This window comes from Pseudocercospora fijiensis, assembly GCF_000340215.1.
Source record: "Pseudocercospora fijiensis CIRAD86 unplaced genomic scaffold MYCFIscaffold_7, whole genome shotgun sequence".
NCBI lineage: Eukaryota > Fungi > Ascomycota > Dothideomycetes > Mycosphaerellales > Mycosphaerellaceae > Pseudocercospora > Pseudocercospora fijiensis.
Genome location: NW_006921538.1, coordinates 1,863,186 through 1,987,124, shown reverse-complemented (window position 1 = coordinate 1,987,124; position 123,939 = coordinate 1,863,186). Strand labels below are relative to the sequence as shown.

General features: G+C 42.7%; 19 protein-coding genes across 19 annotated transcripts; 11 read left to right on the top strand and 8 right to left on the bottom strand.

The window, feature by feature from the left end:
- Positions 1-19,249: 19,249 nt before the first annotated feature.
- On the bottom strand, positions 19,250-19,543 carry MYCFIDRAFT_31195 (uncharacterized protein; the record flags this gene model as incomplete). The annotated part of the gene is made up of 1 exon (XM_007930579.1): positions 19,250-19,543. A coding segment is annotated over one exon (294 nt), but the record flags the coding sequence as incomplete, so codon positions are not given.
- A 6,388-nt stretch (positions 19,544-25,931) lies between these two features.
- On the top strand, positions 25,932-27,482 carry MYCFIDRAFT_30851 (uncharacterized protein; the record flags this gene model as incomplete). Its single annotated transcript, XM_007930564.1, has 1 exon — positions 25,932-27,482. The coding sequence occupies one exon, from the start codon at positions 25,932-25,934 to the stop codon at positions 27,480-27,482; it is 1,551 nt and encodes a 516-aa protein (XP_007928755.1).
- A 936-nt stretch (positions 27,483-28,418) lies between these two features.
- Positions 28,419-29,251, bottom strand: MYCFIDRAFT_204493 (uncharacterized protein). The gene is made up of 2 exons (XM_007931030.1): positions 28,932-29,251; positions 28,419-28,877 (listed from the first exon to the last, which is right to left on the bottom strand). Exons 1-2 carry the CDS (start codon positions 29,038-29,040, stop codon positions 28,642-28,644), a joined length of 345 nt encoding a protein of 114 aa, XP_007929221.1. The 5' UTR covers positions 29,041-29,251; the 3' UTR covers positions 28,419-28,641.
- Positions 29,252-30,632: 1,381 nt separating this feature from the next.
- Positions 30,633-31,126, bottom strand: MYCFIDRAFT_198487 (uncharacterized protein; the record flags this gene model as incomplete). The annotated part of the gene is made up of 3 exons (XM_007931029.1): positions 30,633-30,790; positions 30,846-30,962; positions 31,021-31,126. 3 exons carry the CDS (start codon positions 31,124-31,126, stop codon positions 30,633-30,635), a joined length of 381 nt encoding a protein of 126 aa, XP_007929220.1.
- Positions 31,127-31,516: 390 nt separating this feature from the next.
- MYCFIDRAFT_77959 (uncharacterized protein) lies at positions 31,517-32,479 on the bottom strand (the record flags this gene model as incomplete). Its single annotated transcript, XM_007930725.1, has 1 exon — positions 31,517-32,479. The coding sequence occupies one exon, from the start codon at positions 32,477-32,479 to the stop codon at positions 31,517-31,519; it is 963 nt and encodes a 320-aa protein (XP_007928916.1).
- A 484-nt stretch (positions 32,480-32,963) lies between these two features.
- On the top strand, positions 32,964-33,402 carry MYCFIDRAFT_77958 (uncharacterized protein; the record flags this gene model as incomplete). The annotated part of the gene is made up of 2 exons (XM_007930724.1): positions 32,964-33,032; positions 33,085-33,402. 2 exons carry the CDS (start codon positions 32,964-32,966, stop codon positions 33,400-33,402), a joined length of 387 nt encoding a protein of 128 aa, XP_007928915.1.
- Positions 33,403-34,299: 897 nt separating this feature from the next.
- Positions 34,300-35,398, top strand: MYCFIDRAFT_198484 (uncharacterized protein; the record flags this gene model as incomplete). Its single annotated transcript, XM_007931028.1, has 2 exons — positions 34,300-34,848; positions 35,231-35,398. The coding sequence occupies 2 exons, from the start codon at positions 34,300-34,302 to the stop codon at positions 35,396-35,398; spliced, it is 717 nt and encodes a 238-aa protein (XP_007929219.1).
- A 1,275-nt stretch (positions 35,399-36,673) lies between these two features.
- On the top strand, positions 36,674-37,679 carry MYCFIDRAFT_22691 (glycoside hydrolase family 18 protein; the record flags this gene model as incomplete). Its single annotated transcript, XM_007930560.1, has 4 exons — positions 36,674-36,927; positions 36,979-37,024; positions 37,081-37,267; positions 37,318-37,679. Coding segments are annotated over 4 exons (849 nt in total), but the record flags the coding sequence as incomplete, so codon positions are not given.
- Positions 37,680-39,093: 1,414 nt separating this feature from the next.
- Positions 39,094-39,777, top strand: MYCFIDRAFT_31273 (uncharacterized protein; the record flags this gene model as incomplete). Its single annotated transcript, XM_007930582.1, has 1 exon — positions 39,094-39,777. The coding sequence occupies one exon, from the start codon at positions 39,094-39,096 to the stop codon at positions 39,775-39,777; it is 684 nt and encodes a 227-aa protein (XP_007928773.1).
- Positions 39,778-40,501: 724 nt separating this feature from the next.
- On the top strand, positions 40,502-41,920 carry MYCFIDRAFT_77954 (glycoside hydrolase family 7 protein; the record flags this gene model as incomplete). The annotated part of the gene is made up of 2 exons (XM_007930723.1): positions 40,502-41,104; positions 41,162-41,920. The coding sequence occupies 2 exons, from the start codon at positions 40,502-40,504 to the stop codon at positions 41,918-41,920; spliced, it is 1,362 nt and encodes a 453-aa protein (XP_007928914.1).
- Positions 41,921-42,505: 585 nt separating this feature from the next.
- MYCFIDRAFT_211990 (uncharacterized protein) lies at positions 42,506-43,812 on the top strand. The gene has a single exon (XM_007931027.1). The coding sequence runs from the start codon at positions 42,530-42,532 to the stop codon at positions 43,211-43,213; it is 684 nt and encodes a 227-aa protein (XP_007929218.1). The 5' UTR covers positions 42,506-42,529; the 3' UTR covers positions 43,214-43,812.
- A 3,044-nt stretch (positions 43,813-46,856) lies between these two features.
- MYCFIDRAFT_7504 (uncharacterized protein) lies at positions 46,857-47,487 on the bottom strand (the record flags this gene model as incomplete). The annotated part of the gene is made up of 2 exons (XM_007930540.1): positions 46,857-47,134; positions 47,190-47,487. Coding segments are annotated over 2 exons (576 nt in total), but the record flags the coding sequence as incomplete, so codon positions are not given.
- Positions 47,488-47,978: 491 nt separating this feature from the next.
- On the top strand, positions 47,979-48,585 carry MYCFIDRAFT_177158 (uncharacterized protein; the record flags this gene model as incomplete). Its single annotated transcript, XM_007931026.1, has 8 exons — positions 47,979-47,985; positions 48,044-48,054; positions 48,086-48,133; positions 48,173-48,217; positions 48,254-48,292; positions 48,320-48,428; positions 48,458-48,491; positions 48,516-48,585. 8 exons carry the CDS (start codon positions 47,979-47,981, stop codon positions 48,583-48,585), a joined length of 363 nt encoding a protein of 120 aa, XP_007929217.1.
- Positions 48,586-52,433: 3,848 nt separating this feature from the next.
- On the bottom strand, positions 52,434-53,660 carry KIN28 (serine/threonine protein kinase, CMGC family, CDC2/CDK subfamily; the record flags this gene model as incomplete). The annotated part of the gene is made up of 1 exon (XM_007930615.1): positions 52,434-53,660. One exon carries the CDS (start codon positions 53,658-53,660, stop codon positions 52,434-52,436), a length of 1,227 nt encoding a protein of 408 aa, XP_007928806.1.
- A 1,786-nt stretch (positions 53,661-55,446) lies between these two features.
- MYCFIDRAFT_101452 (uncharacterized protein) lies at positions 55,447-56,115 on the top strand (the record flags this gene model as incomplete). Its single annotated transcript, XM_007931025.1, has 2 exons — positions 55,447-55,827; positions 55,882-56,115. Coding segments are annotated over 2 exons (615 nt in total), but the record flags the coding sequence as incomplete, so codon positions are not given.
- A 611-nt stretch (positions 56,116-56,726) lies between these two features.
- Positions 56,727-58,028, top strand: MYCFIDRAFT_189819 (uncharacterized protein; the record flags this gene model as incomplete). The annotated part of the gene is made up of 5 exons (XM_007931024.1): positions 56,727-56,913; positions 56,970-57,099; positions 57,149-57,383; positions 57,474-57,904; positions 57,962-58,028. The coding sequence occupies 5 exons, from the start codon at positions 56,727-56,729 to the stop codon at positions 58,026-58,028; spliced, it is 1,050 nt and encodes a 349-aa protein (XP_007929215.1).
- Positions 58,029-65,983: 7,955 nt separating this feature from the next.
- Positions 65,984-66,154, bottom strand: MYCFIDRAFT_31837 (uncharacterized protein; the record flags this gene model as incomplete). The annotated part of the gene is made up of 1 exon (XM_007930605.1): positions 65,984-66,154. A coding segment is annotated over one exon (171 nt), but the record flags the coding sequence as incomplete, so codon positions are not given.
- A 3,456-nt stretch (positions 66,155-69,610) lies between these two features.
- Positions 69,611-77,438, bottom strand: MYCFIDRAFT_177154 (uncharacterized protein; the record flags this gene model as incomplete). Its single annotated transcript, XM_007931023.1, has 4 exons — positions 69,611-69,633; positions 69,684-69,797; positions 69,864-69,903; positions 77,415-77,438. The coding sequence occupies 4 exons, from the start codon at positions 77,436-77,438 to the stop codon at positions 69,611-69,613; spliced, it is 201 nt and encodes a 66-aa protein (XP_007929214.1).
- Positions 77,439-107,776: 30,338 nt separating this feature from the next.
- On the top strand, positions 107,777-109,686 carry MYCFIDRAFT_77948 (uncharacterized protein; the record flags this gene model as incomplete). The annotated part of the gene is made up of 7 exons (XM_007930722.1): positions 107,777-107,796; positions 108,208-108,253; positions 108,764-108,798; positions 108,991-109,087; positions 109,226-109,236; positions 109,362-109,450; positions 109,670-109,686. The coding sequence occupies 7 exons, from the start codon at positions 107,777-107,779 to the stop codon at positions 109,684-109,686; spliced, it is 315 nt and encodes a 104-aa protein (XP_007928913.1).
- Between the last annotated feature and the right edge of the window lie 14,253 nt (positions 109,687-123,939).

Here is a 123,939-nt window from a genome sequence, read left to right as displayed (position 1 = left end):
CCGAGCTCCTATTTATAGTGTTCGGTATAGTATAAGTTAAGTGCGTTAATAAGGTCTTCTACGGTACTAAAGTTCTTAGCCTAGTTCTTAATCTTCTTCTAGGCGTACTTAGTAATATTACCTACTACAGTCTCTACCGCATGTTCCTTACTAGCGTAGTAATGCTTCTCGAACTTGAAATAACGGATTATCTTCTTACGCTACTCCGGGTATGTTATCTTGTCTTCTGCCTTATCGCCTAAATAGCGGTCTCTATAGAACTTATTAGGTATAGTGTATATTACCTTGTTCGACCGGCCGTATTAAGGTTGCACTACTAGTATAGTTATACGTAGAGCCTACTAGGGTTTAGTCGGAGAGAGTTCGATCGCGGACTTATAGCGGCGTAGAGTTTAGGGAGCACGAATTAGGCTATTATCGAAAGCTATAGGCTTATCTTTACCCGCGCCTACTAGTAGAGCTAAAAGCTTATTATTAATAGTATACTTACGGCGTCGCACTAACTTAGCGCGCTACAAGGTCTTCTTAATATTCGGTATCTTGTCTAGGACTTATTACTTCGGTAGGCCCTATCGATTAATCTAATCCTTAAGGATTGCTAACTCGGCTTCTAAAACCTCTTGTTTCTCGAGAGCTTCTCTACTCGCTTCTTCGGCGCGTATAGCACGATCTTCCGTATTTAGCAGCTTGTTTTAGGTCTTAGTTAGAGCCTTCTAGTAGGCTTGCTACTTAGCTACTTCTTCCTTAACGAACTTTACAACTTCCGTACGCTCCTCTTCGTACTATTAAAGCTAGGCACGAAGGCCGTCGGCATCGACCTCGTATTTCGCGGACTGCTTCGTATAGTAAGAGATCTTCTCGTCTATAACGTTAAGTATATTATTCTAAGCGTTAGGGTTGCCCTATACTTTGCTTACTAGCTCTTAACTGTCTCGTATCTTAAAAGCATCGAATTAGTATCGGGGTGCCCTAGAACTATCTAGGCCTACGGTTACGGGTATATGCCTAGCTAAATTAAGCGGACCTCCGTAGGAGGTATATATCTAGGCGGTATACTTCGGAGGACGAGGAGGAGATAGTATATTATTACGCACGTCCTATAGAGGAGCTAAGCTCTTACTACGGCGCCGCGTAGGTATATACACATTTAAGGGCGTATTACCTACCGCTGCTTTGCGGCGCGCCTCGAACAACTTAGATTTCTCCTCTTCCTTATTCTTGTTATCTATCGGCTACTCTTAGCTCTTGTCGAATAACGGTTTATCGTCGGGCTCTATAGAATTAAGAGTAGTATCGAACTAAGACGGCGTAAGCGGCTATTGCGACTAGAACGCATTTCGGAGAGTCTAGGACTGCGAGTCCGCGGGCTCTATAGTGCCCGATATACTAAATCGGAACGGCGGCTTTCGCAATTAGGGAGGTTTAATCTATTAATAAAGCTGTTTCTTAGTCGAGGCGGTTAAGTCGGTATTGTTAATAATTGTAGTCTAAAACTCGTATTTAGAGCGCGTTAGTGTCTTGTTTACAAAGTTATTAACTTCTTCGTTATCTTAGTCCGTAAGAAGCGACCGGAATATAAGAGAACTAATAGTATATCGCCTTACGCGAACACTGCCGACTTACGCGTCTTCTACGCTTCGAGGACTAGGTAACTAGCTATAACTGTTATAATCGCGGGCTACGCGTCGTCTAAGACTAGTTCTAGCTCGAATTGCTCGAGACTGTCGGCGGACTTAGAATTAGACGCTACGGCGGCGCACGATATACTATCGAGGCTAGGGCAGTTATAAAGCAACGTACGATTATAATACGGGGCATAGCCTAATGTGTAGTAACCGATTAATTATTAGATCGTACGTAGAGAGAGAGGTTCTACGAAAGCGTAGCCTCGCTAAAGCCTAAAGGAACGCTAAGCCTTAATACCTTAGGCATTAACTTAGTCCTTTACTAACCGTTACCCTATAACACCTGTTTGCTAAAGGGTAGTCTGCTAAGTAGGTTTATACCTTTATTAAGTTGCTAATAACTATTAGATCTATATATAGATATTAAGAGAAATATCGCATCTTCGGAGCGTTGTATACTAAGCAAACTAGCGGACTAAAGCGTAGCAATAAGGCACTTCTTCTATAAGAAGAACGTAACTTCTTACGTAGATATCTCGAAGACCGTCCGGACGCCTATCTTATAGAAATAATACAAGCTCTTATAGACGAGTTTCTACGGCTTCGACCGATAAAGGACAGCGGTAAGGGCGTTTAGGTAAAGGTGCCTACGCTATCGAAGATCTTAAAGCAGGAGATAGGTCTTACTCGTAAGAGGGTTAAACGCGAAGCGAAGGAGCGCAATCCGTTCTTGCGTACGCTATAGACGATTAGGTACGCTAAATAGCCGGTAGATCGACTCGTATTTATCGATAAGACGGCCTATAATTAGAAGACTAGTTAGCGGAAGTATAGCTAGTTAGTAAGAGGGTTAACTTGCGTTAATATTGCCTATATAAAGCGAGAAGTTAGATAGTTAGTTTTACCTACCTTTACGCTATACGGCTACTTGCCTTATACCTACGTATTCTAGGGCTCTATTAACTCGGACCGCTTTTATCTCTAGTTAACGGAGCAAGTCCTTCCTTGCCTTAAAGATAGACCGCCGATAATCTTTATAATAGATAATGCTAGTATCTACTATAGAGCGAGGGTTAAATAGGCGATACTAGATGCCGGGCATTATCTCGAATTCTTGCCTCCGTATTCGCCGGATTTGAACCCGATCGAGGGCAGCTTTAATCTACTAAAGAAAGTTATTAAAAAATACCGAGATAACCTTCCAAGGTTTATCGGCTTCTAGGACTACTTGCTTTAGTACCTATATAAGTATAGAGGTCGTAGATCGAAGGCGTTGTTTAGATATGCTAGATATAACGTTAATAGTGTCGATATTCCGTACGATCTAGCCGAATTCGAATATACCGCCGGCGCGGCCTAGAACACAATAGCGCCAGACCCGGAAGAGTCTTAATAGATAGAATAGGCTTAGAATACCTTACCGTCGATAATTAACGACTTGTCGGAAGTGTATTATAATAGTAAGGGTATATTTAAGAAAGATAACGAGGAAGATAGCGAACAAGAGGTAGACTTCGAAGATTTCGAGTAATGTAACTAGTCGCTACTAGCGCGCGGAAAGCTCCGAGTTAGAGATTCGAATAAATATATTCGAACGCTAGCTTTGCCTATCGCTCTCTATGTTCTATAACTAACGCGTTTAATTAACTATTCTATATAGGGGCTAAATAAGTATTATTACCGCAAGAATCTCCCGCTTATTATAAGTTTATATGTATTGTAGATATATAAAGATCGATGCCTAAAGAAAGCCCGGATTCTTAGAATTTCTCTCCTTCCTCCGCCGCGGCTGCTTCCGCCGCTATAATCTTATCCTGTTTCTTCTTTATAAACTCGACGATAGCTTTCTTTAATCTTAACCTCATACTATCCACTTTGCTAAGTGCCGCCGGCTAGTCGTCCTTTAATAAATTGCAGATAGTCTCTAGCGTCTAGCCTATGCCGACGAAATAGGCGATATAAGGCCCTAAATAGTCGTAATCCTAGAATTCGCGCTATAAGGCAACCTAGTCAAAGAATTCTACCGTTAGCTTCTCGTACTGTACGATATTCCGCGGTAGTATAACATTACGCAGACTAGTCTTTATAAGAGCCCGAGCAGGTGTCTTGCTTAGCGTGCTAGGTATAATACTACTACCGCGTAATTTACCATCTAGAATACGACCGAAGTCCTTACCGAAGTTGTTGTAAATAATGGGCTAACTTCCAGCAGCAGGAATAGCTTAACGTAGCGAGTCGGACTTACTGCTTCGGCGGCCTCGCATTCTTCGAGCCTTACCCTTCTAAAACTCTAACTAGATCTTCCTCTTAATTACTATTATCTTTAGACGTACCGGCATCCTATTCTCGAGCTTATTAGTTACTAGATCTCGTTTCTACTCGCTAGAAGCGATAGCCTTATAGCCCTCAATTATAGTAGCGTTAAAGAACAGAAAGTGGTTCTTACTATAGTCCTTTAGTGCTTTGTTACGCTAGCAAGCATGCTTACTAGCCTTATAATAATTTAGACAGTCTTTACAGCTACAAAGAAGGTCTCTTAGAATATAATAGTCTTACCGGTTCTGTACCTCTAATTTAGCTATTATAACGCCGGCGTTAGCAAGCTAAATTAAGGTTGGATTAGAAGCCGGTTTACCTAACTTCTTAATACCTAAAGGTCTAGCTACTACTAGTTTAGGCTTCGTTAAGAAGTCGATATTAATAAAGACATTCTTCCGCGAGGCAAGCGCTAATCCTTTACTACAATCTAGAGTATCGCTATAGACTTTATCGCTATTAATATTATCTCTAGCTTAATACTAATCGCTAGTAAAAGCCGACTTCTAACCGTCCGCTCTAGTACGAATAACGACTCGATTGAATGCCGCTAAGCCGTTTAACTTCGCTATCTTCGCTGCCTACGAATGTCCGTTCTAAGCCTCTTATTTGTTCGCCGATAAGAACTTCATACCCTTCGTTGCTATCGTCCGCGCCGCACCCTTCTTCGTTGTATTAAACACCGTCTACTATCCTTTATAATAGAAGGTCTCGTCCGAGAAAGAGCTAGGTTAAGTAATAGGAACGTTGCCTATAGCGAGAGCGGCTTAGCTGCTAGTAGTAGTAGCCGCCTCCTACGCGGTATTAAAAGAGGAGGAAACAGAGGTCGTAGCGGAGGAAGAAACAGCCGATTTTAGTAGTTCTATACCGCTAGTCTCCTCTACCGGCGCCGCTACGGTCTCCTTGTTCGGTAGACCCGAGGGATTAACGATTAGGTCGGTAGTCGCTTTACTCTTCTTACCGCCGGAAGACCTACTCTTCGAGCTACCCTTTGCTTGCTAAGCCGTATTAGCATTATTCCTTCTTATTAGCGGCGGACTAATAGTCTTCTCGAGAGTACAGATTACCTTCTTCTTTAGCGCAGAGTTATTTACCTCGTCGTCTAATCGTACTAGCGGCTTACTAGCATTCGCACGTGTCTCTCTTAGTAGCATTATTGCAGTAATAGCACTTAGAAACGGTTAGAATACGCGTACGGGGCTCGAATATACGATTATCCTCTATTCGACGACGACAATTAGGAAGAAACACGATAAAAACTACGTAAAAGTGCCCCTATTGCCTACCCCTATACGGCTTAAGAGAGGAGGCGGCTCTACGGACCGTACTAACAGGTTTTAGGCAAAAGATAGTACGTTCCTACAATAACGTAGAGAACTGCTACCTCTATTTAGGCGCTTTGTAGTTAAATTCGTATATGTGTGCTGCTCGTAACTTCCATTTCTATACTATACCACATTAGGTTTAGCGCTATTCGAGATCTCATTCTAGCGAAGCGCCTAAAGCCAAACCGTTGCTAGCGGGTGCAGGTTGCGTTACTACTACTATATTTCATATCGAATAGGCTATATAGCTTAATAACTATTAGTCGTAGTATAGCACTTTATAGAGACGGGACCTAGATAATTTAGCGATTAAGAATATCCGCTATTTTAATAAGCTAGTCGCTTTAGAAATGCTAAAGTTATTATCGATAAACGTAAATTGCTACTCTCGACTAACTCGTTTACCTACCCCTATATACTTTATAAGTAAACAAACGACGCTCTTCTACGTTAATAAAGTATAGGGGGACTACCTTTCTAGTACCCTCTATAACCTCTACGTATCTATTTACTATATAATTTAGTCGTATACTTGCCTCGACTTAGTAGGGCAAACTAACCCTTTAGCCTCTAATATCTTTAACTTATATCTTAATCTTAATAAACCTAATATATAGTTATAAACTTTAAGTATTCTACAAGCTCCGCCGCCTATTAAAGTACGCTAAATCGATAGTCTAGTTTAGACCTTACCGCCGCCGGAGAAAGCTATCTAAACTATTCGAGGCCGCTAATTAACAAGTTCGACTCGAGGTCTATCTAGTATCTAGCATCTAGTATCTAGTATCTAGTATCTAGTATCTAGTATCTAGCATCTAGCATCTAGTATCTAGTATCTAGTATAGCTAGCGATAAAGCCCGCTATAAGTAGCGCCTAGCCGAGAAGGCCGCGCGCTAGAAGAAGTAGCAACTCGAGCGTTAAGAACTGTGTTAAGTACTACTACTAGGTCGCTCCGCTATTATACGCGTACGTTTAGACTTTAGTATCCCTCCGATAAAGCTACCTTAACTAAAGTCGGAATAGGCGTAGTACTTTAAGCGGCGTATCGAGAAGATTATAGATCTAGAGACATCCCTCGCGCGTATTTAAGAGTTAGTATAGCAAGTAGGCTAATTTAAGGAGACTATTTAGTACTAGGCGGAAATTATCGAGAAGGGCTTAACGAAACTCCTCGACTTTAAGTACCCTAGTTTAGTATTCGTTCCTATACTAGCGTAGAAGATAGTAATATACGTACTTATCTATAGCTAGAATAATGTCCTATTTATTGCTCGTATAGGCGAGGGAAAGAGTCTGCTATTCTAGGGCTTTATAATGCTAACTAGTATAATTACTATCTAAGTAGTGCTATTAAACCGCTTAGGCGCCGAACAAGTAGTAGTAATTAAGCGTATAGCTAGCAATACTAGTAGTCTAGTCTACTTAGTATATATCTTTACTAAAACTAAGAAGATCGACCTAGGTATATTTAAGAACATCCTTAATAGCAAGCTCTAGTATATTCTACTTAGCCTAGAATAGGTAGCATTACCGCAATTTCTCTCGCTACTAAACGACGGGCGTATACGAGAGAAGGTCGGCCTAGTTGTTATCGATAAGGTATATCTAATCTATAACTAGGGTAAACCTTCTAGCTTCCGCGATAAATACTCGTAGGTCGGTTAATTGCGCGATCGCTTACGTATCGACACTAGTACTCTGTTAAATTCGGCTACTATAGATAAAGAGTATACTAAGTATGCGATAAAGTATGCCGGTATACGTAAGGAAGGCCCTAACCCGTATAAGACTAAGATTATCCGTAGTAGCATCGATCGCCTAGAAATTATATATATTATTAAGTTTATCCCGAGGGAGTATCTAACCGACTACGATATATTATATATAGTAATCGACAATGCCGTATCCCATCTACTAATTCCTAATAGAGAAGAGAAGGAGATTACGAAGGGATTAGCAATACTATAGAATATACGCAAGTCCTTAGTGTTTATTAATAGCTATAAGTATATCGCTAACTTTGTCGATATCGCCCGTAGCTAGTTGCTATATCTAACTAAGGATAATCCGGATCTAACTAAGAGGTACTGATATAGCCCAGCAGGTCTAGGCGTTAATACTACCCGTACTATCTCCTTCTATACTACGAGGGTACTAAAGCTAGACTAGGACGACCGATACGACGAGTATTGCAAATTAGACTCCGCTATTCGTTATATAGCAGCGACTACTACAGCAAGTATTAGGTTAGACGTACCTAATATCGCTAATATATACTAATAGAAGTTTAATATTACTCGCAATCCTAGAGACCTTTAGTAGCGACTTAGTCGTATTGCTCGGCGACTAGCTCTATTAAATATAGAGGGATTCTTCGATAAGCCGTACTTCTATCGACCTTGTATATTCTTCTTTATACTATACTATACCGGGGACTATATTAAGCGTATACCGGAAGGTACTAGCATGCTTTCTATCCTTCTACTATTATAGTCGTAGTCGTAGTCGTAGTCGTAGTCGCGCGGTCGTAGTCGTAGTCGTAGTCGTAGTAGAGGTAGTCGCGGTAGAGGTACTCGTAGCAGAGGCAGAGGCGTATATACTGCCGGACCTAGCAAGTTGCGACAAGAGCTTCCTAGTGAGGATGTTAGTAGTACGAGCGACTAAGACGATATATATAGTAACGCTAATACCGATACTAGAGATAGTGCTTCTAGAGGCCGTAAGGGTAAATCTAAGGAGAGTAATATATAGAATAAATCTAAGCTTAAGAGCCGGAAGAACATTCTGAAGGTCTTCTTAGGTACGCTAAACGATTACCTGAAGATACTAGGCCGCTGCTTTCGAGTAGTAATAAATAAGCACTATAGCGAACACTTAACCTAGTTTCCGTACCTACTAGGCTAAGTAGATAGAAGAGATTGCTACAACTTCTATAATACCGATCTAATAGCTAATCTACCTAAACTACTAGCTAAGCGCGTTAAGCTGGTTAACCTGCTAGGCAAAGGCATAAGACCGAGCTTTAGGCTTAAGTATATTAAGGACTAGTACTTAAAGAAGATTAATACCCTATACCCGCGTAAGAACCGCCTATTTCGTATACTAGCCAGTATATACACAAAGGATAGACTAATATAGTCCATATCGGAGGTCTTCCTTCTCGCTCGGTTAATAGATATATAGGAGGATGTAAATCTTAGCAAAGATCGGTTGCTGTAGGTCGTACTAGAATTAAATAGATAGCAGTATAAGGATACGGATCTCGACGAGTTGCTTGCTATTATTATTAGCATTGCTAAAGCTATATACGCTAACTAGGATGCCTATAAGGCAGAATAGAAGGCAAAGCAGGATGCTATAGCGAAGGCTATCGTAGATACTACTAAATAGGTAGGAGAAGAATAGGGTCCTAAAGGTAGTTTAGCCGATCTACGTCTAGTAACCTATAGGACTCTATAGTAGATAGAGGCAGAGTAGCGCAACCTAAACTAGTTATTAAGGCGATCTGCCTTTGCGAATACTATACGCTAGTCCGGTATATAGGGCAGCCTAGCTTAGTAGGCTTAACAGACTTAGCAGGCTTAATAGACTTAGTAGGCTTAACAGACTTAGTAGGCTTAATAGACTTAGTAGACACCTGCTACGGCGGCGGTACCTTCTAACCCTCCTTCTAATAGTACTAATCCTGCTAGGCCTTCTACCGACGTACTACTAGCTAGGAAGCGCTATCGCCGTAGTGCTTAGCTATTAGGCGCCCGTCGATCTGCCTCTGCCTCTACTTCTACCCTTACCGAAGAAGAAGAAGAAGAAGAAGAAGAAGAGATAACTATCGATAAAGCAACCGAGTGGTTAATATAAGCCTATATTAGTCGTCGTAGTAGTCGTAATATTCGCATTCCTACGGCTACTAAGGGTCTATATAGCGAGGGCGCTCGTACGAGAAGCCTAAGTATAGTAAGCAGTTGTAGCAGTAGAGTTAACGATAACATCCTATCCTAGTATCTGCCGAGTAGGTAGTAGATAGTTAAGTAGCTTCTACGAGTATAGGCCTAGTTAGGTTGCTTCTACGAGAGCTAGCGTATAATACCTAGTTAAGTTACTTCTACGAGTATAGGCCTAGTTAAGTTGCTTCTACGAGAGAGCTAGTTAAGTTGCTTCTATAAGAGCTAGTTAAGTTGCTTCTACGAGAGAGCTAGTTAAGTTGCTTCTACGAGAGAGCTAGTTAAGTTGCTTCTACGAGAGCTAGTTAAGTTGCTTCTACGAGAGCTAGTTAAGTTGCTTCTACGAGTATAGGCCTAGTACTAGTACTAGTGCTAGAAGCTAGAATTAGCATTTAATAAGGTCCTTCCTCGCTACCCTTCTATTATATCCTTATAAGCTAGCTAAGCAGGCTCTTCTATCGTGTCCTCGTAAGCTCGCTAAGCAGGCTCTTCTATCGTATCCTTATAGGCTTACTAAGCAGGCTCTTCTATCGTATCCTTATAGGCTTGCCCTCGTAGTTAAGTATATTAAATTAGCTGTTAACGCGCTTGCTAAGAAGGGCTTATAAATAGTTGTAAGTATCGTAGTCGTAGGTATCGTAAAAATCGTATATAAGAGCTAGTCGAGAAGCGTAAATTCGAGGAAGCGATAAGGATACCGAGTCCCGCTAAGACCCCGGATTTAGTATAGCAGAGCGCTTAATTAGTAGGATTAAACGTTATAGCTACTTCCTTCCGCGTATTTATAATACGACTTTTACGACTTTTACGACTTTTACGACTTTTACGACTTTTATAATAGTATATTACTAATATAGCGAGATACGTCGATTAAGCGCATTTCTAGCAAATAGCGCTAACAAAAGTGTCTAACACGATAACGACGGCCGCCTTAGGTACTAAGAACCGCCTCCGAAACCCGAGAAGTTACCGATACTAGCGATACTAGCGACACTAGCGATACTAGCACTATACTTATTATACCGCAGCTATTAGCACTATAATATATATAGCAAGGATAGATACGTAGGGCGATAATATATATCGAGCGTAAGCACTCTTCGAGAAGCTACGATAGCCCTCTTACGTTAACGCCCTCTATTGCTTAGACTCTCCCTAGAACGATTATTCCGATAACTAGTTACTATACAAGGCAGAGAAAACGAATAGTAGCGTCCGGGGATCTAATTAACTAGCGGCACTAAGCGGCTATAGAAGCATACACTCCGAAGCATACTAGAATTATATATAGCCTATATACTACGCGTAATGCGCAATAATTAACGTATTCTATTACTAACTATAGCACGAGGTATATAGGACGGGACTTATTAAGCGAAATAATAACAGCTTATTCGCTAAAGCGACACTTATTAGTACCTAGACAATAATAGAGTGTAACCGCGCCCTAAGTATTAGAGACACTACGAAAAAAAAGGTTATCGAGCGCGTTATAGTCGTATAGCAATATTAATACGCTTACTAGAAGAGGAGGCGTACTATAGTCGAATAATAGTCTTAAGGCGCAAAGGGCTATAGTCGTACAGCAGTGCTACAGTCGTATAGTAGTAAAGACTAAGACTAAGACTAGGCGCCTTCGGGCTTAAATATACTAGAGGCCCTTACGCAACGACTAAGGTTATTATAACTAATAGTTCTAACGAAGGCGTTACGTCGACTTAACTAGATACGCGTATGTTATCCTATAAAGAATCCGAACGTAGGAAGCCTGTAGCCGCTACTTATAAGAAGGGTATATTAGTAGGTAGATAGGGTAGTAGTAGGTACAAGTAGTATTCGATAGAGAACTAGGAGGAGAAGGAGGAAGGCAGGCTAGTTAGCCTAACGCTAAGCGCTAAGCCCTGCCTAAGGTACTAAGACCCTAGCTTTACTCGGCCTAATTATATGCTAATTACGTGTAGCCTCTTTAGTCCTAATACACGCTTCCCTTCTAAAGGCCGCGCCCTCGTAGCCTGTCTATATTCCAATCTCGACCTCTATTACTACTAACTTAGCAAGTCTAATAAGCCGCTTAGCCGTACTAAATTAAACACTTAACTACCTAATTATATAACTATGTTAAACCTTACCTCTAAACAATACAATATATAACTCTAACTGCGCTATCTCTATATATAATAAACTATAAAGTAATATATATCTATAAGAATTGAGGGCCTTCGACTAATTATAATACGAGCGCGTCTTCCCTACTATAATAGGTAGACGTACGAGGTATTATAGCACTGCCTCCGTTCTAAGTAATGTCGTATCGAGTTCTTTACGTCTACTCTTAAAAGACTTAGCAATGTCCGCTTCCGAGGGTTGTCCGCTTCCGAGGGTTGTCCGCTTCCGAGGGTTTGTTCTTATTATTACGAGGACTATTATTGTTCGTAGTTTCGCTAGCCCTAATTAGTTAGGTTTGGCAGCCTTCAAGTGTTAATCTTGTCTTATTTTTTTTAAAAAAACACAGCTCGTCTAGTTTCTATAGGTAAAGGCTATTATAAGTGTAGTAGTAGAGGTTCGCCTCGCTTAAAGGATCGGAAAGATCGAGGAGTAACCTATTATCCGCAAGATCGACCCCGGCTAGCTTAGCTCTATAGTTTTACCCTTAGTTAGTTAGTCTATTAAGCTACTTAATCCTTTTAAGCCTTAATATTTTGACTTAGCCTTAAAGTTTTGATTAACCCCTTAGCACCTTAGGCTCGTAGTATAGGTAAGGTTGTCTTCGTAGGCATAGTAACAATAGCAGGTAACGTTAATAATAGCGGTACTAGCCGTCTTAGCGCTAACTTTACCTTGCTTCTAATCTTCTTCTTTAACTAATAACAAACTAGCAACACTATTACTAATATAGTCGCGTATTTCCTTCTTCGAATAGCAATATACTCCGTAATACCGTTACTAATATAGGCGCGCGCGCTATCTTCTAATATACCGTTATTCGTACGCGCGCGCGCGTATCCTCGTCGATTGCCTAGGCCTCGAGGCCTCGATAGAATAAAGGAACAAGAGGTAGAGTCTTTGAAAGAGCAGTAACTAATTAATTGACGCGTCGTAGCACGCCTAGTATAGTCTTATTGTCCTAGTTTGCCGGCCTCTAATTAGTTAGCTAATAGCACCCCGGGGGTAGCATTGTTCCTAGGTCTCTTTTAGTAATATTAGCGGCATTATAAGTTCTTGGCCTTCTTCTTGTTCTTTACGCTAGTCCAATATTCGTCTAACAACTTAGTTATGTCTTTAAAGGAACCTTTAGCTTCCTACGAGTTCTATTTAGGTAAATAGCCTTGCTATCTTAATAGGTACTCCTTCTTACCTTTCCTAGTCTAGTACTATAGGATACGTTCTACAGACTATAGCTCTTCGCTATTAGCTAAGACTTCTTCTAACTTAGTAGGCGCTTCATCGCCTTCGCGCTAGTAGTATAGTTTAAGGAGGGAGATATAGAAGGTATTATAGATAGTATAATAAGGTAGAAGCTACAACTAGTAGGCCTAGCTATTGCCCTTCGGTTCTCGGATGCGGAATAGGCTAATATATCTTAGTGCGAGCTTAGGCCTTGTTTTGCTATTAGGGGATAGGTATTTGCGGATACGGAGGTTCTTAGTACTTAGTATAACTATATCGCCTTGTTTAAAGGTTATTAGCATATAGCGCTTATCGTAGTAGGTCTTTTAGTACTCTTAAGCCTTTGTTAGCTTCTTAACTATCTTAGTATAGATCTCCCGTATCTTCTAGACACGTTCTATTGCCGCTAGTGTCTCTAGTACTTAACGCGCTTCCCTTTCCCTACGCTCGGCCTCGAGCGAGGTAAATGGATCTTATAGTAACGCGGCGTTTTAACCTATTATAGCTATATATAGCGAAACCTTAGTTAATAAATGTACGCTATTGTTATATACAAACTCGGCCGGTTATAGGAGGTCGACCTATCTATTAGGGTCCTTATTAATGTAGCTTCGTAAGTATTGCTATAGCGTAGCATTCTGTCTCTCTGTTTAACCGTTAGTCTATAGGTAGAAGGCTATTAATAGCCGATGCTTTAGTCTTAGCTATAGGTATATTTCGCTCTAATAGTGCGATATAAATATCGAGCCCCGGTCGGAGACTATCCCCTTAGGGGTCCCCTAATAGCTACAGAAGATGTTGTTCTATAGTGCTTTAGCTATATTAATAGCCGTCTAGTCCTTCCGAGTAGGAATATAGCGAGCACCCTTAGTGAATCGGTCTATAACGACTAGTATAGCATTAAAGACGTCTCTACTTCCTCTTCGTTTAGTAGGGGAAAGACCTATAATAAAATCTATTATAAGCTCTACGAATAGCTTATTAGGGACTAGTAATAAGGACAACTCGCTAAAAGGCTAATGCTTCGGTGCCTTAATACGCTAGTATACGGTATACGTATCGATATATTCCTTTATATCCCGCTTACTATTTAGCTAGTAGTATATATGCGATAGTAGCTCGTACGACCTCTCTATACTATAGTAACTAGCAAGCTCACTATTATAGTGTCGCTTAAGAAGCTCTTGTCGGATCGAATGCTCGGTAGGGATATAGAGCCTACCCTTATAGCGCAAATAGCTATTAGTATTAATCGACTAATTCTTGCTAGATCTAGTCTTGCGGCTACTTCTAAGCTAATCTATACGAGCCGTAGCAAAGGCGTCCCTTTGCTAAGCACGTAACAGCTTATCTATAAACGCTCGGCTATCCCCGTCTATAAGTTCGCTTAATAGCACCCTCGCTGTCTTACGTAGTACGTACTATATATATCTAGTAGTACTAGCAGCCGGATTAACTGTATTAGTGCTTTAATCGCTATTACTATATATAGCGATATCGACTAGGGAGTTATTATAACTTCTCCTATCTATGTCCTTAGCCCTTACCTTAATACGCACTATTAATATAGCAAGAGCATTAATATGCTTTAAGCCGTCGCGGAGTCCGGTAAGCCGCTTATCCTACGCTTGCTTATTAATAATATAGGCTATAGCAATCTTATACTATAGGGTTAGAAACAATAAATTAATAGATTGCTAAGTCCCGCTATCGTAATTAGGTCGCCTCGATAGGCTATTAGTAGGGTTGCTTACGCCTAGCCGATATAATATATCAAAATCAAACCTAGCGAGGTAGACGGCCTACCTAGCCTATCGACCTATAACCCTAGTAACCTTCGTAATTCTACGGAGGTTGTTATAGTCTGTATAGACCTAAATAGTATGCTATGCACTATCGAGATAGTAGCGCTAGTGCTTAAAGGCTTCTACGATTGCTAAGAGCTCTTATTCGTAGGTTTCGTAGCGACGCTTAGTATCGATTATCTTCCTCGAGAAGAAGGCAATCGGGTACTAGTAATAGTTATTATCTAATTGCTATAATATAATAGCCGATATAGCGAACTGTAAAGCGTTAGTCTTAATACGGATTAGTTTGCTTAGTACGAAGTAGTATAATAAGGGGACTTTAGTAAAGCGCTTCTTTAAGCTATTAAAAGCGGCTTGTACTCTATTAGTCTATTTAAACTCTCTAGATAGATTAGCCTTAGTTTTAGTAAGCTTAGTTAGTAGTATTACGTACCGCGAGTAACTTTCGATAAATCGACGGTAGAAGTTAGTAAAACCTAGGAATAATTAAAGCTCTTTAATACTAGTAGGTATTAGCTATTTAGTAATAGTCTTAATTCGATTAGGATTAGCCTTAATACCCTCGGTTGATACGAGGAAGCTAAGGAAGGACACCTCTTTAGTAGCAAAGGTGCATTTAGAAGGCTTGTAATATAGGCTATAGGCCCGTAGGCGGTCGAGCACCTTGCGTACTACGGCCTAGTGCTCTGCGATATTAGGCGAATAGGTGTAAACTAGGATATCGTCTAGGTAAACTATATAGAGGTAGTCTAATAGGGCTAATAGGGCCCGATTAATATAGGACTAGAATGTTGTAGGGGCGTTAGCTAGCCTAAATAGTATAACTAAGTACTTAAAATAGCTATAGCGAGTGCGGAAGGCCGTCTTCTATTTATTACCCTTACGAATGCGAATACGGTAATAGGCGTCTTTAATATCTAATATAGTATAGAAGTAGGTACTAGAAAGGCGATCGAGGGTCTTATTAATAAGCGGAAGTAGGTAGCGGTCTTTGATAGTAATAGCATTAAGCCTACGATAATCGATATATAGGCGCAGGCTACTATCCTTCTTTAGAACAAACAGGATAGGCGTACTAGCAGGGCTGTTGCTATATCGAATTCGACTATTAGCTAGGTTTTCCTCTAGATACTTACGCAATATAGTAAGCTCTCGTTTACTAAGGTTATAGAGGGGACTAAAAGGGACCTCTTTGCCCTCTATAATATTAATCTTATAATCCGTCTCTTTAAACATAGGCAACGTCGATACTAGGTAGTGTTTAAACACATTAATATAGGTCTCTCGAATAGGCTCTAGTATACGCTCGAGCTGATTAGGGTCTATACTATTAGGGGACATAGGTTTATCGTTATTACTGCCGAGTAGGTCGGTAGTCGGATTAGCTAAGGCAGGTATTAGGTTGCTAATAAACAGGACCCTAATATCGTTAGGGCACTCGCTAATATTAATGTATTTAATATCCTCTTTCCTAGCAATTCCGAATCGCTACTTCTAGAGGCCTAGGTCTATAGCTATAGCATAGTACTTAAGAATAGGGTTGCTAATAATAATATCGGATAGGAGGCTATCTATATCTACTACGTAGGTAGTAAAGTTTAGCAGGCGCTTATTGCCGAGGTCGTCTCTTAGGGCTATATAGATATAGTAAGCTCTATAGGTTAAGTGCCGAGCGTTATTAAACTAAGTAAGGGTTAGTAGGTTAGTCCTAGGCAATTATCGAAGGTCTAATTGCTTAGCTAGGCGATAGTTAATAAGGGCGCTAACTGAATTTCCTAGGTCTAGAGTAACCTTAGTTTTATAATTGTTGCTATATATATCCCCTACGAGACAGGTACGTATAATAGCTAGCATAATGTCGATAGTCTTACGCCGCACAAGGCTAACAGTTAGTACGGCGCTTATTCTTTTTTCGAAGGTTAGCCTATAGGGGTAGCGTTAGCTGCTAAAAGGTGCTTTCGGTACTTAGCGGCAGTACGGTCGATTCGGGCCTAGTCCTTAGGTTTATCGCATTAGCCTAGTAGATAGCTAGTGCTATTGCAATTAAAGCACTTTAGTCCGGTTAGGGGGTTGCTATAGCTGTTACTATTATTGTTAGTCGAGCGGTTAGTATTATAGGGATACGAGCCCCTTCTACGGCCCCTATCGCGGCCTCCTCTATATAGCCGCCGGCTACGGCCTCTTCTACGGTCGTTGTTACTATTCCTATTATTAGCACTATTGTTTTAGTAGGAACCTTAGTTTCCTCCGCGGGCACTACGGTTGCCGCGGTTAGTACTAGCTAGTCGGATCCTCGATTCTAGTCGTTATTAGAGCTAAATAGCTCGTTCGGCTGTTTCTACTTCGACTATGAATTAAATGCGTATTAGGTTAGCCTGTTCGAATACACGGCGGCGGTCTAATTTAAGGACTAATTCCTATCGCAATTTAGGTCGTATCTTAGATATCTAGATAGAGTCGGTCTTAGGTAGTAAATCGTCCTCGAGGGTCTGCAAATAGGCCTTAAATAAGCGAGCTAATTAATTAGTCTTTTGCTTAGCTCGAAGGTACTAGTCCTAAGCGTGTTGTTGCCTTAGTATAGGGTTTCTAAGGGTGTCTAGTATAATAGTTTTATAGGTCTGCTACTAAATAGCGGTCTAATCGTTAAGGGATTTAAAATAGTTATCCTAGGTACGTTTTAGGTCTCTATTAATGTATTGTATAGCGTAGACGACTAATAAATAGTTATCTAGCAACGCTCTTAGTGCATTGCGCTAGTTAAGCTTATAGTTACGAATGTAGTCGTTGTACTACTTTCGACTCGAGCTATCGAATATAGTATAGTCCTTAAGCTTAGTATCCTTCTTTTGTACGGAAGGTCCTGCTACTAGTTCTAGTCTAGCAGTAGTTATTAGGGCTTCCTATAGGCGGCGAATCTCGAGGAGATTATCCTTTAGCTATTGTTCTTAACGTAGGGCAGTAAGCCTGTTTTAAGTAGCTTCTTAAAGTCTCCCTACTAGTTGAGGGCTAAAGGCTAGCTAGCTATATCGTCGATTAACAATGTTGCTAAGAATGTCGTTAATAGGCAATTCTAGATTATTACCTAGAATTATAGGTTCTTCTTTAGCAGGCCCTCTAGTAGGCTCTTTAGTAGGAGGCACTTTAGTAGGTGCTTTAGTAGGCACTTTAGTAGGCACTTCGGTAGGCACTATGCTACTAGTATTATTATTGCTAGCGCTGCTAGCGGCGCCGCGGTTGTTGTTTCGTAATAAACCGGCTATTATAAGAGGCGACACTAATAATGTATTATTAGCCCCTAAGATGCGGATATAGCGGAATTAGTGGATATCGGCCTAGTATGCTTAACTTAGTATAATAGGCCGTATAGAAGGCCTTGCTTAATAATTAGTACGGTTGTTTCGATAGAATAGTACGTATAGGTCCCGTTCTTCGGGCGCAATATAGTTAGATTAGTCTTGTTCGTAGCTATACCGCTAAAAGCTTGAAATAAGGACTATCTAGCTACTGCCCTTAAAGGGTAGATCGAATACTATATAAGAAGGGTATGTTAGTAGGTAGATAGGGTAGTAGTAGGTACAAGTAGTATTCGATAGAGAACTAGGAGGAGAAGGAGGAAGGCAGGCTAGTTAGCCTAACGCTAAGCGCCAAGCCCTACCTAAGGCACTAAGACCCTAGCTTTACTTAGCCTAATCACATACTAATTACGTGTAGCCTCTTTAGTCCTAACACTACTTAAGGTATACCTTACTAAAGAGTTTTTACCGAATTAGGCCTAGCCGCTACTTAAGGTATAGCTTACTAAAGAGTTTTTACCAAATTAGGCCTAGCCGCTACTTAAGGTATACCTTACTAAAGAGTTTTTACCGAGTTAGACCTATAGCAATACTACGAACCTATTAACCTACTTAGTAGGAGAGTCGCTATCGAGCCGCTACTTAAGGTATACCTTACTAAAGAGTTTTTACCGAGTTAGACCGTTAGCCGCATTATAGGTATACCTTACTAAAGAGTTTTTACCTCCGCTAATCTACCTAAGACCCGCAGTTTATTATACTAAGACAAGACTGCGATCTAACAATAACTATACTCTTTCGGTTAAATGCGTAGTCGACGCCCGCTAAAGCTATAGTATATCTACTCGCTAGGAGAGTCGCCTCGTAATGTCTTGCTTAGCAAAGCCTATCGGAGACCTTAAGAGAAGGACTAAACAAACTCTACCTATCGAGGAACCTTAACTATTAGACAAGCGGCTCTATCGGTAGCAAGCCGTAGAACTAGTAAGGAATAGTATTAATCGCTATAGAGCTACCTATATACGACAAAGAGGTATCGACACTATTGCTATTAGAAGCCGATAGCTAGTATATTGCTAGGGGTGTTAGTATGTTAGTGTATTAGTATATATAGAAGAAGAAGAAGTTAAACTAGGAAGCGTAGGTCTATATTAGCGCATCGTAGGTAAGGTTTGCCTCTACTAATAGGATTGCGCTATTTACGCTATAATAGTAAGGCAACAATAACGGCTATATATTATCGCACTTTTAACGCTATAGCCGCCGACTACTGCTAGTTAAATGCCTAAGGCTAGAATTGCTAGTAGTTATCGAAATTACCGGAGGCCTCCTTTAGTATTAGGCGCTCTAAATTCATATAGGAACTAAGTCTAAAGCGAAGCTAATAGTAGAGACCTCTACTCTAACTAAGACTCCGACTGCCGCTAGTTAGAGTAACGCTAGTTATTAAGCTATTATCGTACGCCTAGCCTAGCTAGCTATTAAACTATTATCGTACGCCTAGCTAAACCCTTCGACTTTATAAACACTCCCGACGAGGTACGTACCCTAGTCTACCGCGGCACGTACTCTAGTCTACCGCTAGGCACGTACTCTAGTCTACCGCTAGGTATACACTCTAGTCTACCGCTAGGCACGCACTCTAGTCTACCGCTAGGCACGCACTCTAGTCTACCGCTAGGTACGCACTCTAGTCTACCGCTAGGCACGCACTCTAGTCTACCGCTAGGTACGTACTCTAGTCTACCGCTAGGCACGCACTCTAGTCTACCGCTAGGCACGCACTCTAGTCTACCGCTAGGTACGCACTCTAGTCTACCGCTAGGTACGTACTCTAGTCTACCGCTATTACTTCGCCGCTAGGCGCGTACAATCTAGAGCTACTATAGGATAACGACGACATTATAGGCGTTAGTTTAGTGCTAGCGTTAGTTTAGTGCTTAGACAAGAATAGTCCTACCTTAATATATTAAATATTATACTCTATGCTCTATACTCTATACTCTATGCTCTATGCTCTATACTCTATACTCTATTCCTTTAGAAGTTACTACTACCCTTACTACTAAGGCTACCTATACGTGCGAGGAGACCTATATTAGCTCCTTCTACTCTACCGTTGCTAGCGCTAGCGCTAGTGCCTATACTAGTTAGGTCCTAGGTTTCTATACCCTCGAATAGCTAAGTAGTACTATCTACAAGCTAAACCTATATATTATCTCGCTCTAGATTAAGTACTGCATCTTTAATTAGACCGTAATTAATACTATCTAGGCGCTCTATAGCATTAGAACCCTCTAAGGCATTAGATTCTAGCACCGTAGTACGGCCTCGAATAAAGTTCTAGTTAGTAGCGTTAAAGTTCTTAACGACTAATAGTATCTAATCTGCACCGATATTCTAGATATCGTCCGAGAGCGTAAAATCTCCGTGCTACTACTTCGCGAACCTATTAATACGGATCTTATTAGCTCGATTAAATACGCCCGCGCTAATATCCTTATTAGTATAGTAACTAGTCCAACAGATACTAGAATTCTCCTTAAACATATCGCGGATAAGGCGAGATAACTCTCGGTTTATCGATACTCGCTTAAAGGTAGTAGCAAGTCTATAAGTCGAATTAGCAAGGCGATTATAGTCCTCGGATAGGGTATAGTTAATAAGCTTAATTATCTTATTACTACCGATAGTATAGCCCTTCTTTCTAGACCAATTAACTATTATAGTAGCAAGGACCGCCTTCTATAGGTTCTTAGTACTACCCTTATTAAGGAGGAAATAGAAATAGGTTATTAGACGACTATAGTTGCTCTATCTAGCTCTAAGGAACATAGGGATCGTATAGTCTACGTATCGACGAAGGTAACCGATATCCTATATACAGATAGTATAGCGGACGCGTAGAAACAAAGAGATCTCCTTTATTAGTCTATATATAGATATAAAGGCCCTATCTAGCCTAGCTAGTATAGCGCTATTGTCGGTAGAGGTAGGTCGATTAGGCATTCCCTCCTATGCTTCTAGTAATAGGAGTAGCTTATACATCTCCTTTAGGATATCTATATACTTAGTAGCGGACATCTTCTCGATAATAGCCTACTTAACGACCTTAGGCCGGGTCTAGTTACCTTCGCTAACAAGATCCTTAGAGATATAGCTACGGTTAACTATAATCTATAGGAATACGGCGACGGTGCGGGCCTTAAAGTAACGCTTTAGCAGTCTCTATATACGGAAGAATTTTAGTAACTTTAGATTAACCTCTTTTATACCCTAGAAATCGACATCCGATAATAGAGAGAAGTCTATACGATCGCCGGCCTTGTTCTTGTTCTAATAGGTACGGAATAGTATAAAGTATAGGTTTATAAAGATATAGAACTAAGCGGGCACTAGAAGGATATACTGCTTCCTATCGTATATAGCCTTGTTCTCGACACTACTAAAGATTATAGCTAATATACGCTCGATAGTTAGCTAATTACTAACGTTAATAATTAATCTATTATCGAAAATCGGATCCTCTAGCTTTAGACCTAGATTGCCCTAGTAGATGTCGTCGTATACTAAGGCGGTGCCCTTATTCGAGATCTTATTATTCTACGATAGAGGTATAGCTAGTAGCTAAGTCTTACTACGGAAGCTATAGTTAATCTCCGAATATGCTAGTTTTTCGACTAGGTTGCCGGTATCCTTCGCTACCTTAAAGATCGTCTTAATCGCGTTACTAAATATATATATATATAAGCTTCGTAGAGCTAGTGCATTTCGACTACTATAATAGTATTATTATTGTCGATGTTTTAGATAATATTCTTAGTTAGGACTAGCTTCGAGCGGTCTAGTATATCCTATATTAAACTACCCTCTAGTATATCCTCGTAGAGGGCGATATACGAGTTAGTAATGTTAACCTATTTATTATTGTCGGCAATGCCTTAGTCCTTCCGCTTTGCCTAGCGATTAAAGTTGTCGTAGCAGATCTACTAGATATATAACTTAGCCTACTCTAAGAACCTTAGCCGCTAAGTGTTAGCATTCTTCTTAATTAAGGCCTAGATAGTCTTATACGCTAGAAGTAGACCTATACTATAAAGAGTATCGATAAGAGGGGCCGGCATATTGCTAATATAGACAAGTAGAAGACTAAGCGACTTTAGCATCTAAGACGCCCTCTTTATCGCTATAGAATACACTACTATATATATAATCGTATATATACGCTTCTATATTATATTTCGCTTGTCTTCGAAGGATATTGCTCGCTATACGGTATCCTTTCGAGTATTAGGTAGTATAAAGTCCTCGAGAAGGCGGTACTAATTTAGAGCGATATTATAGATTACGTCGTATATCTCGGAAAGGCGACGTAGTATAGCAAGGCTGTCTTCTAGCTTATACGCATTAAAGAACTTCTTGCTAATTAAGTTCTTAACTTTAGCGCGTAGCTAAATAGCACTAATAAGATGCTTATTCGGCAATATATCTTAAATAGTCTATATACGCTTGCGGTAGGTCTTTGTACCCTCCTTACCGAACTATATAAATATTATCTTCTCTATTAGCAATCTAAGCTAGGCGAGGTGCTTTATAGTAAGGCTATACTTCTACTTTAGCGTACGACGTAGACTACGGAGGCTAGTAGGGTCGAGTTCGCCCTCTTCCTTATTGTCTATCTTATCGAGGCCGCGCTCGCTAGAACGCTATATAGGTTAGTTATCGTCGTTATTTTTAGAGGCATTACTAGTACGACTCTCGATCTCTAATTCGCCCTCGCTTAGTAACTCTTTATCTATATCGGCGTCCTCGTCTTCGGTTATACTATTATCTTTAACTAGTTAAGTATAGTCGACGTTACGATTAGTATTTCGTAGGTAGCGAGGAGTAATACGCTTATTAGGTTAGCGTCTAGGCTAGCGTCGAGTAGCTAGGCGGTCCTTATTACCTAGTATATTCTCGGAGTTATAATAGTCGCTATAATACTAGCGCTAGTAGTAGCGATCTTAATCGACTATATAGACTAGTAAGTCGGACGTCTATCTTAGTAGATCTAGATCCTCTAGTATAACTATGTCCTCGTTTTTATCTTTATTATATTCTAGTCGAGTCGGTAAGGCGGTATTATTTTCGCTACGCCGATCGAGTTTAGATATAGCTAGAATATTAGAGAGATAAGAAGAAGAAGTATATTAAGCGCCTCTACTCTAAGTACCTCTACCTAGACGACGATCGAGCTCCGAAGTATCGGGTTAATTAGTTAAGTTAGAGTCGCTTATATTAGCGATACTATATAGGTCGTATAGGTCGTATAGGTATTAGTTAGTAGTAGTTAGTATTATTTAGTATTTAGAGTACCGACTCGAATTACTAGCTCGAGTCGCGTCTACTACTTAACTATATCTTAGTAACGATAGTCCGTAGAGATATACTAGTTATAGTAAAGTTATTTAGAAATACTAGGTATACGAGCTTATATAGGTCTTAGGTAGGTTAGTAATAAATCTATTTAGAACCTTCTAAGTCGCTAGTAACTAGCGTCGGCAAAGTAATAAGAACTTAGTACTACTATACCGGGCGCAGTTATATCTAGTAAGGAAGTCGATTAGAAGTACCTTCCGAAGGGCCTCGAGTTAGTTTAGTTAAAAATAAAGGAGGGTATTACTACCGCTATTTCTAATATAGACGAGAACTCGATAGTAAGAAGTCGCGCATAGGTACGTATTATTACGATATAATACTATTATATATACGATAGTAGGCAGCGGTTACTACCGACCGCTGCGGTCGCTATTGCTACTAATAGTAGGACTATTATATAGATAGCTTGCCTCGCGGCACCTTAGAGAATATATTAACTTTTATACCGTATAACCGTTATAATACCTTCGTACTATAACCGTATACCTAGTACGTATAGCTAAGAAGTTAGTCGGATAGCACTAATTAAGGGGCTCTAAGTATTAGATATACTAGACTTAGGGGTTAGTATTTTAGTATATATTAGTAGCCGGATAGCTATATTAAGTCGCGTCGCGAGATTTATTATAACTTAACGTATATACGTCGTATATATAGGATTTTTAGATCGTTAGACTCGCAATTAGTAGGGCTACAACCTCCTCGTATTAGATTTGCTAGTTGTCGTTAGTATAGCGAGATCGTATTTTAATAGCGGAATCTACGATAAAAATTAGCGGTTTAGCTTTAGGCCTTTAGGCAAAGGATTAGATAGAGTGGTATATAATTGGTGGATCGGAAGTCGGCAAAAGAACCCTAAATTTGACTGTATCACGTATGCTAATCTATTCCGCCACTACCACCACCGCGGAACGTAATCCTTAATGCACAAAGGCCTGAACGGAGGTAGGAGAACTGCTCTGTCGTAGGGGCACAAGCCGCCGCTGTACCGTGTTCTTCGGCCTTCTACCTGCAGCCTGTTCAAGTGTCGATCCAGGTGCCACAGAATATCTATGAAGACTCGCGACAAAAGCTCTGGCTGGCGTACGGCCTGGCCATTGGCATCTCGACGCTGGTGCTACAGTACTTGTGTTCCGACCCATGCTGAGATCTACATCATGACACCAATTACGCGCGTATTTCGACCGCTTAGTTCTAGCGCCGCGCTAGTGAGTCAGCAATTCTCGAGCTCTCGCCCTTTCTGTTCCGCTCGTCAATTCCTCTTCTTCTGTTTCTTCCTTTTTTTTCTCCACTTACCTTGTCGAATCGTGCCCGCTCATGAATGGGCTTCGGTCTAGACGAGAATCTGCATTGCACACTGCGGTATTCGAGTCAGTGCATCTCCTGCGGGGGCGGCATCGGCGCAATTTGTGAGTGCATCTTCACCTCCCGAGACTTGGACGTGGCTGACTTTGAGAACACAGTTGCTGGCTTCCGTGCTTCATCTTTTTTTTTCATCAGTTGGGTGGTCTTTGACTGCGGGCTGGAGAAGAAGAAGACGATGTTGACAGTGACAGCGGCGCGGGCGCGTGCGACAGACATTTCTCGTCACCTTCACCTTCACCATGGCGACACATTGACACCACCGCTGCCAGGCGACGTAGCCGCGCCGCGAAAGAGTTGGCTGTCTGAAGCTGCTACGGGAGGAATGAGAATACGCGAGCATCAGCGTGATACCGTACAAGAGTATCACTTCAACAACTCGACCGGTGGTGACGGTGACCTCCTCTGCCATTGAGCCCGTTCTTGTACCATCTGTGGCTCCTTGCAGACAGAAGTAGCTCTACAGCCGCAGTCCATGTTCGTGCCTGTGCCTGTGCCTGTGCCTGTGGGATATCTCTTGCTTCCACCTATCCACTGATTCCACCGGCTCGCCTCGCGTGAGGAAATCACGTCTGCTTTGTGGAGCGGCAGCATACCGTAGAAACTGTACTATCTCCACTCAGACCAGTAACAAAGGGTGTTGTATGGTATATCTGTACTTAGCCACTACAAGCTACTATAGAAATAAACTCCCGCACAGACCACACAATACCCTTTATTACTGGTCTAATCCGCTTCTGTCGGGTTTTAGTACGCGTATATAGATAAAGCGACCCGAATTTTTTTTCGAAGAAAGAATACGCAATACCTAGACCGAAATTCGAAAATCCGCTATAGTAGCGACCTAGATAAATACTTTATATATACTAATTACTATTTTTTATTCTATATACGATAGCCCCGGTTTAGGAAAATCGAATGTAATCTAAAAACCGAATACGCTCGGCTATATAGAAGGCTACTCTATACTACGACGACCGCGACGATAAGAATACGTACAATTAAGACCGTAATTCGAAAAAGTACTACTAGGCGGGCCTAGATAATTATATTATCTAGGGCCTCTACTATATATTATATATTAATTTGTGTTCCTCGACGAGTGCTTCCTTAAGAGGGGAAAATCTATATAAATAGCTAAATTGCGACCGAAACGGCCTAGACTAGAGATAGGATCTCTATTATCTAAACGCTAATTAGCTATACGCTATACCTTAGCTACATACTATGCCACTATACTACATACACACACACATACCAAAATACTAAACCCTCAAATAATCCTATCTCTAGTCTGGTCTCGAGATAGGAAACTGTATACGAATACGATACCTGAACCTGCATCGGGCTTAAAGCTTAAATCCGCTTAGTCAGTTCGAAAAAGTTGAAAGAGACTCGTCCTCTGCGAACGTTACACCCTCTGCATTACCAGCCGCAAAGTGGTACTTCAGAATGGCTACCGTCCTGCCGCCGCTTTCGAAACGCCAAAAGACAGAGGCCGCCGCTCTCGCTCGCGAACAAATCACAATCGAAACCCCGGAAATCCCAGACGGCACTCAGCGAATTCAATTTCGCGATGCAGACACAGGCGCACCTCAAGGTCCAGTGGTCTCCGTATCGCTGAAGGACCTCACCCCGAAAAACCTCTCTCTACTACTCAACAGCCTTCTCGGCAAGACCGAACCGGCAGATCGACTCCCGTACCGCTTCTACAACCCCTTCGAGGATGGATCCGGCGAGTTCAGCCAGCAAGATGTGATTAGACGGCATTTGGAGGGCACACACAATACAGAGTTGTCTTTAGACATCCCATGCAGAGCAGAGGCCGTCTTCAAGGTCAAGCCTGTGACGAGATGCTCAGCAAGCATATCGGGACATGGCGCAAGCATACTCTGTGCTTCATTCTCGCCAGCGAGCTCTGCAAGTCTGGCCACAGGAGCGGGGGACTCCACAGCGCGACTATGGGACTGCGAGACTGGCACTCCGAGACATATTCTGAAAGGCCACACAGGATGGGTGTTGGTGGTAGCGTGGTCGCCTGATGGTGGACTGCTCGCGACAGGCAGCGGCAACAAGGACAACACTGTCAGAATATGGGATCCCAAGAAAGGCACTCCTTTGGGAGCACCTTTGAAAGGACACACAAAATCAATCATGAGCATATCGTGGGAGCCCTATCATGTACGGGAGCAGGGACGACCACGACTCGCATCAGCATCACAAGACATGACCATTCGAATATGGGATGCCGTGAGTGGCCACACAGACATGGCACTGACCGGTCACAAAGGCGACGTGACTTGTGTGAAGTGGGGTGGATCTGGTTTGATTTACTCTTCATCTCGCGATCGTACCGTCAAGATCTGGGATGCAGCCAAGGGTACCCTTGTCCACAACTTGACTTCACATGCTCACTGGGTCAATCACATTGCCCTTTCCACCGACTTTGTTCTCCGGACTGGCTACTTTGACCACACAGGAACGAAAGGCACTCCTGACTCTGTCGAAGGGAAGCGTAAGAAAGCAAAGCAAAGGTACGACAGCGCGTTGACGACGTCCGGGGGCACCGAACGCTTGGTGACGGTTAGCGATGATTGCACCATGTTTCTATGGGAGCCGGCCAAGTCTACAAAGCCTTTACAACGTATGGTCGGACATCAGAAGACTATCAACCACGTCGCATTCTCTGCTGATGGCGTATACATCGCGTCGACAGGCTTTGATAACCATGTCAAACTCTGGCAAGCCAAGGATGGAAAGTTTCTTTACACCTTGCGAGGCCATGTCGGCAAAGTCTTCCAATGCGCCTTCTCAGCCGACTCCCGACTTCTGGTGAGCGGTAGTGAGGACTCCACACTCAAGGTGTGGGATGTGAGGACTGGAAAGCTGCAGGAGAATCTTCCAGGCCATCAGGCTAGGGTCTTCGCCGTTGATTGGTCGCCTGATGGAGAGCGTGTTGGAAGTGGAGGTGAAGATAAGGCTGTGCGCATATGGCGACACTGAATACCGACAGAAGTCTTCTTTGCAATTCTACTCCCTTGGATCTTGTTTAGCGTTCAGCACGGCGTCACGGGCAGAGAGAGCTCTCTAAGTAAGCATGACCAGGCTATGCATTGCTTCGCGTCACAATCTTTGCCACAGCGATCCCTTGGCATCGTCCACTATGAGACTCACACAGCTTATGGATATTTTCACCTTCGTTTTGAAGGGGTTCAGAAGCCCGATGCCTGGCGGTGTGCGGTGTTCGATGACCTCAATAGAGGCATATCCCGCTGTCGAACCCATCTGCTCGTCACTGCTGGTTCAAGCTCTGCGACATCAGCTCCGAACAGTATGGGAATTTGGGCGGAAGAAAATTGGAGCTGCTTTCTGCCGCTACCTAGCTTTTCAGAGTTAAATGCTCCCACTGAAAATTCCCCCCAAAATTTCACGAGAAGTATCTGTGCAAAACTTTGAACTCACAACCTCTACACTCCACCGCGGCTTATATATGACGGACGTCTCTGGGAAGGAGCAAGTCGGTACTCCATTCTGGAAGGCGGCTTGCGACGATCTGGTCCTTTGTCACAGGAGTGAAGTCCGAAGAGTGCTCCGTAGCCTGGTCTCCCTGAGCTCGAGGAGGAGCGACGGCTCATGGATCTCAGTCGAGAAGTTCGCAGTGACGGCTGGATGCGACAAAGTAGCGTGGATTCGAGGAGCATCAGACACAGCAGAATGTGCCGGAGACACCAAACGATGGCTTTCAGGCGGAAGATATCGTCCAGATGCAGATAAGTGTGGTCATCGCCCAAACACCTCTCGGGCTCCGATCGCGATCGCCACTCGATATTCATGACACTGGGTAGGGCGCATCGGTACAGCCTCTGTAGAGGTTGCTGTATGAGCTTTCGATGCATGCGAAGTACTGTGCTCAAAACATAGAAAAGCAGAAAGATGTTTGCATGGTCGCGCTTTCCATTCTCCCTTCACTTTGCGGGGGTTGAGAATACGCTATACTGAATTTGAGCTAGCGTATGACTCCAGGAGGCTCCCACCTCCGGATTCCTCATTCCATGTGCCGTCGACATCGACACGGAACATTCCCACACATGTTCTGCTTGTGAAAGACACTTATTACAATGGCTCAGGCCTGACCTGAACGGCGATATGGATGAATGACACCCTACGAAAGCACACCTCCGAGCGACTCCGGTGTAAGACTACCACGGTCAAGCTCCTCGATATCTTTTGCTACGATCTCTGCCATCTGCGATTTTGGCGCTTTGTTCGAGACCCTCGCACCAGCTCTGGCGGCGGCAGTCGAAGTGTGACCATGTCTGTGTGATGCACGGAGACTGGCCATTATACGGCGAATGCGGAACTTTACACCGTTCGCGGTAGGCGTGTCTTCCGTTCTCCCTGTCTGGTCATGAGCACGTTGCACTACCAAACAGCACGTGGAGATCTTCGTACCGAACAATTCAACCCACTTGCCAACGATGATTGCGGGACTCTTGGACTGCGCCTCGAAAATGGCTATCATGAGACGTTGATCCATCGATTGAGTCCATGCGTGGGGCATATCTGATTATCTATCGCGCAGTTTTGACTGCACTGGTCTTCCGCGAGCAAGAGTTGGAATAATAGAAGCTCGAGATGATGATCTGAATATTGGCACTGTGGCACCAGTCCGCTGTAGCACTTCACAGCTTTTCGAGAATTGCAACGAGACACAAAACCGCGGAAGGCGTAGTATGTCTTCGACTTCTCCGCCTGCTCCTCGATCTAGAGCTTGCTGCTACACGAAGAAGCTGCGATTCGGGCATGCTATATATCAGCTTGACAACCCACTCTTAGATCAAAAGTCATCTCCGGTCGGCTGCAACGGCAATCGAGCGACCGCGATCGCTCCAGGATTCTTTCAGCTCCATCACATCGCTTGCGTCTCCTGCGACAGTGAGCTTGCTGCGTGTGAACACAGCTGTGAAGCAACCGCGATACGAAGCCTTACTTGCAAGGTTCTTTTTGCTTGACAGCCTTGACTTTGTGACAAAGTCTAATGAGACAGGGGTTCGGATCAAGTGGCTAACATCCGGCAGGCCCTCTCTACGATGCACCTCTGCGCAGTGTGAAAGCTACCTGGCAAGCAGAACCGGTTTGGCAGCGAGATACTCCAGGTATCGACAACCTAGGCTCGAAAAGGCACGCAAGTATTTGTCACTTTCGCTGCTTCAAGCTCAAGCGATCGGACGGAGAATCATTGGCATTCTGATGTGGTAATGATATTTGACAGGATCGAGCACTACTTCAGGATCTTGTTCTGAATCAGATCATGGCAACATGTCGCTATCGAAGTCTGCATGCTCCTTGACAATGCCTGGACCATCATCGACCATTGTCACGTCGGTCTCTTGCTTGGCCTTCGGCTTTGAAGCTTTAGCGAATGAGTGGGTGCCCACTTTGTGATATGGTTGGTGAGCTGTAACCTACTTCTCGACTTCGCCTGCTTGCGCTTTCGCTGACCATTTGGCTTTCTGCCAGCTCCTCCCATGAGGGAGCGGATGTGATGTCGTACCGCATCAATGTCCGCGCCGGTCACTTGATGCTCTCTTCCTGGTTGCTCATCAGAAATGTCCTTCAAATCTACGCATTACGCCACGCCGACTTGCCATAGAATTGCTGTGCGATGTCGCTGAACTTCTTGGTCTTGGCTTCATAGAGTGCTATGATGAGGCGTTGATCGGCGGCTTGATTCCAAAGGATACCCATCGCGAGATTGTCAAGTAGTTGGGCGAGTGGGAAGATAGGATCAGCTGAGATTGAGCTCTCTTTTAAGCTAAGACTTCCTGCTGCGACCCATGCCATACGACCGAAGCCATCGAGCAGGCCTGATTTTGTCCCGAACTAGCCTACCAGGATCGACGGACTCTCTGCTCTTCTCACCTCAAATCCTCCAACGCCTCGCAGATACTCCCCACTGATACAAGATACATGTGGTGCTGAGCTTCACCGCGAAGGCTAGGTGCTCGTGCGATAGCAGAAGATCGTCTGACTACACGAAAAATGCTGATTTTTTAACAAGACATCATTAAAGATACTACAACTAGCTACCTGAACTTTGACTCTTCACTACGTAACGCAATAGAGAAAATCTACGACGCGAAGCCAGACTCATTACAAAGGTCCCTGTTCATCCTCTGACCCATCGAATTCGTACTTCACCATAGACGCCCGACACGCCCTCTTCGCTCGAGTGAAAGATTCATCGGGCGATGGAGTAGGCGGCGTTTGGACACCATTCTCCTCACTCTCTGACTTTAGAGACTCCCTCTCTGCATTCATTAGCAGCGACATTAATAGCATTCATCACAAGATAAGGTATCTCACTTTTCGTCTTTTGTTTCCGTACACGGAAACCTTTCATAGAGGCATCTCCGCCCGTCAATTTCTGAATCCGCCGTTTGACAACTTTGATTTCTGCTTCGGTGCATTTTTGTTCTTTCTCTGTAACAATATATATCAGTACACACTCCACATATATTCTCGTTGTCCGGTAACTAACCATAGAACGCCTGAGCAATCACTGTATACTTCGAGTTGAGGAGTTTGCATAAAGCTCGAATAAGGCGTTGATCACCGCCGTGTTCCCAATCGATGACTTTGTGCATTGTAGAGTTGGAGATATTTAGGATTGGATGGAGAAGTGATTAGAGACTTGGAGGCTGGAGGGAGTCTAGGCAGATCTTTATAAGGCTCGCTACGATCGTTTGTGCCAAATAGCAATCTATAGACCCTAGTCGGTAAGCTAAAGCTAATGAGAGAGTGTACCATCTACGTGCTACCACCCGCGAGTACTCGCCTCAACTTAACTACGCTCATCCCGCGCCTCTACAAGGATCTTCGGTCTCTATACACGGGACGGGATCTCATTGCGCTCCAATCTTCCCCTCCACTGTAGGTCGGTTGCGAGATGTCTTCATTCTAACGCTTCAAATAAGAGAGACAGACAGACGTATTTTTCTCGAACAAACCCCCCCCCCAATTATAGCGAAATTAGTTCAATAAATATACCTCTTCACATGCTTCAAATTTTTCTTCGTCTTCTTTCGAGATCCTTCAGACTTCTTGTCCCTTCTACCATTATTATTCTTCTTATCCCGAATCATATCAAGGCTCCTTTCCACGCTAGGATCATCATGCTGAAATGAATTCAACGTGGAATTCCCATCGAGCGATCCGTGCAAGCTCACAGCAAGACTAGCCACATGTGCCGGCGGTGGCGAAGGACTCCGTCCCACAGTCGCAGACATATTCTCGCGAAGAAGGTCGCTGTTATCATCATCATCATCACTATCAAAATCATACACCACCTTTCGTTTCGCTTTCGCTTGACGAAATTTTTGAGTTCGTTCTGGAGACATGGTCGGACGAATCGAGTCGTCGAGCAACGGGATCACGAAATCTTCGTCTTCGTCTTCATTCTTCATCTGCGGTTCGTTTGGGTGCAATTCGTCGGCCGTCTCCTCGCCACTCATAGGAGCTTCGCTGTCAGATTGAAGACTACGGTTATCTGGCTCGATGGTTATGGAAGATGAGGTGGGTATAGTTCCCTCATGTGTTTTCGAAGTCGTGGGAGATTCAGCTTTGATGGAAAAAGCCATCTCAGTGTCGTCTCGATTGATTTCCAATCCTGCAGCAGAATCAAAGGGATCTGAAGATTTTGGAAACTGAGTTGCGCGCGTCCCGGCTTTGCTGCGCTTTGAGTCGCGCTCTTTGACGAGACCGATGGATTTTTTCAGTTTGAGGATGTGCTCCATGATGGCGCGCTTGGTTGGCTGTGGAATGTTTTGACCGGCTTCGCGGCTGTCAGTATCATGATGTGTAGCCTTGGAGGATCTTGGACCGTACTGACTGTGCATTTTCTTCCATCCTTCCGCTGCCGCCGTTGCGGACAGATTGGAATTTGCCACGTAGACGAGCAGAAGTCTCTGGTCCATCTGGGCGCTCCATTGGATAGGCATGGCGTTATGAGGTTGTTGTGAATCGTAGGGGCTGTTCAGATCTTTATAAACCGCAGTGTGGCTCGAAAGTGTCGCGGAGTTTCGCTTCCTTATGGCCAACGCTGTTTTGTCTTACAAATTGGGGCAGGGAGGAGGCGAAAAGTATGGACTTATCCTTGGCCTCACTTCTAAGCTACTTGAGCTGCCTCGACACGAGTTGCCTGATCTGCTGAATTGTTTTCGCAGGGCGGACGGAGAATACATGTACCCAACGTTGTTTAAGCTAGAGTAACTCTCGCGATCTTGAAATCGCAAAGTATATTGGATCGGTGATCTGTGCTCGCGAAGATCTCGACTGAAACGGCAATCGACACAGCGGCACTATGCACGAGCAGAGTGGCTCGAAACATCACTCGATACTGTCGAAAGCTGACGATATATAGATCAAGACTTGAGCTTTTGGCCAGAGGCCCGCTGAGAAACCCACCTGCGCCTGAACAAGAAAATGCCTTTCTCAGAGAAGCAAATGGAACAGCTTGCCAAAGCCTGGCAGTGCTGCAAGACGGAGCCAAAGGTAAATATGATCCTCATCTCCAGCCTACAGCCTTTCGACTTAAATTTTGCAGGTCGACTACAAAGCCTTCGCCACAGTCGCTGGCCTCTCTTCTGTTCATAGTGCAGAAGTGACTTGGGGAAACCTCAAGAAGAAGCTGATGCAGGAATATGGCGCCATGGGCAGCAAGATCAAGCATGGCAGCGACATCGTTGGCGAGAGCAAGGCTTCTAGCAAGAAGAGAAAAGCCTCTGATAGCGACCTTTCTACGGGCAATGGGAGCCCGCAGAAACGTGGTCGAGGGAAAGGGAAAGGGAAGATCGTGGAGTCCAGGCAATCATCTTCTCCAACTCCGGAGCTCAGTTGCAATGATCAGTTCGATAGTGATTAACGTCGAAGAGCCTGGCGGGGTTCTAGGGAAGTTGTCTACGATGCTGTCCTTTCCAGGTAGCTGGACAACAAGACGTGGATTTATTTGATGTCGCTCACGTTTCCGCTGGTATGCTTGCCGTGTCCAGTCCAGTCCATCTTCTCACATGCTCCTCAGCAAAGTAGTCCGTCGACAGGTTGTTACGGTCCAGACAAGCGCACAAGCTTTGCATGGGTAGAACTACAATACCTAGTCCTGGCAAACTGACAAAGTCAGTATTCCAGATACGTGAAGCGAGAGTAGATTAGATGCGATCGCAGGGCTGAAGCTCTCTCCAGCATTGAGCACAAGAGTCACACCGGAGCATTAGGGCCGGGAGTTAATTGTCATCGTAGAAGTATTTCGCACTCGCGTAACAACGTCTGGACCCCTGGATACCTCGACGACACGCCTATCATTCGCAATTGGAGCGCTTCTTCTCTTGCTGCAAAGAGACCTGTCACGCCACGCGTTATGAAGTATAGTGCGATCCTTGCGGTCTGGATTTGCTGATGATCAGATCATCTACGGGTAGTCGCAGCTACGCATACGAGGGGACGAATGGCCAAGTTGTCGCGGAGGCACTGCAAGGCGAAAGTGCCATTGTTGGACGAGGGTTGCGTAGCAGCAGGTAGAACGTTCATGTCGCTGATAGCTCTGTCCTCTCTTATCAGCGCGATTGGCCGGACGGCGAGAGAAGGAATGAACGAGCTTTGCGGGCGTGTGGCGAAAAGATATCCAGCTAGTCGCTCAGGGTCGGCCCTGCGACAAGCATATATTCGCAGTGTTCATCGCCCATCGCCCATCGCCTCTTCTCCAGCTCATTCAGGATCGATTTTGAATCAGCTGTCCAAAGTCCTGCCGCTGCAGAAATTCACAATGGGTGTTCGAGGCAATGAGCTGACCATAAATGACATGCGGCTTCTCTCCGATGCATGTCACTGCTTTGAAGGTGGCTTCCCAAAGGTCAACTTCAAGAAGCTGGCAGCTCGCGCTGGCTACACAAATCTTGGATCGGCGATGAATGCTTGGAATCGGGTCAGGACTAAGTTGCTGGCAGCCTCTGGAGAACTCGAGATGCCCACAGACGCAATCAGCTGCAATACGGGCAACGGCAAAGCCCGAAAGCGTGACAGCACTTCCAAGAAGCGTCGCAGAGAAGACAATGTTGATTCTGTGCAAAGTGGCGAGGACACGCCAAAGCGAGCCAGAAAAATCAAGAGAGAGGCTCTAGCACCTATAACCGTACAGGAGGCCGTGGAAGAGGATGAAGATGACTTTTCCGGCCTCTCATCAGTCATTGACGACGAGTTCCTTGACGCTGGCGAAGGTAGCGTTTTTGTCCCCCTTGCTCACGAGCTCAGTCTGCTGACAGATCCGAAGATCAGCTGTGATATCACAGAAGGACGGGACACTGGGCAGCGTGTAGTGTGCAGCGGGTCCAGCAGAATGATTCGTGGACTTTCCTATAGGTCGGCAGAATGTAATTGCAATGCCGTTTTCTCGCCATGTGCAGAGTGTCGACTCATGTTCCCTCGTGTGAGATCATCTGAGCATGATGCCACTTCAGGCAGAGACGAGGTGCTAACGTTTTGTTTGTGCCTGCAACAAGCTCTTGCTTATCGAACTCCAGCTGCACCGACTGTTTTTCTCTACTTCCAATCCTGGACTGTGACTAGGAGCGAGACCCGCGCCTAACCTGCTCTTCGCTGTCGTGAGCCAAAAACCATATGTCTCAGTGCCCCAGCAGTGCCCCTTAGGAATCATGCTGTCCGTCGGCTTCGCCACCGATTTCTATACCACCTCTTAGCATTACTTCGCCCCTTGTCCTTCGACTATCTTCGCTCCTAGGACTAGCATACTGGAGGAGGATCGCGGAGTCAAGTGGAACCATGGTTCGAGGATTCGGAAGAAGCGGTGGTGTTCGAGTATATTGGCGATGGACGGAATCTACACCGTGCTGTCTACGCCATCATGAATTGGTACGCTCCATGAATCACCGAACGGACCCTTCTAGTCGGCGAAGACCGTGTTGCTAGGATAAATGGCAGGGCAGGGCAGAGACGCGGTCAGGATGATGTTGTCGGACCTGAGTCCGCTCCCTGTGTGCTCGATCCCGGTCGCTGGCATTGATTCTTCGCTCCTGCTGCTGATCCTGCTTTTCCATCATCAACTATCAGCCTTCTTGACAGTGTCTACATTCCGTCAGCAACGGCGAGACCGAGACAGCCCGTCTCAATAATACTCCAGCAACACCTTTCCACATGGCCTAATAATAAAGTGCAAGAGGCGCCCCGAAGAGAGCTGAGGCTAGGCATTCCTACCGGAGGATTCACTCACGGTCTCTGTGACCGCCCAGGGCCTATCAGGTTAAATACGGCCCACTAGCCTAAATGATTGATCAAACAGAGCTTATTCTGTCTCGGCAGTCTCGTTGTCAGTTGATTGAATCGGCGTTATTCTATCGTAGTATCAACCGTATGGCGATGTAGTGTAGTAGAGGGCAGTCTCAATCTAGCACAAGAATATCTCGGCATTCGCGGCGCCGGGTCTCGACTTCGTCCTTCGACACTACAATCATTACTACAGCTACACAATACAGAGTCCGGACTATTATACTAACGATATATAGGATTTAGGCGTCGATCTATCCGGAAATAAGCATAAGGCGACGTTGTACGGCCAAGCGAGAACTTCGCCCAAATCGCTATGTGCCTCTTTGATCAACCAGTCTCGGCGCATAGAATAGGCCTTATTTGATCAGCTGGACGAAAAGGCGGAAACACCTCGACTGCAGCCACAAACTCTTTTTGCGTCTGGATCCCGTGGCAAAACGCCATACCATCCAAATGCGTGCCGAAGCTCAGCGCAAGCGAATATGCACTGCCGATCTGTCCGACCGGTTCCAGCAATTGTTTCAGGAGCGCGTAGAACAGCGCAAGCCACCGTCCTGGATTTATCTGAAGAATGCCAATGTATAGCCGCTCAGCGCTCATCAGCGCAGTTGAGACGGTTCAGTTGCCGTCCGCACCTGACTCTCTTCACGGTGACGCCTTCTCGACATAAGAGCTGCGGCCCCCGTTGGCGTGGTAGGTATCACTGACTCTTACCATTCATTCACTTTTCAATCTTTTCACACGCATTTCGTACAATGCGGACGTCACTCGCTCTTTCAGCTCTGCTGGGCATAGCATCATGTCTTCCCGCTGAAGTATCCTTAAATCAAAGAGCAGCTTCGGATCCGTACAACCCTCCGCGACTGTTGGCATACGTGCAGACCTTTAGACGCTATCAGGATACCAACCAATTCTCTCTTCTGCCTATGATCTCGAACCCCACGCAAATCACTCATGTCTATCTGTCATCGCTACATATCAATTCGGATCCGAACGCTATCACGCTCAACGACAATAATCCGAACAACTCGGTCTTCTCCACAGTTTGGCAGGAAGCTGCACAGCTTCAATCGAAAGGCGTAAAGGTGCTCTACATGATGGGCGGCGCCGCGTAAGTGCTCTTCCCCGATGTGTGATAAGAGTGAACTGACATGCATACCAGAGCCGGCAGCTACCCAAGACTATGTAGCGGACCTTCGAATACCATTGTAGTAAGTAGCATGTGACACTACTCATGCCTCCTCTGACGAAAAATTAGAACGAGACATATTACAAAGCTCTATATTATGAGCTGAAATACCACAAGTTGGATGGCATCGATTTGGACATTGAAGAGAAAGTGGCATACACATGTCCTCTCGCGCTTCTCCAACGGCTCGCGAAAGATTTCGGTTCGAGCTTCATCACTACCATGTCACCAGTAGCTTCAGAACTACAACCCAGTGGATACGGTAAGTGGTTCAGGAAATATCAATACTCCTCAATCCTGACTAAGTTTCAGGTCTGGGTGGCTTCTCCTACAAAACACTCGACTCCAAAGCAACCTCATCCACAAAGCCCAACGGAAAACTAATCAACTGGTTCAATCCTCAATTCTACAACGGCTGGGGCGACGCCAGTACCGTCAACGGCTACAACGCAATTGTCAAAAATGGCTACGCCGCCAACCGTGTTGCTTTCAACTTGCTCGCCGCGCAAAACGATGGTGGCTCGGGATGGAAACCCATCGCAACATATCAAAAGGTCATTGCCACACTGCAAGCCAACTACGGGAGCAAATTCGGAGGCACAAATGGCTGGGAGTATTGGGACGCCGGCCGAAACGACAATATGTCCGAGCCCTGGAAATGGGTTGGCACTCTTGGTAACAGCGTCTATGGGACCTCGTACAATATGGCCAAGCGGGACGCGGACGAGGCTCATTCGGAGCTGGAGGAGCGTCAGGTCGCACAGGATTTTAATAGCACCATCACGCTCGGAGACAGCCCGTGGCCGGCGTTGACCAACCAGTTGAAGCTTCTAGGCGTTGTACAGCTTGCTGCCGTACGTGCACTGAACATTTCCAACGGCAACCTTGCGCAGGCTTTGCAGATTCTGGGTTTGCCGCCTTTGTAATGTACTTTGAATAGGTACGAAGTCCTACGCCTTCTCTTGCAAAGTCAAAGCTCGAGTCCTGTTCTTTCTCATCCATGAGTTTTGCATCCAGTATGAGGTGTGTGCGCTCGGTTACGCTTTATGGGGTTGCTGGGCCATGTGTCAAGCCCCCTTTCAGTGCCTACGCAGGAGCTTTCCTATGCGATGTGAGTGACTCCCAGGTCGCCAAGGCATCGAAACGCTATTCTAACCATTGCAAGCAGACTTTCGCCTCCCCTAGACTTGTATTACAGTACCTACCTGCGCTAGTCTTGATAATTCACCCTCTTGCTACAACAATAAAACCCAATGGAACATCGAATTATCAAGACCGGGTAGATCTTATAGCAGATATAAGCAGACTTGCTCGCCGGGAAGAGAGCGCTATATAAGAATGGAATGAATGAAATGCTGGGCGAAAGCTGGCAGATGTTGTTCAACATCACATGGCAGAATGTCTCGTCTTTCTCGTCCTGGCTCGTGAGGAGCTGCTGAACTCTTTGCGATAGAGCATGATTCGTACAGAGGCGTCCGTCAACATTCCACCCTAGTACTCCGAAAACCAACGAAGCAGACACGTCTATCTCCGAAGTAGGGTCGAGCTACTGAAATCACAGCGCACGAGTCGCTCTTCGCATGAGTCGCCTCCATGTTGAAGTCTTTGACTGCATTATCTGTTGCTGAAACCGGACCGGACTTCTCGCCTTGGCCTCGTAGGTGGAGCTCGTCAATTCCTGATCCAGGGAAAGAAGGTCACAACGCAGCGACCGAGAGTAACGCCATGGTAGTGTAGAGGTTCCTAACCGGTACTTCTGAGTGTCAACGCATGTCGAGATCCGATTGCTTCGTTATGCTGAACAGTATGTGTGATCTTCTAGGTCCAGCACCGCTTCTGTACGGCACTGGCGGTTTGAGGCAGTGATGGAGGAGAAGAAAAGTTCGCGAGGGGAGTGAGAGAAACGCCAAGCCCCAACGCTTGGCAAAAGCCAAAAGTCGCCATGGAAGTGGTGAGATCATCCCGAGTCGCAACGATCAGGAGACATATCACAGCATTGCGAAAAAGTCCACTCCAATCAGAAGAACAGACATACATATGCTGCGCACCATCCAACCGGCACATCCATTATCCCGCACATTCCGAACAATGTCCCACCAAAAAGCCATCTTCGCCCCCGGCGTGAAAGAAGGCAGTCTGGGAGCCGAACAATACACAAAAGGCTCGCTCGACGGATCCCAACTCGACGCCTCACCATTCAAACAATTCGCCACATGGTTCAAACACGCGAACGAATCCGGAGTCCATCAACCCGAAACCGTAACCCTTTCCACCGCCACGCTCCCCTCAGGAAAAGTCTCGGCGCGAATGGTCTACCTCAAAGAAATGGACGACCGGGGTTTCGTGATATATTCGAATTGGGGCACGTCGCGGAAAGCGAAGGATTTCGAGAGCAACCCTTATGCTGCGCTGACGTTTTGGTGGCGGGAATTGGAACGACAGGTTAGAGTTGAGGGGCCGGCGGAGAGGTTGTCTTCTGAGGAGAGTCAGATGTATTATGATACGAGGATTCGAGGGAGTCGGATTGGGGCTTGGGCGAGTCGGCAGAGTCTGGTGTTGAAGGATCGGGAGGAGTTGGAGCAGCGGGTTAGGGATGTTGAGGAGAGGTTTGAAGGGGAGGAGAAGATTCCGGTTCCGGAGTTTTGGGGTGGGTTGAGGGTGAAGCCTGAGATTGTGGAGTTTTGGCAGGGAAGACCGAGTAGGTTGCATGACCGATTTCAGTATTCGAAAGATGAGAGGGGGGAGTGGAAGATTCAGAGGTTAAGTCCTTGAATGGCTCGTCCATTCGAACGGTATTGCGCTTTCTCAAATCGAATGCTGACGGGATGTGCTGTTACTCTCAAGTATGCCTACGCCAGTTCCATCGCGAGAGACACGACGTCGAGCCGGGATAGCACAGCATCGGCTGTTTGCATGAGACAGCCAGAAATGGACTAGTGCTGTCCACCTAGCACAACAGCATCTACTTGGAAAACACTTAATCGTTCTTCTCGATGCTCTCTTTGAGCGCTCGCAGATCGTCGTCCTCAAAAGCTGCCTTTACATTGAATTTTAGATCAATGATGAGTGAGGTCTAGATCTGAGACCGCCAAGCATATATCCGCTGTATGGGATAAATGAACTCCTGGAAGCGAAGCCTTTCAAAGCAAATCGCAAACACCACGAACCGGGTCAACTCCCATTTGCGCGTTGCACTACCGGCGCGCTGTGTATGTACTGCCATTAGAGGCGGTGTTTACCGTTGTCGCTCGTTTGGTTACTCAATTTACATGAAGTCCAGAAGGCAGCCTCAACGTTAGTACCTCCAGCTCATACTCACAAGCGCTTCGAAGACTTCATAAAGAAGCGGAGATTGACCCAATCATTGTTTCGTCCCTTTCAAGATCCCATAAGAATATCCAAGACTGCTCGCCTATGTGCGCTTCTTTCGTCAAGCTTCCTCGGTCAGTCGATCTGAGCCATCCACTCCTTGATTTTCTTGTCACTCGTTCGCATCATGTCTTCAGCCGCAGTCCTTTCGCTTCTCTTCGCCGCAGGAGTCAGCGCTCAGCAAGCGGGGACAAACACGGCAGAAACGCATCCTGCCCTGCCCATCTCCGAATGTACAGCCTCGGGTTGTTCCACTTTGGACACCTCCATCACCCTCGACGCAAACTGGCGCTGGACACACACCGTCGACGGATCGACGAACTGCTACACAGGCAATGAGTGGGACACCTCAATCTGCACATCTCCCAGCGTCTGTGCGCAGTCCTGCGCCGTGGACGGCGCGGACTACTCCTCGACCTACGGCATCACGACACCTGAGGATGGGTCGCTATCTTTGACCTTCGTTACTGGCGCCAATGTCGGATCCAGGAACTACTTGCTTGACGCCAGTGGAGAAGCATACAAAATTTTTAATCTGAAGAACAAAGAGTTCACGTTCGATGTCGATGTCTCGAAGCTCCCATGCGGGCTGAATGGCGCTTTGTATTTCGTTGAAATGGCTGCTGACGGAGGGATGTCGGCGTATGAGAACAACAAGGCCGGCGCCAAGTACGGTACTGGGTACTGTGATGCGCAATGTCCTCAAGACGTGAAATTTATCAACGGAGAGGTTCGTGCGGTGGAGAATCACTCGGTCGGTGGTGAGCGATTACTAATATTCTTGTAGGCCAATATCGTGGACTGGACACCATCGACTGGCGATCCGAGCTCCGGGACAGGTTTGATAGGTGCTTGCTGCGCCGAGATGGACATTTGGGAAGCGAACTCGATCTCTGCTGCTTTCACGCCTCATCCTTGCAACGGTACTGGTCTCACGGCCTGCAATTCCACCGAGACATGCGGTGCTGGTGATTTGAGGTATGATGGTATTTGTGACAAGGATGGCTGCGACTTCAACTCCTACCGAATGGGTAATGAGAGCTTCTACGGCGAGGGCAGTATCGTCGACACTAGCTCGACTTTCACAGTCGTGACCCAGTTCATTACCGATGATGGTACTGATACCGGCACCTTATCCGAGATCAGGCGTATCTACGTTCAAGGTGGAACAGTAATCCAGAATTCTGTCAGCGATGTCTCCGGCGTCGATACAACCAACAGCATCACAGAAGGTTTCTGCGAGCAACAGAAGACCGCATTCGGTGACACGAACAGCTTCGATGCCCGTGGTGGGCTCGCGGCGATGGGCGATGCGTTCGAAAGAGGAATGGTGCTCGTTCTCTCCATTTGGGATGACTATGCCGCATCAATGCTGTGGCTGGACTCCACTTATCCGACAGATGGAACAGGACCGGGAGTCAAGAGGGGAACATGCGACGCAGCAAGTGGCGCTCCGGAAACTGTGGAGGCTGATCACCCAGATGCGTCGGTGACGTTCTCGAATATCAAATATGGCGCTTTGAATTCGACTTTCAGCTCGGCATGAGAATCAGGTGAGCGGTGATCGAATATTGCAGGCAGCCATCTGGTATCTAGCAATCAGCGTAGAGGGCACGATTTCCCTTCAGAAGCAATTCTCTTTCGAAAAATGGTGAGATCCAACCACGTTCTGATTGCTGGCAGGCAAGCCCAGGACTGTAAGCGTACCCTAGAAAAGTTGTCGGCACTGTTTTTGCAAGAATAACGCGGCAATACCTGGCATTTTGTTGTCTTCGGGCGTAATCGATCCAGATGCCTAGGTCCTTCGCCTTGATGGAAGACTTCTTTCGGAGGTATGCATCGATTGCTTCCTTGGTCCTCTGATACTGTTTGTTCTCGTTATCGTCTCGATATTGGCCCAAGGATCAGAATTGACCCAGCTATGCGAGATATGCTGATGCGGTATCAGTGACGAAAGACTGCATTGTGATGTTTTGATGCAAGTAAGACGCTGTTCTGCCGTGTGACCTCTCAGGCAGCAATTTGGCTGAGTCAGCAATTCGGCTGAGTCATCAATCCGGCTGAGTCATCAACTTTTCTCCATGCTGACCTACCGCACTTCACTCGCCATTTTGGTTTCGACATTCCACGAGCGCGATGTGACATAACAACGAGAATGGCTTCGCAGCCGCCTGAACACGTAGCAGAAGAGCTGCTGCAACGCGCCCACCCAGAGAATGCCGAGACGATATTCCGCGAAAGAGTCAAACAGCGACCGCTTCTGCTTCGACCGTCCTCACCAGACCCGACTCTCAACGCGCGCGCAAAGCGCCAACACGAACGACTGCAAAAGGCGAAGGCAAAGCGCTCCAATAAACCAAAGCCATTATCTGCAAAAGCAAAGCGGGCGCTATGCATTTATGACATACCAAAATCGCAACAAAAATATGCCATCTACGAACCTCTTCACAGCATGTGGTGCGAGTACATGCGCGACATTCTTGGCCTAAAAAATGGCCGCGCATATGTCGACGCCAAAGGTGGCGGACCTATTCTAGCCTCAGCAGACTATCACGGCGCTTTGATCGAGGTCGTGAGAAGCAGATGCGTTAGCAGAGTTGGACTGCAAGGAATTGTGGTCAAGGACACCAAGTTTACGTTTGAAGTCATCACCAAGCGCAACGAGTTGAAGACAGTGCCCAAAGAGCATACCATATTCAAGTTCCAGGTGCCGCTAGAAGAAGGTGATGTATCTGGAAAGCAGCCACTTGTGTTTGAGATTCATGGCGACCAGTTCAGAAGTCGAGCACCTGACCGCGCTGCGAAAAAGTTCAAGCCGCATATCAACCCGGATCTGTGATGCGACTAATGAAATATCTCGACTACATAATGGTCGAGATAGTCCAAGATCGGCGCTTTTGCTCTTTTCCAAATGCTTGGCAAGAAAGCGTTTCATCGCACTGAAATACAACTGGATAGGTCCAGTTCCTTTCGGTGATTGACGAACCTATTAGGTGTCTTGGTTTCAATCACTTCTCATACCGCAATGCTGTCTAGGTGGTGGGAGCATTGCTGTGGGGCAGATTTGTGCTATACCCAGTCTGCTATTGGATCTTCGAGCCTGCAAGAGCATGCAAGCAGAAGGTAAAGGAGAATGCAATGGAGAAGGAAACGGAAGAGGATAAGGAGATCGAAGAGCCGCAGGGAAAAGTGGGCGAGGAAGACGGGGAGATGGCAGAAAACACGGCAGGAGAGTGAAGCGCATAAGGACTTGAAGCGGATCTGCGCTCGATAATGCTCGTTCCTTCCTTCAAGGTCCGATAGATCCTCTGAAACCTGCCTCCAATCACAAATGTTACATAAGAGAGGTGTAAGCTGTGAAAATGCTGAGTAAGGTAAACAATCTTGGAAGAGACTTTACTCGTCAAAATGCCGAATCCTTGCTAACTGAGGACATTCAAAAAACGATACATAAGCTCACATTTCCCTTGTCTCTAATCTCTAGACTCTCACTACAACGACAGCAATGAAATCCGATCCCATAGACACTTTTCTGATACCATGCAACTCCGCAGAGCAGCCCTTAGAGGCCTCCTGGCCTCGGCAGAATCGCTATCCACAGAGAGCCCGACCGTGACCACAAGCTCAGTCCTTTCACCAATTCGAGTGTCGACCTTGACACCACATTTCACAGGTACACTCCTTACGGAAGCAGGATCGCTATCTACAGAGAGCCCGACCGTGACCACAAGCTCAGTCCTTTCACCAATTCTGGTGTCGACCTTGACACCACATGTCATAGATACACTACCTACGGAAACAGAATCGCTATCTACAGAGAGCCCGAATGTGACCACAAGCTCAGTCCCTTCACCAATTCGGGTGTCAGCCTTGACACCACATGCCACAGGTACACTATTCATCGAAACAGGTATTCCTGAATGGATGACGCCCGTACGAACAACAACCAAATCCACAAGTGAATACATTCCTACGTTCACCCCTTCACGTCTTCCTTATTGGATTTCACGAGTCACGACCTCAAGCTCCACAAAAGAGACTCCGACAACTCCAATCGTTACAGATCATCCTGGTTGGATGATACCCGTACAATCACAGACCTCAAGTTCCACGGAACAGAATGAGATGATTTCAACTTCGACAAGTTTTCCGACTTCGATGGCACCCGTGCGAACAATTAGCACAATATCCCTAGCCACAAGTGAGAATGCGACAACTTCAAACTCTCCTGGTTTTCCGAAATCGATGGAACCCGTGCGAACAATTAGCACGATCGTCCTAGCCACAAGTAAGACTGTGACAACTTCAACCTCTCCGAAATCGATGACAACCGTGCGAACGATTAGCACAGTCTCTACGGCTACAAATAAGACTCTGACAACTTCAACCTATCTAAGTCTTCCGAAATCGGTGGAACCCGTGCGACCGATTAGCACAATCTCCCCAGCTACAAACGAGACTGCGACAACTCCAACATCTCCAAGTTTTCCGAACTCGGTAGAACCCGTGCGAACGATAAGCACAATCTCCACAGCCAGAAGTTGAGACACGGAAGTGGAAATTTAGGCGCCATCACGAATCGGAAATTCGCGGACGACGGTGATGGCAGAAATTTTATCGCTACCGGAGAGCTTCCCACGACTGGAGATGTTGATTTCGACGAGCGAATAAGATGTCAAATATCTACCTCCATTCAGGCCCTCAGGCAGCAAGGCTTGGCTGGAACAGCCGCCTCGCTTGCGAGGGCCTGAAGACAAACCGTTCTGTTCTACAACATAAAATATTAAACACGACTATCGTCCTCGATATATAGTCGAGGCTCGAGCAGATAATATATACAGAAAGATCAATACAAGAGGCGGACAAAATATACGGTATTTCCGGGACTTTTAGCGTATAAGGCAGGCCTCAGATTGCGACGGTAGCCCTCGCTCGGTATACGACAATACTATTGTACGAACATCGACAAATTATACGCGAGAGGTTCTAGAGGAAGCTAAGGACAGCACCCTCTGCTTTGTCGCGTTAGTTCTAAGCGACTAGCTGCCTCGTCGTCGCCTCGGAGGGCAGAGACGCTTCGAGATAGCTACAAACAGTAAAACACGTTTACGAGAGATAATTTTGTTAATTCTCGTCTATATTCTCTACAATAAAGACGCGCTTCTTCTTCTCTGCAATATCTAGGTGCATTCTTATATAATTGAACCTGCTAAATACGCCGTTGTCGTATCGTTGCCCTCAAGCGGACGAATTTCGTATTCCTTAGCTGCAGCCGCACCTACTAAGAACGGTTTATCCTCAGGCGCTTCGCTTACGAAGCCGGCAGGCCGGTCACGTGCACGAAGCGCCTGAATGGAGGTAGTCAAATATCTTCACCATGCAATTGTGCGTCTTGGAGGTTGGGATGATAAGTGCGATGTGCGATAGGGTTCGCGACGCGGTTCTCTAGAAGCTCGACGTGCAATGGAGAGACTTCGTATTTTGGTAGATCTGCATAGATCATAGACACCAGAATGGTGTGGTACCATCTGAGGACATTCACAAGAACTCGTTCTCCGTCAGGCTGAGTGCCAAGATAGGGTTAGGCAAAGCGTGTCCTCAGCACTTCAACGCAAAGCCACTCTCTGCACTTCAACTGGACTTCCGAATACATTACTATACGACACGCTCCAACTGAGGTGATCCTACGTCTTTGCTCATGTTCAACCGCTTCAAGGCTCTAAAAAATGCCTTGCAAATACGGCGGAAGCAGTCGGCTGAAACGATATCGACAACATGAGAGAACGAAGCTACGAGAACAGTCGCAAAGCGTTCTTTGCCCCGATGTTTTCGAAATTACGACGCATTATTACTCGGCTTGATTGAGGACGGCATGGCGCTGTCGGGCAATGGGAAGAGAGGGGTTTCAGGAGAATGCGAACCCAAAGCAGCCCTATCAAAGTCGCCGGTAGGGCTGTATGATCTGATCTAATAACGAACCTCCCTACCGGAACGAAGTCATCGAGTGGCTCGACCAATACTGTTCTTGCGTCAATCGATCTAGAGGACGATATAGGTGGAAGGAGCGGCGTTTTGGGATACGGCTTTGCTACGATCGACACTAGATCACTTCTCGAGCCCAATATGACGTGTGAGGAAACAGCGCAGATAGTTGTTTGTTCTAGACAGTGTGTCAAACTGCATGTGTGTGTCTCACGTAGCAATCATCATAGTTACTTAAGAGGAGACTAGATGCCCTCTCTGACAATCAAGCATCTTTTGCATCTCAGCCCTGCCTGCCTATGATGCATGATTAGAAGGATGCAAAAGATGTACGAATACTTGCCGAGCCGCCGTCTTGAAAGGCCTGCATCGTCACGAATTGATTTCACGATCTATGCGATAGTACAGGAAGCCGCTTCGTCTTTAGATTGTGTCCTATCTGAAGTCATCAGCTTTTCCGTTCGCGATCGTTGAGCTGAGACTGACCTTGCAAGGACGAACTTGGATCCAACGAAGGATGGAACCAAGCGCCCGGGCATATGCCTCTCTACCTCAAACTTGGCCCGCCACCCAGTGCAGTGACCTGTAAGTAAAAGCTTTGCGTTCAATGCTTTCAGATCGGCCACTGTGCTCTGGATTCTGGTGTGTTCTGCGTCCGCTAGGTGGTAGCCACCCATAACAGCATACAATGGAGCACCACCACTCAGCTCCACAGCGTGTCGAGATGCGTTGACCACACCAGCGTGGCTACAGCCCGTGAAGACGACGACGCCCTTATCTTTATCATATGTCAGCTGTCACCTCACCGAGTGAGGAAGTGTTCATCTCCGTACCTTTAATCTTGCACATGAGGAGTCTCTCATCCATCAATGTTTCATCCTCGATCCATCTTCCTTTGCTCAGTCTGGCGCCAAACTTCATTCCTTTCTCGTAGTCGGTCAGCCTTGGTATCTCGCCAGATACAGCAAACATCCCATCAAGCACAAGATGTGGTTGATCATTCTTGACCACCTTGCCACCTGCTGTTTCGATCTCTTTGAAGGTTGGGTCTGGTGATAAAGCCACAGGCTCCATACCAGGCGCATGAACACCTCGCAGCTCTGGCCTGTTTGGATGAAGATCAACAGTGACTGGTGTAGACCTCTTTCGCTCAAGCTCTTTGGCACGAGCCTCTCCAATGAGCTTCAAAGCTGTCTCAATGCCAGCCGAATGATCGCGATGCCAGTGCGAAAGTTGAATTGTCTCGATAGATCCGAGGTCAGCACGTAGGCGCTTCGCATTAAGCTCAAACGCACGACCTTCTGGACCAGCATCGAAGAGGATCGTATGTCGCTGCTCGCCTTTGAAACCAGTGATCATGAGCGAGAGACCGTGAGCACTGCAACAGATCTCCTCCATTTTCAATTCGCGGATTGGTCCACCACCTGCTTTGGGCTCGAATGCTGGGTTGCGAAAAGCAATCTCTCTGACGCCACCAGAATATTGGACTTCTGGACTTGGACATGGCGAGATCGGGTCCAGCTCATTGTCAATGATAACCAGAATCTCGACTGAGTCAAGCTCTTCTAGTCCTGCAAGTGCCATCTTTGCCGTTCCAGTAAATTTGACAGCCGCGAGCCGATATGGACTGTCGGTTCTAGAAGCTGAGGTCAACTACATAAGGGAGATCGAGTTGCTCTTGTTGTAGCTTGCGAGCTTGTCCTCCTTAGCTCACGATGATCACTGCAAGGCGGGAGCTGCGGCTGCGGAGCGTCTTAGTTCAGCTCTGTCGACTCTAGTCAGTATATAGCTTCCCAGCTAAGAATCTGTCAGTGAGAGGGAGGCATCTATCAGGTTATATATCTCCGCCAGAAAGAAGTGCGTGATCTGATAGAGAGTGTCTCGGCGATGTTTTGAGATGCCCTACTTAGGAGTCGAGGCTAGACGCGATGAAGGAGTGCTATAAGCGAACGCAGTGGCAAAGACGAGCGCAGGCTCACTGTACTCGTTTACTGCTGGTCCGGCATATAAAGAACAGAGTCACAGCGATTTCATGCTTGGAGCCGACCGAGGAGGGCTCATTGTTGTGTTCCGTGAAAGGCGAAGAAGATGGGACGTTGAGGACGAGCAGATGCAAGCTCGTATTCGGCTCCTTCGTTTTGCTTGGCACTTGAATTGAGCCCTTTGGGCAGCTACGTAGGAAGTCTAAGGCCTTGGATACCTCGCGTTGAATTGTCAATAAGTCGTTGATTATCCAGAAGATACTCAATTATCGTCTCTTGTCTTATTGTAGCGTGTCTTATACCTCTTATAGGTATCTAATCTTAATTATTAAATTATCGCTTTCCGCTAGCGTCTTAGTATTCTCGTAACCTAATTCTTGCCTTTATATAATTGTCGATGCCTCTCGTTCTATTATATAGTAGTAGATATTGCTATTGCTTCTCGATGCCGCCGAAACAGGTAGACCCGTCTATGCTAAAGGCCTCGAAGTTAAAGAGGTCGAAGAAAGCGCCGAGCGATAAGGTAAAGAAGAAGGTAAGGTAGGCGCCGTATAACTAGACCGAAGAATAGGTAGAGGCTATACTAAGTAGAAGCGCTTATCGAGCGTATTACGAGGCAGAACGACAATTAAGGCTTTCCGGAAAGCGACTTATTAGAGATCTTAAAGGAGCTAAATACTAGGTTTAAAGTTAATATTACCTCTAAGTAGGTACGCAACAAGTTTAATACTTTCCGGCTATTATAGAAGAAGTAGAAAGCGTACCTTAGAAGGACGAGTAGATAGTAGGGTTAGCCGCCTTATACGGAAGAAGAGGTAGAAGATGCCTATTATAAGGCGTATCCGGACTACCTAGTATTTAAAGAGAATTTGCTAGACTGCTATAACCTACTAGAGGTATTGTTTAGTAATCAATTAGCGATAGGTAAAGGCGTAATAGAGGTAGCTAAATTAGCGATAGCTACGGAAGAAGAGGCTCGTAACGAGATTGTCGAGGATAAGGTTATAGTAACCGAAGAAGAATAGCCTAGATCTAATAAAGAACGAGAGACTCCGAGCGTACTAATAAGTCGCTCTTAGAGTATCGATAGTAGTATTAGTAGAGGCAGAAAGCGAGGTCCGCTATTACTATAGAAGTAAGCCGTTACTAGCGCGAAAAAGAAGAAGGATAATAATACACCTAAGCCTCGGAGCTATACTAAGGATTATATAAGCGCTACTATTAGCAGTCTTGAGAAGCCTTTACAAAGAGCGATAGCTTCTATTAGCGCTAGTAGGCAGTTATCTTCTAAACTAAAGGACTCCGTTATAATAGCTACAACTCGGAAAGCTATAAACTACGAAGGCATTTAAAAGCTACTATTTGCGAAGCGAATAGCGCTCGGTAACCTACTCGAGAACGAAGGAACAGCTAGACGTATACTTAGATATCCGGATAGTAATCTCGAAGCGATGTTAAAGTATTTAATTAAGAAGAGAGCGAAGGTAGATAATTAAGAGTTAGAAGAGCCTAAGTCGACGCTAACTCCTACGGTTAAGGTACCTATCCGGCCTGTTTCTAAGTATAGTATCGACCCTCCGACCTAACAAATGCTACTAATTCTAAGTTAAATAGCCCCTTAAAACATGCCGTTTAATTACCCGGGTTAATAGTTGTATTATAGCAACGGGGGACAGTCGTTGCCGTCGCTCTAGGAGCTAGAGTTTAGCACTTAGAATAGGTACCTATAGCAGTAAATAAGGCGGAGAATATTGCTAGAGAGACTACATTTCTTAGAATATTATAGGGTTGTCTATACTATAAATTTAGAAGAAGGTATTATTACTTTTTACACAAAGATCTTAGAACGGCCCCCGAAGTTACCGTTACGTTCATTCTTAGATATATTATCGTCCTGAAAACAAGCTGTGTTTTCCTCTAAGTAAGGCTATATATAAAGCTAAGATCTAAGCTTAGTAAAAACTATAAATTTTGACTTTATTACGAGTTTCCTTAACAACGGCATAACCAATTTTCTTCGTTGTTTTTTTATATTAAGCGTCTGCTAATGAACTCTTAACTAACTAAAACACAATAAAAAAATAGTGGTATTGTTATAGGTACATTCGCGATATAGCAATAACTATCGGATTTCGACGCTAAGCTCGGATATACCCGCTTTTAGATATTAGAGGCCTCGGATAGGCGACGACGATAACAATAACGCGCTCGAGATCTATCTAAAGTTCCGGATAGCATTATAAACACCGCTATAACGTAAGAAAAACCGCTAAGACTCTATTATACCGAACGCTGCCGCGATTTCGAACGCCGCTCTACTATCGTATACCCCTAACTACGACTCTCCGCTATTAATTAATCATCTTCGTACGGATCGTTAGCCTCTTGTCTCGCTATATATTCTCGCTATATTAAAGTTGCGACTTTGTCTCTAAATACCGATATCTTGCTTCTTATTTCTATCGATTAGCGATCAATCTCGGCGACCTCGTCTTCTACGACGTTATTCTTATTAAATCCAATATCTCTATCCGGCGGTACTACTAAGAAGTCCTTAGTTTCGAGCGTCTAATAATAAGAGACTATAAAGTTGTTTAAGGCGTAAATAGCGACTACAAACCGTGCCTACTAGAGTAAAGTATAGCCCTTATTCGGACTATTCTTAAAGATCTACTATTATTCTTTTAATATACCAAATCGCCGCTCGATATAGTTACGGAGCTGAGAATAGCGTAGATTAAACAACTCTTCCTTCCGCTTAGGCTTTATCTTAGAAGCGTACTATTCGCGAAGGTAATATTATGTCCTTTAGTACGGCACTAGCATATACTTAAGGTTCTTCGAATAGCCGCTATTAGCGAGATAATATCGCCCTTTCGGTATCCTTAATCTACCTCGAATAGCCGTCGATAGCACCGTACCGTCCGCCGTAGAGCCCTCCTATCTAGGTAATATATAAGTAATTATTCCTTCGAAGTTATAGCACGCTAATACATTCTACGAGACGCCGCCTTTACGGTTACGATAGGCGCTAGCATTCGATATCTTTACGGCTCTAAATAGTATATAAGTGCTATCTAGTGCGCTAATACAATCCGAGAAATATAGCTAGAATTTAGGGTTATTAGTTACCTCTTATAAGGTCGTTATTGCCTCGCTTAGCTACCGCGCCTTATCTCTAAACAACGTATATAATAGTCGACTAATCTTATAGACAGCTCTTCTATAACCTAATAACGAGTACTAATATATCCTACGTAATTAGCGGTTGTTGTAGCTATAAGCGGCTATATTAAGGAATATAACTACCTACTTAGCTAGACTAATTCGCTAACCTCTAGTAAGGTTATATTCTTCTATAAGAGTACTAATAAGTGCCTTTAGAACAGGTTGTCGAAGCCTCGTCGTCGTATAGTAGTATTCCGGCGGTCTAATAAGCATTATCTACGTCTACTACGAGCCTAACTCTAGCGCTACGAGAGTCGTTATTATACCCGCCGGTCGATACCTCGGTCGCTCCGTCTCGTCTAGTAGTATTCGAAGAACCTATAGCACTATATAGATCGATAGATATAGTACGAAGTCTTTAGCGTCGTTTAAATCTATAGTAATAGCGATAACTATACGAAGAAGGCATTTATATAAAGAAGAGCAAGGTATATATACTAAACCGGAAGGAGATAGAGCCGTACGAGAATAAGGCACCGGATAGTTAGCAATTTAATTATAAAAGCAAGCCTACCTTACTAAAGGCCTGCTTGTAGCAAACACCTGTCTAAAGGCCTCAATTATCGATAATTGGAGTGTCTTATAATAGACGCCGATAAGTCACTCAATTATCGGTATCCGGACTGTCTTATAATAGACCCACCCTTCTTATGGATAATTGGCCTCGATTATCGACAATTCAACGCGAGGTATCCAAGGCCTAACAGCAACGAAGGGCATACGAGGGATGGCAATCAGATTCTAGGTCTAAGTAAAGACTACCATGCTCGCTGGTCGTACGCTCTGTGGATGCATCCATTTTCCAATAGTGTACAAGTCATTCATCGGTCTCGTCAATCGTACATTTCCCTGAGGAGTTCGAAAGGATTACTTTTTGGCACCGAAGTCGATCTTCCTAGCGACATTATCGCCACGATCTTCCTTCGTGCCAGGGACTTCTCCGCCCCTTCTCTTCAAGTCCTCGCCCATGGCTTCGACACCACCACCCTTGCGTGGCAGATCCTCTAGTCTACTAGGTCTCGGAGCTGATGTCCAGAAGTCATGTTTCAGCGTCTGCTCTGCGCTGAATCTCTTCCTCGGGTCAAGCGTCAACATCTTGATCAGCAAATCTATGCCCTCATCTCCGATCGCGCGGAAAGGTCCTGCCCAGTAATCCCTACTTCGCAAAGGATACTTCTCGTCCGGTATTACGTAGCCAGGCAGCTTTTCTACCCCAGGCCAGTTCTGATCGGTCGGAGTTCCTACCTTCTCACATATCAACTTGATCATGTTGATCTCGCTCTCCGGCCACGCTCGAAACAGCACATCCCGTGCGATCAATTCCGCGAACACGCATCCACAGCTCCAGATATCGACCTTCTCACCATAGTACTTTGCCTGAAAGAAAAGCTCTGGCGGTCGATACCAGATCGTGATGGTATTGTACGTCATCGGTTGATATGGATCCGCAAAACTTCTTGCAAGGCCGAAATCCGCCAATTTGATCTCTCCGTTGGCAGCGATCAACAAGTTGTTCGGCTTGATGTCGCGGTGCAGCACGAAATTCTTATGGCAGAACCAGATCGCCCGCATCAGCATGAGCATCCAAGCCTTGATATCGCTTGCCGTATAGCTTATGTTTTGCGTATCTTGTATTAACTTCAGCAGATCCCCTTGCGGCAACTGTTCCAAAACTAGATTCAGATTCTGTCCTTTCGTGGAGTAGACCGAGATCAACTTGATGATGTTGGGATGATTGAGTTCTTGCAAGAATTTGATTTCTCGCAGACTGTCGTATGAGATACCGAACTCCTTGGCTTCAGCCCCGACCTTGATCTTCTTGATTGCAACCAGTTGTGCGGGATCGGTCTTGAGGTGTGCAGAGAAGACGTCGGCATACTGACCTGAGCCAAGCTTCTTGCCTTTGACATATTTGTTTCTTTCTGCGGCGTCAAGCTGTTCAGCGAGGTCGGCTGTGGGCGCGATTGAAGACGGTGAATTCGGCGTCGATGTGTTGATCTGTGAGTCGGGACGCGGTGATAGCTTGACGCGTTTAAAGGGAGGTTCGGGAGGGACGTCCAGGGCTGGCGACTTGAGCGAGCGTGGTGCTGACATTGTCGCTTTTGAAGGTGCAGCGGTATTACTGATTATCAACAGGTCATACTGAAGTGGTTCCGGCCAAGCGAATGTCTGTTACGGGGAAAGCGAGCTGGTTGGACTTTGGCATGTGAACGTGTTGTGAAGTGGAGCTCTGGTAGGGAGGCCCATACGTACCAGATTGTCAATACAGCACTTCTGACCGTAGCGACAACAACGCAATCTTTGCTCCTTCAAGTTCTTTTTAATATATCTTTTTATATAGAGGAGTTATAGCTTAACAATGTAGAACAAAAATACTCTAATTTGTATCTATTTTTAGAAAATAATCAAATTTCTAGTCGTTACCTATTGAATTTATAGGCTATATAGCCTAAAAGTCTAATTTAGAAGTTTAACAATTTTAGCATTTTTTAGGCCTTAGCATACTATTTTTAGTAATCTAAAATCTAGATCTTATAGTTTCATCTTATAAAAATCTAAATCTAAATTTATATATTATTATATAAACTATTAGTAATATAATCTAGAAAGGAATATTATTTTCTTACTATATTCTCGTTAGTTTATCTTTTTATTTAGAAGAGCTATAGCTTAGTAATATAAGACAAATATACTTTAACTTTTATGTATTTTTAGAAAATAACTAAAACTATTATAGCTATATACTAAGATTAGCCTAAAACTCTTAGGTAAAGATTTTAAGATTTTAGTATTTATTAAGCCTTAGTATACTATTTTTAGTAATCTAAAACCTAGACCTAAAAGTTTTACCTAGTATAAATATATTTTGAGATTCTTATTTTAATACGCTTACTATTAGTCTTAAAATCCTAAAGCGAATATTCTTAACAATTGTAGGCTTAGCAATTTAAAGTTTACAATTCTTAAGAATATTCTTTTCTAAGTTATAAGACTATTTATAGCTTATTTAAAGTAAAAGCTTTAATATAGATTCCTACTAGGTGAAACTATTAGGTTTAGGTTTTAGATTACTAAAAATAGTATACTAAGGCTTAAAAAAAGCAAAAGTCTTAAAATCTTTATTCTAGAATTTTAGGCTAATCCTAGTAGATAGCTATAACAATTTTAGTAATTTTCTAATACTAGATTAAAAATAGATTATTTTTGTCTTATATTACTAAGCTATAACTCGTCTAAAGAAAAAGATATACGAAAGGGAACCTAAGAAGAATTTAAGTTTTAAATTCTAGATTATAGAACTAATAGTAGCTATATTACGAGAAAAATCTCAAAATAGATTTTTATTAAGTAAAACTATAAGGCCTAGTTTTGAGATTACTAAAAATAGTATATTAAGACTCAAAAAAACGCTAAAATTCTAAAATCTCTAACTTAGAGTTTTAAGCTATATAGCTTATTTATTTAGGAGGCAACGACTAGAAATTTCAATATTTTCTAAAAATATACATAAATTAGAGTATCTTTGTCCTATATTATTAAGCTATAACTCCTCTAGATAAAAAGATATATTAAAAAGAACTTGTAGGGGCAAAGATTGCGTTGTGAATTCTTCATTGACAATCTGGTGTGTATAGAGCTCCGTCCTCTGGCAGCCTCAGGCAAACCGGAAGAGACGAGCTCGCCGCATCGAAGCCAATGCTGTCTCGCCGACCATCTCATTCAGAGACATTCACTTCACGCCATCACATGAAATAATCCTGTCGGCCTAGTGCCATCCTTCACCATGGCCAGCAAACGGCCGCTCGTGCTTCTCAGCCTTCCATCGACGCTCCGAAACACGACATGTATACAATGCCGGTCACTGCACAAACTGAATCCCCCTCCCTTGAGCATCCCCAAGCCTACGCCATTTGTACCGGACGTAGCGACCTTCATGACACTCATCGGACGCGGAATGTCAGCACATACAGCTAAGATTCCTTCATGGGAAGCGTTATTCACATTATCCTCGGAGCAGCTTCGCGAGTCTGGGCTGGAGCCAGCGAGAGCGAGGAGATATCTTTTGTGGTGGAGAGATCGTTTTCGAAAGGGCATCTATGGCATGGGTGGCGATCTCAAATATGTCAAGGATGGACAAGGCGCATTGAGAATAGTCGAAGTGAAGAAACCAGTCAAGGAAGGAGTGACAAGGACTTCATCAGCGACCCTCACGCAAGATGCCGGATATAAGAAGATCATCACCAACATAAAGGGCGAGATCGTTGCCGTAGAGCCGCAAGAGAACGAATCACGGCACAACAGAATCATGTCGAAGCTGGCGCCACCGCCCAAAGTAGACGAAAAAGAAGTCGTGCCCGTCAGCGGCACCAAGATCGTGCGCGCGAACACCATCGGAGGCACGGGAATTGAGTACGTAAAAGGTCAGCAAGGCGCGGCGGTATTAAAGGTCAAGGACGGTCTGTGGGAACAGCGGAGAGGACATAAGGTCGATGGAGGTGAGAGAAGAAGAGCAGAGGTCAGGGCGAAGAGAGCTGCAGCCGAAAGGAAGAATGCTAGATGATCGGTTTCATTGCACCGAGATCTTTTCAAACCCATTCCAGGTCTGTGCGTGGTTACTCATCCCAGACAGAAGGACCGTCGATGCTCAGAGGAGCTTCTGCCGGAACTGCACCAGGGTCAATGCCAAGACGATGGAAGCCTGAAGCAGGGCAACTTCTATTTTCGCGCCCAGATCATGACACAGCGTCGGGATGCAAGACTGCTGCTTTCGCCACAAAATGCCAGAGAAGGGCTTGCAATCTGTATAGTCCAGCGCACATTGGCGCGGAATGTCAATATCATCCCAAATCCGAGTCAATCAATGGTCCGAGCGTCTTCATATGCGCTCCTGATGATCATTGGAGCACATTCCGCCTCCGGTGCGAAGAGAAGCACAACAATCATTGTTGCGGCCGCTTGACCTTGCGAGCATTCGCCGATCTAGACCTCTCCAAGTAGTGCAGCACCCCGCATGAACGAGACCATCTGAGGCTATGACAAAGTCGTCAAATGCTATTCGCAGTTGATGTCAAGGGCAAGATTCACTGATACATATAGAAATCCCAATCCATCAAGGTAGTCGGTACATCCACATATGATTTTACAGCCTGATCGCCAACCATGACCGAGTACACTGTCCCTTGTCGAGGCATCGTAGCCTACTCAGAGCATGAATGGAAGTTGGAAGACCTCCTCACACGAGAACCGAGGGAAGATGAATTTCTTGTCGAGATGATCGCTACGGGAATATGCCATACGGACATTGCAGGCTATGGTGGAATCTACCCAAGAGTCCTTGGTCATGAAGGTCAGAGAGTCAACTCAATCTCCCCTTAATCATCGTATACTTACAGATCACCCCAGGCGCTGGCCGTATCACAAAATTAGGAAATAATAAACAATCTTCGAAATTCCAAGTTGGCGACCTCGTCATTCTCTCAGCCGCAGCATGCTTGAATTGCATGTACTGCAGTACCGGTCATCCAGCATATTGGTATGCATGCAAACCACATCTATAAGACCTCCAATGACGAGCTCCACAGTGTTGAACATGCCCAACTCACATCCGGCGCCAACGAGCCCAACTTCGTCCTAGCATCCGACAAATCAAAAGTCATTGGAGGTGGCTTCTTCGGCCAATCTTCCTTCGCATCCCCAGTCCGCGTGAAAGTCAGCGCAGCTTCCAACGTGACCTCAACAATCAAAGACGCAGAAGAATTGAAACTTTACGCACCTCTAGGTTGCGGAATCACGACTGGTGCTGGTGCGATCACTCATGTTGGGAAACCGAAACCAGACGATGTTATCGCGGTAAGTGCATCAAGAATTCTATCCCACGCTCGGATCTAACATATCTGGCGACAATAGGTCATAGGCCTAGCCGGCGTAGGCCTAGCCGGAATCTCCGCCGCAAAACACCTAGGCGCAAAAACCATTCTCGCAATCGACCTAAACCCTTCCCGCATCGAATTAGCAAAATCTCTCGGCGCCACCCTCACCCTCAACAGCTCCCCAGATTCCCTCTCACAATCCGGGCACTCCCTCATCGAAGCAATCCGTTCTCTAACCCCAGGCTCTCTCGGCTGCACCCACATCCTAGACACAACCCCGTCCGTCTCAATCTTATCCCAAGCTCTCGAATGCCTGCAGAAAAACGGGCAATTATTGCAAGTAGGTTTGAAACCTGTGGGCGCGGTGCTGGAACTCGATGGTTTGAAACATATGGCGAATGGAAGGCAGCTTAAGGGGGTAATTGCGGGGGATAGGGATCCTAGTAAGGCGATCCCGGAGTTAATTAGGTAGTGTAAGGATAGGACGTTAGAGATTAGGAGGTTAGTGGAGATGTTTGGCGTTAGGGAGTTTAAGAGGGCGGTAGAGGGGATGGAATCGGGGAGGGTGGTGAAGAGTGTGCTTATTTGGTAGCATGGGTTTTTGTGGGAAGGCGGAGGGAAGGGGGAGGGGATGAAGTCCTTATTTGTTTGGTGAGATTCTCCTCTCCCTTCCAGATGATACTTATGAATGAGATATCGTGAATGACACTTGTGGAGTGAGGGTTTTAACGGTCATTCTATTCATGTCTGAGGTAGGCAAGTCAGCTACCTGGAAGTGTAGCCATTCGGGCGCGCTGTCTTTTCGATGGAATAATCGGCACTAGTTCGCTGGCTTTGCCTCGCATTCCATCGCACGCGTCGCCACCCTGGAATCGATGCACTTCAACCCGGCTCGGATTCGATAGTCGATACTAGTAGTCTAGGTTTGCTTCGCATTCCTTCGCACGCATTGACATCGTAGAGTTGATGTAGCTCAACGGCTACCGAGCGAATTGTGCGCCTGTTGCTAATCAATTCTCTAGTATTATCATGATTGGCACTCTCACCGGTCTCCAATGGATGATTTACGACTCCTTCAAGATCTTCATGGGCCTGCTAACAAGACTAGAACAGCACTAAATACCAGAAGGAAAGACCAATCAGTTACATTGCGCTTAGCCCTACTAAAGCTCCTCGTTATTCTCCTCTCCTACGAAGCCCGCACCGCCCTTATCCGAATCGTCGAGTATAATAGAATCTTCCTCTATAGCCTTCTTTACTCGTATCTTATTAACCTTCGTACCGAAGGATCTTAGAGCCGTATTGCCTAGCTCTTCTTTATCTAGTATCTAATGCTCGATCTATACGCTATAGGAGTAGTATCGAACTATTCTTACTTTGCGCTTCTAGCCTACCCGATTCTCCCTCGTCTTCGCCTATTTACTCGCTACGAGGTTCTAGTTAAGGTCGGCTATAAGTAATAAGTTCGCTTCGACTATATTATAGCTACGCTTAGCTATACTTACAGAGTAGACGAGAATATCTGCGCCCGACGTCTAGGACCGATTAAACTCTACGATTAGTTATAATCGCTAGCTAGCGTCCTTCGGTACCCTTAAGTTAAATAGCTACGACTTTAGACTAGCCTTCTTATACGCCTAGATAGAAGTATTAGTATATTGCTTTAGCTCTTATTTACGAAGGTAGAGCTTACTAGATTAATAGTGTAAGCTACTACGTTAGAATAGCTTATTACTATAGCCTTGCGGCCCTTATTATCTTTAACGGTATTAGCCGTCTACTTCTTAAGCTCCGCGATAATATCCTTAATACGTAGGCTTTCTATAAGCTCGTTAAGGAAGTAAGTGTATAGGTCTATATCGGGCTTAAAAAGCTAGCCGAAAGACTTAATCTCCTTTATAGTAAATTCTATTTCCTACTCCTTAGTAGATACCGGCGCGTAGCCTTTACGCTCTAGATTATTGTTCCTTACCTTAATGAACTTATTAAGGGCCTTGCTATAGTTCTTCTGTACCTAGTCGGTTATTCGAGTCGGCAAGGTAAGGCCGCGCTTATCTTTAGATAGCAGAGGCGATAGGGTAGTTCGAATTCGTGTCCTATAAGAGCCGAGGAAAAACTGCCTCTACGTAACCGCCTTAGCGTTAATCTTTCCTAAACGGATCTTCTAGTTAATGCTCCGCTTTAGCTTTTCTACCTAATTATTCAATTCGTTAATTATATCCTAAGGTAGCTTAATATTCTTTAGCTCCTTATCTGCATTATCTAATAGTCGCATCTTCTATTTAGGCTTTGTTGCGTTGAACGGCTAGACCGATTTGTATGTCCGCAGTATAAGAAAGTGCCTTAATACTAGCATAAGTAAGTTAGCTATTAGGATTTTAGGCTCCTTAATAGAACCCTTTTTCTAATACTCTCCGCCTAAAGCTTTCTCGTAGCGATTAATTATCCTCTTAAAGCCCTCGCCTAGAGGCTTACTTCTAAACTCGTTCTATACTTCAAAGTCCTTCTAGTAGTTAGGGTCGGATCGCCCCCTATTATTATAGCGAGCTAAGGCGTCGAAGACTCTAAACTATTTAATTATCGGCTTCTACGTTCTAGCGATTAGGGTGCCTATTACGAAATATACCGTATATTTCGTATTATAGTTTACGCTTAGCTTACGAAGCGTACTTATACTGTTCGTATATATTCTATACTCCTCGTTAGCCTCGTCTACTACGATAGCTCTAACTAGCAGAGTATTATAGGCCGCGGTTTTGAAATCAGTCGAGCTATTTGCGTAAGGCCTACCCTCTTAGGTCCTCCTAAACTATACGGTCGAGACAGAGAAATTCCAGTTCTCGTAGAATACGTAGAAACGACCCTTTAGTACGAATACGAGCTTCTTATACAGACCGAGGGGCGCCTTAGTAATAATTGGATTTTGCGTAGAGCCCGGATAGTTAACTCCCTTCCGGTACTTATCTACTTTAGGAGTCGCAACGCGATTAGGCGCAAAGCGCATTACGTCTCCCCTTTTAAAGAGCTTAATACTATCTATTTCCTCTTTCGTATTATCTATATTAAGCGGGTTGAAGTTATATAGTTTAATACCTAGCTCCTTAAAGTCCGTATAAGCTAGGAATTTCTTTATAGTATCGGGTTTTAAACCGGCAGTTAGGCACAGAATCATAATGCCCTTACGAAGCCTAAAACTACGCTATAGGTCGCGCTACTTATATCTATAGGGGATAGAAAACTTATTCGCAGATAGGTATTTCGAATTTTCCGTACCCTATAGAAGGTGTTTCTCTAGATTATCTCTGTTTTTAGCGTAGTCTTTAAGTATATCGGTAATCTACTTATAAAAAACGAAGATCAAAAGTTACTCTATAGTTTTGCCGAGACCTATAATGTCGCCTAAGATTCCTCCGGCTTCTCGAGTATACTACGGTCGGCAGAACATAAGCTAAGCAGCTCCGAACACTTAGTAGGCGTATAGCTTTGTCTTAAAGCCCGGTAGGGCGATAGGTATTTCGGGATCTACGAAAAGTTTAGGCGATAGACGCAGACAGAGGCAGATGCGTTTAACGTACTCGTACGTTATCTACTCTAGCTCGGTAGTATAACTCTAGTTAAGATCCCCTACCTAGGTTTACTTAATACGGTCGAGGAGCTCTTTATAGGTCTAACTTAGAATATAAGGGGTCGCCTCTATCTGCTCCTCTAGGTCGTCCGGCTCCGGAGTGTACGTATCTGTATTAACTATAGGCTAAGCGCGTCTAGCAGTCCTGCTATTCCTTATAGGCTCCGAGTTAGTATTAGAGTCGAGCGGCCTAGCACGAGTATAAGGATCTCGTATACGTTTACTAGTATCTAACCCTCTTCCGTTTCTCGTTAGACTATTATTAAGACCTTTACTTATTCTATATAGTTCTATCGATATGTTATCTATAGAACGCTAATATCCTAAAGGATATAGATAATTTTCTCGAGGAGCGACGATCCTAGGCAAAGCTCCCGGCGCGGCAGTGTCTATAGTCGACTCTTAACTATTTTCCTTAAGTCCGGAACTTTAAGCATTCTTTTAAGCATTCTCTTAAGCATTCTCTTAACCATTTTCCTTAAGTCTAGAACCTTAAGCATTCTCTTTAGGATTCTGTTAAGCATTCTCTTAAGGATTCTGTTAAGCATTCTCTTAAGGATTCTATTAAGCATTCTCTTAAGGATTCTATTAAGGATTCTGTTAAGCATTCTCTTAAGGATTCTCTTAAGGATTCTCTTAAGCATTCTCTTAAGCATTCTCTTAAGGCGTAGAGGGCACGGCTAGAGCATTCTCTTAAGCATTCTTTTAAGGATTCTCTTAAGGATTCTCTTAAGGCGTAGAGGGCACGGCTAGAGCATTCGGCGCGGTAGCGTCTACAGTCGACGTATAACTGTTTACATTGAGTCTAGAACCTTAAGCCTGCTATAAAGATACCGGCGCAGGGGCAGGCGGTAACTTAAGATCTCTAAGCTTAATAACTTTCGGTAGAACTCTACTAAATAGAATAGGGCGCTTATCGTTAGGCGACGGTATCGATGCCCTCGATAATAGAGGGATACTAAATGCGGCGCTACGTAAGAGTTCGCTAGATTAGAGACCTAACCGCTGTCGGCGCTACTTATAACGACGCTCCTATATCTCTAGGCTAAATAGCAGCTTCTCTCTTAGCTATAAGTCTTCCGACTCTACTAAAGCTATAGTAGCTATAGCGATCGGACTACTCGTATTCGTTTTCCGCTTCTTCTCGATATGCCTATTAATGTCTCGGCTAAATGTCGCGTAAGCCTTGTTATCGAATTTCTTATTTGCCTATTCGACAAAATCTAGCTCGTATTCTTATAGCTCTAGTTAGTAGCCGATAAATAGCAGTATTTCAACACCCGCGGCGCCGTATCTGCCGGCTATACTATATTTAGTAACGGCAGCTTCGAACTTACCGTTATCGGTAATCTTATTCGTATCGTCCTCGCCTAGGTTTACTGCTGCGATTACGATGTCTAACTAGTTAGTAATATGAAACTTAGACCTCAACTAATCCTCTAGGAGGTTATACGACAAATCTAGATGTAACAATCGATAATCACCTTTATAAACAAATTTCTTTAGAGTCGTAGAGGGCGCTTACCTAAGATATCCTACCTATAGTATCGAAAATAGTTAGCCGAATAGCTATGCGATAAGCACTATGTCTAACCGATCGACTACGGCTAGCGTAATAGTATAGGTATTCCTAGCCTAGGGCGTCTAGAGTCTTCTAGTAGATGCAGGGAATGTAGATCCCGGCTGCTATATTTGCAATTTTCGACTAGTAGCAAAGTCTCGACTACCCTAATCCTAGACGCTATTTACATCCCCGCCGCTAGGGTTTGCTTCTATTAGAAGGACTTTACTCGCCGCCTTATTGTTTAATGTTGTCTTTAATAAGCTCGCTAACAATAGTATAGGTCTTAGGCGGCGGCTAGATAATAGCGTAGGTGTTTAACTAGGCTCGCGCTTAGGCGTATCTTTATTAGTCTATTATTGCTTAATAAAGATAGACTACCCTTTACGGATCTTAGAGTCCGATATACCTAGACTAATAGCGCTACTTAGGTAGCGGAGGCAAAATTCTACGGCGGCGCGATACTACTCCTTCTTATTGTTATTATCCTTCTAAGGGCCCCAATTTCTTATATAGCGATTAAGAATTTTCTGCTCGTCCTTAAGCTTGCCGTCTAGGAGACCCTACTAATCGTAGACGTAACGCTTTGCTATACTATTTCCTACTATATAGTCGGAATGATTTGCGGGTAGCGCGTCGTTATTAGGAACAAATAACTATACGACGAGTGTATCGATTTCGTCCTCTATAAAGTAACGGCGCTAAGGTGTTAGAGCTAGTAGTAGCGGCGTCGCAGCGGGCTCCGCTATAGTAGCGGCGGCCGTAGTATACGGTTGTTAAAGCGAAGGTATAGTTGTCGCGGTTGTAGCGACCCGGTATTGTTTTAAGCTTCTAAATTAGCGAGGTAAGCTTTCGTTAATTTGGTATCTATGTAAGTGAAGCCGTTACGAAACCGTTTGCTTAGTAATAGGGGTTCGCATTGTATATACGCGCTAGTAGAACCGTAATCTATTACTGCTAGCTGCTCCCTATCTATGCCTCTTATTCGATACCCTCCCTTATATTACTAAGAACTATCGCGAATAAATGCTAACTATAACTGCAAGTATTTCAGACCTTTAATGTTACCCCTTACCCTTGTTAAATACTAAGTCTACCTCGCAATTAGGCTCTCGATGTTTTTTACATACACTAGTACGTATATCATTGTGCCTCCTTAACTTCTCGGCAGACAATTATACAAGGTTGACACTACATCCTCTGTTATAAAACACTGCTTTACGATTATACATTGCTCTTTCATCCCGTATAATGTAATTAACAACTATATGTCGAATAAATGCTAGCCGATCTCCTTTAAAGCGGTAGCCCTCCTCTCCGCACTCGAGGCGGTCTAGTCTACGCTATATAACAATAAGGTTCATCCGCGTATAGACATTATCGCGTTCCTTATCTCCTAACTATAGTAGTTCTAGATAGGGAGGGTTATAGCGACAGTCCTTTCCTTTACGAGAGCGACCCTTTCTACTATAATAGTACTTCCGATCTATATTTTCGCTATAACTCTCTCTTATAATATAGAATAGATTCCTATAAGAATTGTTCCTATATAGGTATAATTGCTTATAATAGTCCTAGACTTCTTTAGCTATATATAGGGACAGCCCCGTCTATATTACTTTAAATATCGGAGCGGTTAGCAAATAAAAACTGCTATAAGTGTATCTTAGGTCGAGCGGCTATATATTAAAGTCGTAGAACGAGTAAATTCCGGAATTGCTTACAAAGCGTTTACCGGCTTTCCCGTCCCTTTTAAGTAGTAGTATATAGCCAAATTCGTAATAGAAGGTTTAGATCTTTTCGAAGTCGGCATCTGCAATCGCATACTCTCTACGCTACTATAGATTAAGGCCTAGATTAGTGAAGTATTGCTAGACGAAGCTTCTATAGCGCTATTGTACGATGTCTTGCGAGAACATCTATATTATACACTTCGATACGTTGTTAATTATTGCGAAGTCTTCGGCTAGCGCTAATATGTTAATATGCTTACGTCGCTTGTGCTATAGAGAATGTTCCGTAGGTGCAGTAATTGTAGCGACACTACCCCCCTTAGCCTAATTGCTATACGCCCTTAGATTAGAGCGATAAGCTTACGTAGGTACAATTAATACCCGAGCGAGTACTTAAGCGACTATATCGGACGATGCTTAAGTAGACTAACGCCCGCCTATAGTAGTGCGATTACTACTAGAAGCGATAAGCACGCTCGTCGGCACATTTAGTAAATTGCTAACTATAGCAGATGTTCTATAAGCAGGTTGAAAGGGTTTTACTATAGGCTTTTGTATTAGCTTTCGTAGTAGCTTCTACGGCGGGGTTTCCTAGATCTAATCTAGCGAGCTCTATAGAATCTCTAGCAAGGTACTATAGTTAGACGAGGCTATAATGCCTAGGATGTTAGGTAGAAGTATTAATAGGCTCTGTGTCTCGTATATTACAAATCTCCTCTACCTCTTTCTAGAAGGTATATACAATTCGCCCTAAAGCTCTATATCGCGTTTCCTACCTCGTACCGTTGTATAAGACCCCTACTGCTTTAGGCGTAGCATATAAGACTAGTTATTATTTAGAGCTGTTGTACTAGCTCGTAGTTTATCGCTAGTTTACTCGGCGTTAATGTTAGCGGTATGCGTATCTTAGGGCGGCTTAGGAGTCGTAGATTCTAGGCTGTTATTAGCAACTAGAGCAACTCCCGTAAGATAGATAAGATCCTCTCTCGTTATTCTTACTATCCTGTGCTTTTAGAGTATTTTTATAGCGGATACAAAATTCGATAGCGAGAATTCGGCGGTATAGTTGCACTTTAAGAAGCTCGTAAGCTTACCGAGCTATACGTACTTGTCCTTGCATCGCTCTAAGATATCGGTAATCGCATATATAAGAGCTATAATAGGTTTACGTTTTGTTGTTAGAGAGGCTATATCGGATCCCTAATATAACTCTATATTAGGTCGAGGTAAAGAGACGGGCTCCGTATCGTCTAGCGATCGCTTCGGCTGCTAACCGTAAGCAGATACTAGAGAGTCTTTGCTATACATACTAATATCGTAGCGTCTATCGTTATAAGGACTTAGTATATAGGTAATCTAAGAGGGGCTATCTCGCTCTCTAGATATTATATAGTAAGTAGCCGACGTACTGCCTTAAGGAGCATTAAGGTCTTAATAAGCATAAAAGTCTTAACGAGCATCCGCGTCTAGAGGAGCATCGGAATCCTAACGAGTATCGGAATCCCGACGAGTATTAAAGTCTTAACGAGCATCCGCGTCTAAAGGAGCATCGGAATCCTAACGAGCATCGGAATCCTAACGAGTATTAAAGTCTAGGGGAGCATTAAAGTCTTAACGAGCATCAAAGTCTAGGGGAGTATTAAAGTCTTAACGAGTATTAACGTCTTAACGAGCATTAACGTCTTAAGGAGCCGGCAAATCTTAAGGAGTATTAAAGTCTTAAGTAGCCGGCAAATCTCGAGGAGTATTAAAGTCTTAAGGAGTCGGCAAATCTTAAGGAGAATTAAAGTCTTAAGGAGCCGGCAAATCTTAGGGGTACTCTAACTCTTAGTAGCGCTTCGACTGCTAGAGAGGAAGCTGCTCTCTTCTCGACGATCTTAGCGCCTACTGTTTTCTCGACGGCCTCGGCTCCTACTCTTCCTCTTCTTTAGTATCGAAGCCGTACTATTCTAGGTATTCTTCTGCTACTATAGCACTAACATTCCTACGAATAGGTGCGCTAAAGTTTGTACTACGTAACTAAGTAGGCTAGGAAGGTTCTAACTCTTAAGCTCGTTGCTTTAGTTCGGTAGATAGAGGTAGCGTATTACCCTATACGTCGATAGTAAGGCTAGTCTTCCGTATATTAGTAAGCGGGTATGCTAACTCCCTAAGTGCTACTAACCTTCTTTCCGCTAGTACGTATGCTTCCCGTCTGTAACGTACGTAACTTTGTAGTAGCTTTCGAAAGTAACTCCTTAAGGTATTTAAGGCTCGCGAACTTATCCTTTAGATCGTCGTAACGTACTAACTGAATTCTACTATCGATCTATTGCGCGAGTTCTGTTTCTGTAAGTAGGTACTAACTAGCACTAGGAATGTACTATCCGTAGGCTCTAACTTGCTCTCAGAGCTTAGCGATGTCCTACGCGAGCTAATAGCTACGGATGAAACGACGTCTCGTTAATCTCCTCTAGCTCGTAAACGGCGTAGAAGTTATTATCGGTAGTTGCGGTTGTAATCCTCCGAAGGATTAGTTTAGAGATTCCTACCTAGTAATACTACTAGCGGCGGAGTATACGAAGTCTAATTACGATTCTGCTTAGTTTAGTATAATCATCCGAGGTATATCTACTTGCGCTTGCCTTATTGTCTATTACCGCCGCCGCTATTGCCTCTATTTTTAGATTACTACTAAAAGTCCTACTATTAAATAGCCGCCGCAGTCTTCTAGTAAGAATCGCCGGTCGTTAGTAAATACGCCTACTTACTAGTTACTAGGTTATAATATATTAATTAGCGGCGACTACTATAGTATATATTATCGTAGGTCTAACGGCTACGGTATAGGCACATTCGCGACGACTATTAAATAGCAAAGACCGCTTAGTATAGTAGGTATAAATAGAAAGCGCTATTAGTAAAAGACTTAGTATATAACGTCTATTAAACTACCGTCGTCTAAGGAATATATACTATATTAATAAGTGCCGTCGTCTATATCGTACGTATTCTAAAGTACTAAGTTAGTAACCTATATAGGCTTAAATTGCGATAGCGGAAATAGCTTAGGTAATAGCGGAGAATAATAGTAACTATTTCTATACTAATTAGTATAGAGACTAGTCGCTATATACTCTATTATACGTTAGGTCGCTACGTCTAGCGTAAATAGGCCCCTTACTAGTAGCAGTCGTTATAGGTAGTAAGGTTATTACTATAGGTAGACTATCTCTTAAACGCGACTACTAATCGATAGTAATACGCCTATATCTAGATTAATCTACGCCTATTATATAGTAAATAAGATACTATCTTTATATCGCTATTAATAATACTAGAGATATTATAATAGCTATACTATCGCCGATAGGCGTATATATTTAGTATAATACTACCTAGTAGTATCGTCTCGATAGGTTAGCAATATTTAGTATAATACTATCTAGTAATATCGTCTCGATAGGCTAATAATAGGTACGCTAGTACTAATATTTCCGCCCTCCTAACCTTTAGCCTTCTAATAGTAGTCGTAAGTAATATTCCTAATAAGACTATAAATTAGAAGATAGCGGTCCTTTAGTATAGTACTAGCAATACTACTAACTTTCTCGTTATTACTATCTTTAATAGGATTGTTACTATCTATAAGCTACTTGCTATAAGTCTTTAGCGAGTTAATATTACTATTAAAGCCTTTAGGGTCGAAGAAACGGTTAGTATAGTAGTAGTCTACCTACTTCGCGGTTATACTATCGCCTAGAATCTCTTAATTATATAGTTATACTAGGTATAGCGATACGGCTAGTACTACTACTTCTAATAGAAGTACTAGTATATATCGGGGAGTTAGTTATTAAGTTATAACTAATATCGTATCTAGTTTAGAAGACCTAAATTAGCCCTCTTCTAAGCTAGTCGATATTGCTTAGTAATAGCCGTTTAAAGGTAGTATAGAAGTTTATAGAAGCGCTTATAATAGTACTATAAAATAGCTATTATAATATAGTAGTATAGCAGTACTATATTCTAGGTATAGGCTGCCCTAAGGTGTGCCTAGTTGTAGTATAGGACGAAATTCTATAAATATTAAAGTTTAGGTATAGGAAAATTAAATAAAATATAGCTAGTATAGAGTAGCTTAATTAATATACACTTTTTAATATTAGTTAATCTAAGATTAAAGCTATAGCAGATAGATTTCAAATTATTGTAAGGATGTACTAAAAGTATATAGGGGTTTGTTATTAGAAACGTCGGGCCGCGGCAGTCGCACTGCTACTTGCGCGCTTCCGTTCCCGCCTCCGCTCCCGCTAATACCTTTCTTTCTTTCCTTCTTCCTCGCCCCGAATACTGTCTATACAGCACTAGACTCCTTATAGATCTTGCTAAAAGTCGTGCCTAGTACGCTTAAATCATGCCCTGCATATACTAGCCTAACTCCTTATAGATCTTGCTAAAAGTCGTACCTAGTACGCTCAAATTATGCCCTGCATATACTAGCCTAACTCCTTATGGATCTTGCTAAAAGTCGTGCCTAGTACGCTTAAATTATGCCCTATATATACCCGCCTAACTCCTCGTAGATCTTGCGTAGGCCGCGCGAATAGTAGGCACCTTTACGCGGTACGCGGTATAAGTAGCGAAAGCGAAACTAAGACCTACTAGCCTATATAGCGAATATAGCTTCCGTATTCACTAAACTTTACTCGGAGTTACATCAGCAAAAATCTTAAAAATTAGACTTCAAAATTCTTAAGCTTCAAAGTTCTTAGACCCTTAAAATCTTAGACCCTCAAAATCTTAGACCTTCAAAATTCTTAGAGCCTTAAAATTCTTAGAGCCTCAAAATTCTTAGAGCCTCAAAATTCTTAGAGCCTTAAAATTCTTAGAGCCTTAAAATTCTTAGAGCCTTAAAATTCTTAGAGCCTTAAAATTCTTGGAGCCTTAAAATTCTTAGAGCCTCAAAATTCTTAGAGCCTCAAAATTCTTAGAGCCTTAAAATTCTTAGAGCCTCAAAATTCTTAGAGCCTCAAAATTCTTAGAGCCTCAAAATTCTTAGAGCCTTAAAATTCTTAGAGCCTCAAAATTCTTAGAGCCTTAAAATCTTAGACCTTCAAAATTCTTAGAGCCTTAAAATTCTTAGAGCCTTAAAATTCTTAGAGCCTCAAAATTCTTGGAGCCTTAAAATTCTTAGAGCCTCAAAATTCTTAGAGCCTTAAAATTCTTAGAGCCTTAAAATTCTTAGAGCCTCAAAATCTTAGACCTTCAAAATCTTAGACACTCAAAATCTTAGACCCTCAAAATCTTAGACACTCAAAATCTTAGACCCTCAAAATTCTTAAACACTCAAAATTCTTGGAGCCTCAAAATCTTGGACCCTTAGAATTGTTAGACCCTCAAAATCTTGGACCCTCAGAATTGTTAGAGCCTCAAAATTCTTGGACCCTAGACCCTCAAAATCTTAGACACTCAGAATTGTTAGAGCCTTAAAATTCTTAGACCCTAGACCCTTAAAATCTTAGACACTTAGAATTGTTGGAGCCTCAAAATTCTTAGACCCTAGACCCTCAAAATCTTAGACACTCAGAATTGTTAGAGCCTCAAAATTCTTAGACCCTAGACCCTTAAAATCTTGGACACTCAAAATTGTTAGAGCCTTAAAATTCTTCGTCCCTTAAAATTCTTAACCTTTATAGCCTTGCCTCGTACATTGCTCTATAATAGAAGACCGAGACTAGTAGGACTAAGGGTACGTAGAGTATATAGAAAAATGAACAAGACCTACTTTTCCCGACCCCTATTACTACTACTTTTCTTTCGCTCTCCTATATCTTATTAACCTTTATACTAGGGGATTCTAGACCCCTATTGCCTAGCTCCTCTTTTACTAACATCCAATACTCGATCTATATACTATAGGGGTAATATCGAGCTATTCTTACTAAGCGCTTTTAGTTTTCCTAAGTCGCCTTAGTACTTGCCTACTAACCCCTATAATGCCCTAGTTAAGGTCCGCTACAATTATCGGGTTCGCTTAGATTACGTTACGAATACGCCTAGCTATATATATAGAGTAGACGAGAATGTCTACGCCCGACGTCTAGGACCGATTAAACTCTACGATTACTTATAATCGCTAGTTAGTATCCTTCGGTACCCTAGAGTTAAAAAGCTGCGACTTTAGACTAGCCTTCTTATACGCCTAGATAGAAGTATTAGTATATTGCTTTAGCTCTTGTTTACGAAGGCAGAGCTTACTAGATTACTAGTATAAGCTACTACGTTAGAATAGCTTATTACTACGGCCTTACGGCCCTTATTATCTTTAACGGTATTAGCCGCCTGCTTCTTAAGCTCCGAGATAATGTCCTTAATGCGTAGGCTTTCTATAAGCTTATTAAGGAAGTAAGTATATAGGTCCTTGTCGGGCTTAGTTAGCTAGTAGAAACCCTTAATCTCCTTTATCGTAAATTCTATTTTCTACTCCTTAGCAGACAATAGCCCGTAGCCTTTAGCCTTCAGCTCCTTATTCTCTTTGTCGATAAACCTAGCAAGGGCATCGTAGTAGTTCGTCTATACCTAGTCGCTTATACGAGTCGGTAAGGTAAGGCCGCTTCTATCTTTAGATAGCAGAGTCGATAGGGTAGTTCTAATTCGTGTCCTATAAGAGCTATAGGAATTTGATTCTTCTAAAACCCCTAGCAATGTTTATTTCTAAATCGATCCCTAGGCAATGTTTTACTCTAGCTTCTACGTCCGTATAGTTAGTTTATCGATAATATCTCGACGCAGCTAGGTGTTTATAAGGTCCTCCGCTACATCCTCTAAGGGTTACTTCTTCTGTTAGGGTTTTGTTGCGTTAGATGGCTAGGTAGATTTGCATATCCGTAGTATAAGAAGGTCCCTTAACAATAGTATAGGTAATTTAGCTATTAAGATTTTAGGTTCTCTAAGGGAATTATTTTCTTTAAGGCTCTCCGCCTAAAACTTGCTCGTAGCGACCGATTATCCTCTTAAAGCCCTCGCCTAGACTCTTACCTCTAAACTCGTTGCATACTTTAACTTCTTTTCCTAGGTAGGAATCTTAGACTCTCCTTATTGCTATAACGACCTAAGATGTCGAAGACTCTAAACTGTTTAACTATTAGCCTCTACGTTCTAGCGATTAGGGTGCCTATTACGAAATATACTATACATTTCGTGTTATAGTTCCCGCTTAGCTTATAAAGCGTACTTATGCTATTCGTATACATTCCAAATTCCTCGTTAGCCTCGTCTACTGCGATAGCTCTAACTAGAAGAGTGTTATAGGTCGCGGTTTTTAAATTAGTCGAGCCATTTGCGTAAGGCCTGCCCTCTTAGGTCCTCCTAAGCTATACGGTCGTAATAGAGAAATTCCAGTTCTCGTAGGATATATAGAAACTACCCTTTAGCACGAATACGAGCTTCTTATATAGACCGAGGGGCGCCTTAGTAATAATTGGATTTTGCGCAGAGCCCGGCTAGCTAATTCCTTTTAGGTACTTATCTACCTTAGGAGTACGGACGCGATTAGCCCTAAAGCCTATTACGTCTGCCTTTTAAAGAGCTTAATACTATCCATTTCCTCTTTCGTATTATCTATATTAGGCGGGCCGAAGCCGTATAGTCTAATGCTTAGCTCCTCGAAGTTCGTATAAGTAAGGAATTTCCCTATAGCGTCGGGTTTTAATACGACAGTTAGGTACAGAGCTACAATGCCTCTACGAAGCCTAAAACTACGCTATAGGTCGCGCTACTTACATCTGTAGGGGATAGAGAACTTATTCGCTAATAGGCATTCCGAATTTTCCGTACCCTATAGAAGGTATGCCTCTCTGTTATTTTCTTCTAATCGTAGTCTTTAAGTATATCGGTAATCTATATATCGAAAACGAAGACTACAAGTTGCTCTATAGTCTTGCCGAGACCTATAATATCGCCTAAGATTCCCTAGGCTTCTCGAGTATACTACGGTCGGTAGAATACAAGCTAAGCAGCTTTAGGCACATACTAGGCGTATAGCTTTACCTCGAAGCCCGGTAGGGGAATACGTATATATAGATATACGAAAAGATGCGGTGCTAGTTGCAGGTATAGGCAGATGTGTTTAATGTACGGTCCCTTTATCTGCTCTAGCTCGGCAGTATAACTCTAGTTGAGATCCTCTACCTAGGTTTGCTTAATACGGTCGAGGAGCTCTTTATAGGTCTAACTTAGAATATAAGGGGTCGCCTCTACCTGCTCCTCTAGGTCGTCCGGCTCCGGATTGCCCGTATCTGTATTAACCCTAGACCGAGCGCGTCTAGCAGTCCTACTATTCCTTATAGGCTCCGAGTTAGTATTAGAGTCGAGCGGCCTAGTACGAGTATAACGATCTCGTATACGTTTACCGCTATCTAACCCTCTTCCGTTTCTCGTTAGACCATTATTAAGACCTTTACTTAATCTATATATTTAGATAACTTTCTCGAGGAGCGAAGATCCCGGGTAGAGCTCCCGGCGCGGTAGTGTCTATAGTCGACTCTTAACTATTTTCCTTAAGTCTAGAACTTTAAGCATTCTTTTAAGATATAGAGGGTACGGCTAAAGCATTCGATGCGGTAGTATTTGCAGTCGACCCTTAACTATTTTCCTTAAGTCTAGAACATTAAGCATTCTCTTAAGCATTCTTCTAAGCATTCTCTTAAGAATTCTCTTAAGTATTCTCTTAAGCATTCTCTTAAGGATTCTCTTAAGCATTCTCTTAAGTATTCTCTTTAGGATTCTATTAAGTATTCTCTTAAGGATTCTGTTAAGCATTCTTTTAAGCATTCTATTAAGCATTCTCTTAAGCATTCTCTTAAGCATTCTCTTAAGCATTCTCTTAAGCATTCTCTTAGGGATTCTCTTAAGGCGTAGAGGGCACGGCTAGAGTATTCGGCGCGGTAGTAGTTGCAGTCGACGTATAACTGTTTATATTGAGTCTAGAACCTTAAGCCTGCTATAAAGATACCGGCGTAGGGGCAGGCGGTAACTTAAGATCTCTAAAGTTAATAACCTTCGGTAGAACTCTACCGGATAGAATAGGAGGCTTATCGTTAGGCGACGGTGTCGATGCCCTCGATTACGAGCCGGCATACTACTATCGTAAAGCTTGCGATATCTCTAGATTGAATAGCAGCTTCTCTCTTAGCTATAAGTCTTCCGACTCTACTAAAGCTCTAGTAGTTATAGCGATCGGACTGCTCGCATTCGTTTTCCGCTTCTTCTCGATATACCTATTAATATCTCGGCTAAATGTCGCGCGAGCCTTATTCTCGAATTTCTTGCTTGTCTACTCGACAAAATCTATCTCGTATTCTTATAGCTCTGCCTCCTAACCGATAAATAGCAGAATTTCAATAGTAGCGGTATCGTATCTACTATACTTAGAGACGGCGGCTTCGAACTTACCGTTATCGGTAATCTTATTCGTATCGTCCTCGCCTAGGTTTACTACTACTATTACGATGTCTAACTAGTTAGTAATATGAAACTTAGACTCTAACTAACACTAGAGGCTGTTATGCGACAAATTTGCGTATAGCGATCTACGATTATGTAAAGGTATAAATATCTTAGGAGTCGTAGAAGGCGCTTACCTAAGATTTGCTACCTCTAGCATCGTAAATAGTCTATAGAATAGCTATGCGACAAGTACTATGTCTAACCGATCGACTACGGCTAGCGTAATAGTATAGGTATTCCTAGCCTAGTACGTCTTGTGTCTTCTAATAGATATAGTAAACATTAATCTTATTTATAGTATTAGGATTTTTCGACTAGTAGTAAAGTCTCGACTACCCTAATCCTAGACGCTGTCTACATCCCTGCCGCTAGGGTTTGCTTCTATTAGAAGGACTTCACTCGCCGCCTTGTTGTTTAATATTGTCTTTAATGCGCTCGCTAGCAATTTTGTAGGTCTTAGGCGGCGGCTAGACGATAGCGCAGGTATTTAGGTAGGCTCGCGCTTAAGTGTATCTTTAGGGCCTACCTATTGCTTAATAAAGACAGACTACACTTTGCGGATGTCGAATTACGATACACCTAGACTAATAGCGCTGCTTAGGTAGCGGAGGCAAAATTCTACGGCGGCGCGATGCTGCTCCTTCTTATTATTGTTACCCTTCTAAGGGCCCTAATTTCTTATATAGCGATTAAGGACTTTCGCTTCCTTTATAGGCTTGTTTTGCTAACCTATAGAATCCTATTAGCTGTAAGCGTATATAATGCTTTGTCGTACTATTTCCTACTATATAGTCGGAATAGTTTGCGGGTAGCGCGTCGTTATTAGGAACAAATAACTGTACGACGAGTGTATCGATATCGTCCTCTATAAAGTTATAGCGCTTAGCTATTGCAGCTAGTAGCGGCGTAACAGTATCCTAATTAGAGCTACTAACTTGTAAGAAGCTGCGACTTAAAGTTCTTGCCCTACCTAACTTTCACTTTAAATTTTAACTTAAAGTTTCTTCCCCCCTTACTTAAACCTTTTGCTTAAAGTTTCTTTCGCCTTATTCAAACTTTTTACTTAAAGCTTTTTTCCCCTTACTCAAACTTTTTACTTAAAGCTTTTTTCCCCTTACTTAAAACTTTTGCTTAAAGCTTTTTTCCCCTTACTTAAAACTTTTGCTTAAAGCTTTTCCCCTAACTTAAACTTTTTACTTAAAGCTTTTCCCCTTACTCAAAACTTTTACTTATATTTTTTTTTTTCTTTCGCCTTACTTCAAACTTTTACTTAAAGTTTTTTTTTTTCGCCTTACTGCTAATAACTACTACGAACAGATCCTTATTACAACTATAAGTATTTTAGACCTTTAATGTTACTCCTTACCCTTTCTAAATACTAAGTCTACCTCGCAATTAGGCTCTCGATGTTTTCTGTATACACTAGTAGTACGTGCTATAAAGTGCTTCCTAAACTACTCGGTAGACAATCGTACAAGGTTAATACTATATCCTCTGTCGTATAACAATAATGCTTTGCGATTATATATTGCTCTTTTATCCGATATAATATAATTAACAACTATATGTCGAATAAATGCTAGCCGATCTCCTTTAAAGCGGTAACCCTCCTCTCGGCACTCGAGGTAGTCTAGTCTATACTATATAACAATAAGGTTTATCTGCGTGTAGACATTATCGCGTTCCTTATCTCTTAACTATAGTAGTTCTAGATAGGGAGGGTTATAGCGACAGTCCTTTCCTTTACGAGAGCGAACCCTTCTATTATAATAGTACTTCCGATCTAAGTTTTCGGGCTAACTCTCTCTAAAATTGTAGAATAGATTCCTATAAGAATTGTTCTTATACAGATATAAAGAGACATGTTGAAAATGCGCTAAATATATATTAGATTAAGTGACTATAGCTAGAAAGCATGCTACGAATACAGTTGCTACCTGCAGCTTAAAATATATATAGAGGCTTCCCCGTTCGCTTTTAATAGTAGTATAAAAGCAAATTCGTAATAGAAGGTTTAGATCTTTTCGAAGTCGGCATCTGTAATCGCATACTTACTACGAGATTGTAGATCAAGGCCCAATCTAGAGAAGTAATATCCGATATACTATACCTATAGAGCGCGGTACTAGGAGGGATAGACGGGTCGCCAATTTATGTCTTCGCCGAGGAGCGTTGCATTGTCTATAGAGAGTACGAAGAGCCTCGTAGTGTGAATACGTCGCTCGTACTATCGAGAATGTTCCGTAGGTATAGTAATTATAGCGATACTATCGCCCCTAGCCCGGTTGCAATACATCTTTTGCTTAGAGTAGTAAGCTTATATAGATGCAATTAATGCCCGAGCGGATACCCGAGCGGCTACGCCGAAGAGTAGCTAAGCGGACTAATGCCCGCCGATAGTAATACGATCGCGGCCGGGAGCGATGCGCAAGCTCGTTAGTATATCTAGTATGTTACTAACTGTAGCAGATGTTCTATAAGCAGTTCGAAAGGGTTTTACTATAGGCTTTCGTACTAGCCTCCGCGGCGCAGGTTGTAGGACTCTAAAGATATAAGGGTTAGTTATAGACTACTCTAAGTTTTTTATTAACGGAGGAACGTAGGTAGCTCTATAGAGAGAGGAAGTATACGGGCCGCTATTATTCTCGTTATACGGCTAGGATAGGGATAATAGACTTACGTCGTAAAGCCAATCCTAGATAGCGCTATCCTATTTATACTTCTTTATAGGAGGTGTCTACAATTCGCTATAAGTGTCTATATCGCGTTTCCTACCTCGTGCCGTTATATAAGACTACTACTGTTGTAAGCGTAGAATGTAAGGCTAGTTATTATTTCGAACCCTTGTACTAGCTTATAGTCTACCGCTAACTTGCTCGGCGTATATGTTAGCGATACGTAGTCTCTAGAATAACGGGGGCGGCTGGAATTCTAGACCGTTATTAGCAACTAGAGCAACTCCCGTAAGATAGATAGGATCCTCTCTCGTTGTTCTTACTATCCTATACTTTTAGAGTATTTTCATAGCGGATATAAAATTCGATAGCGAGAATTCGGCGGTATAGTTGCACTTTAAGAAGCTCGTAAGCTTACCGAGCTATATATGCTTGTCCTTACATCGCTCTAATATATCGGTAATCGCATATATAAGAGCTACAACGGGTTTACGTTTTATTGTTAGAGAGGCTATATCGGAACTAAGATATAACTCTGTATTAGGTCGAAGTAGAGAGACGGGTTCTACACCGTCTAGCGATCGCTTCGGCTGCTAACCGCGAGCAGACACTAGAGAGGGTCCGTTACGAGGACTAGAGGTAAATAGTAGGCGTCGAGAAAGTTTATCTCGTACCCTAGATGTTAGGAGGCAAGCAGCTAACGTACTACTATAAGGAGTTAGCAAATCTTAACGAGTATTAAAGTCTTAACGCGCTACTAAAGGTCGAGGAGGCTGCAAATCTTAACGAGTATTAAAGTCTTAACGAGTATTAAAGTCTTAACGAGCATTAAAGTATTAACGAGCTGCTAAACGTCGGGGAGGCTGCAAATCTTAAGCAGCTAGCAAATCTTGACGAGCATCAAAGTCTTAACGAGCATCAAAGTCTTAACGAGCTGCTAAACGTCGGGGAGGCTACAAATCTTAACGAGTATCAAAGTCTTAACGAGCTACTAAACGTCGGGGAGGCTGCAAATCTTAACGAGCATTAAAGTCTTAACGAGCATCAAAGTCTTAACGAGCATTAAAGTCTTAACGAGCATTAAAGTCTTAACGAGCATCAAAGTCTTAACGAGCTACTAAACGTCGAGGAGCTAACAAGTCTTAAGGAGCTAATAAGTCTTAAGGAGCTGCTAAACCTTAAGGAGCTAACAAGTCTTAAGGAGCAGCAGAGTCTTAGGAGTACTCTAACTTTTAGTAGCGCTTCGACTGCTAGAGAGGAAGCTACTCTTTTCTCGACGGCCTTAGCGCCTACTCTTTTCTCGACGGCCTTAACGCCTACTCTTTTCTCGACGGCCTCGGTGCCTACTCTTCCTCTTTATCGATATCGGGGCCGTACTATTCTAGGTATTCTTCTGCTACCGTAGCACTAACATTCTTACAAATAGGTGCGCTAAAGTTTATACTGCGTAACTAAGTAGGCTAGGAAGGTTCTAACTCTTAAGCTCGTTGCTTTAGTTCGGTAGATAGAGGTAGTATATTACCCTATACGTCGATAGTAGGGCTAGTCTTCCGTATATTAGTAAGCGGGTATACTGGTTCCCTAAGTACTACTAACCTTCTTTCCGCTAGTACGTATACTTCCCGTTTATAACGTACGTAACTTCGTAGTAGCTTTAGAAAGTGACTGCTTTAGAGCCTTAATGTAACGTATAGTGTCCTTAAACTAACCGGCCTTGTTCTAGTTATTTCTATAGTTTGCAACCTCGCGCTAGTTGCGTTCTAGAATTGGAACATTAAGGCTAAATAACTGTTGCTCGATGTTAGCTACTTATTGCTTTAGGCGGTCGGCCTTTGCCCTCTAGCGCTCCTTTGTCCGTCGATTGTGTATAGTTCGGTCTCCTGCTATTACGAGCAGTCGTTAAGGGTTATGCGTAGGGTAGTATTAAAGATCTATATACAGATAGTGTCTCCCTATGCTTGGCGTTTCTGCTGTGCGGGGTTGATCGGCGGGCCACCCGACTAGGGAACTTTAATCCTATAAAGCACATATGCGCTTTATTATTCTTAGTGGAACACTATATAGAGGTGTCTGTATACTAGCACCTCGCTAAATCTCGGTTTACTCGCTTTATAGAGAACCTACAAATATTAACGTTTTTATATTCCCGCTAAGACCTATAAATTTATATCCGTTCGAGGCTTAATTTTAGGCTTCTTAGAATATTTAGTACCTAGTCGCCTCTACTACTTTAGCAATATCGCTATAATAGAAGAACTAGTACCCGCTAGCGCTACTAAGAGCTATACTAACTTTAAGGCTCTTTAAGAAACGCTATTCTTTACTAAGAAGGATATACTATTACTATATAACGATTTCCTACAAAGTATAAAGCTAATATCTAATATATATAGTCGTAATAAGGTTACGGAGATAAAGTAGGATCGCGCTAGTAGTAGATATATATCTAAGGTATACTATCGCTATATTAAGTCGAAACGGACGGCGGCGGATAAGAAAAAGAACCATATAGAAGCTATTACTAGAGGCTATTATAAACCCGAGTTTACTACTAATAACTATTATAAGGTTAGCTTAGTAGTTAATATATATTAAGATAGTAAGTAAGGCTCCCCTATTAATATTATTATTAAGCGAACCGATTATTACTATTAGTATATCTATATCCTCTAATAATACGATATATAGCGATCGAACGACTATCTTAGAGAAATAGGCTAGAAGTTACTAGATTAGTCGCTATAGACTAGTCGAGTAAAGGACTTCCTTACAAATAACTATAGCGATATTAGTTATAAGTCGACTAGTTATTAAATACTATATAACCTTAGTCGCTAGTCGCGTAACTATTACTATAATAAGCGATATATTATACCTAGTAAGAGCGCTATTTCGAAGTAAATTAAAAAGGCGAAAGAACGTACGCTCGAGTATAGTTATAGATATAAAGTCTTTATTATAACTACCTTAAAAGGGCCTAAATATAGTATAGTATATACGACTAAGAAGGGTATTAAGTTACTAAAGAGATATAGCGAGTTCTTATCTTAAGACGCAATATACGGTACTAATAACGCTAGCTTCTACTTAGTTAACCTCTTTATACGAGATAAGGATAATAACTAACTACCTATTACTTATATACTCGTTAAGAGCTAGTATACTATCGTTCTTACGACTAGCTTCTAGCGCTTGTCTTCGTAGGCCGACTATAAGAAGCCTAGTAGTTAGTATCTTAAATAGACGATTATTAATAACTCTACGAGTAAATAGGCTACTTTCTAGATTAGCTTTAATAACGAGGTTACTATATTCTTATACTAGCGCTATATCGTCGAGATAATAAGGAAGAATTTTAGTATTAAACGTAGCTATAAGAAGATATAAGATACTCTATTTAGCGCTCTATATTTTATAGAAGACAGTAAAGAGGCTCGTTAATAGATATAGCTCGTAGAAGACGTATTTACGAGCGAAGCTCGCCTTATAAGAATAAAGGTACTATAGTAGCTAAAATATACGAGAAGCTACTATATAATTCTCTAGATTTTAGAAGCTAAAGATCTAATTAGCTATATTCTATACAAACTAGTAGGACGGTAGAACTCGGCCTTAGAGAATGCCTTAGGTACCTAGACTAACGAAGAATAGTAACGATAATAAAGAAATCGCGACGACGATAATAACGAAAGGAACGTAACGACTAGCGAACCGCGACGACTAGTAAAACGAGTAGCGAACCGCGATATATTAGGGACCTTTAGAAGTTAATGTAAGAACCTAAGTAAATAAAGTCTCCTATCCTATATTAGTAAATCTTATATAATAATTATATAATATTCTTACGTATATAGTATCGCTAATCCGCTAGCGCGAGGCCTACTTAGCGTATACTCGGAGAAGCTCGTATCCGGAGAAGCTTGGTGGTTAGTACAGCGGATACTGTATAGGGCTATCTACTACGCATACGGTTATAGTACGAAGGTATTATAACGGTTATATAGTACAAAAGTTAATATATCTCTAAGGTGCCGCGAGGCAAGCTATCTATATAATAGTCCTACTATTAGTAGCAATAGCGACCGCAGCGGTTAATAGTAACCGCTACCTGCTATCGTGTATATAATAGTATTATATTATAATAGCCTCCCCCTTTATAAAAAAGGTCGGCGCTATCTATAGTATCCTAAAACAAAGGTCCTTAGTAGGCCGCACTATAGGAAGGTTTAAGGCAAAAGAGCGTAGCGGCGTCGCATAAAGGCTAAGCCTAAATAGTATGCTAGAACGGTAATGCTAGATATAGAATTGTATCTCTCTAGTAATAACTACGTCGGTTTTATACTTGCTTATTACGATAGTTACGAAGGGCGTCGTATAAGCTAGTCGGTATAGTCTAAACCGCCTTTAGCTACGGCTAAGGCGCGACGGTCTTTATCCGAGCGAAGCGACGTAAACAGGCATAAGCCGAAGCATTCGAGGAGCTTGCGACGAGGATACGAAGGTGTTGTCTATTTACGAGCTAAGCGGAATAACAGTTAGAAGTTAGTAGTGTTACGTGCAAAGTGTTCGCCGGGGGTTTAGTCTGAAGAACCGCTTATACAAAATCTAGCTCGGCCTCTAATTAGAAGAAATCAAAATGTCCCCCCTACGTGACTTGTGCCTTGCTACCTTAGTATAGCAACAACGCGACTCCCTCGGACTGCTATAGCGACAACGACGTTGCGACACGCTCTTGCGACACAATTAACGACCTCGTAAACACTCTTACGACACTAATATAGCGGTGCAGCAACAACTTCTAACTATTATTCCGCTTAGGTCTCGCTTCGCTCGGCAACCCTTAGGTAGCACCTGCCTATACGGTACTTTATAGTCTTGTTATCGGATAGCGAGGTATTAACTACGTCTGCTATAGTAGTAGCGCGGTCTAACTAATCGATAGGGATATTAGGGAAGTCGGTACTTAGCAATAGTAGTATATTAGTATCGCGTATAGTACCGTATAGCTTAAAGTAGTCGGCTATCTATACGTTAAGCTTCGCGATCTTATCTTTAGTAGTATTGCCTTATACGCCGCTAAGCAGCTTAAAAGCGTCCTCGTTAATCGGGTATAGTACTAGGATTGCCTATTACGGCGCGACGCGTAAGAAATCGTAGTAGAGATAGGTTAGTAATAGCGTAAGCGACTCCTTTAAGACCGTAGCGGAAAGACGATACTACTAGGCTATCTAGCGCTTAGTTACTTCGCGGATCTGTGCCTTAGCTAGTATCTACTAAAGCTAGTATACCTCGGTTGCTACTAACTCGGACTAGCGTATATAGTAGAGCGCTTATAAGTTAAGCGTACGTATACTAATTGCCGTCGTATTATATTAGTACTATCTATAGGCGCCTATAGTGTTTTCCTATAAAGCGGGCAGAGGTAGTAAGCGTATCGGAAGCGATAGGAGCTTGTGCTATAGCTATGTAACTATGTTATTAGGCGGTAGTAGCTAAGCTACAACTAGAGCCTTCGTAGGCGTAGAGAATAGGTTAGACGGTAGCGGCATCTTCGATAGTAGATAAGGCGCTAAGAATAGGCTAGTAGTTAGCTTCTAGCGAGTGTTTAACTTAGTCGATAGTAATACGCGCGAGGAATTTAGCTAGATCGCCTTAGTTAGCGAGGCAACAGCCGGAGGTTGCGGCTTAGCCCGAGTCGCGAGCTTAGGAGGGATAATTTTGCTAAAAAGATGCATATTAGTAAGGTCGGACTCGCCTAGCGAGTAGTTAGGAGACGGTACTAGGAAGGCACCTATTAGATCCTAAGTATAGTCTAGGTTATACTACTAATAATTCTTATTCGTTACTATCTCGTCGTATTTAAAGATCGTATTACTCTATATAATACGCTCCTAGACGCCTAAAGGGTCGAAGATAGAGTTAGTAGAGGCCTTCTTTAGCAAATTATAGAACTATAGCGTTAGCGCGGGCTCTAATCTATTCGGAATAGCGCTATCCCTAAGTGTCTAAATATAGGCGATAAAGGTAGCTAAAGCGTATACTAGATCGATCTATATTAGCTAGCAAACTAGGCTAAAGTCTACTAGGCATTAACAGTTAAGGAGCAGTAGTAGTATACCTTTACCCTTATTAGCGGCATACGTGCCGTTCTAGTAGCAGCCGCTACCTATAAGCTAAGCGTACTACTTAGTACGCGACGCATTAGTAGCCTTCGTATCCGAAAGCGCCTTATTAGTATAGAGGGCTAATATATAACTCTCGCCGCGAAGCGTATAGACGTTACGGACTGTAATATACCGCTAAGTATAAGCGACGACGTTCTATATAATAGCTAGGCGACCTAGGTTACGATAGTATAGATAGGGTAGTCTACTAGAATTTAAGGAAGACTTATACTACTTATAAAGCTATATAGCCGACTAGGCGCTAAGCTCTATACCGATTAGTAGTAGCTAAACTATATAGTCTTTAAGCTAGAAGTCTAGTAGAGGTAGGTGCACTATCGAGAGTCGTCTAGTAGCGACTATTTATAAGAATTAGACTTCGCCGTAAGTAGTTAGGTCGATCTTATAATACTTTATCGCTCTAACGTGTTTGCTAATAGGTCGCTTGCCTGTTTTCTAGTATTCCTTACCGTAGTCGCGGTACGAGACATTCTTACTATTCTCGCTACGCTTATATAGAACTAGGTAACCGCCTACTATAATACTATCGCAATGCTCTTTTAAGACATAGCGGTAGAACTACTCTTACGTAAGGTTAACCGTTTATAGGAAGTATAGGATAGCGCGTACTATAAGACCGACTACTCTATTACAAATTAGAGACAGTACTAGCTAGAATCGTAGGTCGCTAGTATAAGTACTTAAGCTAAGGAAATTCTTACGTAAGCGAATAATGTTTACTAGGAGTCGATATTGCAACTTCGCGTAGTAGAAAGTAATAGTTAGTAGAAAGTTCGCGTTAAGGTTAGCTAATTTAGAGAGCTCTTTTAATTCGCCTACTATCGTAAGTGCTACGTACTCGCTAAAGCGTATCGCCTAGATCTCCTACTACGTATCGTAACCGTCTAAGTAGAGATCGGTCCTAAAGATAGAGTATTTATAGGCGTAATCGTCGTTTACGATTTAAAAGGAGTATAGTTATATAAAGAGTAGGTTTTTAAAATCGGTAACTAGCTTGCCTATATACTAATGCAATTTGCGTAGAATCTAGAAGCGCCGATCGCCCGCGGTAAGGTATAGATAGTATAGGTAATGCTAAAGCCTTACTAGATAGTATTCGACGATTCGCTTATATAGGCGTAGGCGAAAGAGATTAGGTAGTCGACTATCTACGTCCTCGGCGTACGCGTTACGTACGAGTTTCGCGGCCTAGATAAAGCGTATATCTTTAGCCTTATTGCGCTCTATAGGATTAGTAGCGATTAGTATATCAACTTTCTTATTATAGTCCTCGTATTCTACGTACTACTAGATTGCCGCTTGTTCGGGTATCTCGTTAGCACGAAGAAGACGCTTATTAATTAAAGTCTATCGCGCGCGCTACTCTTAGAGCCGCTATCGCTTAAACTTAAGTTCTTTAGAGGAAGGGTCTAGGTATTCTTTATATACCGACTCGATCGGAGTAGTAAGTAGCTTAGGGGGAGCTAGTGCGGGCGCTTATAGCGAGCTATTACTCGGCGCCTACGTTAGGGAGGCTAGTGCCTATAGTAGCGGTAAATTAGGAAGAGTACGTACTAGCGAAGATAGTAATTTTAGTAAAGCCGGTCGATTTACAGGTATTATTAAGGGTAGTACCGATTCTAAAGCCGAAGGCGTATAAAGAGGCTGCGCGCTAATAGGATTAATTAGGCCGCTTTCTATACCGTTAACCGGGCTACTAGACGCGTAGGCCGCGGCGTTATAGTAGAGGGCAAAGAAGCTAGATATAGCGTCCTATAGCTTCTTAGCCTCCGGAATCTTAACCTCTAACGCCTTGCCCTTCTAAATAAACTCCTATTTACCTAAATAGTGCGGCGGAGGGTCGCTATTATTAATAAAGTAGTCGGCTATAGCCTTATAGAGTAATCGACCTATCTGTCGGCCCTCGCCTAGTAATACCTTTGCTAATTCTATTAACTATTTCTTCTTCGTAGTAAGCGCTATAACCGCCTATATAAACGACTTCCTATCGAAAACGTAGTCTAGATTAACCGCCGTAATAACCGCCGGTACGCAATATTTTAGAAATAAAAACCGTCTAATATCGGAGAGTAGATAGTCTAGATTCGGAAGCACTATCGATAGGCTAGCGATAGTCTAACGCTATACTATGCTAAACTTACTACCCGGCGTTCTCTACGATTATAGACAAGCTATTATATTAAGCGATTCTAAATTAGACTCGTCTGCCTTATTAGCTAGGAGTAATAGTACTAAGCTCGCTATTAGCGTTTCGTTAATACGACTACGACCTAGGAATAACGGTGTATATCGTTATAACAGTTATTAGCCGGCGTCCGTTAATACGTAGTATAGCTCTATATCGGATCCGTCCTTAGTAAATATTAGAAAAGGCCGTATATGCCTATCCTCGGTAGTATAGCTTAACACCGTCTAAACCTCGCTAGTGCTTAAGCTACCGTTAGTAGAAATAAGCTATAGTGCCTTACGAAAGATCTATCGGATATTGCCTTCTACCGTAGCGAGGATTATAAAGCCTTCTAGCGTCTATGTTAGGTTAGTACTATATTCCTCTAGCTACGGTTATTACGGATTAAGCGCGGCGTTATCTATCTCTCTACGATGCTCGCCGATCTAATCCGCTATTATATCTTCTTTGTCTACTAAATCCTTTATCGAGTTCTCTATATCCTCTAGCTTAGGCATAGCCGTACGTGTCTCGACCGTAGTATTAGGCGCTATATCCTTACTATCCGTTATATTCTTAAGCTTAGCCGCGAGCGTAGGAACCTCGATTAGAGTAACTAAGGCTGTATCCTCTCTACTTGTTACGTCCTTAGGCTCCGGCGCGGCTATACGACTCTCGATCGTTTTATCTAATACTATATCTTCCTTATTCGTTATATTATCTAGCTCTAGCGCAGCCGTACGATTCTCGACTATAGTGTCTAATACTATATCCTCCTTATCTATTACATTATCTAGCTTAGGCGCGGCTATGTAATTCTCGGCCGTAGTATCTAATACTATATCCTTATTACTTGCTTTACTCTCTAGCTTAGGCGTAGGCGTTAAGCTAGTAACAAATAAGGACTATTCGGCCGATCCTAGACCGTCTAATAGTAGCAGTTCCCTACGAGGAGCGTTAATCTTACTATTCCCTATCGCGGTATCCTAGGGTTCTAGATCCTCGCTTCTACGATATTTCTTAGCTATTACTCCTTAGAGAAGGTCGAATATATCGACCTTATAGTATAGGCAAGACGCGCGTTATAAATCCGCCTCGAATAGTATAATATTTAGGCGCTTATATCGCGATTAGTGCTATAGAAATTTTTGCTAAAAAGCTACTACTTTACGTTCCTCGCGACGGACGCGGTTCTCGCGCTTAAGGGCCGTTTCTATTCGTCGTCGGTAATTAATAGAAAGCTCTCTTATTGTAAGATGCCGGAAAGATCGATATTAAATAAGGGATAGCCCGCGTCTACGTATAACGGTTGCCTAAGTAACGTAGTTATAATAACGATATAAGGGCACGCCTAGGCGGATTACGACTCTAAAGGAGGAGTCGCGCCGCGGAGTCGTATTAATTTACGACGAACTGCGAGGGATTGTCTAGCCTCGCCTTTATCGGCGGAGCTAGCAACCTCTAAAAAAGGCTAGCGAGCTCTCGTCCGCTTTACTACCCTATAGAGGGTATAGGATAGCAGGGCCTCTTCTAGAGGATAGGCGTTATCGTAGATTTTGCGTAGATCGTCTATGCCTATTAAGTCGTCGATATTATACTATATATTATAGGCGCTCCTATACCCTTTCTACTTTACTAGGTATTAGAGAACAGGCTAGCCTCTTCGGACGACGGTCCTTCGCCCGAGAAAGCGCTCGATTTCGTAAGAATCGCCTTCGTTACTAGAAGTCTAGAACCTAGACCGTCCTTAGCTACGATAGGCGGGGGCTCGTAATTAATAGTTCTCTTAAAAGGATCTAGGTCTTTAGGAGCTTTTTCTAACTACGAAACCGATATTACCAGATAGATACGTATTAATAGCAGCAACTCGAGATAGTAGGCTAGTTATCCGACCTTCTTAAGAACTATAAAAGGCCCTTTAAAATAGTAGCTAAACTTATACGACTAACCTAGTACGTCGTAACTATAGTATAGGCGAAGTATAATATAGTTACCTAGCTTAAGGAATAGGGGCTTATACTTACTATTATACTATTCTTTTATTCTTACGTTTGCCTAAGTAATTGCATCCTAGACCTCCTTCTAGATATACTAGTAACTACGCGCTACTGCCCTATTATACGGATAGTCGTATAGTATATCGAGCTAGTCGAGATTCGTCTTTACGCCTATAGCAACCTTATTTAGCGACTAACCGGTAGTCGTATTATAGGAGTTGTTAAGCGTAGCCTATAGCTATAGGATAAACGTTATCTAATCCTCGCTAGGATAATCTACTAACTAGTAACGAATTGCTATCTCGACCGTTTAGTTAGTTCGCTCGGATTAACTATCGGTCTAAGGGTAGTAGGCCGTAGGCATAGCTAGCTTCGTATATAGGCGCGAAAAAAACGCCTTTAAAGAAGTCGCTTAGCTAGCGAGGATTACGATTAGCGATAAGCACTACTAGTATACTTATATCTATTAAACAAAGTCTATCGATTAGAGCGATGCCCTAGTCGTAGGCCTTCTAGTCCTCTTTGCCTAGGACGACTACTACCTACTTAGACGTCTTATAAGTAATTATATATAGTATATTAAATCTATCGGTCGTAACTAGTAAGGCAGTTACAAGATCTATCGTTATAGTATAGTATAGGCCCTCTATATTCTAAATTAGGTAAAGTTCGCCGTAAGGAGCGTATCGGAGGGTACGTAAAAGGAGATACTAGTAATAATAATCTAAATAGAGGCGAAGGTAGCGAGCGAGTCGATATATAAAGAAGAAAGCTTAAATACGGTCGAAGACGCGCTAAAAGCCTTAGTAGCAACGGTTATCGTAAGCCTACTCGAAAATCTCGCCTATTAAGGCCTAAGGGATATAGAGTCGCTTACGCCCTAAAGATTAGTTATAGAAATATAAGAGGCCGTCCCTCTCGAAGAATCGAATGCCTAGTAGACTATTAAACTTATTACCTACGAATAGGTCTAGATTTTTGCTACCCTTATACCGAACTAACGTCTTCGTTACCGAAGGTATATTAGCTCTCTTCGAATAGAGACGCTCTAGAGCATTCCGCGCCTATACTTATTAAACTAGTCGCAAAACCCTAGACTAATATTCGTCGTTATCGTACGCTCGGTTTAAGCGTCGTCGGAATTCCGGATCTAGTTCTACTAATATCGTATAAAAGTAGGCTACCTTCTCTAGATCGGCCGAAGAGGGCGTAACGTTAGTATAGTAGGAGAGCGGGTCTAAGTTCTCCTCGTCTAGCGTTAACTTAGGCGACTCTGTATCCCCTAGAAGTCGACTAAGGGCGTCTAGAACTAGGTATATCTGCCTTAGACGGTAAACTATATTAACTCGATATTAGGTAAGGAACATCGATGCCCTTACTAACTTTAGGTTCTACTTGCCTATATTAGTAGTCGTAGTTATTAATACTAAGTTAGTAAGACTAACCGCGGCATAGTAGTCTATAAAGATAGTCGTCGGCCTCGATAAAGTATATATTAAATAGCCTACCTTCTTTACTATCTATACGATTCCCGAGTATTCGAGCTCTATTAGCTAATATCGTATCTTTGCCTAAGTTAGGCCTCGGCTTAAGAATAGAATAGGCTAAACCTTGTAGTAAGGAGACAACTACGCCTTTCCTTTAGATAGAATCGGGTCTAGATCCCTATCGATATAGTAAAGCACCGCGCTATAGCTAAACTCTTTTAAGGAATCTATATTAGTATATAAGCGACGATTAGGGTCGAAATAGTATAGGAAGGAGAGCTCGTAGAATATCGATTATAACAAGCGAAACGCTTTTACTAGTTCGTCGTAGTACTAATCGTTCTTACCTAGCGTTATAATAGCGACGTAGCGGCGACGACTATTACTAGTAACTAGCGCCTCTTTTAATAAACGTATCTTCTCCGCCTATAGAGGCGCCGCTATTTGCGTATAGTATAGGATGTATTGCCGCAACTAATTAGTTAGACCGAGATAGTGCTCTAGTTTCTATACGCTTTCTAGGAACTAAAGCGAGGTAATCGCCGCGATTTTCTCCTTACTCGTAGCTAAACCGAGGCCGCTAACGTGCTAGCCTAAAAGGGTCGCGGAGGGGAAGCCTAAGAAGGTCTTCTTCGGACTAATACTAATCCTTACGGCGTCTAATCTCTAGAAGACCGCTTCTAGATAATCGAGATACTTAGGCAACGTCCGCAAAAACACTACGATATCGTCGATATAGGCCCGCGTAAAGCTACGATAGTCGCGAAGGATTTAATCTAACTTCTGCTATATAAACTAGACACTATTCGAATATCCTATAATAGCGACTTTATACTATTCCTAGCTACAATAAGTATTAATCGTTAACTTATAACGATCCTCCGGCTTTATACCCTATTAGTAGAAGAAGGTTAGGCAATCTATAGTACTAATATACTAGTATCCTACTAATTATGTAAAAAGATCTGCCTAGAGTAGTATCTAATAGCTATTAGGGATCGTTACCTTATTTAAGGCGCAGATATCGACTACTACTCGTAGCTTATTAATTATGCTACCTTTACCGTTAGTAACGCGCTTCTATACGATAAACACTAGAAAGCCGAAGAGCGTAGGCTCGGTTATATACTATATCTTCCTCTAGTAGTATAGGTCGTTATATATCTTGTCTACTACTTTACGATCCCTCTTGCTTAGGTTAATTATATAGAGGGGCGGCAACAGATCTAGGTAATTTAGCATAGTTAGGATAGGTATATAATCGTGCTTAGGAATATTAACGACTGTTTAGCGATTAGTAAAAAGCTCCGAGTACCGCTCGACTGCTATAGCAATTTAGTCTACCTAGTTATCGTTACCGTAGATCGTTACGCCTATAGTATATTAGTATTCTCGCTACGTATTTAGCATATCCCGCGTAGCCGTAAAAGCGTTAGAACTTAATCCCGCTAGTCCGTAGTCGGCTACGTCGATATAGTAGGCCCTAGCAATAGTCCTATTACTTAACGAACCGAGTAGCTATCTAGCTCGAATCGTTACTAGAGTCGTCGTATCGTTACGAATATATATATAAGAAGAATTAGCGTCTACGACCTAATTATACGCCGTTACTAATAGCAGAGCTTGTAACGACAATCCCTATATATTACTAGTTAGCTAGACTAAGAAACTAGCGTTAAGAATAAAATCCCGGCTCTTAGGGAGGTTACCGCTATACTTAACTAGCGCGAGGGCGACTGTACGCGGCGCTAATGTTACGTCCTCTACTAGCCTTATAGGGCGCTAAACCGACTTCCCTTTCTTATACTTAATAGTAACTTTAAAGTAGGCGTTGTCCTAACTAGCTATAGTAACTGTCTACGCGGAAATATCGATCTTTATTCCCTCTAGGGCAATTATATCTATACCGACTAGGATCTTCGCCTTTAGTTTAAAAACTAGGTAAACCTTACGAGTTATCTATACTAGGGAGACTATACTATCTGTCTTCGCTACTAGGACAAACATGTCTAATACGACGTATTCCCCGGAGCGATATACGCTAGTAATACCGCCGATTTCGATCGGTTCGTATAGCTTGTATATTTCTACGTCCGGGCGATAGCTTAAAATAAAGTCTTTTTCTATAATAGTAAGCGTATAGCCGGTATCTAGGCAGACCTATATAGATATACTAACTAGTAATAATCGAAGAGGGAAAGTTATATACTACTAATTCTAGAATACGTAACCCTACTAGGCTAACGGAGGCGCCTTCGACTAAATTACTTCTAGATTTGCCGATATGCGTTCGATAATAGTAGAAGACGTCGTTACCTCTATATGCTCTCTACGAACATACTAGTATACAAGGTTGCTCGACCTAAATCGCTGCCTATAGATCTTATAAGCGTGCTTTATAGAGGCAAATAGTTAGATTGCCGCTAGTAGGGACGCTTTAGCCTATAGTACCGAGTTTAACGCTAATATTAAGCGGTCGCCTACGCCCGCAAAGTAAGCTCCTAAGCCCGGATCGAAGTCGTATAGATTAGTAAAGTAGTCGGCGTCTTCTCTAGCGTTACCGAAATAGCTATAATTATCCGCGTCGGTTCTCCTATTATCCTCCTAACTATCTTCCCGATAGCCGTTATCGGCTTAGTTAGTATTATTTATAGTATCGCCTGCTTTCTTACTATTATCGGCAAAGTTAGCCTACTTACGAGCTCGATCGTTGCGCTTCCTATTCTATCGATTAAATAGGCGCGAATTAACTCGCTTTAGGTCTTTTAGGAGGAAGATAGGGCTACTACCCTTCGACGGTCCTTTACTATTTCCTACTAGCGGTAGGCGATTTTGCTAAGAGGCGTTAGGTAGGCGATTCTACTAATAGGCGTTAGTAAGGCGTAGTAGGTTCGGTCGGTCGATATCGCGGTTCTAGTAGTTAGGGGATGCTCTTACTAGAGCGAAGCTCGCTAGGGTATAAGAGGCGTTCCCTTCGTATCGGTTCTACTAGGTAGCCTTACTAGCGCGGCTATTATTCCTAGTCGTAGCGTCTTAGCGACGATTAGACGAGGACGAAAGTATATACTCCTAGATTAATGCCTACTTCTCGTAGTACGTAACCTACTTATCGACCTTTATACGACGATTTAGCTCGTCTATATTTAATTAGAGGCGCGGGTCTATTCGACGATAAGCTTCTAAGAGCCGGTTCGATTTCTATATACTAGTATTCTTAGCGAGTTGCACCGTCTTAATAATAAAGTCTATTACTAAACGCCCTAAAGCGATATCCTACCGGTCGTAGCGTTACTTATCGAGGAGATCTATCGCCTTTATCGGAGGGACCTTCTATTTCTTACTAAGACAACGTTCCTAGCGCTTTAGACTATGTCTACCGTAGAGCTTTACTCGGTTGCGGCTAGAAAGGTAACTATAATACTAACTAAGCGCTATCCCTCGAAAGCAAAGGGAGAGGTTAAGACAAACTATCTCTCGCCCTATAATATAAGTATAATTCTTAGCCGCTTCGATAAAAGCATATACCGAACGGTATATTATCTTGTTTCTAACTAAGGTATAGTCCCCTTTGCTATAATCTACGACGCTAAGTAGGAGATCGAAGAAGCCGAGGTATACTAGATTAAACTGCAGCCGCTAAGGGCAGGCGTAGTAGCCCTAAACATAGCTCGCTTTAGAATCTAGCGTTTCTGTAACGTAGTCCTAATAACGCTAATAGTATCTACGACGTCGAGTGCGTCTATAATAGTTATTATTAGAGGAGCTATTATCGTCTAACGAAGATTAGTTAGAATCGTCCGAATTCTCGCTATCTAACGAGGATCTATCCTTACTTAGATTACCCTAATATCGCCGGTATTTCTAGCGTTACTTCTTACCTTCCCGTAGTAGACCTTATAAGTCTAATAGCGGAAAGGGCAACGGCTAATCCTACGCTAGCTCGCGAGAGGGATCGCTTAGATCGAAGTTACTAGCTAGTAGTAGTAGTAGATAGACCGACGAATTGCTAGGAGAGTTACTAGTAGGGTTACTAGGAGGATTACTAGGTAGATTGCTAGGTAGATTGCTAGGCGGATTGCCTAGCGCAAAGCCGCCCCGACGTAAGTAGCTATGCCTATAGGCATTTATATATACGTCTACCCTCTACTAGTAATCGTATTAGCCTAGGTTCGGCTAGGGCGGACTTAGCTTATATATAGCTAATAGCGGTAAAATCGCCTATTCTATTAGAAAGTCTAATATAACTTTGTTAAAATAGACTCCTCTACGTCTAGCTAATTCGCGAAGATAATTGCGACGCTAAGGGTTTTGTTATATAGCGATATTCGCTCTATCGATCTCCTCGGTTGTCTATAAGGCATCTACTAGGGTATAATATTAGAAACAACTACGCGGCTCGTTAGCCTACGGGTCGGCGAGGCCGTTGTTTATTAGAGGCAATTAGCCGCGACCGATATCCTAGAACGGCGACGTCGACAGATTAGAGAGCCTAGTTAATAGTTCCTTAGGCGAAGTCTTAGGTAGAGGCTCTCTTAGCTTCTAAGGATTCTCGTCCGCTAGGTATCGTAGCTTAAGTAGCCTTCGTAAGAAAACTAATTCAAGCGAGCTATTAGGCGAGCTAGGACGCTATTCCGGCGGCACGGTCGTTTCTATTATAGTAATAGGCGAAACCGTAGGCCGCGCTAGAACTTAAGCTAGTCGGGCCGATAGACGCTACTCTACTATAGATAGTAGATAGATTTCTAGGTAGAAGTAACGGTAATAGCGTAAATCGCGCACCGTTAGGAGCGCGGCTTTAAGCTCCTTAACCGATTTAGTTAGAATTCCTTTATCTACTACCTACTACCCTAGGAAGTTGTAACCGTTAAGAGTATTTAGGTAGAGTTCCTCGATTTTAGCCTATAGAGGCGGCGGATTTCCTACGAGCGAGTAATAGTATAGAACGTATAAAGCAAGCAAGTCGATTCGGCCGTACTTTACTCTAAGCTAGGTCGCGAAGTTCTCGCTATAATCGACGTAGTTCTAAATATAGGAACAGATACGTAGGATATAGGGCTCTATATCTAACAATCCGAGATTATAGTACTAGGGCAGCGGTTAAACCGCTAGCTTAGCTAATTTCGAGGCTTCTACTAGAGTTAGAAGCGAGTCCGAAGGAGCTACGGCAAGCGGGTAAACTATTAGTAAGAGGGTAAAGGTAAGATAGTCTCTAGATAGAGGATAGTAATAGAGAACCGACTAAAGGCGGAGGGGCGTAGCTTATCGGGGTAGGTCCTCTATTAGGACTAAAGAGGTTATACGTAATTGGTATGTAACCGGGCTCGAGTAAAGCTAGGGTCTCGATGCCTTAGGTAGGGCTTAGCGCTTAGTAGTAGGCTAACTTGCCTACCTTCCTCCCTCTTCTCCTAGATCTCTATCAAATACTACTTGTACTTACTACTACCCTATCTACCTGCTAATATAACCCTTCTTATATAGTATTCGATCTACCCTTTAAGGGCAGTAGCTAGATAGTCCTTATTTTAAGCTTTTAGCGGTATAGCTACGAAAACTATCGATTTAACTATATTACGCTTAAAGAACGGGACCTATATGTACTATTCTATCGAAACAACCGTACTAATTATTAAGTAAGGCCTTCTATATAGCCTATTATACTAAGTTAATCGCACTAAGCCGATATCTACTAATTCCGCTATATCCGTATCTTAGGGGCTAATAATACATTATTAGTGTCGCCCCTTATAATAGCCGGATTATTACGAAACAATAACCGCGGAGCCGCTAGTAGCGCTAGCAACGACAACGCTAGTAGCATAGTGCCTACTAAAGTGCCTCCTACTAAGGTGCCTACTAAAGAGCCTACTAGAGGGCCTACTAAAGAACCTATAATCGAAGGGGATAACCTATCGTTGCCCGTTAACGATATCCTTAGCAATATTGTTAACCGTCGATATAGCTAACTAGCCTTTAGGCCCTAACTAGTAGGGAGACTTTAAGAAGCTACTTAAAATAGGCTTACTGCCCTACGTTAAGAGCAGTAGCTAAAGGATAACCTCCTCGAGCTTCGCTGCCTTTAGGAGGCCCTAACAACTACTACTAAGCCGATAGTAGGGCCTTCCTTACTACTAGTCCTAGTCTAGAAGAAGGATGCTAAACTTAAGGACTATACCGTGTTTAATAGCTCTAGCTAGAAGCAATACAATAACTACATTCGTAACTGCGAGCTTAACTAGCGCAATGCACTAAGAGCGTTGCTAGATAACTATTTATTAGTCGTCTACGCTATACAATACATTAATAGAGACCTGAAACGCACCTAGGATAACCATTTTAAATCCCTTAACGATTAGACCGCTATTTAGTAGCAGACCTATAAAACTATTATACTAGACACCCTTAGAAACCCTATACTAAGGCAACAACACGCTTAGGACTAGTACCTTCGAGCTAAGCAAAAGACTAATTAATTAGCTCGCTTATTTAAGGCCTATTTAAAGACTATCGAGGACGATTTGCTACCTAAGACCGACTCTATCTAGATATCTAAGATACGACCTAAATTGCGATAGGAATTAGTCCTTAAATTAGACCGCCGCCGTATATTCGAACAGGCTAACCTAATATGCATTTAATTTATAGTCGAAGTAGAAATAGCCGAACGAGCTGTTTAGCTCTAATAACGACTAGAATCGAGGATCCGACTAGCTAGTACTAACCGCGGCAACCGTAGTGCCTATAGAGGAAACTAAGGTTCCTACTAAAACAATAGTACTAATAATAGGAATAGTAACAACGACCGTAGGAGAGGCCGTAGCTAGCGACTATATAGAGGAGGCCGCGATAGAGGCCGTAGAAGGGGCTCGTATTCCTATAATACTAACCGCTTAACTAATAATAGTAGTAATAGCGGCTATAGCAATCCTCTAACCGGATTGAAATGCTTTAACTATAATAGTACTAGCTATTTACTAGGCTAATGCGACAAAGCTAAGGATTAGGCCCGAATCGACCGTACTACTACTAAGTACCGAAAGCACCTTTTAGCAGCTAACGCTACCCCTATAGGCTAACTTTCTTATTAGTCGAAAAAAGAATAAGCGCCGTACTAACTGTTAGCCTTGTGCGGCGTAAGACTATTAACATTGTACTAGCTATTATACGCACCTGTCTCGTATTAGACTCGTATAGCACTAATTATAAGACTAAGGTTATACTAGATCTAGGAAATTCAGTTAGCGCCCTTATTAGCTATTGCCTAGCTAAGCAATTAGACCTTCGACAACTGCCTAGGACTAACCTACTAACCCTTGCTTAGTTTAATAACGCTCGGCACTTAACCTATAGAGCCTACTATGTCTCTATAGTCCTAAAGGACGACCTTAGAAATAAACGCCTACTAGACTTTACTACCTATACGGTAGATATAGATAACCTCCTATCCGATATTGTTATTAGCAACCCTATTCTTAAGTACTATGCTATCGCTATAGACTTAGGCAGTTAATAATAGCGATTTGGAATTGCTAGGAAAGAGGATATTAAGTACGTCGACGCTAGCGAGTGCCCTAACGATATTAGGGTACTATTTATTAGCAACCTAATACTAGCCTCTACCTTAGCTAATCCAACTACCGACCTACTCGGTAGTAATAATAATAAACCTGTGCCCCCTAATAGTATAGACCCTAAATAGCTTGCTCGTATACCTTAGCCTATTCGAGAGACCTACATTAATATGTTTAAACACTACTTGGCATCGACATTGCCTATATTTAAAGAGATAGACTATAAGATTAACATTATAGAGGGCAAAGAGGTCCCTTTTAGTCCCCTCTATAACCTTAGTAAACGAGAGCTTGCTATGTTACGTAAGTATCTAGAGGAAAACCTAGCTAGTAGCCGGATACGGTATAGTAACAGCCCTACTAGTGCACCAATCCTATTTGTTCTAAAGAAGGATAGTAGCCTACGGTTATACGTTAATTACCGTAGACTTAATGCTATTACTATTAAAGACCGCTATCTACTTCTGCTTATTAATAAGACCCTCGATCGCCTATCTAGCGCCTATTTTTATACTATATTAGACATTAAGGATGTATACTATCGCATCCGCATCCGTAAGGGTAACGAATAGAAGACGGCCTTCCGTACTCGTTATAGCTATTTCGAGTACTTAGTTATACTATTTAGGCTAGCTAATACCCCTACTACATTCTAGTCCTATATTAATCGGGCCCTATTAGGCCTATTAGATTACCTTTGTATAGTTTACCTAGATAACATCCTAGTTTATATATACTTACCTAACATTGCGGAGCACTAGGCTATAGTCCGTAAGGTACTCGATCGCCTAAGAATATATAGCCTATATTATAAGCCTTCTAAATGTACCTTCGCTACTAAGGAGGTAGCCTTCCTTAGCTTCCTTATATTAACCGAGGGTATTAAGGCTAATCCTAATCGGATTACGACTATTACTAAGTAGCTAACGCCTACTAGTATTAAGGAGCTTTAATCGTTCCTAGGTTTTACTAACTTTTACCGCCGCTTTATTAAGGGCTATTCGAGGCATATAATACTACTTACTAAGCTTACTAAGACTAAGGCAAACCCTTCTAGAGAGTTTAAATAGACTAATAGAGCACAAGCCGCTTTTAACGGTCTAAAGCAACGCTTTACTAAAGTCCCTCTATTGCGCTATTTTATACTAAGTAAGCAGATCCGTATTAAGACTAACGCTTTATAGTTCGCTATATTAGCTATTATGTTATAATAGGCTAATAACACCTACTAGCACCTAATTGCCTTCTTCTTAAGAAAGATAATTAACGCTAAGCGTCGCTATAAGACCTACGAGCAAGAATTGCTAGCTATTATCGAGGCCTTTAAGTATTAGAGGCACTACCTCGATAGGGCCTAATATACGATTTAGGTTTATACGGACTATAACAACCTCCGTAGTATTACTAAGGTTACTAGGGTTATAGGTCGATAGGCTAGATAGGCCGTCTACCTCGCTAGGTTCGATTTTAATATACTATATCTATAAGGAAGTAGTATATAGGGAGTATTAACACGAGTAAATAGTAGTCTTAGCATTTAACGATATCGCCTAAGGAACGAGCGATTCTCGAGGTAGGAACAGGCGCCTTATCCTATAGTGCTAAGAGTTAGGTAACTCGGGGTTACTAGCGAGGCACCTCTAGGGTGCCTTATAGGTGCCTAGTAAGGGTCTTAGCGGTATAGAAGGGTATTCCCTTATAGTATCCCCCCCCCTCGATAGCCTATCCTTAGGTTATATATTTTTCCCGCGCCGCTACCTCCTCTACTACTTGCGCTTTCCCGCGCCGCTACTAGGTTAGTATAGCGATGCGCGGTCTAGTAGTAGAAATATTACTACGGAACGTCGATAGCAGGATAGAGGTACCTCTAAGGTACCTCTATATAGATAATAGGACTTACGCCCCGAAAAGAGCAGGGCGCTAGGGAGTAGTCCTATATAGACCTTCGCCCTACTTCTAGTAGAAACCTCTAGTATCGACGGTAAGCGCTAAACGACTAAAGAGCTATTCGCTAAGGCGTAGTTGCTGCCGCATATGTAAGTATCCGCTCGGCGGTTACGCTTATTAGGCTTAGCCTTTAAACGTACTATTTGTTCCTATTACCTTTAAGGTAGGGTTACGGTGCCTTTGCGGTGCTTGCTCCTTTACTTAGGGAACTTTTATATACGGGGTTTGTTTGCTACTAGGAATTAGATAATCGCGTATTTTTCTTCTACTCTCTCCTTCTCCTAATTTCGCCCTCGATATCTACTAAACACTATAGTTTCCTAGGAAATATAAAGAGTGCTTATACGCTAAAGCGTAGAAGTAGTCGAGGTCGGTACGCTTAGTTTTTACTAGGGATAACGATTAATAAGAGTATGTTTATTACGCCGACCCTTTGCGTTACCTACGTTATATACGCTTTACTCGCGACCTCTTAGAGTTACCGCCGAGGTGCCCGTAAGGTACTAGAAGCGTCTATATGCGAAGTAAGTATAGGTCGCTAGGGTTAAAAGCGCGCGTTTCGTTAAACAACCTTCTTCTTCTTTTTATTAATACTAACTAGTATTAGATCGCCCGCTCGATACTACTCCGCTTCGATACACTTCTCCTAGTCCCTTAAACACTAAGGCTAACACCTCTTAAGCACTACTATTACCGCTATTGTTGCAAGAGCTAACTCTCGCCGACCCTTTTATTATAGCTTTAGGTTCCGGTAGTAGCAGCGGTTACAACTTTACTCCTATTAATTAAGGTAGTAGCGGTATACCGCGTAGTGCTTCGGACAACTCGTTTACGTACGCTTAGAAGACCTTAGGTCGCGGTAGCCCCTTAGAGCACTATAACGATAGCTGCCTCTATATTAACAGCGAGGCTAATATCCCTTCTAAGGACGTCCTATTTAACTTCTATAGAGTAAGTCCGGTTCTCGAACCTCGCCTAGAGCTTCGTACTAGCTACGCTATCTACCTCGAGTGCGTCCGTAGGAGCTAGAATATCGGTACAAACAAGATAACTATCGGCAAGCAGCTCTCCGTACTAGATAGCTACGAGTTTAAGGAAGATATAAAGTGCGGCCGATATAGACCTATTTAGGGCTAGGGTTATAAGCCTATAAGTGTTACCTACGAGGCGCCTTAGAGGCACCCGCTAATCCGCTATATAGATCCCTCCTATAATGTAGCGTATAGCTAATTTCCTTAAGTACCTCCGTCGCCGCGCTAAGGTAAGTATTAACAACTACGGCGCTCTTTATTAAGACACCCTTCGCCGTAAGGCAGATTAGCGCAACTACGCCGACAAGATATAGGCAGGCTACAACCGCATCCGCCTTCGTCTAAAGAACGACAATCTCCTTAACTATAAACCCTCTAGCTAGGATTAGTCGAATTACGATAACTAGCTAAAGGCTAACTATTAGGCGGCTTAGGAGGCTTTCTCGAAGGGACGCTTAGTCGATCTAACCGCCGAGGGTTAGAATATAACTATCGATAGGGAGATAGAGTAGTAGTACTTTAAGGCGATTAGTAAGGAGCATCTTAGTACGAAGTTTTAGCGTCTAATCTTCCTTAGCTATAAAGTCCGCTAAGGGATTTTCGAGAGGCATCGGAGGTACCTACGAGGGGCTTAGGTTAAGCGGGTAGGGCATAGAGTATTGTTTTTATAAATTTTCGAGCGAGAATATATACGACTCGAGAGTACCTTAAGTACGCTTAGCGTATAGGTAGAGATAGGAAGGTTCTACAAACGGGCATGCTTTTAATACTATTATCCTAAATAAGAAGAGGATACTTTAGATAGCTAGGAAATTAATAATAGTCGCCCGGTAATATTAATAACTTCTATAAAGTTTATCTACTAGCACTGTCTTAATTTGCCCTTAGTCGGAGACTAGGCCGACGAGAAGAAGATACTTTAGTCGTCGGTAGGGCCTTACGAGCCCTCTTAGAGGGCCTCCGAGGTACCTCTATAGTGCTTTAGGCACTAGTAGCGTTTCTAATCTTCTCCTTATACTTTGCGAGTAGATTTAGAGAATAAGCTAACTGCTCTTCTATTATCTAATCGTCCTATTTAGGCGAATACCCCTTCTATCTAACCCTAAACTTCTTATTCTTTCCTCTTCCTTTATAAGCGACGATCTCCTCGACCTTATATTCTTCCTCTAATCTATCCTCCTTAATATCGTCGACAGGGGGTAGCTAGTAGCCTTTACGAGCGTTGTATCCTTCTAGTAACGATATATAGAACACCGGGTATAAGCGCTTTATCGACGGAGGCAGGTTAAGCTTATAAGCCTAGCTTCCGAAGCGCTCTATAATAGTAAAAGGTCTAAGATATTTATTGTCGAGCTTACGGTAAGGACGCTTCGTACGAATGTTCTTTACCGATAATAGGACTTAATTACCGATAGCGAAGTGCTTGTCCTTCGTTAATCTATCGTAGTAGCGTTGTTATAGCTCCTAAGTATACTAGAGCGAGGAGCGAGCTTCTTCGAAGTCTTTTAGTCTGCCGAATAGGAACGTATACGCTTCTTCCGCGAGCTTCTTAGTCCTTAGCGGCACTAGCGAGGTACTATCGAGATACCCTAGAGGTAGGTGCTCCCTACTCGATGCGATCTTAACACTATTAGGAAGGTTCGGTTTAATACCGAAAGCAACCTTAATTAGGGATTTGCTACTAAGCCTATTATGCGGCTTGCTATTATAAGTAAACGCAGCAGTATATAGCAACCGAGCCTAATCGTCTTAGTCCTAATTATAGTAGATGCGAAGATAGTTCTTAAGCTGTTAGTTTATACGCTTAGTCTAACCGTCGGTCTAAGGATAAAAAGCAGTACTAAGACGGCGCTTAATAGCGAGGTAGTAACAGAAAGCACTCTAGTAAGCACTAGTAAAGATTGATCCCCGATTAGAAACTAACTTAATAGGAGCTCCGGTATTATAGACGACCTTGTTAAAGAAAAGCTCTACTAGTGCAACCGCGTTAATGTCCTTTATAACGGGGAAGTAACGTACTATTTTAGAAAATCGATCGATAATAACTAAGACAGAATTATATATATAACCTTTAAACCTAATAGAAGGCGGCAACCTAGTAATAAAGTCTATAGAGAGGTACCTCTAAGGCACCTTAGGGACCTCTAGCGAGCGTAGCTAACTATAAGGCTTATAGTGTTTAGTTTTCGTTCTTTAATAGATATCGCATTAGGAGACGTATTTAGATACTTCTTTAGTAATCCTAGGCTAATAGTACTTAGCGGCGATAATGTGTTAAGTTCGTGCGGTACTATAGTACCTAGCGATAGGATTATCGTAATTCCGTCGAAGGATCTCTTACTTAAGAGGTGCAAAGCTAGGAACATATACTTTTCTATCGCAACGAAGAAGGTTATTATTATCGAATTCCTAGTATCCTTCTAGCCGAGGGCGCTAAGGTGCCTTTAAGGTACCTAGGAGGGGCTCTATTAGTGCCTTATCCGTACTACCTCTAGCCGCCTACGTAGCTCCGATTCGGATGTCTTCTATAAAAGCGTCCTTTTACTAAGCTTCCCGAATAAGGTCTATAAGGGACGCCGGTAGCTCGATAGCGTACGCCGTTTCGCTATCTGCTACCGTAGTAATAAGATAGCAAGGTATTAAGAGGTTGCGGTTCTTAGTACTAGCCGTCGGTTCTACCCTAGCAAGGTACAGTCCGACGACATTGTCGAAAGCGTAGTTATCTAAGTCCTCGTTCTCTTCTTAGAGGTAGAGGCTTGCTATCGTTAAATAATCTGTTTAACTACCGTCGGGCGAGTCCGTAGGAGAGGACTATTCTACTAATACGGTCGCGAGGGGCCCGCGAGGTGCCTCTACGGTAGGCCGCGGGTCCTAGGTAACTTCTAACTAACGCTTAAGGCTAGGCAAGAGGTCCCTTAGCTCTCTACGTTTAGTATTGTCCTTAAACCTATCGAAGTAGTTAGGACGGCGGGAGAGACCGTCCGATAGATTAGATATTCCCTTCTTATACTCGATCGTAAAGTTATAAGCGGCAAGGCGTTTAGCAATGCGGGCTTAACGGCTATTAAGCTCCTAAGTCGTTATAAAGTACTTTAGGTTATAATAGTCCGTTATAACTCTAATCGGATACGCTACTCCTTTAAGGTAGTATCGCTAGACTTTAAAGCATTCGGAAATCGCTATTAATTCTTTGTCTAGTATACTATAACGGATCTGCGCGCCTACAAAACTCTTAGAGTAGTAGGCAACAGGGTGCTAGTAGCACTAATAAGGTGCCTCCGAGGCACCTAGTTAGAGGAGGATGCTAGTATAGGCCGTATCTAAGGCATTAGTAATAACTATAATCGGCAAAGTAGGGTCGAAGTGTCGTAAGATAGGAGCTTCTTAGAAGGCCTGCTTTAGAGCACGAAACGATTCTTCGGCATCTTCTATCTATTGCTATAGCCCTCTAACAACCTTCTTCTTCCCCTTCCCTTTCTCTTCTAACTTCCCGCTAGCTAACAATTTATTTAATAGGCGGGCGATACGTAAATATCCCTATATAAAACGTCGATAGAAGTTAGCGAAACCCAAGAAGACTTAAACGTCTCTATAACTGCGAGGTGTAGGCTAATCTTAGATAGCCTTTGCCCGCTTTTTATCTATAACGACACCCTCCGGAGTAACAACAAACCCTAAGAATTCTATATACTTAGTATAGAATTCGCACTTAGAAGGCTTAGTATATAGCTTCTATTAACGCAGCCTTTTAAGGACTATCCGGACATACTTATTATACTCTTTAGGGTTCTTAGAATAGATTAAGATATCGTCTAAGTAGACTACGTAGATGCGATCGACTAGTCCTATAAGGGCCTAATTAATGTATAATTAGAAAGTAGTAGGGGCATTAGCTAGGCTAAATAGCATAACGAGATACTCGAATAGTCTATAACAAGTCTTAAAAGCCGTCTTCTATTTATCTCCTTTGCGAATACGAAGACGATAATAGGTATCTTTAAGGTCTAATTTAGAGAAGATCTTAGCCTTACTAAGCCGATCGAGAAGCTTACTAATAAGTAGCAACGGATAGCGATCCTTAATAGTAATCTTATTAAGGCTACGATAGTCGATATATAGACGAACACTACTATCCTTCTTTAGGACAAAGAGGATAGGTGCACCGTATAGGGACTTGCTAGGCCGGATCTAGCCTTTAGCTAGAGCCTAATCGATGTATTCGCAGAGTGTCTTCAATTCGTCCTACGAGAGGTTATAAATAGGAAGTTATAGAGGAATTTTACCTACTTCTAGCTCGATAGTATAGTCGTACTAAGAATACTAAGGAATAATGCTAGCAAGGTCGGTATTAAAGATATTAACGTATTCTTTAAATGCTTCGGGTACTTCTTAATAAACTTCGGTAGCAACGATAATAGTATACTAGTAGATAGAGCTAGGAAGCGAAGTTAATTTAGGGTAAGGGTCGCAAAGGGTTTTAAACCTAGAGTAAGTAATAAGTGCCCCGATCTACTAACGATCTTGCTAACTATAATCGATAGTAGTAGGATCGCGGTTACCTCCTCCTTAGGTAGAGAGGGTTGTAAGAGCTTCTACTACTAGGGTATAGAGGTAGTCTAGAGGTACCTCCGAGGCACTAGCGACGTTAGGATCGTTACCTAGTAGTTCTTCGTTAGTAGTTTCGGGTCTAATAATATACCGGCTATCTTTAAGCTAGAAGGTAGCCGATCTGTTAACGATTGCTATAAGAATGCGACGGATAGGGTTATTCGTAAGGACCTCGTAGGCGTCTTCGAGGGGCTTATTAGGCGCCTTAAAGTAGTCCTCTAGGTCTCCGGTAATCGGGTTCTAGATAAAGGTTCCCTTTCGGAAAGAGATAAGAGGATTAGTATCGGCGAGCTAGTCCTATCCTAAAACTATATTGTATCCGGTAAAGGTCCTAGCCTAAAAGGTTTAAGGGATAGTACGCTCGGTACCTGTCTTATCCCTTACTATCGGGGAGAGGGAGTAAGCCTTGTAGATCGTTATACGATTGTTATCGAGGAAAGTAACTTTCGGAGGGACCAGATCTAGCGGCACTAGGTCTAGGACTTTCGCTATATGCTAAGAGATAAGGTTAATTTAGGTACTACAATCGATTAGTGCCTTAAGGGTGCGCGTAAGGCCCTTGTAAGGCACCTTAACGTCGACGATAATACGTCGTTCTCTTTCTCTAGTATTAGGCCCTAGTCGTAGTAAGGAAAGGGAAGCGACTAGGGCTTCGTATTTTCCGAACCGGTAGAGGCTTAGCTATCTCCGGCGGAGGAATTAGAGGTTAGGTTTACTAATCCGCCCTAGGCTTAGCCTCGGCTACGGTTTCTAAACTAACCCCGACCGCTACCTCTACCCCTAGGGCCCCTTAGAGGTGCCTATAAGGTACTAGGAGGGGTATCGGTTCTAGAACTAGATACTTGCTTAGAAGACCCGCCGGAATTACGAGCACTCTTAGCGGCATCTTTCTTCTTTATAGACTCCGAGTCTTCGATGCAGTATACTTCGTTAAAGAGATTATTAACGGTCTAAAACGAAATCAGCTTATTAATGCGGATAATCTCCGCTTAGATATCCTTTAGAAGCTTAGTGTAATAGAAGTCGATACGTATAGTTTTATACGATCTATCTTTAGGAAAACTATACTCGATTTAGCTTTCGACCTTCTTTATATAGGCGTAGAACTTTATTACTAGTTAATTAGCGTAGCATATAGCACCCTAGTAGGATATAGCATTCTCGGCTCGCTATATAGCCGGAGGCCTAATAGTGTCTTTAATAAGTTCTTTATACTCGGACTATCTAAACTTAGTATAGTTATCTATATACGATTAGATACGCCGTTTAACGGTAGTAGTAATCTCTACTAGTTTAACCCTACTAGTCGCCTATAGAGTGCGTCTAGTACCGTCTCGATCGGTGCAATTTATATAGAAGAAGCGGGCCTCGTATACTTAGGCCTACTTAAGAAAAGCTTAGTTGTTTATAGTAAGAAGCTCGGGAGGATCTTTCTTAAAGAGCTTAATTAAGGGGTCTCTTAGAGGCCCTAGAGGTACCTGCGAGGCGCCGGCGGGATTTGCGATCTCGTCGACGGTCTCTACTCTCTTCCTTTTAATAGTAATCTTACTCTTAAAGGAGGTAAGGAGATCTATAAGGGTTTTACGCTTCTAAACGTAAGTGTCGAAGGCTTAGCCTTCTAATTCCTCTAGTAGCGAGGCATCGAGGGTATTAATAAGTCGAGAAACTCGATTAATGTTATTCTTTGCCGTCTACTAGATATTAGCCTAAGGGTTTAGGTCCTAATCCTCTTCCTTAGGACCGGATTCCGCACGGCTACTTATACGGGAGCTGCGAGGTCCCTTTAAGGTACTTATAGTATCGTCCGGAGTAGTATCGTTATCTTCTTCGTTATTGTCCTAAAGTTAGTCTCTAGGTCCGGTAGGGAATACTTGTTCTTCTACTAGAGGGTTAATATTAGGACCTTTCCCTTTAGATAACGATATACCGGTTCCGCCGGCGGCCCTACCGCTTCCTTTAGGAGGTATAGTACTAATAAGTAGGTAGTACTATATTAGAAGTAGGTACGCTAGTTAGAGGTGCTTTCGGGTAGCTTAGGGGCACTTCGAAGGGGCCTAGTAGGTGCCGACGACGTAGGTACTACTACTTAGAGGTCGTGCTTAGTACAGCTATACTCCTAAGGAGGATTTAGAGGCGATATTCTATAAGGAAGTAGTATATAGGGAGTATTAACACAAGTAAACAGTAGTCTTAGCATTTAACGATATCGCCTAAGGAACGAGCGATTCTCGAGGTAGGAATAGGCGCCTTATTCTATAGTACTAAGAGTTAGGTAACTCGGGGTTACCGGCGAGGTACCTCTAGGGTACCTTATAGGTGCCTAGTAAGGGTCTCGGCGGTATAGAAGGGTATTCCCTTATAATATCGGCTAGGCGTAAGTAACCCTACTAATAGCCTATCGAGGCGACCTAATTATAATAGCGAGACTTAGTATATTAATTTATTGTTTCTAACCCTATAGTATAAGATTACTATAGACTTTGCTATAAAGCAAGCGTAGGATAAGCGGACTTCCGGACCCCGCGGCGGCAACAAATACTATAGCGGAGTTGTCGTTCTTCTAGTATACGTTAAAAGAAAGGACGTAGATCGGGTAGAGCTATAATAACTCGATTAAGGACATTGCTATCTATAGTAATAGTCTATATAGCGATAGTACTATAGAAGAGGTTGCAGTAGTTCCGGCTACTAGTACTATTAGATATATATAATACGTACCTCGTTCGACAGCGAGGGTGCTATTAAATAACCTTACAAAGTAGTAGTGCCTAGCTTGGTATTTATCGAAGCTATAATGTCCTTTTCGAAAGCCGTCTCTAGATCTTGCTATTCTATACTCTTCTAATCAACTACCTTAACGAAGCTATAGACAAGCTTAAATACCCGAGAGAAAGTAGTGTTACTATCAAGGAGCTACATAGCGCTTACTAGTTTTCTAGACGGGTTGATCCGGGCGCCGATCGAGAGTCGGACGGGTTTTGCTTCCGTCGAGTTCGAAATCTTAATGTCCCTCTATAACGCCTCTGCTCTCTCCTATCCCTCGCTGCTAAAAGCTAATTCTAAGTCCTATATAAGACTGCTACCCTAAGCTTGGTTATAACACAAGTCTAGCGGAATTCCGGGAACGTCGTCTCTAAAAGGAACGTCGAGAGAGTCGTCCGGGATCAATATAGCTAGCAAGGACTAAAACCAAGCGCGCCGCCCTTCCCCTTACTCTAGGCGGCGGCAGAAATAAAGCAGAGGTGTGTAGTCGCTAGACTAGGTTAAGAAGGAGCTCTCGTCTCGCGGTCTAAGATACATCTAGCTCTTAAGCTTAGTAGAGCCCTAAATCGTAGCTTGAAAAGTCTTACTAATCCTCTAAAGTAGGAAGAGCGCCATGCCGCGGTAATAGCTATCCTATCTGTTCTATACGGCCCTTAGTCCTAGATAGAATTCCCTCGTCAAACCTAAAAGTATCTCCTCTAATAACTCTAGAATTGCGAACACTCGACTAGCCGCTAATTACCGCGCGGGCATCGAAGTCGTAGAAAGCGGAGTAGAATAAGGAGTTGCTATCCTCTCCCTATAAGGGAAGTTAGCGTATTACTCTAATTTAAGGAACACTTAGACTTACCTTAATTGCTACGCCCGACAAAGAGTCTAGATGTTTGATATAGACTGTAGAAGGGAAGAAAGTCCTAGCGCTCTAGCGAGATTGCGTAATACTGTGCTCCTCGTCTTAGCAACGGTTAACGTTAGGGTTAATTGAAAGCTGAAGTCTGTAACGCGGGTTCTAGACGGCCTAGCAACCTCATCGAAGCTACCCGGTGCTTCGCGAAGAATTACTCCTATAGCTCTAATAGATATCTCCTCGAGTAGCTTAGTTTCCTCCGTTTCTAGGAGTCGAGCCGCGTGCTATAACAAGATGTAATCTCTCGCTTGCTCGCTTGGTTCGAATTTTGGTACCTAGCTTAGACTTCGATCAACTTTGCGCTTACTACTCCCTCTCTTACGGCACGGTGATCTAGGCTTTAAATTGAGGGAGTAGTGGTCCTATTTCAGAAGGCTCTAGACCCGATTGCATTAACTTCTGCTTGCGATTAATCAGATATAAAGCAAGCAGCAGCCTGCTATAGAACAGAGCTCTAATTTATAATCAGTCAAGGCGTCTTCGCTTGCTACATATGTCTCACTTACAGTACTATTACGGCTGTCGCCTAGTTCCAATCCTCCTAGCAAATAAGGCTCCAAATCTACAGAGGTAGAATTCTTCTATTGCCTTCTCGCAATGCAAGGATATGCGCAAATGTAACATACATACACTGTACAGCTACGTTTATAGGTAAATCTCGGCATTAAGCTTTGAGATATAGTGCGCCGCGATCGTTGAAATTTCGAGAATTAGTAGCAAAACGGGAAGGATCACCTAATAGAAGATTCCGAAGCTGCGCGTTTACTAAGTCAGTTAATAGTAAAGATGAAACCTGCGTCCGAATTTACATACCTTGTCAAGTATTGTTTAAACGCCGATAAAATCAGCTATGTAAACAATCTAAGTGCGAAACGGCTAAGGAAGATCAAGGTGAAAAGAACCTAGAAGATAATTAAGAGTTTTAGGGGATATAAAATCTAAGCAGCATTGTAAGGTAGCATTTGCCTACCTCCATTCAGGCGCCCCGCTTTGTAGGCTTGTAGGGACCTTCTACTACCTAAATATAGTACCTTCTACCTTCTATACCTATATACCTTCTACCTTCTACCCTCTGTATGTTCTTGCATTATCTCTCCGCTAAGTATACTAGGATATATCTAGTTTAGCGGTCTATGCTAAGCCTATAGCGAAGCGCCTAAGACTAACCCGTTCGGCCCTTATATAACCTGCCGTATTAGAATTGAACAATCGCATATAGTGCACTAGTTCTACGCTAGATATCGACTAACCTAGAAAAAGGGTCCTACGTAATAATACGATCTATTAAATTGTCTATATAAAGTATATACTAAAATGCGAAATACGTGCTTAATTCTTAGTATACTAAGACAACCTTGCGTACGCTCTGTTTGTTCTACCCTACCTTATACTACATATATACAAACGAAGCATCTAACAAGCTATAAAGGGCACGCGGAGCCTAAGAAACACTACCGCTATAATCTCCCGTATTTAGAATGTCTATATTGTTAATGCGTTACCTCCGTTTTACTACCTAGGGCTAATAGCCTTTATAGCCCTCTCCGTTTGCTTTTTACCCTTCCTATATACCAATTCACTTAGTATACGCGCGTTTGTCTCGTAAAAGCCGGGAGTCGGTCCGCTAGCCGTTTCTAGGTTAATCTATAGTATTTGAAAGTCGACCTTACTACCGCCGGCGTAGCAAACTTCGTTACTAAACATTAACTTCTAAAGTGCGCGCTAACGTTAAGGACTCGCGCTTTCGACACTCGACACTATTCGTATAGCCGTTTAGTTATTGCTGCTACTGCTACTACTACTGCTTCTAGTGTATTGCACTTCTATAACCTTGCCGCTGCCGCCGCCTCTTCGCTATCTCTAATCTCTAATCTCGCCGCGCCGCTATACTCGACTCGATCTAGCCTAGTATGCCGCTTAAGAAGCTTAGTAGGAAGCAGCAGAATGCCGTAAATACGTAAAAGAAGCGAGACAAGAACTAGAAGCGTACTACTCGACGCGTTCGTACTAATAGCTAATAATAGCAATATCCGACCGAGTTACTAGGTCGCGCTATAGTAAGTCGCGAGCGCCTAGATTTTAGCTATCTGCTAGAGATCTAGTAGCTAGCGAACAAGTCCGAATACAAAGCATTTTTCTAGGATAGATGCCGCTAGATTAATAATACTAATAATCCGCTTAGCCTCGAAGAGATCCGCCGACTAGTATACGATGCGGCAGCCTGTTTAGAAGTAGTAGAAGTATACCGCGATATCTGCTCGGAAGGTCTGCGTAAGATTCTTAGGCTACTTTATCTAGGGAAGGAATACACTCCGAGGCCTGTCTAGATTAATAGAGTCTACGCTATTGTGTTTAGCGGTAATAATCTGTTACAGATCTCGAAGATAGGCGAAGGCAAGACGCTAACATTCCTGTCCTTTACGTTGTTAATAGGTATGCTATTTAATGCTAGTTTAGTTGCTATTGCTATTAGTACTAACTTTCGCCTAGGTCTAATAACCCTCTAATTTATACCGCTAAATCGTCTCGGCGAGGAACAAGCCGATAGTATTACTAGCATCGCAAAGGAGCTAGAAGTCTTATTAAATGCTGTTAATATTACCTCCGAGACGAGAAGCGTCGATCTAAATCTATTTAAGCATATCCTCGACGGCAAATATTATTATATTATCCTAAGTCTAGAGACAGGTACTAGTCTAGAGTTTCGTAAGCTTCTACGAGATCTAAAGGTCCGCGTACGTATCGGTCTAGTCGTAATCGATAAGGTGCACTTAGTAAACAAGTAGCGCGACTTCCGTAAGGAGTATACCTAAATCTATACACTGCGCAAGCTCCTCCGAACCGACATAGTATAGCTTAGCTGCTCTGCTACTATGTCCGAAGAGACCGAAGAGTTTGTGCTTAAGTATAGCGGCTTCCGAGAAGTAGGCAATAGGCTATATTAGATAAAGATCCTCCGTAGCAGTGTCGACCGTCTAGATACTACGTATATACTACGTACTATTCCGAAGAACTAGCTTAGCTTATACGACTATCTATACTTTACTATTAAGGGTGCTTTCGATTCTAATACTAAGGAGGCAATACCCGAGAAGATTAAAAAGGCGCTATTGTTTATCGATAGTCGGAAGTATATCTAGGACCTAGCTAATGTTATCCGCTACTAGCTTACTACTACTACCGCTAATTGCTAAGATCCGAAGAAGCGATATACCTAGGATAACAAGGGTATTAACGTTTATACTACTATTACGTTTTATACTAGCAGTGTCGCTAAGCGTAACTAGAAGCGTCGATATAACTAGTACTATAAGACAGCCGACTATCTAGAAGAATCTTCGAAGCATCGTATTATAATCGCTACTATAGCATTTAGCGTCGGCTTAAATGTTCTAGATATCGAGATTGTCGCGTAGGTTAAGTTCCCTATTATACGCGATATCGAGGATGTAATATAGCGTCTTAGTCGTATCGGCCGTGCGATCGTTAGTAGTCTAGCCTTTATCTTCCTCCCGTACTACATCGACGATAGTATAAAGAATATCCGCCTAGGAACTAACTATACCGCGATTAACGTTACTCGCTATGCTCGTCGTAACTCGTATACGCTATTTCGCCTATCTAGACTCCGCTAATCTAAGCTACCGGGCGAGGATACTAATATAGCCGGTACGCAAGAAGTCGGTAATCTGTTTAATAGTAACGATAAGGAAGAGGATCCTATATACTAGACTAAATCGGAAATCGCTATACGAGAGAAGATCCCTCGTATCTAGTTCGAGGTCTAGAACGATTACTACCGAGAGCAGTATAGTATATGTCCTCGTAAAGTCGTCCTCCGGTATCTAGGTAAGGGCAAGGCACTATATACCTAAGACCCGCCTAATAAAGAGGCCTACTATAATATCTGCAACCCGGAACTTAACCTCGTATATATCGATCTATCTCTAGAAGCCGCGATACCTCCGAAGTTTAAAGCACTAAAGTCTAATACCCGACTAGGCATTGCGTTTAAGATGCTGCAGGCGTAGACCTCTACTAAAGTCGTTAACGACCGGTATCTAGGCTAGGAAGATAGAACTATATTCGACTTCCCTTCGTCTCGTATTATTAATAATCGTATACTATACAGCATTACTAATGTCTTTACCGCGACTAACTTAGCAGACAATTAGAATACCGCATAGGGTATTAACGTTAATAAAGACCTTATCGAGAAGAAGGCATCCGAGTTTAAGGAGTAGTACGATTCTATCGATAACGGATAGCGGCCTTTTAGATTATATAAGTTACTAAATAAACTTAAGCGTATTAGTCCGGAGGTCTTTAAGTAGTAGCGCGAGGATATCGATATAAAGAAGAAGCGTATAGAGGACCGAAAGAAAGCTATAGAGACCGCCGCCGCAATAGCAGAAGCAGAAGCCTAAGCTACCCGAGATGCTTTGTTATAAGGCACCGCTACCGCGAGCAGATCTGTATTGCCGATAGCGCTACCGCTTACTAATGTCTAGCGACAAGCGCAACTCAATGCCCTAAGGAATAGTCTTACTTAGTGCGGTCGTATATAGGCCGATCGTCTCCTTAGTTATAATAGCTAGGCGGTAGACGTACGTCCTATAGCTAGTTAAGGTTAAGGTTAAGGTTAAGGTGCTCGTAGTAGCCGTAGAGATAGACAATCTACTATAGGTTCTTCTAGTAGCGCTAGAGGTAGCGCTAGAGGTAACGCTAACACGGTTATATAGGATGCTAGCTATCGCGATAAGCGTAGTCCTTCTAGCACTCTAGGAGGTCGACGTAGTATACCTCGTATTAATCCCTAGATTAAGGCTAACTATTAGCGATCTAAGCAGTTGCTAAGCACTATATCTCGTACTATAGAAGAGACTAGGGGCAGGGTACTCCGGCGTAAGCGTAGGCTATTAGAGGCTAGTCGGCGTATAATAGGTAGCTCTCTAGGTAGGCGTTAATCGTTAATCGGATATAGGAGAAAGGAAGGGACTACTTAGAGATTAATAGCTCGCTATAGAAGGAAGAATACTCTAGAATTATAGACGTTTAGGTCGTATTTGCGCTACCGATCCTCTTCCTCGTAAATTATCTTAAGTATATAGCTAGTATAGCCTCTAGTGCTAGTATAGCCTCTAGTGCTAGTATAGCCTCTAGTGCTAGTATAGCCTCTAGTGCTAGTATAGCCTCTAGTGCTAGCATAGCCTCTAGTGCTAGTATAGCCTCTAGTGCTAGTATAGCCTCTAGTGCTAGCATAGCCTCTAGTACTAGCATAGCCTCTAGTACTAGCATAGCCTCTAGTGCTAGCATAGCCTCTAGTGCTAGCATAGCCTCCAGTGCTGCTATAGCCTCTAGTGCTGCTATAGCCTTAGGCACTCGCCTAGTAGTCGGCGGCTATTGCCTTAAGAGTGCGGTAATGTATAGCCGTTATTGTTAACTTGCTATTATAGCGTAAATAGCGCAATCTTATTAGTAGAGGCCGACCTTACCTGTAAGGCGTATATAGGCACCCGCTTTCCAACCTTAACTTCTTCTTCTTCTTCTTCTTCTTCGTCTTCTTCTATATATATATACTAACATACTAACACCCCTAGCAATATACTAGCTATCGGCGTATACAATAGTGTCGATACCTCTTTATCGTATATAGGTAGCTCTATAGCGATCAACACTATTCCTTACTAGTTCTACGGCTTACTACCGATAGAGCCGCTTATCTAATAGTTGAGGTTCCTCGATCGGTAGAGTTTGTTTAGTCCTTTCTCTTCGAGGTTTGGTTTCCGATAGGCTTTGCTAAGCAAGACGTTGCGAGGCGACTCTCCTAGCGAGTAGGTGTTTTCTATAGCTTTAGCGGGCGCCGACTGCGCATTTAACTAAAAGAGTATAGTTAAGGTTGTTGTTAGAATATCGCAGTCTTAGTGCAAACTATAGAGGTCTTAGATAGATTAGCGGAGGTAAAAACTCTTTAGTAAGGTATACCTATAATGCGGCTAACGGTCTAACTCGGTAAAAACTCTTTAGTAAGGTATACCTTAAGTAGCGGCTCGATAGCGACTCTCCTACTAAGTAGGTTAATAAGTTCGTAGGTTAATGGGTTCGTAGTATTGCTATAGGTCTAACTCGGTAAAAACTCTTTAGTAAGGTATACCTTAAGTAGCGGCTACAGGCTTCCTACGTTCGGATTCTTTATAGGATAATATACGCGTATCTAGTTAAGTCGGCGTAACGCCTTCGTTAGGATTGTTAGTTATAATAACCTTAGTCGTTACGTAAGGGCCTCTAGTGTACTCAAGCCCGAAGGCGCTTAGTCTTTACTACTACACGACTGCAGCCCTTTGCGTATTAAGACTACTATTCGACTGCAGTGCGCCTCCTCTTCTAGTAAGCGTATTAAGACTACTATTCGACTGTAGTACGCCCCCTCTTCTAGCAAGCGTATTAACATTGCTATACGACTGCAACGCGCTCGACAACCCTTTTCTGCGGTGTCTCTAATACTAAGGGCGCGGTTACACTCTATTATTGTCTAGGTACTAATAAGTGTCGCTTTAGCGAATAAGCTATTATTGTTTCGCTTAACAAGTCCCTTCCTACACACCTCGTACTATAGTTAGCGATAGAATGCGTTAATTGTTACGTATTGCGCGTAGTATATAGGCTATATGTAATTCTAGTATGCTTCGGAGTATATACTTCTATAGCCGCTTAGTACCGCTAGTTAATTAGATCCCCGGACGCTACTACTCGTTCTTCTCTGCCTCGTATAGTAACTAGTTATCGGAATAATCGTTCTAGGAGAGTCTAAGCAATAGAGGGCGTTAACGTAAGAGGGCTATCGTAGCTTCTCGAAGAGTGCTTACGCTCGATATATATTATCGCCCTACGTATCTATCCTTGCCGTACATATTATAGTGCTAATAGCTGCGGTGCAATGAGTATAGTGCTAGTATCGCTAGTGTTGGCGACTTCTCGGGTTTCGGAGGCGGTTCTTAGTGCCTAAGGCGGCCGTCGTTATCGTATTAGACACTTTTGTTAGCGCTATTTGCTAGAAATGCGCGCAATCGACGTATTTCGCTATATTGGTATTATAAAAGTCGTAAAGGTATTATAAAAGTCGTAAAGGTGTTATTAATATACGGAAGGAAGCAGCTATAACGTTTAATCCTACTAATCAAGCGCTCTACTATACTAAATCCGGGGTCTTAGCGGGACTCGGCATCCTTGTCGCTTCCTCGAATTTACGCTTCTCCGCTAGCTCTTAATATATACGATTTTCACGACTATTAACTATTAACTATCGACTATCGACTATCGACTATCGACTACCGGCAAGCGCGTTAATAGCTAAGGCTATATACTCGACTACGAGGGCACGAGCCTATAAGGATATAATAGAAGGGTAATAAAGAGCCTGCTTAGCGAGCCTATAAGGACACGATAGAAGACCCTACTTAGCGAGCTTATAAGGATATAATAGAAGGGTAGTTAGGAAGGACCTTATTAAATGCCAATTCTAGTGCTATCTCTAGTGCTATCTCTAGCACTATCTCTATTGCCAATTCTAGCGCTATTTTACCGCCAATTCCAGCGCTAGCTCTCGTAGAAGCAGCTTAACTAGGCATTATATATTACACGCTAGCTCTCGTAGACGTAGAAGCAGCTAAACTAGGCATTACACATTATACGCTAGCTCTCGCAGAAGCAGCTAAACTAGGTATACGCTAGCTCTCGCAGAAGCAGCTAAACTAGGCATTATACGCTAGCTCTCGCAGAAGCAGCTAAACTAGGCATTACACATTATACGCTAGCTCTCGTAGAAGCAGCTGAACTAGGTATTACACGCTAGCTCTCGTAGAAGCAACTTAACTAGGTAGGATTAGCGGCGACGGCTTAGTGCTAGGCCTATACTCGCAGAAGCAACTCAACTAGCTCTCGTAGAACTAAACAGGCCTAATATATTATAGTATACAACCTATCCGATCTAGAAGATAGTATAGCATACAACCTGCGATCGAGCGTAGTATTACGGCTTACTTTTCCGGGGATAGGACAAGGACTTAGCGAGCTTACAAGGATATAATAGAAGGGTAGCTATAACGGATCTTGTTAATGCCAACTCTACTGCTATTTCTAGCGCCAATTTTAGTGCTATTTCTAGCGCTAATTCTAGTGCCATTTCTAGCGCCAATTCTAGTGCTATTTCTAGCGCCAATTCTAGCGCCAATTCTAGTGCTATTTCCAGTGCCATTTCTAGCGCTAATTCCTTCTCTTAATCGGTGCTAGTTATATCTAACACCTCTACTAAAATTAGTATATCAAACCTATCCAATCTGCGGATTATACTAAGCTACTTAGACCTATTATTATTACTAACGATAGCATCCTCAAGGCTACCGCGGTTAGCTATATCTTCGCGGTTAGTGTTAGCGGTGTCTAGATCCTCAATTACCTCGTCTAAGATCGTAGTACGGCCTTCGAAGTACTACTTATTCGCTTCGTTAAATGCAGCAACCTTCGCATCGATCTATATACCGCCGATTTACTAAATATTATCCGAGACATTGCCGCCTAGATTACTATAAGGAGACATGAACCCGCTCGTAAATAGCATCTTAGCACGACTAAATACGTCTTTAGACGTGTTCTTATAGGTGTAGTATAAACTTAGCTTAATACTAGTAAAGCTAGTTATTATATTGCGTAGGACTCGAGAAGGCTCTCGATTAAGGGCAACCTTCTTAAACGTCGCTACTAAATCGTATATCGAGTTGGCGATGCGATTAATATCCTCGGAATACTTGTAGTTATAAACTTCGAGCTGCTCGTCGACGGCTAGGGCATAGCCTTTCTTACTATTAGATACGACACTAGATAAAAGGATAGCATCCTGTATAACTAGATTACAACTAGGACTAAGCATCTAGCGCTTTAAGATTATTATACGCCCGTAATTGCCCTAGCTAGCGCCGAAGAAGCTAGGGATTAGGAAATCGGTAATTCTACGTAGATGCCCGATGTTTATATTGCGGACTGCCTTGCAGAGAGTTAGGCTAGTTTCGATCTCCTTTATTAACCTCGCTATCGTTGTATACTAGGCATCGGGAGCTTCGCCCCTAGTACGATAAGGCTTACTACGCTAGGCGGCGGTTAATAACAGCTGCTTATAAATCACCTCCTTAACGACGTAGAGATACTGCTTAGTAGTTATTCGCGAGAGGGCTTCGGCAATTAGGTCTATTTAGTTCTCCTTGCTAGCAATAACAATCCGGCTATTATCTGAAAGCTACTATATTAACGCACTAACAGCACGAGAGCGGAAAGTAGTAATAGCTAGCTATAGGATCTCGAAGAACTTAGGCTTCTCCTTACTAACCTTGTTCTCGCTATACTAGAAAGCCGCATCGCCCTTTAAGGTCTGTGCGACTAGTAGAGGTTTACTAGCCTTATTATTATCCTAGTAGGTACGTAGGGCGGTGAAGAATGTGTTTATTATAGTATAGAATTCGGCTATAGGGATAGCGACGATAGTGTCTCGCTTATCGTATAGATCTTCGCTTTCGACGCTTTCGTTACGGACACCGATCGATCGTAATACGGTTATATTGTCGCTAGCTATAAGGGTTATAGGACTATTAGGTCCGCTTGCGAAATCCTTATCGCGATCGAGGTCTATAAAGCTAAGCTGAATCTTATCCTAAACAGCGACTATACCCTTAAGCGTCGCTTTATCGTTAAACGAGACTAGCATCGAATACAGCTCTATATGTACCGTAGGAAGCTCGTCGATTACAGGCTAGGCTAGAGGTGTTACTATAGCATCTCCTGCCTCTTCTTTCTCCTTCTTAAACAGCGCTTTATAGGCCTCTAGAAATGCATATGCGATTGCCTTATTAATATAGAATATAGCGGTCTTCTTGTTTACATTCTCGATAACCCTAGGCTCTTCGACACTATCCTAACTTGCTAGCCGGGTTGCTTGATCTTTATATATATTCTTAAAGATATTATTAGGATCGAGAGGCTTATCGTAATAGATTATCTTCTTCTTTAGACCGCCCTTCGGGATGCGCTTATTCTTTGCGATGTACGATATAGTTATAGCCTTTATCTCGTTAGTCTCTCCGGAACGCTAGATAGTATACTTCTATATCCGATTAAAGTTGTCGATTACAAAGAACTACTGCTTGTCCTTATAGCAAGCTAACTCTGCGATCTCGGTCTCTTATATATCGGCGTTCTTATCTATTAGGATCTAAATAGTACGGTACGACGGTACTATATTTAGATTGTTTAAGCACTTAATCGTACGACGACTCGCGCTATTAGAGACAAGGAAGATTCCTAAGACAATAGTTAGTAACCGACAATATTATACGAGACCGATACATACCGAGAGCCTTCGGGAAGAAGGACGCATTAATATATAAAATCGAGTACAACACCTAAGCTATTAACGCAATAGTACGCTTCTTAGCTGTATTGCGCTTATCTAGGAATTCTTCTTAGTATTGCTCGGTATCGCGGCGAAGGTTAGGTAGTAGCTCTTCTATACAGAGCTTATACTAAGTCGGTACAGCTTGCTTAATAGTCTCGTCTATGCTAGCAAGGTCGATCTCTATCTTACTATATTCTAGCTTATATATACTAAACAACGGCTTTCCGACTAGGCCCTTTAGCTCCTTGCGGATAATACGGCTACTAAATAGGCGCTCCTCTAGAAAGGCTGCTAGGAGGGACTATAGATTAAGCTCGTACTGCGTAGAGCGCTTAGTCGTCTTACGAGATCTAGAGTTCTTCTCGCCTAGCTTGCTAACTAAATACTTAACTAGGTATAGGGTGCTAATCTTGTACTGCCGTATAAGGCCCTTTAGCTCCTTATAGTGTTTGTCGAGTCGTCGCTTAATAGTGTCTTCGTTAGCAGCCCTACGCTCGGTCTTAGCGGCCTCCTTAGCGGCCTCCTTATCGTCGTCGTCGTCGTCGTCGTCGTCTGAATTATAAGCATTAACCTCTTTATCGTTACTTAGCTTAGCATCTTCTTCGCCTTAGTCTTTATCCTTAGACTCCTCTTCTTCTTCTTCTTCTTCTTCTTTAGTAGTAGTAGTAGCTCGAGATAGTTAGCCGATATGCTCTATTCTAGCTAGCACCTCTATATCGTCGAGATTACTAAATAGATTGCCGCTAGTTATTAGGATAGGCAGACGCTATATTGGCATGCCCGTAGGGCCTTAAGTCGGATAGCTAGGCTAGCCTAGAAGCGGATTATTATCTTCGTCTATATCTATATCTATTGTATTGTCGATACGCATATAGTTGCCTTATATATCGACGACTAGTTAACCTGCGGCATCGAACAGATATTCTAGTACGTTACTAATTTCGCTTAACGGCTCTATAGCTTCTTCTATAGCGGTGTTAGCGGTGTTAGTAGCGACTTTTAGGTGTTTTGGCCTTAGCTTTAGAATAGCGTCTGCTATCTAGCGACAATATAATAAGTACTACTCGGGCGCCCTTAATCGCTTTATAAAAGTTGTTTAGAAATAGTCTACGAAGGACCTCGAAGTATCGAGTCGGCTATAGGAAGGTTGTCGATTGCCCTCGAAGGCTATAGAGCGGTTAGTAGGCGTCGGACGGAATTTTCGCCTACCTAAACAATAATCGCCGGCATTAGGAGAAGGACCTCTAAGTGTTAGCTAGGCGATGCGGTGTGTTTTATATTAAGGTGTTTCTAGCAGTATAGCTAGCCGCCTAGCAATCCGGATAGCTACAGTCGAGTCGGCTTAGTAGAATAGCGAAAACTCAACGCGCTAACGTCGCACAGACTTTTTTAGTAGGTAGAATAAAGCGCAATTAGTAGGGCTACAATCTCCGCTATTTAGATTATTGTATTTATATAGTCGCGAAAAAGTGGTATATCGCAGGCTAGTTTAGCACGGCTTGTTCTTAGGCTTGTAGGCGAAGAATTATTAGGTGTGTTTGTAATTAGCTAGTCGGAAAGTTCGGAAGCTAGCCCTAACTAATTACTAATCTATTTACGTGCACCCGTCGCAGTTTGATTCTTTATACCTACAAGCCTAATAGGAGGTAGGCATTTGTACAAACATTGAAAAGGTTAAATTAACCTAGTATCGTAAGCTCTACTTGAAGGGAGGGGGGGGGGGGGGGGGTAACTTGAGCAGATGTGAAATCTTGTTGCCTAATGCGGCGTTAACTGTGCCTTATTGCCAAGATGATAACAACTCGAGCTTAGTCTAGTCTATAATCAATCTAATTAATCTAGACCCCCCCTAAATTAAATTAGATTGCTAGGACCCCTAGATTAGATTAAATTAGATTGCTTTAATAGGGGCTAGATTAGATTAGATTAAATTGCTAAATTAGTAGGACTAGGCGAGATTAGATTAGATTAAATTGCTAAGCCTATCTAATTTAGCCCTTTAGCCCCTAGATTAAATTAGATTGCTTTAAAAAGGGCTAGATTAAATTAAATTAAATTGCTTAGTTAGTAGGAATAAGCCGGATTGAATTAGATTAAATTACTAAGCTAATCTAGATTGCAATCCCGGATTAATTATAGACTATACTACTCGAGCTTAGAGTAGTTAGATATACTACCTAGAGGTCCGTATTTAGGCCGATCTAGGTAGGTATCTCGTAACTCTATAAAGCTAGACGTAAGCTAATCGATCGATAGTTATTTTTCTAGCAGTATATAAGCGAAATAAAAGAATTTAAATCGCTTATAACGACTATCTCCTAGGTCGAGGTTACGCCGCTAGGAGAGAGCTCGTAGAGATTTTATATATTAAGATAAAGCGACGCTTATAGCCCTTATATCGATGCGTTCTAGGACGAATAATAATATTAATAAGTCGTGCTTTAAGAGAGAGAGATAAAGTTATAAAGATCCTAGTAAGAAGGTATAGCGTATTATAAGAACCGAATTATAGCGTCCGCCGTCCGAGTAGTAGATAATCTATCTCGAGACTAGACTAGAGATAGGATTATTTAAGAGTATATAGGTAGGTAGTATTTTAGTATATATATATATATATATATATATATATATATATATATATATATAGTATAGTATATAGCTAGGGGGTAGTAGAGTAAGCTAATTAGCGTTTAGATTATAGAGATCCTATCTCTAGTCTAGGCCGTTTCTATTGCATTTTAGCTATTTATATAGATTTTCCCCTCTTAAGGAAGCACTCGTCGAGGAATATAAATTAATATAGGTAAACCGTAAATACTTAAATAGTATACTATATATATTAGTATAGGAATTACTAAGATAGGACTCCTCTTACTTAGATAGTAAATATTAGTATAGGAATTACTTAGATAGGACTAGTACTATCTAACTAGCTTTTTATAGCTATAGGAATTATAGGTATAGGAAATATTAGTATAAAAATTATATAGATAGGATTTTCTATATTCGTAGCCTTAGCTAGTAGATATACAAATACGGAACGATTAAAGAGTTTTTTATATACTCGATCCTATTATTTAGCCTATATTTTCTATATCCTATACTATATACTATTAATATAGAAAAGATAGTATAGACTCGGTAGATCGACTTTACGAGTTACGACTTTATAACTTTACAACTTTATAACTTTACGACTTTATAACTTTACGACTTTATAACTTTACGACTTTATAACTTTACAACTTTACAACTTTACGATCCTTCTAGTAATCGACCTTTATAGTAATAAATCTTCGTAGTAATCGACCTTCGTAGTAATTAACTTTCGTAGTAATCGACCTTCGTAGTAACCTATCTTCGTAGTAATCTACCTTTATAGCAAATTAGCAATCTACCTTCGTAGTAATTAACTTTCTATATTCGTATATATTCGCTATAGATATAGAAAATTAATTAGTTTAATATAGTTATATATATCCTAATTAATCCTAACTAGATACTTTACTCTACTCTAAACTTAAAACCTAATCGGTCTACTTTCCTATAATCTATAGTTCTACTATTATTAGTTTATAGGGATAGTATCGGGGAGCCTTAGGCTTAACAAAACCCTAACTATTGTCGCCTAGGTTATAAAGCTTACCTTAACCGATTTCTAATTTCTATATCTAGTAGTAACTACTATAGATATAGAAATTTATAAACGCTTTACTAAAGTAATATTACCTTATCGTAGCGCGAAGCCAATCCGTACTAACTACTATCGCAAGGTCGCGAATTTTACCTAACTAGAATTATAAGTTCTATATCTAGTAGTAACTACTACGGATATAGAAATTTATAAACGCTTTACTCTAGCAATATTACCTTGTCGTAGCGCGAAGCTAACTACCGCTACCTAATCTAAGCAAAGCCCTACCTATACTCTCGTTATTACTTAAATAGAATAATAGCCGTAGGGTTTCGCGATAGTATATCTTTTCCTTAGTTCTTCCTTCTACTTCTTCTTCCCTTTTTTCTCTAGATATCGTATATACCCTCTTATCCTTATCTATAATATCGCCTTAAATATAAGACCTACGTTAAGGGTATAGGAAGTAGTAAAAATAGCTAGTCCCTAGTTTGCTCCGACCGCTCGTAGTTACCCCTTCTTTAGCTAGGTATAACTTAACTAGACTTAGATAGGGAAGGCATTAAGTAACTAATCTGCTATATTTAGAGTTCTACCGGCTACTACCGCAGCCGTCGTACTATTCTACAAGTTATTAATATTAGTAGTATTCGTTAGAGGTATATACTAATTGCGTTTAGTTGTTATATTAGCGAGCGCCTAGCTGCTACTAACCTCGCCCGCCGCTCCCTTAACGCCGCTCGTTTCCGCGCAGCTATTCTTATACTATACTAGCGCCGGTAGTAGTAGTAGTAGTAGTAGTAGTAGTAGTAGTAGTAGTAGTAGTAGTAGTAGTAGTAGTAGTAGTAGTAGTAGTAGTAGTAGTAGTAGTAGGAAAAGTATAGAGCTAGCGGGTTATTTGTAGAGCTTATTTTGCTAATAGTCTATAGTAATAGTATTATAGTCGACGCTAGTAGCAACGACGAACTAGCCCTATAAGTTCTAGCTCTATTCTCGACTCTCGAGAACTTAGTATATTTAGTATTCTTATATCTTATCTATAGGTAGAACGACTATTAAGTGCCGCTTTTTAGCGAAGAAACTCTACTATATATTTAATTATTTCGAGCTCTTTTACTATTAATAGAAAGCTAATATTATTATAGTATCGACGACGATAAGCCTACCGCCGTCGCCGCTCTATCCTCTCTCTCTCTTTTTAGCCTTCTTTATTTTCGAGCCTCCTATCGCTACTCCTATCTTCTAGCTCTTTTATATCTATTGCTACCGCCTCCCTCCCTCTATCCCTTTTATACTAATCGTCGCGTCTCGCGAGGTACTAGGTTTTCTAGGCAAGACCCTAGCTAACTAGGCTAGTAATAGACGCGTTCGTCTAGCGAAAGCTAGTAAGAATATAGTACCGCTTCGCTACCTACGTTATAAAAACTTTTTTCCTAATCGCGACAATCCTATCGATAGGATCGCTATTAGGGCTAAAGAGGCTATATACGTAATTAGTATATAACTAGGCTAAGTAAAGCTAGGGTCTTAGTGCCTTAGGTAGGGCTTAGCGCTTAGCGTTAGGCTAACTAGCCTGCCTTCCTCCTTCTCCTCCTAGATCTCTATCGAATACTACTTATACCTACTACTACCCTATCTACCTGCTAATATAACCCCTATTATATAGTATTCGATCTACCCTTCGAGGGTAGTAGCTAGATAGTCCTTATTTTAAGCTTTTAGCGGTATAGCTACGAAAACTATCGATTTAACTATATTACGCCCGAAGAACGGGACCTATACGTACTATTCTACTAAAACAACCGTACTAATTATTAAGTAAGGCCTTCTATACGGCCTATTACACTAAGTTAAGTATATTAGGCCAATACTCGCTAATTCCGCTATATCCGTACTATAGGGGCCTATAATACATTATTAGTGTTACCCCTTATTATAATAGCCGGCTTATTACGAAGTAATAACAATCGCGGCGCCGCTAGTAGCGTGTTACGATCTCGGCTTACAGGCTAAGCTCGGCAATGCTAAGAGGTTACGCGACCGTAGATGCCTAAGGCATCAACTCGAGGATATACCTCGTTTGCAATCTCTCTAGAGAGACTTCTTCTCTCTATCGACTCTTTAACCTAGATAGTCGTTCACTATACTAATATCTTAATAGAAGAGTCGATCTCTATCTCGCCGTAACTACGTTACGGCTCTATAATATAGCATTGTCTCTATTATCTACTATCGTACTACATTCTATACTACAAGTGCTGCAATACGCTAAATAGGGTTTGTAGCGCCTGCGCTACTATTCCTTACATCGATCTATCGCCTAATCTATTATACGACCTACTAAATACGCCGTTCTACTAGCGAGCGAGCGTTATTATAGACTCCGAGCGCTTCGGTCGCGGTTCTACCGACTAGACCGCCTTTATATATAACAACTAGTTATATACAAAGATACCCTCCTACGAAGAACTCGTGCCTATTCTTATCGAGAAGGGCTATATAGACTCCGAATCTCAAGCCCGCTAAATATACGCGAAGCTCCTCGAATATAAAGGTCTTATTATATAGGCTCTTTAGATTATAGATAAGGCTAAGACTAACTACGACAGCATACAAGAAGCCGTAAACTAGGTATAAGAGTTGTACGACAACAAGCAGTAGGAAGTTAAGAATCGAGATAATTAG

Bases quoted from the DNA above. Each gene is read 5' to 3' on its own strand.
- MYCFIDRAFT_211990 (XM_007931027.1), top strand. From the start codon at position 42,530: ATGGCTTCGCAGCCGCCTGAACACGTAGCAGAAGAGCTGCTGCAACGC.
- MYCFIDRAFT_204493 (XM_007931030.1), bottom strand. From the start codon at position 29,040: ATGCCCCACGCATGGACTCAATCGATGGATCAACGTCTCATGATAGCC. The intron at 28,878-28,931 runs GTACGAAGATCT...ATGACCAGACAG, and splicing joins CAAGTGGGTTGAATTGTTCG to GGAGAACGGAAGACACGCCT.